General features: G+C 43.2%; 1 protein-coding gene across 5 annotated transcripts; it reads left to right on the forward strand.

The window, feature by feature from the left end:
• Positions 1–8923: 8923 nt before the first annotated feature.
• On the forward strand, positions 8924–99896 carry ZNF706 (zinc finger protein 706). Of its 5 annotated transcripts, XR_010730225.1 has the most exons (6): positions 41514–41780; positions 44888–45024; positions 46698–46805; positions 47522–47566; positions 93528–93772; positions 98312–99896. XR_010730225.1 is itself a non-coding variant. In XM_066265936.1 (5 exons), the coding sequence occupies exons 3-4, from the start codon at positions 44890–44892 to the stop codon at positions 46791–46793; spliced, it is 231 nt and encodes a 76-aa protein (XP_066122033.1). In that variant the 5' UTR covers positions 8924–9065; positions 14873–14956; positions 44888–44889; the 3' UTR covers positions 46794–46805; positions 47522–48823. The 5 variants fall into 5 exon arrangements, 3 of the variants coding, with proteins under 3 accessions (XP_066122033.1, XP_066122032.1, XP_066122034.1); XM_066265936.1 differs by lacking the exons at positions 41514–41780; positions 93528–93772; positions 98312–99896 and adding exons at positions 8924–9065; positions 14873–14956 and having other exon boundaries at positions 47522–48823; XR_010730226.1 differs by lacking the exon at positions 47522–47566 and having other exon boundaries at positions 41513–41780.
• Positions 99897–144179: the final 44283 nt, after the last annotated feature.

Raw genomic sequence — 144179 nt, forward strand, 5'->3', positions numbered from 1 at the left:
AAAACAACTTACTGTAGTTAAATCTATCTTTTTATTTATTCTTTGGTTGCTCCACTACCGCCCACCATGAAAGCTGGAACGCCCACTAGTGGGCGGTAGGGACCAGGTTGACTACCACTGATAAACAATTTAAAGTGTCAAATGGCTTTTATTCACAATGTTGTGCAATTATGATTGTTATCTAGTTTCAGGATATCTTCATCATTCTGAAAGGAAACGCTGAATTCTTTGACAATCACTCTCGATTTCCTTCTCCCCCAGGCCCTGGCAACCACTAATCTGTTTTCTGTCTCTGCAGATTTGCCTACTCTGGAAATTTCATATAAATAGAATCATACAATATATACATATATTATTTTTGGTTGGCTTCTTTTACTTAGCATGTTTTCAAGGTTCATTCATTTTGTAGCATGTGTCAGTGCTTCATTTCTTTTATGTTTGAATAATATCCTATTGTATGGCTATACCACATTCTGTTTATTCATCCATTGATGGACATATGAATTGTTTCTACTTTTTAAAAATTATGAATAGCGAGCGCTTTTATGAACATTTGTGTACAAGTTTTTGTTGGAATGCCTGTTTCCATTTGTTTAGAGTATATACCTAGGAGTAACATTTCTGGGTCATATGGGAATTCTAAGGAACCTCCAAACTGTTTTCCATAGCAACTGTATCATTTTACATCCCCACAAGGAATGTGTGAGGGTTCCAGTTTCTCTGCAACCTCATTAACACTTGCTATAGTTTATGTTGTTATTGTTGCCTCAGCCATCCTAATGCATGTGAAGTAGTTTGGATTTGCATTTTCCCAATGACTAATGATACTGGTTATTTTTCTGTGTGCTTGTTGGCCATTTACATATTTGTCTATTAAAATCTTTTGCTCATTTTTTCATTGTATTGTTTGTCTTTTTGTTGTTGGGTTGTAAGTGTCCTTTAGTTATTCTGGATACTAAGCCCTTATCAGATATATATAGATATATATATATATATGATATGCATATATTTCTCCCATACTGTGGATTGTCTTTTCACTTAATGGTGTCTTTTGATATATAAAAGTTTTTAATTTTAATGAAATTCAACTTATTTATTTTTTCTTTGTTGCTTGTGGTTTTGGTGTCATGTCTAAGAAACCATCGCTAAATTCAAGGTCATGAAAATTTTTCTCTAAGAGTTTTATAGTTTTAGTTCTTAAAATTAGATTTTTTAAATTTATTTTGAGTTAATTTTTGTTTATGGTTTGAGGTTGGGGTTCAACTTAATTCATTTGCAAGAGTGTATATCAGTTGTTCATACCTATTGGTTTAATTCCAAAGCAGCTAACTATATTAACTGTACTATGATTTCCATACATTGTATAGTATAGTGGACACTATTGGTTGCCAACAGGTATCCATTAATCTTTCTTTCTTCCTAATATAAACCTAGGGGGTTTTTGGGGTTTTTTTTTTCTGTATTTTTCTGAAGCTGGAAACGGGGAGGCAGTCATACAGACTCCTGCATGCGCCTGACTGGGATCCACCTGGCATGCCCACCAGGGGGCAATGCTCTGCCCATCTGGGGCATTGCTCTGTTGTAACCAGAGCCATTCTAGTGCCTGAGGCAGAGGCCACAGAGCCATTCTCAGCGCCCGGGCCATCTTTGCTCCAATAGAGCCTTGGCTGCGGGAGGGAAAGAGAGAGACAGAGAGGAAGGAGAGGGGGAGGGGTGGAGAAGCAGATGGGCGCTTCTCCTGTGTGCCCTGGCCAGGAATCGAACCCAGGACTTCCGCATGCCAGGCCGACGCTCTACCACTGAGCCAACCAGCCAGGGCCTAAACCTAGTTTTGTTTAGGTATTTACTTCTTTCCCACATGATTCAAGATCATGTGATCCCACTCTGGGCTCTGGGTCCTACTATGTCTAAGCCTGCTGGTCTCATAGTGTAGGGCCTGAGGCCCTTTCATAGTTCCATAAGATCATAACTACCTTCATCATAAAGGCATTTCTGCAGCTGACATTGGCACTGATGAGGCAAAAGCATTAGTAGGTAAAACTGCTAGTGTTTTAGCATGAATCATGTCAGTGGTATATCCTGTTCATTCATTGTATTTTTGCATTCCACTAAGCACTTGCAGGAAAAAAGAAACCCAATTAGTTTTACTTAATGTCCATAATGAAGAAGGAAAAAAATTCCATTTAACTTTGATTCTTAAATACACATCATTTTGATATCTATATGAAAAAAAGAGGGAAATGTTATCTTGAGGAAAAGCACTTGTGTGATTATTTGGGTTGTGAGCTAATTTAGCTCCCTTTTTACTTGAAAGGATGATTGACAAACTATGATTATTTGGACCTGAGTATTTGGAAGACATTTTCTTAAACTTGAATAAAGTGAACCACTTCAGGGAAAACAATGGGCAGTGTTACCAGTGATAAAGCTATTTTTTATTGATTTTTTTTTAAGAGAGAGAGCTCGATTTGTTGTTCCGTTTATTTATGCATTCATTGGTTGATTCTTGTATGTATCCTGATTGGGGGTCGGACCTACAACCTTGGCGTTTCAGGACAATGCTCTAACCAGCTGAGCCAGGACAAGGTCAAGCTTTTGAGCAAAACTAGAATTTTGGAAAATTTGTATATGCCACTGTGAGCTTGAAAGCACCCCAATATTTACTGACAGATTCCTAATATATATTTTTTTTCAGAGACAGAGAGAGAGTCAAAGAGAGGGATAGACAGGGACAGAGAGATGAGAAGCATCAATCATTAGTTTTTCATTGCATGTTGCAACACCTTAGTTGTTCATTGATTGCTTTCTCATATGTGCCTTGACCGCGGGCCTTCAGCAGACCGAGTAACCCCTTGCTTGAGCCAGCGACCTTGAGTCCATGCTGGTGAGCTTTTGCTCAAACCAGATGAGCCAGCACTCAAGCTGGTGATCTCGGGGTCTCGAACCCGGGTCCTCTGCATCCCAGTCTGACGCTCTATCCCAGGGGTCCCCAAACTTTTTACACAGGGGGCCAGTTCACTGTCCCTCAGACCATTGGAGGGCCGGACTATAAAAAAAACTATGAACAAATCCCTATGCACACTGCACATATCTTATTTTAAAGTAAAAAAACAAAATGGGAACAAATACAATATTTAAAATAAAAAACAAGTAAATTTAAATCAAGAAACTGACCAGTATTTCAATGGGAACTATGGGCCTGCTTTTGGCTAATGAGATGGTCAATGTGCTCCTTTCATTGACCACCAATGAAAGAGGTGCCCCTTCCGGAAGTGCAGCGGGGGCCGGATAAATGGCCTCAGGGGGCCGCATGTGGCCCGCGGGCTGTAGTTTGGGGACCCCTGCTCTATCCACTGCACCACCGCTTGGTCAGGCAGATTCCTAATATTTAATGACTTCACTGGTAAGATCAGGGGTGACAGTAATTAACCTGATTATCTTGATAGAATATAATAAAATATGTCAATATTTGAAAGATCTGCATAGCTCAGTAAACTAATATTTTCCAAATGATTGGTGCTTGACCTTTACAAATTATGCATGAGTTAAAGATTCATTCAAAATGAAAGCTAAACCAATGACTATCAACATAACAGAATATAAGATGTTTATTAATATGGTTTAAAATCCATATTATAACTAATTTTCAAGAAACTAGTGTGTTGAGTTTGAGTGTAATATCAAAGAAGAATATCTACAATTATATGAAAAAACTATTAATATACTTCTCCCTTTTTCTAACTACATGTTAGTTAAATATCATTGTTCCTATATACTGTAAATTTGGGGGGGCTTCAAGCAAAATTGAAATATTAAAAAATATTAAAAATTTTGAATATTTCTCAATTTTAATTTTTATTGTAAGCTAATGTGTCAGTAATTTTACTGTTACTAGAACCTGCCCTAGCTCTGCATATCTTGTTCTGAGTGATATTAACTTTCTTCCTTGTTTAATTAAGCTGGTATAAATACTGCTTACAATTGAAAACATTCTAAATGATACACAATGGTACAAGTTTCAAATCAATGGACTATTTTTCTCTGATGCTAAAATATTTTTTAGCTGTTTTTGCTCTTTGTATTTTCAAATGCATTTTTAGCTTGTTTTTCTGTATCATAAGCAACATAATTGTTTAAGTCCAAGTAATTTAATTCTTGCTGACTACTTTCTATAAAATATAGTCAGCTTAATATTACAGTTTCCTTCTGGCCAGCGCTTGCTTTTTCAGCTGCTTCAAGATGTTATGCCTAATCTTATTATCATTCTTTTTGCAGTCTCAAATTCTTCCAATTCCTGAGCCTGTTCTCAGTAAGGCAATAAAGTTCTCATGAGCCTTAGCCTACGACCCAGTGAGGTCTAGAGAGATATTTGCTATTTACCTGGAGTTGGTACATGGTGGTGAGTTCTAAGCAGCAAAGAGCTCTTCCTTTTTTTTTTAAATTGAATTTATTGGGGTGATATTGGTTAATAAAATAATATAGGTTTCGGGTATACAATTCTATAGTACATCATCTCTAGGTCCCCTATATTGTACCGTGTGTTCACCACCCTGCTCTTACTCTTTCTTGCTGTTACTTCTCTGACCCTATCTCCTTGTTGAGTTCCCTGCTTAAGCTTTCAGTTTCCTTTGAATCCTAGAGTGGACATCTAAGGTTTTTGCCTGCTCATTATCATGTTGCTTCTTCTGGAAACAGCATTCTGATTTTCTTTTGAGCAATCAAGTCTTCTCCCAGTGCATGGAGTTTTCTGGAGACTGATATTCAGAATGCTCTCTCCATCACCTGCCAGAGCGAAGGCGGGCAGCCCAAGCTAAGCCAATCAGGCTCTCTGTCCCTGAGGAAACTGAATCATGGTTGAGAAAAGGAAAGGATAGAACATGTCAACATGGACACCAGGAAAAGGTTTTCGCTATGTCCTTGCTACCTAAATCCTCAGAATCACCCTAGTTCCTATCCCTTTTGAGGACTAGATATGCATATTTTCCATAGATTTGTGATCCACTTATATTCTTAATAAATTATTTTTTGCTGCAGTCTGATTCTGTTGCTCTCAACCACCTCCGACAGAAGTGTGGAAAGCTTCTCTGAGCCACCTCTGAGTTGGCTGGGACTCTGATGTTCTTCCTGCCTTGTTGGGCTTCTTGTGTCTCTCGTCCATGGGTCAGGTTCTTCTGAATGACACTGTGGATGGACAATGTATAGAAGCAATTAACCTGACTACCAGCTACTTAAATTGTCACCATATGTCCATCAGACCCATCCATCAGATCACATCACAGTGGATATGGAGCATTGTCTGGGCCAAGCCTGTCCCCTCCGTGTCTGTCCAGACAGCGGTGCCTCCTTGAGGACTAGGGACAACCTGGTCCCGATTACTTTCCCTTCCCACAAACTATGCTAATGAGTTCCAAAATTCTTCAGGCCCAAAACTTCAATGAATTTACAGCAGAGAAAGAACATGTACCTTTTTGTTGTTATGTTTTGTTTTGTTTTGTTTGTATTTTTCCAAAGTGAGAAGCAAGTGAGAGGCAGACAGACTCCCACATGCGCCCGACCAGGATCCACCCGGCATCTCTACCAGGAGGCAATGCTTGGCTCCTCTGGGGCATTGCTCTGCTGCAATTGGAGCCATTCTAGCACCTGAGGCAGAGGCCACAGAGCCATCCTCAGTACCCAGACCAACTTTGCTCCAATGGAGCCTCTGCTGTGGAAGGGGAAGAGAGAGATAGAGAAAAAGGAGAGGGGGAAGGGTGGAGAAGCAGATGGGTGCTTCTCCTCTGTTCCCTGGCAGGGAATCGAACCTGGGACTTCCACATGCCAGGCCGATGTTCTACCACTGAGCCAACTGGCCAGGGCCACAAGTACCTGTTTTATATGCATCTCCATAATGCATTGGAAAGAATAAGGGACATAGCATAATAACACCTGAATTGAAATCTCAACTTTACTACTTACTATATGGCCTTGGGCAAATTATTTCATTTCTCTTGAGTCTTAATTTTCTTATTTGTGAAAAGGAGTGTGGCGTTATAATTCTGTATGCTTTACTTACCTTTCAGAGACATTGTAAGGTTCAAAATCAGATGATGGATGCAACAGCAGCTAATTCCACTACACTGAGTTTCTAAGGGGTTGGGATCTTTTACCTGAGTTTCAAGTACATGGCACAGCACCTGGCTCATGGTAAACACAACATCTTGGTTGGATCAATCTACTTTAGGTGGGAGTTTTTCCAAAGCTCAACTAGAATTAGGACTAAATTGGTGATGGAGAAAGAAGAAGAGCAGATCTGGGAGCCTATGGCCTCATTTTTCTGTCCTCTTGTTCTTTGACTCCATTATTAAGCCCTTTCTACTGGATTGAATTTTTACAACACTGAAAACCTGGGATTTTTTTTTTTCTCCCAGTTGCCATTGAAACTGGAATGGCCTGAAAGAACAGCTGAGCAATTCATCAGCTCTTGTGGCTTAGAAGGAGCTGTGAGTTCACTCTGAATGAGATTTCTAATGACACGCAGGCTCCAGTGGGGCTGTTACAATTTCATGGTCATATGTTATGGGCATTGTTCTAAGCCTGCACGAAAGCTTTGGCTAAGCCCAGCTGCTCTGAGCTTTGATCAATCGCGTGGGCAAGCTGCCAGCCCTACTGCCGCATTCCTTCCAGACCAGAAAGATTGTTAAGTATCACTCACAGATTTTTCTTGGGTGAAGCTTCTTAACAATATAGGTACATGTGCCCTTGAAATGAGGCAAAGGCCAATGGGAGTTTTTGTTGTTAAGAATTTATTTTTATTAAGATAAAATTTATAAACAAAAATCACTTCTAAATCTTAAAAATACAATTGAATGAATTCTTTAAAATGTATGCACTTAAATAAGCAACCCTCATATCAAGATGTAGAATATTTTTGTCACCCCCAGAAACGGTCTCCTGTCTCCTTTCTTTCTGTACCTGCCCAACACAGTAACAGTAGGCAAAAACTTTCCTGATTTCCATTGCCACAATTAGTTTATGTCTTTTCTAGAATTTCCTTTTCTTTTCTTCTTTTTTTTTTTTTTTTTGACAGAGATAGAGAGAGAGTCAGAGAGAGGGACAGATAGGAACAGACAGACAGGAAGGGAGAGAGATGAGAAGCATCAATTCTTCGTTTCAGCACTTTAGTTGTTCATTGATTGCTTTCTCATATGTGCCTTGACCATGGGGCTACAGCAGACCGAGTAACCCCTTGCTCTAACCAGAGATCTTGGGTTCAAGCTGGTGAGCTTTGCTTAAACCAGATGAACCCGCGCTCAAGCTGGCGACCTCGGGGTTTTGAACCTGGGTCCTCCATGTCCACTGACACTCTATCCACTGCGCCACTACCTGGTCAGGTTAGAATTTCCTATAAATGGAATCATATAGTATGTCCTTTTAAAATCTACTTTTTCTTGTGTCTGGGGTCTTGATTTTGAGATTAGTCCTTATTGCCACTGTTATTTACCATCCATTATTTAAAAAAAAAATTTTTTTTTGTCTGACCAGGCAGTGGTGCAGTGGATAGAGCGTCAAACTGGGAAAGAAGACCCAGGTTCGAGGCCCCGAGGTTGCCAGCTTGAGCGCAAGCTCATCCAGCTTGAGCATGGGCACACCAATTTGAGGGTGGAGTCGCTGGCTTGAGCATGGGATGATAAACATGACCCCACGGTCGCTGGCTTGAGCCTAAAGGTCACTGGCTTGAAATCCAAGGTTACTGGTTTGAGCCCAAGGTCACTGGCTTGAGTAAGGGGTCACTCAGTTTGCTGTAGCCCCCCGGTCAAGGCACATATGAAAAAGCAATCAATGAACAACTAAGGAGACTAAGGAGCCGCAACAAAGCATCGGTGCTTCTCATCTCTCTCCCTTCCTGTCTGTCTGTCCCTATCTGTCTCTCTCTCTGTCTCTCTCTGTATTTGTCACAATAAAAATTATTTCTTGATGTTAGAGAAAGAGGAAGGAGAGAGAGAGAGAAAGAGAGAGGGAACATTGATTTGTTGTTCTACTTATTTATGCATTTATTGGTTCATTCTTGTATGTACCCTGACTGGGGATTGAACCTGCAACCTTGACATATCAGGATGACACTCTAACCAACTACACTATGTGTCCAGAGCTCAATCATTCATTGTATTTAATTGTTAGTGGCTATTTCATGATATAAAAATGCCAACATTTGTTTATTCAATTTTTTGTTATTCATCATTATAGTTGTATGTGTCAACTTCTTTTTTTTTTTTTGCTGAATAATATTCCATTTTACAAATATACCATAATTTGTTTATTTCTCCTCTAGCTGAAGGACATTTGGATTGTTTCTTCTTTTTGACCATTATAAATAGAGCTGCCATAAAGATTCCTGTAAAAGTCTGTTTGGGGAATTATGTTTTACCTAAAGTTTGATTTCTGGTTTATTCAATAAATGTATGATTAACTTTCCAAGACATTATCAGACCTTTCCCCATAATGGTGTGAAATGTATTCCCCAATATGTGTGAAATTGGAGTTGTTCTACATCCTCATTTCAATCATTTTAGTAGGAGTGGCATGTTATCTGATAGAGTCAGTGGGATTCTAATGAGATTCTCTGTTTGCATCTGGGTAAGACAGATGAGAGCAATAGGAGAGTCCCTGCAGCAGTCAGGGCTCTGGTGCTCCACACACCCCTTCTCCCTATCCTTCACCACGCTCTACTAATTTTCCTTCATAGCCTCCCCCACATCTGACCCTTTTCCATTTTCAGAGTTATTGTTAGTGCTCTGACAGTTTCTATTTTAGGGTTGAATTCTCGAACCTAAGCCAAACTCCAACTCCTGGAGAGTGGGGGTCCTTAAAGGCAGAGTATCAAGAAAGGTTATCTCTCTCTCTTACCTCCCTCTCATTTCAACCTTCTGGCCTTCTTCAGGTTTATAATTCCATTGGATTATGCAAGTCAGATCAGATACCATGGCCATTCTATCACGTGAAACAGAAAGCTCTTTGAGTATTGAAGATGATTCCAAGGAATTATAGAACTTAATTCGGTGATCATCGGAGCTTCGCCAAGAGTACAGGTAATATAAAGAGAAAAGGTGCCAAACAACCAGGGGGTGACAAGCTGTTATTGGAATTATCTTAAAAAACAGTTTTATTGCTTTTTGTCAGGTATTATTTAATTTAATATTTTTTCATTAATATTTAAAAACTTTTTATAACATAATCTAGTTTTGTGTACCTCTTTTATTATTCTTATTTAAGTATTAAATGCATGAAATAATAAACTACCTTTCAGTATATCTTTTTTCATACTTAAAACGCTCATTAGGGCAGAGAACAGGTGGTTAAATTATTTGGATTCCACCACTAGCAACATGCAACAAGCAAACACAGAACAAGGACTATTACCCAAGGACTCACCACCTCGGAGGTAGGCTACAGTGAGGGAAATAAATCCTTCTCTGGCTCAGAGAGGAAAGGGAGCCCCACATTTGTCAAACCCTAATACAATGGCTACTCATAATGGTTATAAAACCCTACTAAATCTTGCCAGTTTAGAAAAATGAAATAACTCAGATATTGATCCCCTGCCTGTGAGCTTTGGGTTCTAAAGCTGTTCACCGGCAAAATCTGCTTTGCAAGGCCCTGAGCCCCGACGTCAGGAGGAAGGGGGGCTAAGAACAGCAGGTGGCTCCCACATCCTAATCGGAGTGTGTGCTTGCCCTCACCCCCACTGTCAGTGTTTGGAGCATTCTATTAAACACCACTTAAATGCGCCAGGGACCGTAGTCATCTTCCCAGAGCCCCCGTGCTCTGTTCCTCTCCCAGTTCCTTCTTTGAGAGGACCTGGCCCTGAACCTCCTCCCAGTTGGCTGGAAGCTTTGTGCCCTCAGCCTGGTTCCAGCCAGCTTGTTTCCTGCACAGATTTCAGCCCCCACCCCCGCATGTCCCCGATGCTGTCGGACGCCCACAGGACCCTGAGAATACAGTACTGTCGCGGAGCTTCCCTCCTTCCCTCCCTCCCTTCCTCTTCTTCCTTGGATCGAATACTGAAACCACACTTTCCCCCCTAAGTATTGCTGGCTCTGTCCCCAGAGAGGCAAAGAGAACTGGCAGGAGACGGACAATGCCCTCTCAGCAGGCGTCAGCCTGGCACAGCGTAGTGAGAGTCAGTGGTAAGAACCGTCAGCCCCCCTTGTCCTCTGCGCCTCTCTCTCTCAGCAGTTCTCAGCACCCGCCCCTTTAATGTTTCCTCTTTCATCTTTCTCTTGCTCGCTCCTTTTCTTTGTTCTGTCTCACTGTCTGCCTCCCTCCCTCTTACTTTCTGTGTTTCTGAGTGTTTTTTTTCTCTGCTCTATTTTCCCCCTTTCATTTCTTTTGGTTTCTTCCTCTCCCCCCTTACAACTGTAATCTGGTTGCCTGCATTTGCACAACAGCCTCCTAAAATTCCCTGTGCAGACACAACTGCCACCCCCAATTCTTCCTCAGCAGAGTGGCTGCTTTATGCCGCCTGCGGATCCAACACCCTGCACTGACTTCCCAGGAGGCGCGGAACCCAGTCCAGACTCCAGCATGGCTCAGCCCACCTTCCTTTCCGTCAACCCCACTGCTCGTTGGTTCAGCAAACAGGTCAATTTAGTTAATGAGTGTCTACCATCAGCAGATACTCTACCAGGATCTGCAGATAAAATTAATACCGGATAAATATAAGAATATTTACAAATAGACCCTGGCTGGTGGCTCAGTGGTAGAGCATCACCTGGTATGTGGATGGCCCCAGTTCAAATCTTGATCAGGGCACACAGGAGAAGCAACCATCCGCTTCTCTACTCCTCCCCCTCCCCTTTCTCTCTCTGTATCTCTTCCCCTCCAACAACCATGGCTCCATTGATTTGAGCTCATCACGCCTGGGCCACTGAGGATGGGTCTCAGGAGCCTCCAGCTCAGGTGATAAAAATACCTACAGCAGGGGTCGGGGAACTTTTTGGGTGAGAGAGCCATGAACACCACATACTTTAAAATGTAATTCTGTGAGAGCCATACAACCACCTGTGTACGTTATGCATTATCCAATAAAAATTTGTTGTTGTCCCGGAGGACAGCTGTGATTGGCTCCAGCCATCCGCAACCATGAACATGAGCGGTAGGAAATGAATGGATTGTAATACATGAGAATGTTTTATATTTTTAACGTTATTATTTTTTTATTAAAGATTTGTCTGCGAGCCAAATGCAGCCATCAAAAGAGCCACATCTGGTTCGGGAGCCATAGGTTCCCTACCCCTGGTTTACAGTATTCCATTAAAAATAAGATACCATATTTCCCCATGTGTAAGACGCACCTTTTTTCCAAAAATTTGGGATCTAAACACTGGGTGTGTCTTATACAGTGGTTGTGGCATTTCAAATGCCATAGATGAAACTAAGGACAAGGCAATATATGAAGACAGTGATTTGTCATGAGACACAGATGAGGACAAGCTAATGGATGGCAGTTTTGACAGTGATGAGGAGTTGTATAAATTTTATGATGAATAAAACTTGAGTTCAATAACTTTACATAATACATTTTTTTTTTTTACAAATTTCAGGCCCCAAAATTAAGGTACTTCTTATACATGGGAGCGTCTTATACATGGGGAAATACAGTAGATGAAGAGACCTGATGAGTCCCTGGCTTCCCTTTTCTCACATTTCCTCATGCGCCCAATGCTCGGGCTCAGTGTCTTCTCGGCAACCTCTCAGAACCTGCTACAGTTTGTTGTGATTGCTTATTTTACTTTACTTTACTTTACTTTACTTTACTTTACTTTACTTTACTTTATTTTATTTTATTTTAAAGAGGCAGGGAGAGAGAGAGACAGGAATATAGAGTTGCCCCCTGTATGTACCCTGACCAGAAAATCTAACCTACAACCTCTGCGCTCCCAGATGACACTCCAACCAACTAACCTAGTGGCCAAGGTTTAATTTTTTTGATTTTTAGAAAAACAGAGAGAGGAAAGGAGAGAGAAGGGAGAGGAAAGGGAAGCATTCATTTGTTGTTCCAGTCAGTCATAAATTCTTTGGTTGCTTCTCATGTGTGCCCTGACCAGGGATCGAACCTGCAACCTGTTGTTTGGGGAGGATGCTCTTAACCCACTGAGGCAAGGGTCCCCAAACTTTTTTACACAGGGGGACAGTGAAGGCCAGTCCACTGTCTCTCAGACCATTGGAGGGCCGGACTATAAAAAAAACTATGAGCAAATCCCTATGCACACTGCACATACCTTATTTTAAAGTAAAAAAACAAAATGGGAACAAATACAATATTTAAAATAAAGAACAAGTAAATTAAATCAACAAACTAACCAGTATTTCAATGGGAACTATGGGCCTGCTTTTGGCTAATGAGATGATCAATGTCCGGTTTCATATTTGTCACTGCTAGCCGTAACAAGTGATATGACGCGTGCATCCTGCGTCACCGGAAGTAGTACTGTAAGTGAGCGACACTGCGCTTTGCGGCACCGCCACATACTGTGCTCCTCTCACTGACCACCAATGAAAGAGCTGCCTCAGGGGGCCCGCATGCGGCCCGCAGGCCGTGGTTTGGGGACCCCTGCACTGAGGTAACCAGCCAGAGCTTGTAATTGCTTAATTGTCTGCCTTTCCCACCAGGCTACAAGCTCTGTGCACACGAGGGGCAGGTTTGGTCTTGCTCCCTATCATCCCCAGAGCCTCACACGCACTAGACATTTAGTAAATATTCACTGAATGGATGAATAAAATGAACTCTGCCGCAGGGTGGTTGGCATGAACAGCCTTGCTGTAGGGTCCAGTGGGGGGGGGTAGTAAGGGGAGGAGGCCAGCTCCCCCCACTGTCTGGTGTTTCCACCCTAGGCCAGTAGCTTTGGAACAGAGTTCACTTAGAGCGGTATCCTAAAAGTTTTCTGGGTGTTAGACATATGAAACTCATTTTGTTAAGTTCAAATTAATGACTTAGAATAATACTTTTTCTGACTTTTCAGTGAAAAACAAAATGAGTCAAGAATGACATTGAAAGCTTCTTCTCAATAATACACCACCTGCATCCAGCCATACTTCACTACACAGCATATGAGTATAAATAGGATGAAATGACATGATCTGTTACTTGATAGAGATGCCAAGTGCAAAATACTTTCCCTTGGTGTGCTGACTGGTGTGCAGATATATGGCTGGTCAGATATCTATTTTTCAGAATAAGGCCTTTTTTGAACACTGTACCCTGTCCAGTCTTGCTCTCTCCTGTTCAATATTTTTAATAGCGTTGATCACTACCTACAATCATGGTTAACTTATTGGTGTCTGCCTGCCCTCCCCTTCAGAATGTAAGCAACCTGTAACTATCAGGGTTTCTGTCTGATGTTCACCAATGCTGGGTACACGGTTGGCATTCAGTGAGTGAATGAGTGAAAGAAAGTGGTATTTACTACTAAATGAGGCGACCTGTCTGCAATAATAGAAACAAACTGTTTAATATCATGTTTTGACTATGCATTTATGCAACACTTTATAAAAATGTTCTCTCTGTAAAACATACAAAGGTAAGAAAATAACCTTTACATGTTAACAATATGAAATGTGTGAAAGAAAGGCCCCTCATCCCAAGAGCTTACTTTGCACCAAAAGGTCCGAGTAACAGATAGTGTCATAAAATGTTGGCAGTGTAATCTCATTTTCATTTTTCAGTGGCCTAATTTCATGTGTACTCTCTAACCAGGGAACAGTCTATAGTCTATAGAAAAATGGAAACATCTTTATTTGCCTTTGAGAATTCTTCCACAACTGCAATATTAATGGCTACATGTCCTTTTGCTGTATGGATTTCCTTATTGTTGGACATTTAAGCCAATCACAGTTTTTTTATTTTAAGCACTGTTATTATAAAAATGTAATAATAGTTACATTTTTGTGCTAAATAATTACTTCCGTGAAATAAAGTTCTTAAAAACATAATTTTTAATTGAAGAACATAAATATTATCAAGGTTTTTGATAACTTTTCCAGACACTCTATATTTTTGAGTTCTTGATCCATGAAACTGATTAGATCCTTAACTCCACCCTGAAGCTGGAGGGCTGCCCAGCGCCCCTCCCAGTGGGCGGGAACTTTTGCCCTCACACATACACCATCCAGTCAACTACCGTATTTCTCTATGTATAAGATGCACTTTATTCCCGAAAAATTTGGGTTCTAAAAACTGAGTGCATCTTATACAGTGGTCGTAGATTTTTTACTTGCATTTCCCGCTTTTTTGCGCTTGTGTTTGTGCTCATTGTTGAAGACAGTGATTCATCATCAGACACAGATGAGGACAAGCTAATAGATGGGAGTTTTGACAGTGATGAGGAGTTTTATGATGAATAAAACTTGATTTCAATAATTTTATGTAATATATATATATATTTTTTTCAAATTTCAGGCCCCAAAATTAAGGTGCGTCTTATACATGGGAGCATCTTTTACATGGGGAAATACGGTATTTCCTGTTTTCCTCTACCTGTCTTGATTAGAGGCGTGCCACAGGCAGACCTGTCTATCTGTCTGCTGTCATGTCTCCCTATCCAGAGTCCCTGCCCTGCTGTTTTGACTCCTAGGGCAGACCATGTTTCTGAACCATTTCAGAAATTTCAGGACCCGTTGCACAGGGTCAGCCCTGCTTGTCCGTACTTCCCTCTCTCTTTATGTATGTCTTCTTACAGTGTTTTGGCTCTTAAGGTATATTTCTGGTCATCTCTGCAATTTCCAAATACTGTTTCTTTGGTCATGTACTCTTAAACATAATTCTCAGTTAAAACAGTGTTCCTTTAATAAAACATGATGTTCTTTACAATGATTGACTATGTGGTATGGGTTCTAGGATGCCATGCGGGAACACCGGATCACACAACTTACAACCCATTAAAAGACCAGCAGCTCTAATTACCCTAAACACAAAAGAATGGTATGTAACTTATTTTAAATTTTTTATTGTGTTAAAATATGTATAACATGAAGCTTACCATTTTAACCACTTTTAAGTGTTCAATTCAGTGGCATTAAGTACATTCACAATGTTGTGTAACCATTATCACTATTATTTTCAAAACTTTTTCATCACCCCAAACAGAAACTCTATAACCACTAAGCAGTAACTTCCCATTCCTCACTCTCCCAGCCCTGGTAACTTTTACTCCATCTCTGCTTTTATAAATTTGTCTATTCTAGATACCTCATTTAGTGGAATCAGATAATATTTGTCTTTTTCTGTCTGACTTATTTACTTAGCATAATGTTTCCAAGATTCATCCATGTTAGAGGGTATGTTAGAACTGCATTCCTTGCCTGACCAGGTGGGTGGCGCAATGGATAGAGCGTCAGACTGGGATGCGGAGGACCCAAGTTCGAGACCCGGAGGTCAGCAGCTTGAGTGCGGGCTCATCTGGTTTGAGCAAGGCTCACCAGCTTGGACCCAAGGTCACTGGCTCGAGCAAGGGGTTACTCAGTCTGCTGTAGCTCCACGGTCAAGGCGCATTGAGAAAGCAATCAATGAACAACTAAGGTATCGCAACTAAAAACTAATGATTGATGCCTCTCATCTCTCTTCGTTCCTGTCTGTCTGTCCCTGTCTATCCTCTCTCTGAGATAGACTCTCTCTGTCTCTGTTAAAAAAAAAAAAAGAATTGCATTCCTTTTTATGGTTGAATAATATTCCATCACGTGTATATACCACAGTTTGTTTAATCATTCATCTGTTGATGGACGTTTAGGTTATAACCACCTTGTGGTTATTGTGAGTAATACTGCTATTATTAAATGACTAGCAATTCTAATTACCTTAATTATCAAAGCATGTTATTTTACCTGTTTTTGTGTTTCACTTCTGTTCCAAACATACAGGGGTAGGTTTAAGTTGTAAACCTCAAAGTAGATTTTACAGTTGTTCATATGGAAAATAATACAATAGTGAATAAATAATACAGGAATGAACTCTGAGTTTTGTGTACTCAAAACTGTAAATTACTTTTGCCCACCCCATATATATATCACTAGTGACATTCTCTTTTAATAATCAGTGTTTTAAACAGTGTACCAAATAAGCCTAGTATTTTAACTTCAGTCTAGGAATTATTTGAGGCAGTTAACAAAATATGAAAGGATCAAAATAGGTAAAGAAGGAAGATGAAGAGAAAAACATGATGGTATTGTAAAATGAAGCTGGGAGTTACATACACAAAAATATATAATATACCAGAAATTCTGGCAAAGTAGGTAGGTCACAATCTCTAAACTTCCTAGTTACCAAACAAAGAGAGAAAAAATCAGTCATAAGTGTTGTAGCATCTACAAGATAAGCAAGCAAACAGACAAAAAACTGCCCGCAGCTCAGGAAAAAGAAGCCTAGATGTTCCAGAAGTGAATTACAGAAGAATTGGAAAGAACCATTTGCTAGAAGAGGTTGTCTTCACTGATTTCCTTAGTAAATACAAGCCGAGTTCCATGTGACTATTTTTTATAGTGCTGCTCAAAGGACACTCAACGTATAACATAAAGCGAGTCTCAGAACAAAACCATTACATGAGGAAGAAATGGATAAAAAGCTGTCCAAATATTCAGTTCTCTGCCCCCGGGATGAAATTTGGGCTTTAACAGAAATGAATGAGTATATGTTCTCAAAGAATGATTTATTTATGATTTCTTATAACTAAATTTTTGATGAGTTGAGTAGCAGAGAATGTTAGGTTATAGCTTCTGAAACGAACCTAGATACCTTTTGCCCATATTACTGATGAAGGCAAAATCGATGAATTGAACAATCTCTAACCAGAATGTAGGCTTAGCATCCCTTTATTAAAATTGGCAAAATGGATCAAAGACCTAAATATAAGACTGAAACAATAAAGTACATAGAAGAAGACATAGGTACTAAACTCATGGACCTGGGTTTTGAAGAACATTTTATGAATTTGACTCCAAAGGCGAGAGAAGAGAAGGCAAAGATAAACGAATGGGACTATATCAGACTAAAAAGTTTTTGCTCAGCAAGAGAAACTGACAACAAAATAAACAGACAGCCAACTAAATGGGAAATGATATTTTCAAACAACAGCTCAGATAAGGGCCTAATATCCAAAATTTACAAAGAACTCATAAAACTCAACAAACAAACAAACAAACAAACAATTCAATAAATAAATGGGAAGAGGACATGAACAGACACTTCTCCCAGGAAGAAATACAAATGGCCAACAGATATATGAAAAGATGCTCATCTTCATTAGTTATTAGAGAAATGCAAATCAAAACTGCAATGAGATACCACCTCACATCTGTTAGATTAGCTATTATCAACAAGACAGATAATAGCAAATGCTGGAGAGGCTGTGGAGAAAAAGGAACCCTCATTCACTGTTGGTGGGACTGTAAAGTAGTACAACCATTATGGAAGAAAGTATGGTCGTTCCTCAAAAAACTGAAAATAGAACTACCTTATGACCCAGCAATCCCTCTACTGGGTATATACCCCAAAAACTCATAAATATTGATATGTAAAGACACATGTAGCCCCATGTTCATTGCAGCATTGTTCACAGTGGCCAAGACATGGAAACAACCAAAAAACCCTTCAATAGAAGACTGGATAAAGAAGATGTGGCACATATACACTATGGAATACTACTCAGCCATAAGAAATGATGACATCGGATCATTTACAACAAAATTGTGGGATCTTGATAACATTATAAGGAGTGAAGTTAGTAAATCAGAAAAAACCAAGAACTGCATGATTCCATACATTGGTGGGACATAAAAACGAGACTAAGAGACATGGACAAGAGTGTGGTGGTTACCAGGGGTGGGGGGGGGCACGGGAGAGAAGGAGGAGAGGGGAAGGGGGAGGGGGAGGGGCACAAAGAAAACTAGATAGAGGGTGACAGAGGACAATCTGACTTTGGGTGATGGGTATGCAACATAATTGAATGACAAGATAACCTGGACATGTTTTCTTTGAATATATGTACCCTGATTTATTGATGTCACCCCATTAACATTAATAAAATTTATCTATAAAAAATAATAAAATAAAATTGGAAGACATAGACAATATCAAGTGCTGGTGGGGATGTGGAGCAACCAGAATTCTTAAACATTGTTCTTGAGAAGGTAAAATGGTACAACCATTTTGGGAAAATGTCTGGCACTTTTGTAAAAACTAAACACACTCTTATCATATGGCCCAGCAATTTCACTCTTATGTATTTACCCAAGGTAACTGAAACATGTTTACAAGAAGACTTGCACAAGAATGTTCATAGTAGCACCACATAGTTTTGTCCATCAGTAGGAGACTAGATGATCAAACTGTTGTTGACGTCTATAATGGAATTCTGTTCAACAATAAAAAGAACAGAACTTAAACAAGCAGCAACATGGATAAATTTCAAAAACATTATGTTAATAAAAATTTGGTAGAAGAGGGAAATAATGTAAAAACTTAAAAGTGTGTGGAAATTGAGTCAGAATAAGGATTCTTATCTAATTCCATGGCCCAGAACAAATTGCCTCAGTTTTATCCTGGGGGAAATGGGATAGTAATGCTTGATTGTGAGAATTAAGTAGCATGCATGTGATTTTATTTTATATTTTAAAATTTTAACTATCTATTATCTGCGTGTATCTTTCTATAATTTGCTACCTTTCATTTAAGCCTGATTTGTAAGTACTTGGTAAAGATTTTGTGGAACAAATATAAGATTATTATTAGTCAAAAGTAAAGAAATACTGGTTGATAAAAGGGAAGAAAAGAGACATATTGCATAGCTTGAGCAGCACATCATGTAATAAACTTATTGTTTGTTGCTAAAAACATGCTGAACGAAAGAACATACATTGTATAACTTCATTTATGTGAAGTTCTAGAACAGACATTTTATCCATCCACCTATGGAGGAAAATCAGAACAGCAGTTTCCTCTGAGGGAGTGGGGGTGGGGATTGGTTGGGACAGGGAAGTGAAAATGGGGTGATTATAATGTTCTGTATTTTATAAACATTTAAAGGAGACCCAAACTCATCCTATGGTGCTCTTTAAGATTTGTGCATCCATATGTATGAAATCTTTACCTATAAAGAAAGAAAAATAATTACTAACAAATATTGAACTCTCATTAGTAAAATGCATTTAGGGAGAAGGAAACTGATATCTACAATTTAATTTAAAATTCATTAAAAATATAAGAGTAGACAGAGGGATAAGTATATGAATGATTTGTGACAAATCAAGTGAAGTAAAATGTTAATGGTAGAATCTCTCAGTGGGGGCTATATTCTTAGGTGCTATAAAATTCTTTCATAATCCTGTATGCTTGAAATCTTTTGTAACTTAAAAAATGCAAAAGAACAAACTCATAGATACAGAGAACAAACTGATGGTTTCCAGATGGCATGGGGTCAAAAAATGGGCAAAAAAGGGGACAGGAACTAAGAGGTATTAATTACCAGTTATAGAATAAGTTACAGGGATGTAAAGTGCACCATTGGGAATATATCAATAATATTATGATAACTACTTGTGCTATCAGATGATTACTAGACTTATGGTGATCACTTTAAAATATATGATAGCTAATCACTTCGTTGTATACCTGACACTAATATAATATTATATGATAACTCTAGTAAAAATAAATTAAATTTCAAAAGTCTTAAAATAGAGAACTTCACCAAGATTCTTGCCCATAGTTATGACCACTCTATTTCTCCATAGAAATGGGCCTAAGTAAAAAATAATTTAATAATAAAAATTCATTTCAAAGGAATCTTAAAAGGGACCTAGATACCCTTGAGATTTTTGTTATTAACCTATGATGAGCTTTAAAATGTTTATTAACAGTGTTTGTCAATCACTTGGAAAAATTCAAATGAGATAAAGCATAAAACATAAACATTGGTTGACATGTTCAACCCAGGACATTACCACTGCAGTTATAAGTATACTCCACCAGGTGGCAGAGAAAAGGAATCACAGAATGAATAATGAAAAAATATCATTTCTGTTAATGGAACAGATTTGCTGACTTTTAATATAAAATTCATTATACAGGACACAGAGCTAAATGTACAATCTCATTCTTTTTTTTTTTTTTTTTTTCTGAAGCTGGAAACAGGGAGGCAGTCAGACAGACTCCGCATGCGCCCGACCGGGATCCACCCGGCACGCCCACCAGGGGGCGATGCTCTGCCCACCTGGGGCGTCCTCTGTTGCCACCAAAGCCACTCTAGCGCCTGAGGCAGAGGCCACGGAGCCATCCCCAGCGCCCGGGCCATCTTTGCTCCAATGGAGCCTTGGCTGCGGGAGGGGAAGAGAGAGACAGAGAAGAAGGAGAAGGGGAGGGGTGGAGAAGCAGATGGGCGCTTCTCCTGTGTGCCCTGGCCGGAATCGAACCCGGGACTTCTGCACGCCAGGCCGATGCTCTACACTGAGCCAACCGGCCAGGGCCAACAATCTCATTCTTAACTCCAACCTTTGCCTGAGGATATTTGCTTATATAAAAAATGGTGATGATCTGATTTGCCATGCCCATTTGCAATTTCACTCTCTTTTGGAGGTTATCTTTTATTTATTTGTGAGAGACTGACTATGCATCATTCTTTCTCACTGCTCACGTGATGAACCTCGTACATCCATCATACCCTTCTTCTCAGAAGTCCCAGCCTCACATTCCCACCAGAACTCAGAAACCATGAAGCTTCTCAAGTCTTCCTCACTGTTAATAGATCTTCCAGCACTCATCTTCTTACTTTAAGCAAATGCTTTACCTGCTGTGATGACGATTTCCAAGTAGCCATAGAAGTAAAGGATGCAAAGAGAAAAATAAGAAAACATTCTACAATGTCATTTCAAAGAGGCTAAAATGTAAGTAGAACAGATATAATTGACTTATTCATGGAAATCAACATGTTTATACATAAGATCGACCTCATAATGATTCTGTTTGAGCAGGACTTGATTTGTCTCCTATAATTTCCCAGAGGCAGTCCTGGTGAGTCCACACACTGCAGTAAGACAATCTCTCTACATTTCCCACCTCCAGCACATGCTTCGGAATGTCATGAAGCAGTCATGATTTGAGAAAATGTCAACAGTTGCCTAACTTTTTTTGTTTGTTTGTTTGGAAGGAGGAAGAAAATGAAAGAAAAGAAAATTTGTAGAGCCAGAATTCCTTGTAACAAATAGACTGATGATATTTTTAGATGACAGAAAATGACTGTCCATTAGGACTTCTGCAGGTATAGATCATTCTACTGGGACACGGGCGAGATTTTCAGTGTAAAGGAGTCAGGGACGTGCTGTGTCGGGTATTCAGCTATAACAGGCAAAAACAGCAGCCAGCTGCTCTCAGAAACTAACTGCACTGAGAAATACCAAAACCCTGCTTTAACGTTAAAATCCTACAGCTTGTTTTGTTGAAAAGCACAATTTTTGGCAATTTTCTTTTCACCTGACAAATGTCATCCTATGGGAAGAGAACGTGAGAACTCTCACAATTTCCGAGCTTCATGTTAGTCTCTGTTGGACTCGTCTAGCAAGTTGGCTCATCACTTTCCTAAGTAGGCAGTAACCAGATATATTGGTGTTATTTAGAATCACACCCTGCTTTAAATGCTTATTCAGCCTCATTTCCAATGTTCTGGACCTGCTACCTTCATTCACATTTCAATACAGGTTTGTGACCTGAAGTGTTCATTCTGCCACTGTTGATCACAATATAGACTAAGCATTTCTATTATGAAACATAAAATGTGTTGTCAGCTAAAAATATATGCTAATAATTACAATACTATGTTAAAGCAAAAGATAGTTTCCCAGAAAAATAAGGAACACAGAATCATCATGTGATAGCAAATTATATTGACTAGTACATTTTATTGCATAGCAAGAAAAATCAGGGATTAGAACATGCATTTTCCTCAAAAACTTTTGACTTAAAAATAGGAAAGATTATCTTCTTATTCTCTCAGTTTCTTTTCCCCATATCAAATTTTCTCCAAACTGAAAATGTTTCTAGAAAAGAAAAAACATTTAAGCTTATTTTCAATTTAGTTATAATTAGGTTTTATTCAATGCAATGGTTTTTAATTTTGTATACTGTCTTTCGCTCCAGTTAATTGGATTATTTTATAAGCCAGTCAACTACTTGCAGTCAACACATATTATCAGGCAAAATACTGGCTTCCATTAAGTATCACAGTAGTGTTATTATCCCTGTGGAAAAAATGTAGAAAATGAAGCACAATGAAGTAGCATGACTTGCCTGACTAATTTAAAAATTTCACATCTCCTGAACCAAGTGATTGGTGAGGACAGTTGACTAGCCTCTAGAGCTAATAGGAAAAGGCCTTCAGTCCAATCCCCTGGTGGGACAAATAATAACGACTATTATCATTACAGATTCTAGTGAACCAAACATCTGGCACATGTAAGCCATAAGTTAAAAGATGGATCAGGCAAGAGAAAGGTCTGTGCATATCCATCTATCCCCACTGACAGAAAGACGGCTGAAGGCAGGAGCCCTGCTGAGGCCCATCCGTGGTGGAATTAAATACTAAGGTTGGCAACTAGACATACATACACCTTGGAAATTTTAACTATGCCAAGTATGCTGAAGTATCCTGATGACTATGTTGGGTGAACCCACATATCATATTGCATTTGTTCTAAATGACACATCATTTGTTTATTAAAGACATCCTTTTCTTATTTGTACTTTAAATTCTGAGCCACTAAAGATAGCTCTCTTTAACCTATTTATATTCTTTGTTGACTTTCTGAAATTATGTGAAAGAAGAAAAGTAAAAATGTCAGCTAAAGAAAACTAACATTGGATATTTGGGTACTCCAGATCTACTTTGGAAAGAAGGATATAAAATATAAATTTCTCATACATCATACTTAGCAAAGTTATCATCATCTTTTAAGAATCCAAACTGTTATCATAAACAACATCTACTCTAAAACCTCATTTTTCGGACTGAGAAAAAAGAGCCAGAGATGTAAAGAGATTTACCTGTGTAACCCAGAAGAGTATCAGGTCATGGTCGTACGTGGAAAGAACCTTGGTGGCCATGTGGTTCACAGCCAGACAGAAGAGTTCTCCACACTGGAATTCATTCCAGGGGAACTGTGTGGTGGGGGAGAGAGCAAAGAGCTTGGAATTGGACAGATTTGGACTCTCAATCCTGGCTCTTTTTTACTAGCTCTCCACCTTCTATCTATGTGACAATGAGAAAATTAATCTCTTGGAATCTCAGTTTCTTCATCAATAAATTGAGGATAATCAGACCTACTGTGAAAGTCTGATGTGAGGATTAGAGACAAACAGCAGGGGCCCAATTGTTGTGGCTGTTATCACTATTGTTAGGAGGCTTAAGCAATAATGAACTCAATTTCATATGGGAATACCAGGGACCTAGCTTCAGCAGGGCATGTTCAATGACTAATTGTCCCAGAAGAAACAAATAATAGCTGCAGTGATCATTTATCATTCTCCAATCCTCTCCCCAGGTGCCTTTGTCACCTTCAAGAAAAATCAATTATTTTGAAAAATTAGCTCAGTCTAGGGGTCTGACGTGTAATCCTAAAATATTGCAAAGCTACCTGGCTGGCATGCAGACTGAGTTAGCAGTCTGGTTATCATTTGTAAGGTGTCCTAAGCAAGTGAACCAACCAGCCACAGCTGTACAGAGCATGGAGAGCAGGGAATTTCCCCAGCTTGACACAGGCAACAACAACTGAATGTAGGTCATTATCTCATCTGTACCCACACAGTTTTATTTTACTAGAGTTATCATGGAGGTGACTGAATGATGATATGGAGATGTCACTGACATTTAAAGAAGAATATATTGCTTATATTTCCAGAGAGGGGGCACGCCATGCCACACAGGGCCACGTGGGGAATGCTAGGTTTTGGTCAGGAGATAGAAGCAAGAGTGAAAAGTCTAGACCAGAACCTTTAATGGGGTTTGTGTGGGGAAGGCAAGGCAGAATGGGAAAACTTTTTAGGATTAGCCAGCTTGAATCATTCTGGCAGGCTTTAGGCTACAGGGGTCATCTCTAATTGCCTGGTACTTACTTGGCCTAGAGATGACTTAGGTCAGGGAAAATACTGGTGTGAGAGTTAGATAAGGGGAGTGATATGAGGTATGGTCTCAAAATTGGATGGTTTTAATACAAAAAGTATATTCCTGGATGAGTTGTTATTATATTGGGAATTTGCTAGTCCTGGTTGGTGTAGCCTCTCCCTGGCTCTGGAAGGCACCCAGAATATTAAAGCATCATAAGTTATAGAAAATAGCCTGACCAGGTGGTGGCACAGTAGATAAAGCATCCACTTGGGATGCTGAGGACCCAGGTTCAAAACCCTGAGGTTCCGACTTGAGCACAGGCTCACCAGCTTGAACATGGGGTTGCTGGCTTGAGCTTGGGGTCATAGATATGATTCCATGGTCAGTGACTTGAACCAAAAGGTCACTGGCTTGAAGCCCAAGGTCACTGGCCTGAGCAAGGGATCACTGGCTCTGCTGGAGCCCCCCTGGTCGAGGCACATATGAGAAAGCAATCAATGGATAAAATGCTTCAATTACAAATTGATGCTTCTCATCTCTCTCCCTTCTTGTCTCTTTGTCCCTGTCTGTCCCTCTCTCAGTCTCTCTCACCAAAAAAAAAAAAAAAGCAATAATAATAAGATATGTAAAACAAAACAAGATTAATATAATAACAGAAGTTTCAAACTAGTATTTCCCCTTTCATGCTATTTTCCACTCATCACTTAGTGCTCTCCTATGGTACATAGAAATTACATTTTCATTTTTTATTTAAATAGTAAGCAGCCTTTGTTTCAACTTTTCACTTGGATAGAGTTTGGAGTGATTTTTATTTTTATTTTTTTTTGTGTGTGTGTGTGTTATGTGTGCATCTGTGCATGTGTGATAGAGAGAGAGAAAAAGAGAGAGAGGAAGGGAGAGAGATGAGAAGTATCACCTTGTAGTTGCGTCACTTCGGTTTTTCATTGATTGCTTTTCATACATGCCTTGATCACGGGGCTCAAGCTGAGTCAATGATTCATTCCTTGTTCAAGCCAGTGACCTTGGGCTCAAGCCAGTGACCTTGGGCTCAAGTCAGTGACCTTAGGCTCAAGCCAGCGACCTTAGGCTTCAAGCCAGTGACCTTTGGGTTTAAGCCAGTGACCATGGGATCATACATATGATCCCATGCTCAAGCTGGTGAGCCTGCAGTCAAGCCAGATAAGCCTGTGCTTAAGCCAGAGACCTTGGGATTTCAAACCTGGAACCTCAAAGTCCCAAGTAAACACTCTATCCACTGTGCCACCATTGATCAGGCTATTCTGTTTTTCATAAAAATAATTCTTGTAGACCCTAAAGTTCATGTTGAGTGATCAAGTCATGTAGTTCAAGAACTACGGGGGATCTTGGAAGTCACTCAGACCAACTCTTCCATTTTATGTCTGGGAAAGTAATTATTAAAAATTCTGCTGAGTCTTGGCCCTGGCTGGTTGGCTCAGTGGTAGAGTGTTAGCCTGGCATGCAGGAGTCCCGGGTTCGATTCCCGGCCAGGGCACACAGGAGAAGCGCCCATCTGCTTCTCCACCCCTCCCCCTCTCCTTCCTCTCTGTCTCTCTCTTCCCCTCCTGCAGCTGAGGCTCCATTGGAGCAAAGATGGCCCAGGCACTGAGGATGGCTCTGTGGCCTCTGCCTCAGGCGCTAGGATGGCTCTGGATGCAACAGAGCGACACTCCAGAGGGGCAGAGCATTGCCCCCTGGTGGGCATGCCGGGTGGATCCCGGTCGGGCGCATGCGGGAGTCTGTCTGACTGCCTCCCCGTTTCCAGCTTCGGAAAAATGAAAAAAAAAATTCTGCTGAGTCTTAATAGCTTAACTACTATTAAATCAAAAAGGATATAATTAAGCATGGAATTTAAAGCATTAATAAGCCTGGCTGGTTGACTCAGTGGATATAGCGTCAGTCCAACATGAAGAAGTCCAGATTTGATCCCTGGTCAGGGCATACATGAGAAGCAACCATCTGCTTCTCTTCCCTTCCCTCAGCCAGTGGCTTGATTGGTTTGAGTGTCAGCCTGGGCACTGAGAATAGCTTGGTTGGTTCAAGTGTCATCTCAGGCACTGAGGATAGCTCAATTGATTCGAGCATCAGCCCTGACAGGGGTTGCCAGCTAGATCTTGGTCAGGGCACATGCAGGAGTCTAAGGAGTCTATCTCCCCTGTCTCAAAAATAAATAAACAAACAAATAAATAAATAAATAAAATAAAAAAGAAAGTTTTGTTTTAAATTTTTATTAACTTAATTTGTTAACATGGATTCAAGTGTCCCACTCAATATCCCATATTTCCTCATGTATAAGATGCACCAGTTTTGAAAAATTTGAGGTCTAAAAACTGGATGCATTTTATACAGTAGTTGTAGATTTTTTACTTGCATTTCACACTTGTTTTTGTGCTTATTGTTGAAGACAGTGATTCATCATCAGACACAGATGAGGACAGCTAATGGATGGGAGTTTTGACAGTGATAAGGAGTTGTATGAATTTTATGATGAATTAAACTTGAGTTCAATAACTATGTAATACATTTTTTTTCAAATTCTGGGCCCAAAATTAAAGTGTGTCTTATACATGAGAGCATCTTATACATGGGGAAATATGGCAACACCCTCACCCATACCCCCATGGCCCCCATTATCCCTCCTTGCCCCTCTCTCCCTAACTTCCTACCTCCCTTTCCTCTGGGATTTCCTGTCCTGTTATCTGTATCTCTGTGTTATGTATATATAATTTCACTTATCCCTTCACCTTCTCTGATCCCATCACCTCATCCCCCTTCCCTCTGACAGCTTTCCCTCTGCTCCCTGTGACCCCGCCTCTGCCTCTATTCTGTTCCTCAGTTCATTTTGTTCATTAGATTCCACATATATGTGAGATCATATGATACTTTTCTTTCTCTGCCTGGCTTATTTCACTTAGCATAATAATCTCCAGGTCCATCCATGCCATCGCAAAAGCTAAGCTTTCCTTCTTTTTTACAGCCACGTAGTATTCCGTCGTGTATGTGTACCACAGCTTCCCCCCCCCCCCCCACTCATCCACTGACAGACACCTGGGCTGTTTCCAGATCTTGGCTATTGTGAACAATGCTGCAATAAACATGGGGATGCATATCTTCTTTTGAATCAGTAATTTGGTATTCTTAGAATATATTACTAAAAGTGGGATAGCTGGGTCAAAGGCAGTTCCATTTTTTGTTTTTTTTGAGGAAACGCCATACTGTTTTCTACAGTGGTTGCACAAGTCTGCATTCTCACCAGCCGTGCAGGAGGGTTCCCTTTTCTCTACACCCTCATCAGCACTTCCTCTGTGTTGATTTGTTAATGAGCACCATCCTGACAGGTGTGAGATGGTATCTCATTGTGGTTTTAATTTGCATTTCTCTGATGATTAGTGACATTGAACATTTTTTCATATGCCTATTGGCCATTTGTATGTCCTCTTTGGAGAAGTGTCTATTCAGTTTCTTTGCCCATTTTTTAAATTGGATTGTTTACCTTCCTGGTGTTGAGTTTCAGAAGTTCTTTATAAATTTTGGTTATTAACCCCTTATTAGATGTATTGGCGAATATGTTCTTCCATTGTGTGGGTGGTCTTTTTATTTTGTTAATGGTGTCTTTTGCTGTGCAAAAGCTCTTTAATTTGCTATAGTCCTATTGTTAATTTTGTCCTTTATTTCACTTACCCGTGGAGATAAATTGGCAAAAATATTGCTATGAGAGATATCAGAATTTACTGCCTATGTTTTCTTCCAAGATTTTTATGGTTTTGTGACTATATTTAAGTCTTTTATCCATTTTGAGTTTATTTTTGTGAATGGTGTAAGTTGGTGGTCTAGTTTCATTTTTTTTTTTGCATGTACCTGTCCAATTTTCCCAACATCATTTATTAGAGAAACTGTCTTTACTCTATTGTGTCCTCTTATCTTCTTTGTCAGATATCAATTGACCATAAAGATGTAGGTTTATTTCTGGGTTCTCTGTTCTGTTCCATTGATCTGTATGCCTGTTCTTATGCCAGTTTCAAGCTGTTTTGATTACAATGGCCTGGTAATATAATTTGATATCAGGAAGTGTGATACCTTCTACTTTATTCTTCATTTCCAAGATTGCTGATGCTATTCATGTTCTTTTTTGGTTCCATATAAATTTTTGGAATATTTGTTCTATATCTTTGAAGTATGCCATTGGTATTTTAATAGGAATTACATTGAATTTATAGATTGCTTTGGGTAGTTTAGACATTTTAATGATGTTTATTCTTCCTATCCATGAACACTTGCTTCCACTTGTATCTTCCTTGATTTTTTTTTTAATATCTTATAATTTTCTGAGTACAAGTCTTTTACCTACTTGGTTAAATTTACTCCTAGGTACTTTATTCTTTTTGTTGCAATAGTGAAGGGGATTGTTTCCTTAATTTCTCTTTCAGACAGTTTATTGTTGGTGTATAAAAATACCACTGATATCTGAATATTAATTTTATATCCTGCCACCTTGCTGAATTCATTTATCAGATCTAGTAGTTCTTTGAGTGAGACTTTAGTGTTTTCTATATACAATATCATGTCATCAGCAAATAATGACAGTTTTACTTCTTCTTTTCCAATTTGGATGCCTTTTATTTCTTCTTGTCTGATTGCTGTGGTTAGGACTTCCAGACTATGTTGAATAAGAGTGGTGAAAGGGAGCACCCCTTTCTTGTTCCTGATCTTAAGGGGATTGCTTTTAATTTTTGCCCATTGAGTATGATGTTAGCTGTGGGTTTGTCATAGATGGTCTTTATTATGTTGAGGTATGTTCCTTGTGTTACCACTTTGCTGAGAGTTTTGATCATAAATGGGTGCTGGATTTTACCAATGCTTTTCCTGCATCTGTTGATATAATCATGTGATTTTTATCCTTCAAAAAGAAAAAAGTTTTAAAAAAAGCATTAATAACCACACTCAGCCAAAAAGTGGTTAAATTTCAGAGTGTAACTAAATTCTTTTTTCTTATCTCCTATCCACCAAAATAATAGTTCAAAGTAGAGACATCAGAAAGCAGATCATCAGAAGTGAGTTGATTCCTATCAAAAACTATCGGAATAATTTTCAGGACAGATTTCTCTGTATGGGATCTTTCTGCCATCACCAGCACAGTCAGCAGACTTCAGCCAAAATCACAGCCATCAACCAGGCCCAGATTGCTTTACAGGTAAAATTAAGGCAAGGGCCCTCATCCAATAGACACCTGTAAGAATTTGGTCTGGAGGAGAATGAATCACTTCATTCTAGTTTACCGTTTTGTTTTGTTTTTTTGCCAATGTTTAAAAATAATAATGATTGAGATTAAACACATACACACACACACACACACACACACACACCCTAGGATTACACTCAAGCCACAAAAAAGAATGTAATCTTTCCATTTATGAAAGCATGAATGGACCTTGTGGGCATTATGCTAAGTGAAATAAGTCAGACAGAGAAAGACAAATACCATGTGATCTCACCTATATGCAAATAAAAAAAAACCAACTCATAAATACAAACAACAGATTGGTGATTGCCTGGGGTGGAAGGTGAGCAAGAGCCATAAAGAGGGTGAAAAGGTGCTAACTTCCAATTACAAATAAGTCATTCAGATGTAATGTACAGCATGGTGATTAAAGTCAATAATACTGTATTGCATCTTTGAAAGCTGCTAAGAGAGTAGATCTTAAAAGTCCTCATCACAAGGATAAAAGAATTATTGTAACCATATATGATGACAGATATTAACTACATTTGTTGTGGTGATCATTTCATAAAATATATAAATATAGAATCATAGTGCATGCCTAAAGCTAGTATGTTATATGTAAATTATACCTTAATTTAAGTAAATAAATAGCTAGCAAAAAATACTTTTAAAGAGTAATAATAGAAAAACAGTAAGGAGAGGCACATTAAATTTGGAAATTCTTTTCTCCAAAGCTTGTTCAGCTGCTTGAGAATCTAATGATAAGGATGGTATGCAAAGAACTTGAAAAATGGAATGGTGGACACTAAGGCATGCCCTTACCTGAAGTGAAACATAGACTCCAATTGCAGGAAGATGCCAAGGGTGCTAAGAATTCCTGGATTATTATACTACCTGGACTTATTCATCCATCTTTCTAAAGCACTGAGCATTGTGAAGACATACTACTGCCTAGAAACAAATACGGTTAGACAATTATTAGAAATAAAAATCATTTTGTTAATTTAGTTTTTGTTTTATCACAGTAATACATGCACACAGTTTAAAAATTCAACTGGTCCCATAAGACTAGCTACATTTTAGAAAATTTTTAGGCAATTTATTTGGTATTATTTACATATCTCTAAAAAAACTCTTATACTACTATTCTTGGAAAGTTTTATTCCAGTTTTAAGCATTATGTATGGACTTCCCACTATGGTAAATGAGAATTTAGCTCTGTTTCAACTATTTCCCCAACATGGCCCCACCACACATACAGACTTCTCACTCCCCCATCTTCCCAATAAAGTTGTATTTGTAAGTAGGTCCATATTTGCACTATTATCACTATGTAAATCTATTCACAGTATGCTCAGTGATGCTTAGGAGGGCTTTAACTCTATTGGAGGGACCGCTCAGGCATATATTCATTCCACAAGTATTTACTGGATGCCAACATCGTGCCAGGAACAATGCCCCAGCCTGTTCTGCAGTCTGTTCTGTAACCAGACTGCCAGAAGTCAAATCTCAGCCCTTCCACATTACAGCCATATAATCTTGGGCAGCTTAATCATTTTGTGCTTTAGTGATCTAAGAGCTGTTAAGAGGACTAAATGACTCAAAATATGTAAAGCCCATGTAACAGTGCTTGGTAGATAGTAGGCACTATATCAGTGTTACATAGTGTTATTATTTTAGAAGTCAAATGGAAAGAAAAAATTTATATATGTATATATAATATATTCAAATATTCTACAAATATATATGCATACTTATATATCTGTATACAAATATTTATATACATATACACTTTTGTATATGTGTGCATTATATGATGTACTTGTTGACAATTGATTACATAGCACAATAGGTGCTAAAGGTATAAAGTATAGGACGCAATGAGAGCACTCATCCAGAGGACTCTTCCTTTAGGTGGGGGCTCAAGGAAGGAAGGCCTCTTTGAGAATGTGATATTTCAGCTGGAAGTTGAAGAGTGACTAGAAAATTGCCTAACAACAATAAATAGATAGATAGATAGATAGATAGATAGATAGATAGATAGATAAATTAAATAAATAAAATAGAAAGTAGCCAGAGTAGGAAGAAATGTGTTACAAAAGAGAGAACAGTGTATATTAATGCCCAAGGTAGGGAAGAGCTTGGTCAGCCTGAAGAACTGAAAGACCACTGAGATTGGACACAGCAAGAGAGAAGAACATCTGGAGTCCAGATAAGGATTTGTCAGCCAGGATAAAAGCAATATTGGATTTTATTCTGTGTGCCTTGGATGGACAGTGAAGGGCTTTAAGCATGGAAGTGCCCTCAGCAAATCCTCATTTTAAAAAGATCATTCTGATTGCTTAGAAGTGATTGTATTAAAGGGGAGCTGGAGAATTTCCCCACTTTCTGGTAGGTTAAAACCCCACACAAACCAGAGTGGTGATTTGGCTTAGAAAGTGGCACTAGAGATGGTGAAAAGTGGACAGAATCAATATATATTTTGGAGTAGAATCAACATGACTTGGCAATAGTTTGGAAGTGGGAGCTAATGGATTGAGAAGTTTCAGGGTTAACAATGAGGCTTTTGAAATGGTTATCCCAGTGGGTGGTTGTGTATTTACTAAGGTAGGATAAACAGATGACAAGATTTGTGCATGACAATGGAGAGAACATTAGACATTCTATTTTTTATTATTCTCAATCAATTTTATATAACAACTTTGTTGAGATATATCACATAAGTTACAAATCATTCATTTAAAGGGTACAATTAAATGGTTTTCAGTCATTCACAGAATTGTACAATCATCACAATCAATTTTAAAACATTTTCATCATCCTGAAAAGAAAGTTAATCCCCATTACCAGTCACTTCTCATTTCTCCCCAATTCTCCCAGCCCTAGGCAACCACTAATCAACACTGTCTCTAGAGCAGGGGTCCCCAAACTTTTTTACACAGGGGGCCAGTTCACTGTCCCTCAGACCATTGGAGGGCCAGACTATAAAAAAAACAACAACTATGAACAAATCCCTATGCACACTGCACATATCTTATTTTAAAGTGAAAAAACAAAACGGGAACAAATACAATATTTAAAATAAAGAACAAGTAAATTTAAATCAACAAACTGACTAGTATTTCACTGGGACCTATGGGCCTGCTTTTGGCTAATGAGATGGTCAATGTGCTCCTCTCACTGACCACCAATGAAAGAGGTGCCCCTTCTGGAAGTGCAGCAGGGCGGATTAATGGCCTCAGGGGGCCACATGCGGCCCGCGGGCTGTAGTTTGGGGACCCCTGCTCTAGAGACTGGCCTATTCTGGACATTTCATATAAATTTGAGTCATACACTGTGTGGTCTTTTGTGATTGGTTTCTTTCACTTTTTCAAGTTCACCCACATCGTGGCATGAATCAATATTGGTTCTTTTTATGGCTGAAAATTTCATTTTAAGGATATATCAGATTTTATTTATCAGTATAGTGGTTGATGAACATTTTCATTGTTTCTACTTTTGGGCTATTATGAAGAACGAAAATGCTTCATTGAACATTCAGGTACAAGTATCTGTATGGGTTACATTTTCATTTCTCCAGGATATCGACCTAGAATTGCAATGGATCATGTGGTACTATGTTTAACCTTTTGAAGAACTGCCAGAATGTTTTCCAAAGAGGCTGTGTCGTTTTACATTGCAAATGGCAGTGTATGAAGGTTCCAATTGCCCACATCTTCTCCAATATTTGTTATATTTGTCTTTTTTACTATAGACATCTTATATAAAATATGATCTCACTGTTTGAATTTGCATTTCCCTGATGGTTATAATGGTGAGCATCTTTTCTTGTAATATTGGCTATTTGTATATCTTTTTTGAAAAAATATATCTAATCAGATCTGTTGCCCATTTTTATTTGGGTTATTTCTTTTGTCACTAATGCTTTTGGTGTCATATGTAAGAACATTTTGCTTTTCACCCAAGGTCATGCAGATTTGCATTTTCTTCTCAGAATTTTATAGATTTTTTTATTAGAGAAAGAGAGGAAGAGTGAAAGAGAGAGAGAGAGGAAAGAAACATCGATTTGTTTTTCCATTATTCATGCATTCATTGGTTGATTCATATATGGGCCGACTGGGGATCAAACCCACAACCATGAGTAGGGGCATGACATTCTAACTAACTGAGCTACATGGCCATGGCAAAGAATGTTATATTTAGCTTAACACTTACATTTAGGTCTGTGATCAGTTTTGATTAATTTTTGTACATGGTTTGAGGCAATGGTCCAATTGCATTCTTTTACATGTGGCTATTCAGTTGTTTCTGTAGTTATTTGGTGAAAGGACTATTTCTTCCCTCATTGAATTTTCTGAGCACCTGTGCTGAAATCAATGAAAATATTTATTTCCAGGTTCTCAGTTCTATCCCACTGATATCTGTGTGTATCTATTCTTATGCCAGTACCACAGTTTTGAATATTGTAGCATTGTAACAAGTTTTAAAATTGCAAAGTGTAAGCCCTCTCTACCTTTGCTTCTCCTTTCAAAGTTGTTCTGGCTACTCTGGTGTAAGGAAATACACTCCTCTGTGTGTCTCCTCCACTCTCAGTACTTCACTACAGCACTACTTTACTTCTAACATCAGACAAGTAAGTTTTCCAAACATTAAGTAATTTTGCAACACCAGTTGGGTGTCCCACAATTTAACTCAATTCTGACACTATCTACCTGAGGACAGCATCAGATCCCACAGGACTGCCCTTCTCCCACTTTAGATGTCCGCTGCATGTCAGATCGTTATCTATGCTTCTGACTGACCAGCTATAAATCAGAGGTTCTCATGATCACCCCCTTAGGTTCAATGAATGTTAGAGCAGCTCACATAACACAGAGAAACATTTACTTATGTTAAAACTGTTATTATGAAAGATATTATAAAAGATACAGATGAACAGCCTAATGAACAGATACATAGGATAAGGTCCGGGAGGGTTCTAGGTACAGGAGCTCTGTCTCCATAGAACTAGGGTGTGCCACCCTCCCAGCATGCGAATGCCCCATTTGCCTACCCAGAAACTCATCAAATCTTGTCTAACTAAGAAGTTTTTGCTCAGCAAGGGAAACTGATAACAAAATAAACAGAAAGCCAACTAAATGGGAAATGATATTTTCAAACAACAGCTCAGATAAGGGCCTAATATCCAAAATATACAAAGAACTCATAAAACTCAACAACAAACAAACAAACAATCCAATAAAAAAATGGGAAGAGGATATGAATAGACACTTCTCCCAGGAAGAAATACAAATGGCCAACAGATATATGAAAAGATGCTCATCTTCTTTAGCTATTAGAGAAATGCAAATCAAAACGGCAATGAGATACCACCTCACACCTGTTCGATTAGCTGTTATTAGCAAGTCAGGTAATAGCAAATGTTGGAGAGGCTGTGGAGAAAAAGGAACCCTCATACACTGTTGGTGGGAATGTAAAGTAGTACAACCATTATGGAAGAAAGTATGGTGGTTCCTCAAAAAACTGAAAATAGAACTACCTTATGACCCAGCAATCCCTCTACTGGGTATATATCCCCAAAACTCAGAAACATTGATACGTAAAGACACATGCAGCCCCATGTTTATTGCAGCATTGTTCACAGTGGCCAGGACATGGAAACAACCAAAATGCCCATCAATAGATGACTGGATAAAGAAGATGTGGCACATATACACTATGGAATACTACTCAGCCATAAGAAATGATGACATCGGAACATTTACAGCAAAATGGTGGGATCTTGATAACATGATACGAAGCGAAATAAGTAAATCAGAAAAAAACAGGAACTGTATTATTCCATACGTAGGTGGGACATAATAGTGAAACTAAGAGACATTGATAAGAGTGTGGTGGTTACGGGGGGGAGGGGGGAATGGGAGAGGGATAGGGGGTGGGGAGGGGCACAAAGAAAACAAGATAGAAGGTGACAGAGGACAATCTGACTTTGGGTGGTGGGTATGCAACATAATTGAACGAGAAGATAACCTGGACTTGTTATCTTTGAATATATGTATCCTGATTTATTGATGTCACCCCATTAAAAAAATAAAATTATAAAAAAAAAAAAAAAAAATCTTGTCTAAGAGTTTTTATAGGGCTTAATATCCAGCCCTCTCCTCTTTGCCTTCCCAGAGGGCAATAGGTAGGGCTGAAAGTTCCAATCCTCTAATCACTTGGACTTTCTCACGACAAGTCTCATTCTGAGGCTATCTGGAGGCCTCATCATAAGTCACCTCATTGGCATAAATTCAGGCGTGCTCAAAAGCAGATCCTTATGAATGACAAAGAAAACGATCACTCAGAAAATTCCAAGGTTTTAGAAACTTTTAAAAAAATTTTATTGAATTTATTGGGGTGACATTGGTTACTAAAATTATATAGGTTTCAAGTGCATGATTCTATAATACATCATCTGAATAATGTATTGTGTTCACCACCCAAAGTCAAGTCTCCATCCATTATCATTTATCCCCTTTACCCCACTCAGCTTTCCCCCTCTTTATCACCACCTTGTTGTCTGTGTCTATGAGTTTTTCTTTTTCTTTATTTTATTTTTTTGAGAGAGAAAGAGATCAGAGAGAGAGAGAGAGAAGCATCAAATTGTAGTTGCTTCACTTTAGTTGTGCATTATTGCTTCTGGTACATGCCTTGACCAGGGATCTCTGACCCAAGCCAAGCCAGCGATCTCTTGCTCAAGCCAGCGACTGTTGGGCTTAAGCTGGTGACCTTTGGGCTCAAGTCAGTGACCTTGGATCATGTGGATGATCCTACACTCAAGGCAACAACCTAACACTCAAGCTGGCGACCTTGGGGTTTCATTGACGCTGTATCCACCATACCACCACCTGTCAGGCTATGAGTAGTTGTTTTGTTTAATTCCATCACTTTTTTCACCCAATCCTCAAACCTCCTCCTTCTGAGAGCTATCAATTTGTTCTCTGAACGTTTCTATTTGTGTGTTTATTTTGTTCATTAGCTTTCACATATAAGTAAAATTATATGGTATTTGTCTTTCTCTGACTGGCTTATTTTACTTAGCTTAATATTCTCTGGATCCATCCTTGCTGTCACAAAAGGTAATATTTCTTCTTTTTTGTGGCCAAGTAATATTCCATTGTGTGAGTGCACCACAGTTTTTTTATCGACTCATTCACTGATGGGCACTTGGGCTGCTTCCAAATCTTGATAAGGTTTTAGAAGTTTTGTGACAGGAATGGGGACAAAGACCAAATATATTTCTTATTATATCACATTTGGGTTCCTTGAAATTTCCAAATGAATTTCAAAATAAGCTTGATTTATGTAAAGATGACAGATGAGATTTTGATGAAGGGTGCATTGAATTTGCAGATCAGTTTGGGGAATATTGCCATCTTTGTAATGTTAAATTTTTCAATCCATGAACATGTACTGCCTTTCCATGGTCTTCTACAATTTCTTTCAAAAAAATTTTTGTATTCAGAATGTAACTTTTGCAATTTTTAAAGTAAGTTTATTCCCAAGTATTTGATTTTTTTATGTTATTCTAATAAATCACATTATTTTTAAAATTATTTTAACATCTCTAAAATTGAGATGTAGCTTTTAGGATAGGATACAAGGGTATCTTAGCATTATGCCATTCAATTGGCAGCAATTTTTTAATCTTAGTGGACATAAATGTGATCTGCAAGTAATAGCTTCTTAGATTCAATTGTTGTAGGAAGTTGTAATCAGAGAACTTGATTAATAGAGGAAGGAGAATTTATTAGTAGCTGTGGGGCTGGTAGCAGAGCATGTGGGGCTAGTAGTACCAAAGCACGAGCTCTCTGAATTAGATTTTCTTACAGGTTATATACCTTTACAGTATCCAAGTAATGAGCATGTAATTCCTTTGTTTAAGGTTTCCCAGGACTCAAGGAGAAGGGAGAGGGAGTTTTGGTACGGAGAGCAAGGGGGCAGGGGTTTCCCAGTCACTGGTCGTAACTTCATACAGATCCTGATTTTCTTGCTTTATGTTGCAAGCAGCTCCAAGCAACCATTTAGAGAACTATGGATGTAGTTCATTTATAACTAGCTGACTCAGTTATCCCTGCTGGCTCCTTTCCCTTGTATTCTTCTGGTTTCTCATCCTTCAAGGGAGAAGGGAAGCTTGCTCCCTCCTCACAATATCACATGGTATTAAATATGAAATATCTATAAAACACTGAAGTGGAAATGAAAAATAAGCATTTGGGTATATCAATATAGACATCAGCAAGGCTTGAACTAGAGATAGAAATGTAGGGTCATCTGAAGTTCATTATTTAAAGCCACAACACTGAAGGAGATTCCTTTGGGGAGAGTGTAGAGAAGACTAGAGGATCCAGGTTGTAGTTCTGAGAAATTTCAACAAGTAAAAGTTGAGTGGAGAAAGAAGAGCCAGCAAAGGAATCATATTTGTTTTGTGTTTATTGTGTCAATGTAAGAAATGCCCAAACCTGTAGAGAATTTTTGTGAGTTTGAGCCCAAGCTGATGATAAGTGTGCTAGGAAGCAACATCTCAAATGCTCTGGAGAAAGACAGTTTGCAGCTTTTATGCATTTGAAATTAAGGAAGGAGGTAAGGAAGGTTACACGATACATGATGGTGGGAGAAAGCAAGGTGGGGACTCGATTACAGGATAGTTAACAAGATTATGTGTGCCCCTTGAGGGCGATTAAGCCTCTTTGGGATCTGAAAAAGAGGATTACTCTGGCATTTCAAAGGTATGTTAACCTGGATACACCAGAATAATGAACAAGGCTTACTTTAGGCAAAGACAAACATTGTACCAAGACACTGATATGCCTGGAGCATGATTACCCACCGTGACCTGACAGTTATAAATTTATGATCAGAAAACCCTGTAAAGTCTCTGTCACTGGACTTGCCATTTTTATTACATAACCTCTTTTCTTGTCCACCATTCTTATTATTGCTGTTACTATTTGTCACTAGATGGAAGGATCTAAGAGGGCCAGGACCTCGCCTCTTTTGTACTGTAACAAATCCGTTAGCTGAGAACTTTACTACATTTGGATATTAACTTATATGCCACAGAAAAATTGAGAAAAGTGATTCAGAATAATTTATGTTTATCTGAGAAATAATATATTGATTAACCACCAGGTCTTTCACCCGTGAAAATTCAACAAGAATACACATAAATAAAGAAGGCTTTCAGGTCTTCAGAGAAGCACTTTAATCTGATCATGATTATGGATAGAAAAATAGGTACATGCTCACTGCATATTAACCTAGAGTAACTGTCAAAAAGCAGAAGAGAAAACATGATCAGTAGAAGTACTGTAGCATTCCCAATTAAAACCAGAAATGTGTATAAAAATCCTTTAAGGAGTTCATATCCCACTTGCTGTCATATTTCTATAACATAAGTAGGACACCAGCTGTCAGTAATGCTAATTCACCCACCTTTCATTTACTGTTTGTCATTTCACAGATGTTGAATCTTATCCTTTTTCTTTTTCCACTTTTTTTACACATAAAGTTAGCATAATGCCATATCCTCTAGCCTATGCAGTGGTTCTCAACCAGGGGAGATTTTTGACTCCCAGAGGACATTTGGAATGTCTGGAGACGTGTTGCCAAATTTCCTACAATCCCCAGGACAGTCCCACATAACAAAGAAGTATCTAGATTCTAGCCCAAAGTGTTAATAGTGCCAATGTTTAGAAGCTTTACCAATGATCGTATGTTTATGTGTATATGACCTTTCTGGGGCAAAGTCCATAGCTTTTACCAGATTCTTAAAGGTGGTAGAACTCAAAATTTTAATGAAATGGTTACTTCATTTAGGCCTTGATAATAAGTGACACACTAACCCTATTTCACTACAGAAATCACCTAATTAAAAAGACATCCTGCCCGGCCTTGGCCATTTGGCTCAGTGGTAGAGCGTCAGCCAGGAGTGTGGAAGTCCCTGGTTCGATTCCTAGCCAATGCACACAGAAGAAGCACCCATCTGCTTTTCCACCCTTCCCCTTCTGCTTCCTCCTCTCTATCTCTCCCTTTTCCTCTGCAGCCAAGGCTCCCTTGGAGCAAAGTTGGCCCCGGCGCTGAGAACGGCTCCATGGCCTCTGCCTCAGGTACTAGAATGGCTCCAACCTTCAACGGAGCAAGGCCTGAGATGGGCAGAGCATCGACCCCTGGTGGACATGCCAGGTGGATCCTGGTCGGGCCCATGAGGGAGTCTGTTTGCTTCCCGGCTTCTAACTTCGGAAAAATACAACAACAAAAAAAAGACATCCTGCCAGCCAGATTTCTCTGTCCCTTTCCACTGTCCACTCTCATTCATGGCTATACACACAAGAGCTCTTTGGATTTTCCCCTCTATAGGTTCTCCAAGTATTTCATCCACCTCCTGCTAGCCAAGTGAATACAATTATTATGGTTATGGTGACCATTAATGATTAAGCTATAAGCTTCATGATATATCAAGAAAAGTCCTGCTTTCTTTAGACACATCCAATTCCCTCAATATCTATTTAATGCCCACGATGTTTAACACATGTCTAGACACTGGGTAAACAGTAATGAAAATGAGCTTACATTTGAGTCCTGGAGAGATATTAATAAAATTTAAACATGTAATTTAAAACTACAGTATGGGAAGAAGGGTGTAAAAAGTGCACATGGGAAGAGCTGGAAGGAGATGAAAAGGTAGGAACCAACAACCAGACCACTGCATGCCACCCAAAAGCAATATGCAGCTGATGCCTTCCTAGCTATTTTAAACAATTCTGTGGTATCTAGTATATACCCCAGTCCAGGTAATTTGGGTTGTATTTATATTTAACTAATGTTTCCTCGGCACTGACAGGCAAATCTGGGAGAGTGGAGGCTATGGGCAAGCTGAGAATATCAAATGCGAAAGCTGCCCCTTTTTTTCGCTGTTTTTAGAGCTAGTTACAAACCAATGTGTATATATGTGCAGAAAAAGCCACTGTCTCAAATGTCATTTCCAGATAAGTCAGCAAATAGAATATTTTTTACAATCACCATAGCTCTTGGTAGGTACTGGAAGTCAAATGTCAGGGCCTGTAAATCAAGACAAAAAAAATCAGTCATTCTCCCAATTATTAGTAACTCAGCATGTTGTTAGTAGGCAGCCTAAACCAGTCAGGAAGGCCTCGCCAACGGTTTTCACTGAAGCTGTCAGGCTTCATGTTGAACTCACTAACAGTGGTAGTCAACCTGGTCCCTACTGCCCACTAGTGGGCGTTCCAGCTTTCATGGTGGGTGATACCAGAGCAACCAAAGTATAAATAAAAAGGTACTTTTAACTATAGTAAGTTGTTTTATAAAGATTTATTCTGCCAAACAGCAAAAATCCGACATAAAGTACTTGGTAAGTAATTATTATTATATGCTTTAACTTGCTGTAACTCTGCTTTATAAATTTTATAAAGTTACTTCCCTGCTTTATAAATCACCACCGGTGGGCGGTTAGAAAACGTTACTACTAACAGAGATACAAAAGTGGGCAGTAGGTATAAAAAAGTTGACTACCTCTGCACTAAAACCTCAGATTGGTGGAATAACCAGTTCCCGAGGGAATGAGGTAAAGGGCTCCTGATGCGAGAACAATGGCTGCTCGACCCTATTCAAGGCCTCCCCGCCTCACTGGGCATGGTGACTACAGCGAGCGCGGGTGGCGGACTCCCCAGTGGATGACCCATGTAGCCCCGGCGCTGGCGCTCCTCTCCGGGTTCCACCGGCGGCGGTGCATGAGAAGGGACGCGGGGTCTGACGCCTGGCCACCACCGAGTAAGTGAGCGAGCAACCGACTTATGAAAGAAGCTGCAGGCGGTCAACTGCCAGGACGCAGACCTCCCGGATCCCAGGGCCCCGCCGAGGGGGCCCAGATAGATCGCGCAGCAGGGGAGGGGAGGGCACAGAAGGGGAGGGGCGCCGGCCGGAGGGCGAGGGCCCCCGCTGGGTCTCTCGTAGGGCTGGCCCTCGCCGCCCAGCCCCGCCCCCTCGCGCTTATGTAATAGGGAAGCGCTGCCATTGGCCGGCGCGACCGGAAAAGGCGCAGGCGTGCGAGCGGGCGGGACGGAGGAGCCCGCAGCAGGAAGACGAGGGGGCGGGGGCTACGAGGAGCGGGCGGGCACTGGGCGAGTGGGGGAGCCGTGCGGCGTGCGCGGGCACGAGGCTTAGTGGCCTTTTCCAAGACTGAGGCGGCGGCGGCGCGCGGCGCGGGCTGTTGTGCTTCCCAGCTCTCCTCTTTACCCTCCTTGGCGGGTGGAGGAGACCGAAGTGGTGCCGGCCGCGCTCCCCTTTCCTCTCCCTCCGGCCACCTCCCCCGGCCCCTTCGCGCTGCGCGGTCTCACTGACGCAAGACTGTCCCGGCCCCGGTGAGCGGCTGTGGGGGCGGCGTTGACATCTCAGGGCGCTGGGGAGCCGGGGTGGGCGCTCGCCGGCGGGGGCCGTGGGGTCGCCGCGGGGTCGCCGCGGGTCTCTCGGGGTCACCTGCCCTCCCCGCCTCCCCAGGGGCGGCCGGACTGGTCCTGCCTGGGCGCGGGCCGCGGGAGGGAGGGGAAGCTCGGGCGCCTGCCAGGCCCTGCAGGTGGCCGGGTCGCAGGCCGGCCGCGGGAGCTGAGCGGTAACCTTACCCCTTGGCGACAGCAGCTGGTCGGTTTCTCGACGCCGGGCTCCCCGTTGCGGAAGGGCCCGGTTTCGGGCAGCCAAGGCCTCCAGGAGGCGCGTCTCGGGCCGGGGTCGGTGAGGAGTAGAGGGTAGGTGGGGACTGTGTGGCCCTCCGTGGCAGGAGAGGAGAGGGGGCTCCCCGAGGCGGTTGAGGCCGGTTTGGGAAAGAAGGTGGGCTAGCCTGCGGCTGAGGTCAGTGAAGTGCTGCGTATAATAGACCGTGGTCCTTGTATTTCCATATTCTCCTCTCCCCAAAAGGATGTAGTTAAAAACTGGGGTCAGCATGTTGATCACTGCACGGACCTCTTCGTTTCAGATGGTTATGGAGAACGATCCGACTCCCTGGACCCAAAATCTCTTATTCTGGTTTTGGTTTTAAGAGAGTCTTGGGGCAGTGCTTACTTGTTGCCTCCTGCAAGAGCTCCTCATTTTAAAAGAACTGTTTACTACTTCCCTCTTTGCAGCCCCTTCGAAAACCCACACTGAATGAGTTATATTAAAACCCAGCTTTTAGGTGTTTGTAAATGAGTTCTTGCCCCTCAAGTTTCTCGCGTTTAATCAAGGAGCAGCTATGCTTAAGATTTTGTAGAAAGTTCGACTGGCCTGAGAGCAAGCCCTGAACTGAACTGTCCAAAAGCAGGTGGTTTGTTCGTTTTCATTTCTGCTTTTAGAAAGGAAATCCATGCAGTATATTGTTAGAAGTTAGGGGCCTATCCCCCGCGAATTTAGACTGTTTGGTTCCATTTTCTTTACCTGGTGATATTAAGCTTTCTTTTAAAAATAAGAAAAGGCCACTATTTATTAAAGCTTTTATGGCTTGTTTTGTTTAGTTTTTAGTTACAATGGAAAATGGGTTAAATCGATTGTGTAATATATTTTAAGAGAGATCTTAAATACAAAAGTTAAAAAATAATTTGTATCTTATGACACTGCTTTGTACAGATTACTGCCTGAAAGTGTCATCAAAATAGCTAATAACTTCTAGATATCAAAGAAACTTATGTAATTAGTTGCCTGCCATTTTATGTATTTTTTTAATAATGTCAAGCAATTCAAAGGTTAACCCACACAGTCAGTGTATTGACATCGCATACATTGCATGGAAGAGTTCAGAGGCATGAGAGGACTGAGTATTCTAACATAAGGTACTGACACTGAGACGTTACATTTAGATACGTAAAGATTGACTACCTGACTAGAGTAAGATAGTCCAAATAATATATAAGTATCCAAATCCGTTTCTATGGAAATGGTCTGTAAGTTTGCCATAACCTTTGGACTTAAATGTACTTTAAAAATTCCATTGGCTTGGAATTTTATTTTAAAAAAGTCGGAATGGAAGTTTAATCTTCAAGGACTAACACATCTGGTAACATTTACCATTATTTGGTGGGAGTTTTCTTATATTAGTCTAACATACTGAACATTTTTGTAATTTGTTAAAATATCTAACTGGCTTCCTAGAAAAGCAGTGATTCTCCTCTATATTTTATTTGACTTCCAGTTCAGTGTTTAATGCTAGAGGGAACTTATATATTTTCAGTTTTCCCTTTTCTTTGTGGGAGAAGTTTAGGTGTTTCTATGAAATGTTTTGACCCTTGTGTCCATTAACTAGTTAGGGTTCCAGTCAGAAAAAAAGCCAGCACTCCTTTCTGGTGAAGTTGAGGTAGACCCATTGTATGTTCATGTCCTGCAATGGTTTAAAAGTTTAAAATTTATCATTCACCAGTAGTAGAAAGTGGTATTTTTCATTTTTATATAGTGCCCTTGCCCTTTTTACAAGGTTTATTTTCTCAACTGGGAACTAACATACTCATATTTAATAATTTGCCCAGCAATCCTGCAAAGACCAGTTTTTAAGATTTAGAATAGTACAGTAGTTTTATGAAACTTAAGTATTTAAGAGAACAGTTCCCATTGTTCTTGTGATCTCCTTTAGAGGCATTAGATGACAGCTCTTATTTCTCCTCAAGTTAGATCACAACAGTGAATACTGGAAGGGTAAAGTACCTTTGCAGAGTGACCAAACAAATAATTGGGGAAGGAGGCTAGCCTTTTTTTTTTTTTTTTTTTTTTTTTTTTTTGGTAAACTCTTAAAAATTACATATATGAACTGCAAAAATCTTAGGTTTATAGCTCATTAATTTTTACAAGTGTATGCACCTGTACACCTGTACAACCATTACCCAGATTCTGTATGACCATTACTCAGTAAAGATAGAGAACATTATTAGCACTCCCCTTATTCCCTTTCTTCCCAGTCACTACCTTCCACATTAGCTTTGCCTGTTTTGAACTTTATACAACATCTTCTTTGTATTGGGCTGCTTTCTTTTAATACTGAGATGTTGTCTGTTGTTACTTATAACATAGTTTCTTCTTTTTGAAGGCTGCATAGTATTTCATTGTATAAATATACAAGTTATATATCCATTTTACTAATAGGCATTTGGGTATTTTCCAGGTTGGGATTTTACTATTAATAGACATTGGGATTATTTCCAGTTTTGAAAACGGATGCTCTGGACATTCTTGGACTGTGTCTTTTGGTGTACATACATTTGCATTTCTGTTGGATATGTACCAATGTGGAATTACTAGGTTATAGTGTAAAACAACTACGGTCAGTTTTCCACAGTGGTTGTACCAGTTTATTCTCTAGTGGCATTGTATGTGAGGATTTGAAAACCCGTACATTTTGATCCACAACTGTTTCTATAGAATTTAAGCCGTCAACTCTAAGATCGTTATCATGTTTAGATTGCTCTGCATTAGAGTAAATAAATCACTTTAATGCCTCAACTTCTGTTTTTAGATATGGCTCGTGGACAGCAGAAGATTCAGTCTCAGCAGAAAAATGCCAAAAAGCAAGCTGGACAAAAGAAGAAACAAGGACATGACCAAAAGGCTGCTGCCAAAGCTGCCTTAATATATACCTGCACTGTCTGTAGGGTAAGGGAAATGGAAAGAAATAGCTTTCTCGTGAACAATTTTTTTTTTTAATTAGAGTAGATATCGGTTTTTATAGGTTAAAATTTTGCAGTCGTGGCAAATAAATGCTTTACTTAAAGTAGTAGATTTGAGAGCTGGTTATTTTAGGACTCCATCTTTCTTCCTTCAACAAATAATTTACTCAGTGACTCCTGTGACCAGGCAGTTTTCCAGGTGTTGTAGAAAGAATTGAACAAAGTGAAGTCCCTTTTCTCAGGGAGAATAAAGATGCCTCCTTAAGGGAAAACAACACAGTTTGAATTTTGTAAAGAAGCGTGATCTACACTCTTAGTTTAGAACTACGTAAGATACCTGTGAATAAAACTCTTGTTATACAGTTGGATTTTTTTCTTTCACTAAGTCCATAAAGTGTCTATAAAATTGTATAGAGTTTGTTCATATTGAGGACTTTTACTAGAATTAATGTGTGTTTATAAGATTTGAAGAATAATTATAGCAGCTGCTGTTGAGTGCTTACCATGTGCCCTAGGCACTGATTCAGGTATTTTACATGTATGAGCACATGAATCCACACAACGCAATGAAATGAGTGCTTTTATTATGTTCATTTTACAGAAGAATAAATTGAGATATGGAGATTAGATAACTTGCACAGAGTTACTCAACTGGTACATAGAAGAGCTGGGATCTAAACCCAGGTGGTTTTAGCTCCAGAGTCCACCCTCTGGACAAAACTTACTCAGTTTTTTAGGCCAGTCTTTTTCTTGCCTGTTGTTTAAGCTCAGCAACCTTGAAGTTAATGCACAGAAGTTTCAAAGGGAAAATACATAGTGAGGTTGGTCTCATATAGATATATATAATATGTATTAATTTTTTTTCAAGACCCTATACCTGAGAAGGATTGGTGGTTTGGATGGGAAGAGATCTTGATAAGACATGATTCCTGGATTAATTATCTATTGAAGTTATTACTGTGAAATAGAAGTTCCTAACTACATAAAAGAGAAAGAAAAAAGATCTGTTAGGTTAAATATCTTGTTCAAATTGAGCTTTGATACACTCAAAATAATGAAATTGAGCCATTTCATTAGCTGAGTAAAAGTAAAATAGATTGAATTACTGATGAAGAAATACTTTGATTTAAAAGTACTAGAGTAGTTCACATATTCAAAGACTCAAAAACTGAAAAATTTTATGTTTTGTTTAATTGAATGTTCTAAATAATTGAAGATTCTTGCCTAGGTAAGTCAATATAATGTATTTGAGAGCTGCAGTATCTAGTACTTGGTTAAAGTGTAGGTCTTGGGCAAATTAAGCTCTTGGGTTTAGTTTCCTTACGTAAAATGAGGAGGATGGGAACTAATTTAAGACTACTATGAAGGTTTAGTGAAAATTCTGATAATATGCTTAACATAATAATATATAAGCTGCCTATTTGCGGTTAGTCAGATAAGCAGAATACTTTCTCTGGGATTTACCCCTATGTGAAATGTTGGAATATGTTAGAAATTTCATTATTACATGGTCATTTTTTATATTCCAGCCAGCTACTAAGTTGTAGAAATTTAAAAGTGTTTTGCAGTGGTCTATCATAAGCAGGCTCAGGATTTTTAAAGTTTACACATTTTTATGAATAAGGTCTAACTCCTTTTTTGTACATTTTTTTCCATTAGACACAAATGCCAGACCCTAAGACCTTCAAGCAGCACTTTGAGAGCAAGCACCCTAAGACTCCACTCCCTCCAGAATTGGCTGATGTTCAGGCATAAAGTTGTTTACAGGTAGGTGATGGACCTTTTTTCTTTTGATTTGTTAAGGTTGTATTTAAGAACAAAATTGTCTTCTCTGATTGTGAAATTAATTTTTACCTTCTAGCTGAGACTTTATTGCTTCCCTTTTCTAAGTTAATGTTTAATTTTACAATTTTTAAAAGTCCAGTTTCCAAGACCATATCCTAAAATAGAAATTTCTAACTGCATAAGAGTTTTATTTATTACTGTAGCCAACTGGGGGGGGGGGGGGGATGAAGGGATGTTGGCCAACTCATGTCTAAGAATGGAAGAGACTTGTCAGCTTAAAGAAAATGACTATTACAAAGGTATTGAGGGTCTTGCTCAGAGAAGAGATGCAGAACAATGTTCCTGAGTGCCCTTTGTAGGTATTGACTTCACAGTGCTTAGCAGAGTGGCTGAGTGCATTAAAATATATGGCAAAATGTAGGGCATTGTATAAACTTGGTAGTTGCTTGAAAATAATCAGTTTATACTTTCTGTGTGGATGGGTTTTTTTTCTCCTGAATGGTTGTGATGGTGGTAGTCGTGTGAGAATTTTTTTTTAAGTAAATTAGAGTTCTGTTTATAAAATCCTGTTGACAGAGCTATCAGACAAATTTGATAGCTTAGGCACATTGTGTTTTTTTTCTTAGACGTATGAAATATATATAAGTTGCATTTGTGCAGTGCTTACCTTCACAGAAAATTTTGCTTATGTTTTATAGGTGAATTCATGACACCTTTGACTCTTCTACTGTCTCAGACCTTAGGTAACAAACCTGCAGCTGCTTTTCTAACAAACTGTTGATCAGCAAAAATAAAGGGGCTACAGAAACACTCATTTTTATGCTGTTCCCTTTTGGGCTTCATGCAAAGACAATTCTGTGTAAATGTACAGTTGACTCTAATTTGGAAATCTGAAAATCAGTCCATCCTTGTTATAAAAAATTTTTTACAATTGTAATTATATTGATGTTCATATTGTGTAAAATAACTCATTTAATAAAGTAGTACTTTGATTTTACAACATCACAGGATAAGTGGTTCTAGAAATTCTGTTCTAACTTTCCACATTATTTGCCTTATGAAAATCTAATGAATTCATCAGCTAGAATTGCAAGCGCAATTCTTATCTCCCTTTCAGCTCAGTGGCAGGTTCATTAGTTAAACTAGAGCAGACTCATTCATTAAATTTATGTACACGATATTATTGGCAGCGCTGATCTAGGTGAAGAATGACTTACCTGCTGCCTTAGTGTATTGCGATCATGTGTCATTGCCCCCTGATTGTTTTCTGTGTTTGAGGTTGGAATATTTCAACTTGCTATATGACTTGGCTATAGCTTCAGCCAGGTATACCCTGTAGATAAGTGATAAATTTCTAAAGCGGTTGGATCATTAGTGAGCCCTTCTGAAAACTAGGTTCTGAAGTATACGCCATAATGTAATAATCAGTAAGCCTATTCATTTATTACAAAATATGATGGAACATTCGTGAACTGGTAAAGATTTATCTTTTATAAATTATGCTGGAATCTTTGAAAATTCTTCAAGTTCTTTAATTTTCAATTGAAATTCATAATTATGAAGGAGATTTTGGAAGTTAGTAATGATTTAACCAATTCTAGAAGAGATTTTGTGTTAACAGGAAGATTGGGATGACTCTTGTGGCTGGGTTAATTCCCAGAGCCTTCTCCCTTCTTTCCTTTTTGAGTCATTGATTTTAGGAGTTTACTTTGTGCTGGTTCCTAAAATCAAAGACTGTGTACAGTATGACTTCTGTCTGAACTAGAAAAGTATTAAAGAAGGCCATTTGGTTCCAAGGATGGGGAAGTGGGTTGGTTCTGATGGATGAGGTAAATCCTGCCCAGTTAAGGGAGACTCACATTAGGGTTCTTCTAATTTGCTTTTCTTAGCTATTAACTTTACTAGTGAAACTGCTGTAACTCAGTTTAAATTCTAAAGTTAATATAATAGGAAGAACACTCAAGTATTTCCTGGTAATTGTTTAGAACCACGAATCTGATCCTGTGGATTAAAAATGCATTCCCTCTTTCTGCTGTAACTCATCACTGCATTTGTTTTGTAGCTCTGCATATTCTGTGCATATTCACCTTGTTTGTCTTCACTATAAGTTTAAAGTAAGATATATTTCCAAGAAAAACCTTGAGTGGTGATAGTTTCTTAGCAATTCCTATTCTTGTGCTATTATTTTAAAATAATGATTTTTTTCATGTATTTAATTTCTTAAGTTTCAGATTTAATATGTTGTTTCCTTATATGTTGATTACCAGAACATTAGAATTTGCCTAATTGCTTGTGGTGGGTATTATAGAAGTTCTGGTTAAATTACAATTTAAAGGTTTTTCAAAGTGCTTTGAGCATATGTATGTTTTTATTTAGTAACAAATCATTTAAAAACCATTCAGAAGTTTCAGTTTAATTTTTTTTCATTTGTTTTATTGACTATTTCAGAATAAAAGCTTTTTGTTCTTATAGTTCACCCTTTTTATAAGCAGCTGAAGACATACAATACTTACATCTCAGTGATGGGAATAGCTGCACTGATATTGCATAAGACATTAATTCTCATCCTCTGTGTGAGGATTATTAGAACAATCCCCTTTTTATTGTGTTTGAGCTAAATCTGCTATAAGGGGAAAATTCAAATTCTTAAACATGCTCATTATTTAATTTGAAGATTCTCTAACAGATCACAGCAAACTGTTACAGTGTCTTCAAAGACTTGATGAAATACAGTGAGAGAGAATTGGTCCGTTTGTATTCTGTATTTCCATTAGTTGCCAAAAGGAATGGGGTTAAAATTAAACTTGTTTCCATTTGCCTTCGTATGGATCTACTCCCCCCGTTTAACTGACACACCGGGGGCTCAGTTGTGTGTTGTAATGTCTTATTAAAGAAGATATCAAACAAAACTAAACTAGTCTAATTTCTTCTACATTTTAGGTGTTTTTATATTGCCTCTTCCCACTTTTTTTTCAATTTTCAAAACTTGGTATTGTGACTTGAGTGTAGAGTTCAGTAGTTCTAAAGGTAACAAGAGATTTTTTTCATTGTTTTTCCTGTAGTCTATTTTGGATCTATAGAATATTCTTAAAAATGAAAGGTAGAAGGATTTTTTTGAAACCTCGCTCTGTAGAATAAGTAAGTGTACTAAGTTGTTAGAAGGGGGAATTAATTGGCTATTAATATAAAAATAGTACTAAAAAATGCTTAGTCCGTTAATTGAGTTAGATGGATAAGTCCTTTATGACATTGGCTCAGATTTGAAATAACACTTTTGGTTTTATATTTAAAATATTGTATAGTTAATTAGTTACATTGTAATTCAATCCTGAGATGTATGTTGCATGAGTAAGATAGAATTTACCAATGTTATTTAAACTACTGAATCTTAATTCATTTGTGCTAGATTTTCATTTTTGTAGGGGTTTTGGATTTGATTTGCTTTTGGTCAGAGAGACATCATTTTTGGAGTGTATAGCAATGAAGGTCAACACTAGGGGGTTGTATTTACTGTGACTTTATATTCTGAAATCTTCCAGGCTAGCCTAATTTTATCTATTGTAAAAGTTTCAGAAAAACCTTAGACACTTCCAGTGTGTCAATTTAGTAAAGCATCTATTAACTTGACTGAGAAAATAGATGTTTTATTAATAAAAATTTATCTTGTCATTAACTATGGATTATCATATTAAACTGAAAATTAAATGTCTTCTATTTTAAATGTTTTTTGGATAAGCTGTTTACTGATTTAACCATCTTTTGGGGAGGGTTTCTTTAAAAAAATTTTTTTTTATTAATTGCTTTTAGAGTGAGAGGAAGGAAAGGAGGGAGGGAAAGAGGGAGAAAGAAAGAAAGAGAGAGAGAGAGAGAGAGAGAGAGAGAAAGAAACATTGATGAGTTGATTCTTGTATGTGCTCTGGCTGGGGATTGAACCTGCCACCCTAGTGTATCAGGACGATGCTCTAACCAACTGAGAGATTTTGTTTTTGAGCAGCCATTCTTTAGCTCCAATTTTTGCACATAGTATGACTCCAAATTTAAAATCTGCACATGTAGAGACATTTAAATCATTTATGTCCATATGTGCATATCTACAGTGTGAAGTAACTTAAAATTATAGAACTTTTAAATCATTTTTTATGTTTATGGCATATTTCTCTATACATATTAATAATAATAGCTTAGGTTTTTGTAAACCAAATAGGTACCTCATTTTACCACTTTTTACTGTCTTGTAAAATTCAGAATGTGACTTATATTTTGGATTTTTTTATTAAAATTTTAATTAGTAGGAAGTAGGCCACATAATATTTCCTCTATGACAATGTAACAGTGTGTCTCAAAATGAAGTCTTATAACTAGGATGACCATACATCCTGGTTTGCCAAAGACAATCTTGGTTTAAACATTTAATGTTAAATATCAAATTAATATTAGATATTAAGGTATCTCATTATAAATCTTAACATTAACTCCTTTTACTCACATGTGCCAGTTTATGTCAAACAACTGCTTTTTTTAATGTAGATTTTTTTTTTAAAAGCAAACTCTATCATACTCAGAAATTCTTACTCATTTAATGAGAACATGTGATACTGGCAAGGTTTGTCTTTTAAAGTCCTTGAATCTATTTCTGTTTATTTTAAAACTCCTTTGGGGACTTAAATATCTGGTAAAATGAACTAGATTCCAAATCTTTGAAATGCCTTTATTCACAGGTAGTCATAAAAACTTCACATTATTTATGTCAGCTTGTTCAGACTTTTGTTTCCTGATCATCGTTTCACCTAAAGGACTTAAGAAAAGTGGCCAGTTGGGATTAGAGGTACTGCTTCTGAGTATAGAACACTTACTTATGAAGGAGGGAACGTCAGCATTGGCTGCAAGTTAGATGCTGCTGGCTAATAGTACTGAAAACTTGCAGCAGGTCTTTTATTTGGAAACTGGATGCTTCTACATATTTGATGTGGATCTTTGAAATTTTCTTTTTTAATTCTTATTTTTGGAATTGTAATGGTAGTCCAAGAGAGTTTTCATTTCCCCTCACCCAATTTCAGTTTACCCCTGATGTTCTTTTAAATAATTTTTATTTTTCATTTACAGTTTATATACAATGTTATATTCGTTTCCAGTGTGCAGCCCTCCCCCATTTAGTTTTACTTTTATATAACTGGTATGCTGTCAAAACTAAGAAACCAGCACTGGTATGTTAACATTAACTCACTTGTCTGTTAATGGCCTTTTCTGTTCAAGGTCCAGTCCAGAATGCTGCACTGCATTTAGTTGTCATTTCTTCTTGGTCTCTTGTGGTCTGTGATGGTTTCTCAGTGTTCCTTTTGTTTTTCATGACCCTGACAGTTCTGAGATGTATGGAGGTATGTTGTAGAACATCAGTTTGGATTTGTTTCACGTTCTCGTGGTTACATTAGGGTAACAGGTTTTTGCAAAGAAGACCACAGAGGTGAAGTGCCCTTCTCACTCACCTTGTAGGTAAATGATCCCCACATTACATCACTTGCTCAAAGGTATTGTCTGCCAGGTTTCTCCACTGTGAAGTTACTGTTAATTCCTTTCCGCATTGCTGTTTTTTCAAAGTAAGTGCAACCCTTACTCAGGGGAGTGGGGATTTAGCTCTACCTCCTGGAGGGCAGTGTGTGTGTATGTTTATTATTTGGAATTCTATAAGAAAAATATTTCTTCTCATTTATTTAATTATTTATATTCACATGGACTCAATCCAATACTATGTTATTCCTTTTTTTTTTTTTTTAATTTAGTGGGAGGAGGGGAGGCGGAGACAGACTTCTGCATGCATCTAGACTCAGATCCACCAGGCAAGCCCATTAAGGGGCAGTGCTCTGCCCATCTGGGGCCCTTGCTCAGTTGTAACTGAAGCCATTTTTAGCGCTTGAGGCAGAGGCTATGGAGCCATCCTCAGTGCCAGGGGCCAACTCACTCCAATTGAGCCAGGGCTACAGGAGGGAAAGAGAGAGAGAGAGAAAAGCAAGAGGGGGAGGGCTGGAGAAGCAGATGGGCGATTCTCCTATGTGCCTGACTGGGAATCGAACCTGGGATATCCATTCACACGCTAGGCTGACGCTCTACCGCTGAGCCAACTGGCCAGGGCCCTGTGTTATTCATTTTGTTAATTCAAATTATGGCTTTAGCCATTGGACACTATTTGAGATTGGCTCTTCTATGCCTTTGGCATGCCCCGTCCTTTTTTGAGCATTTCCTTTTAGTACAACAAGAAGCTCCATGCTCACCTTGTGTTTTCCTTGCCCAGTCCTGAATTGAGCCATTTCTCCAAAGAGCCCTGAATTTTTTAATAGAGAATCGTATTTAGAAACAAGATCTGGGCACTGGGTATGAGGTTTGTGGTTTTTGGTTTTGTTTTTAATTATGAAATGCTGAACTTTTCCCCAGCCTTAACTAATATTATTTCAAGGTTGTAGGAAGAAGAGTGTCTTTATTCCAGATCTTTAGGGTATGAGCTCTCAGTTTTTTATACATCATTGCTGAAGCATTATCTTTTAAGTCACCAACATATTCACTGAGAATTATATGAAGTTGCTTTATAAACTGTAAAACATATAAAAGCAATTTAGTATTATAAAAAAATATAACGGGCCTGACCTGTGGTGGCGCAGTGGATAAAGCGTCGACCTGGAAATGCTGAGGTTGCCAGTTCAAAACCCTGGGCTTGTCTGGTCAAGGCACATATGGGAGTTGATGCTTTCAGCTCCTCCCCACCTTCTCTTTCTGTCTCTCCCTCTCTCTCTCCCCCCCCCCCTTTCTGTCTCTCTCCCTTTCTCTCTCCTCTCTAAAATAAATAAAATAAAAAAATTAAAAAAAATATATAACTAAGGTTTCTTATCTTTAGAAATTAAAATGCATTGTAGGAGATGATTATATTTACATAATTTTAAGCTATTTGGTTAAGTGCTTGGTGTGTTTTTAGAGACTTAACTATAGAGCAGGGGTCTCAAACTCGCGGCCCGCGGGCCGCATGTGGCCCGCCGAACAATTTTGTGCGGCCCGCAGACTAATCCACGAAGTTCAAAATATTTTGGATAAAATTAAGTAAGCCTAGGGGCCTACTTGTATTTTTCATTTCTCTAGCATCCTAGCTAGATATTAGCTTAGTTAACAGCAGTTGTGATGTGAACTACAGTTTCTGGTCATTTTGTGACACTGAGTAAACTGCATGTACGATTGTGCTTGTTGTACTGATTTTTTTTTGTTTTCAACTGCAGTGAGAAAAGTGTTGCGTAACAGTTGCCTTTTGTAGACCTAGTGCGGCCCGTCGAACGGCTGTGATCGTGCTCTGCGGCCCACATGCTGAGTTGAGTTTGAGACCCCTGCTATAGAGGAATACATAAGAGCGAGATAACTTGTGGGTTGGAGTGGTTGATCTGTGCCTGAAAGGAGGGGGAGTCGGCTGGGGAAGAGTAGGAGAGAATAGAGAATTAAAATGAGGGTGGCTGAGTGAGCAAAAAGCTCAGTCAAGTACATAAGTTTCTTTGAGAGAAAATGAGTAGGCCAGCAAGAGCATAAGGCTTGTGAATGAGGCCTTTGAGCCTATGGATGAAAGTGGGGAGCAGTCATTAGAAGGGGACCAGATTGTGTAATCTCTGCACACTGCAATACATAGTTCACATTACTCCTGACACTATGGGGACCTGAGGGCAGGGTAGTGACTTGATGTTAGGAAGATAAATATTTACCAGTGAAATACTCTGTTAGTACTGTTTTCATAGAGGTTTTTGTTTGTTTGTTTTTATAACAAACTCCAGTACTTCCCTTGTTTTTTAACAGAGTATTCTTTCCATAATTGAACTTTTGATTACTCAAGGTCACTATGAATGCAGATTTACAGGCAATAATTTGCTGTGCTTATAATGCAGTGATACTGCTAGTGCTGAAAGGACTGTATTTAAGAATGTTTACCTCTGCACTAAATAGTCCCAGACTACAATGTGTCTTCATAATTGTTGTCATCTGTTTCATTATAAAAGTCATAAATTTTCACTATACATAGAAATTTGGAGAAGATAGTAAAGTTGAATTTTAAAAATTTACCAGAACAGATAAATGATTATTCTCTTTCACTTATGTATGTACACATGTGTTTGTGCATACATGCAAATACACATTTTAAGTTAATGCATGCTTTTGTTTTTATATAGTCACTTTTTTTTTTTTTTTTTTGGACAGAGACAGAGAGAGGGAAGACAGACAGGAAGGGAGAGAGATAAGAAGCATCAGTTCTTTGTTGCAGCACCTTAGTTGTTCAGTAATTGCTTTCCCATATGTGCCCTGACGGCGGGGGGGGGGGGGGGGGGGGGGGGGCACGACACTACAGCAGACTGAGTGACCCCTAGCTCTACCAGCAACCTTGGGTCCAAGCTGGTGAGCCTTGCTCAAACCAGATGAGCCCGTGCTCAAGCCGGCGAGCTCGGGGTTTCGAACCTGAATCCTCAGTGTCCCAGTCCGACGCTCTATCCACTGTGCCACCTCCCGGTCAGGCGTAAGTAGTCACTTTTGCGTGTTATGTTTTTGTCCTTTGCCATTTTGGTTAACATATATAACAAGTGGGGTTTTTCTCATGACGAACTTTGTATAAGTAAAATTTTTATGGCTATATGATGATCCATTGGATAGGTTTGCTGTAGTTTTTTTGTTTTGTTTAGTTTTTGTTTTTAACAGTTCTCCTGTTTCTAATTTGTGTAGAAGTCTATTTCCAACATTTAAAATTAAGCATCATAAACTTTAATGCTCTTGTTAGGAGTTAGGTGACAATATTTTGAAGGATGTGTATTGTTTTACTAAAATAGAACCAAAGTCACAGGCTGAATAGCAATGGAGAACAGATTACACTTGACCAATGTGTTGTTTGAGTGTTGCCTTACTTTTGTTTGAATGCCAATACTTTTTAAATGAATTTGGTAGCTTGAACATTTTAATTATATTTGTTAACCATTTACAGTTCTTATTTTTGTGAATTGTCCATTGCCAATGTATTTGTTTAAGGCCTTCTAATTACATTCAGTCTGCTCTCCACAGTGAACTAGGAAGAACTGAAACTTGCCAGGGGATATCAGATAACTAGAGTTGTGAAACACATACTAATTTTACACAGTATGAAATTGTAGGCTTTTCTCTGAACAATTTGCTCAAGTCTTAGCTTAGATAAACAAAGTATTAAATCACAGTTTTCATTTAAGGCATACTTTTTATTAAAGACTAATGAAATCTGCGTCTAATTTATTGACACCTGCCTGTTACAAAAATATAGGAAAAGTAATTTACTATAGGTCAGTTCAGCAAGTTACAGCAACAGAGTAGCCTTTTATGCTTCTTAGATCTTTTGATCTGCATTTTGTTGGGTTCTGTTATTTTTTATTTTCATGCAGTATATGGATTTTATAGTAATAGAATAGACTGTACTTAAACCTTGCTTTGAATAGCCAGGACTATTTCTGATAGGAAGAGTTTCTGAAATAGGATAGGAGATTGTAAAACATGAGAATTTAAAGCTGTAGTTGAATGGCCCATTCAGAAAAATGGCAATGTCTGAGTTTAAATTTGGCTCTGCTTTTTTCTAGCTGAGTGAACTTGGACAGGTTGCTTCACCTTTCTGAGCTACAGTATCTTCTGTCACCTTATAAAATGCAGAAACTAATACCTACTTCAAAGGATTGTTAAGCCTTAAAGAGTAAATGACATGAGCTTAGGTAACTGCCCCATCATTGGTGCTCATCTTTCTACTGAAATTTAATAGATAATGTGTTTCACACATGCCCTCTTTATTTTTGCTCATTTCTACTTGTTTTTCTCACTGAAATGCTTTATATTTTTCCATTCAACCCCAGTCTCTTTCTGTGGAAATACTACCCTTTCTTCAAGGCTCAACTCAAATGCCGATTTTTTTTTTTTTATGAAGCTCAGCACTTAAAAAATTGTATTAAATGTGGGAAAGAGGAATACATAGTAATAAATATGAAACAAGGCTGAAAACTATTCAAAGAATAGTGTCAGAAAACTTAAGTTTTAGGCGGGAGTTTAGGTTTGTTTCTGTGCCTACTAGACGACTTGTGGTCAGAGTTCCTGAAAAGTGGTAAAGAGCTTAGTTTTCAGTTAAGCATCAGTAACAAGGAATGGGTGTTTGATAGCACTGCTTTAGTAAGTGTGTATTTGCTATATATTGTGTAAGTCTCGTAAAAATGAAACAAGACTAATATGATGAAAGACTAAGGAGACGTGATTTCATTGGGTTTTCACTTGGTATTGATGAATTACAACTCAGAAGGCTATAGGAATTTGCAAGATTTCACCTTAAGTCTGAACCACTGTCATTCTAGGAAAGTAATACAGATGAGAAGCTACCCACAAGACTAGAGATTATGTAATTTGTGTCTTGATTTTTGAAAAGCACAAAAGAGAATATTGAAAAAATTGTAGAAGTGTATATTTGCTGTTAGTCTCTAGGATTTAAATACATACATTACCTTTTCACTGTGAGCCTCCCTTTTCCTCAGTTGGACTAATTTCATGCGTAGTTTTAGATCTAGTTTCTTCCTCCAACTACTTTTGCTTTCCCTGCAACAAGAGGAATTCTCCCGAAACACAGTCCCACTCACATCCCCTCCGAAGCTGTCTGTTCGCCAGTGTCCACCAGCTGAACCACACTGAGCTGTGACTGACAAGGCCTTCCACAGTCTGGCCCCACCATGTGCTTCCAGCCAACCCCTTCTGATGTCATATCTGATCCCAAGCTCCTGCTAAGGTGAATTACTTGCTGTTCTAGAGTGACTAACTACCCTTTCTTGTCTTCACATAGTTTTTCTGCCCCTAAACTAGAGTGCCCTCTTTCTCCTCTTCCATTCCTTTGAGGTTTATCTCCAACTTTTCCAGATGTTTTACAATCTAATAGGATCACTTTTACTACTCTCATAGCCACTTCAAGTAGCCTTTTATCTTTGCATCATGTATTTTTTTTAGGATCCTTGGGGACAGGAATTACTTGTTTTTGTGCCTAGACCAGTGGTCGGCAAACTGGATCGTGAGCCACATGCGGCTCTTTGGTCCCTTGATTGTGGCTCTTCCACAAAATGCCACGTGCAGGCGCTGCCTTGATAAGGAATGTACCTACCTATATAGTTTGTTTAAAAAATTTGGCTCTCAATAGAAATTTCAATCATTATACTGTTGATATTTGGCTCTGTTGACTAATGAGTTTGCCGACCACTGTACTAGACTATTTATGATTAAGCATGCAACTATTTATTATCTTGAAATAATTGCATTCCCTGAATGTCAAGAAACGTTGCTCTTGTGGATTACTGTTTTAAAAACTTTTTGATTTACTTTTTTTAGATTACTAAAGCCATAAAGAGTGTTACGGGCAGTGCCATGAATATACAAGTACTTCATGCTTGACAAAGTACTTTTCCTCTTTTGAAATGCATAAAAAATATGCTCAAAGAAATCAAGGGACCGCTTGATAATAATTTAATTTCAGCAAGACAGAGTAGTTTATTATAATCTTTTTTTTTTTTTTTTTTTTTTGCAGAGACAGAGAGAGAGGGACAGATAGGGACAGACAGACAGGAAGGGAAAGAGATGAGAAACATCAATTTTTTTGTTGCAGCTCCTTAGTTCATTGATTTCTCATATGTGCCTTGACCAGGGGGCTACTGCAGACCAAGTAACCCCTTGCTCAAGCCAGCGACCTTGGGCTCAAGCTGGTGAGCCTTGCTCAAACCAGTGGACCTGCGCTCAAGCTGGCGACCTCGGGGTCTCGAACCTGGGTCCTCCGCATCCCTGTCCAACACTCTATCCACTGCGCCACCACTTGGTCAGGCTATTATAATCTTAATAGCAAGATTTCATACAGACATTTGAGTTAAACTAACTTTGAACTTCAGTACTAATATGTTTAGTAGGTGTGTGACAACCCATCAAGTTGCATAAAGCTTTGTCCTGTCCAGTTTAAATAATGTGTGTATGTGTCTGAGTAATTTACAAAGAGCACCAAGTATGGATGAAAGCTAATAGATAATTACAATTCAGGAAGATTTCAGGTTGAAATACTGAAGTGAAGCCAACAAGAAACAGTTTAAATGGAATAAATGTAAATCCATTTAGGGTTTATAAAAATTGCATTGTACAAGCCCAAAATAAGGACTGGCATTTGTCTTCACATTTTTTCACGTGAGAATCAATATGTTTATTGAAAGCTTAGGAGTCAAACATAATTTCTCTGCTTTAAACGGTGGGACCGTAACCTTAGTTTAAGAGTACACACATTAATTACATCATTCATTGATAGCCAGTTACCATATTTGATTATGGTTGTTTTTAAGTGAAACATTGCTTGGCTACATTCTGTTCAGTGGGGGAAGAGGTCTAGGATGGTGAATAAACTATAAACTGTTTGCAAGGGAGACAGTTGTTGTGGGGAGCAGATCTAGAAGCCATGGGTAGAGATGATCTCACTGTAAGAAAAATTATTCTAATACCTGGATCTAACCAGTTGCAGAGTGGCTTGCCTTATGAAATGAGCATCCCTTTCTCAAGTTCTTAGCAAAGAGATTACCCTGTATGTCTGGGACAGTGCAGCAGGGTTTTGTGGCACTTGATGGGAGGTAGAGTAGATGGGCTCTGAGATTCCTTCTCACTCACCAGTCGTGTGATATCCAATAATTCACAGTCCTGGGGTAGTTCTGTGCTTGGAGCAAGTTTTCTCAAGAGGGCAACAGAGAAAGCAGTGGGAAGAACTGCTCTTATATTGTCTTATTTTAATATACAAATTGCTTGGTCTTTTTTCAGATGCTTGTAAGTTTTAAACAAGGAATATATTGAGTTGGGATGGGAGTCAGGATATTCACATTTGGACTTCACATACACATCCAACTAATGGGTATATTTGTGTTTGGTTTCTTAATAACCTCCTACTTTAAAAAGGATTCTTTTTACTACCTGGCAAGCGGTATGTAATAATGTAAATATGGTTTAAAGCAAGACCATTTGTTGACAATGGACTCCAAAGTTCTGTCAGCAAAAAAAAAATTTGTATACTAATAGAAGTTATATGCATGTATTTCCATTGTAACTATAAAACTCACAAAAATAGGCATTAAAATAGGATGAGATGAAAAGTAATTCTAATATGTTTTTTCCACATCCCAATGGATCATCTTGCATCAGCACTGGGAACGCATGCACCTTACTTTGAAAATCATTGCTCTTTGGCATAAAACTTGGTTTCCCATTTATTTATAAGCTAACGAGTTTCTAATAGCTTACAAATGCATAGGTCTATGTATATCAGTAAAAGCAAATGAAATGTATAAAGAAGTGCCCAAGCTGTTTATAAAATATCTCTAAAGCCTATAAAAAGTGTAATAACATACATTATGCCCTTAAAAAAGTAAACTTGTAAAGGGTGTGGCAACATTTTTTTTTTACTATTTAGCATACAAAGTCTGAAACATGACGCTTGGACTTAAGAGAAGTCAGGACCAAAGAGGGAGATTTACATTAATATGCATAAAGTTGATCTTTGAAACCTTAGAGATGAGTGATACCTCTAAGGCAAAATATACTCAAAAGAACAGGCTGCTGAATATAAAACTGTGGAAAACCCTCACTGTTAGAGAAGGGTAGAGAAGGAATAAGAGGAGTATCAGGATAATATAGGTTCACAGAAGACCCAGGAGAAGAGACTGAGAAAAGCTGGGAGTCAGGGCGAGAGCTACCACTCATTCATTGAGTGTCTGCTTGTGCCACTGTGTGGATTAAATACATTCTCAACAGCAGTGGTCATTATGTCAGTGCTTTCCAAAGGTCAAGGGAGTGTGGTTTCAGGAAAAAAGAAGGGGTGCGACCTAGGTGGCATGGAAGGAGCAGATGTGAAGTATGGTGGTGTCACATGACAAGTGTTCATAGCTGTAAGCAAGGCTTCCTTCAGAGACTCCGAGAGCACTCGTGGCCAAGGAAACCTGTTTGTAGTTTGGCGGGAAAAGTGCGCATAGTTTAAAATGTACGGTGAGGGTGTTCATTTTTTAGGCACAGTTAGCTTAATTTATACTTAAAATGTTGGCATTTTAAGTAGATATTAAAGACATGATCAAATATGCCATATTTAAATATAGCATCTTAACCTAGGCTTGGTATTTTAGTCCTCTGTGATATGTAAAATTTACTAGCCTTTATTGGTACCATGCAAACAGCGTGCCTTGAGTTGGCTGAACCAAGGAATAGAGATTCATTTTATTCTTTTAAGTCAAAAAATATAGTTGTGGTTCTTTTCTTGAAAGAATTTCTAGATGTGAAATTTCGGCTGGAAGTTAGCACAAAAGCTTTCACACTGCTGTCCTTGGACATAGGTTACAAGGCCATGTGGCCAACCTGTTTTGCATGGGGCAGTGGTGGAGGAGACATTCTGAAGCTCTTGGCAGCACTGTAAGGAGGAACTTTTTTTACATACTGTATATTTAAGTGTTTTTGTAAAGTGTAAAGCCCTCTGAATGGCCGACGCAGTGGTTCTTCAGCATGGCACCCAGCATACTATGCTGTGGTTTCCAGGTATTAAAAGCAGGTTAACTACTGGTCATTTTAAAGTACCAAAATCTATAGACTTTTATGAATTTGAATGGATTTAAGACTATCTCCCACAAGAACACAAGCCATTTATTTAGTAGCATTTCAGTGTGCTATCTCTGTAGGTAGAGAAAGAGCTCAAGTTACAGCCAGCAGATGGAGATTCACATGAATGACCCTAGATACATCTATCTGTATGTCATACCTGCAAATGTCAAATGGCATGTGTATAAAAGTAGAAAGAAAATATTTTAGTCACTAATGTAGAGGAAACAGCACAGGCTTCTCAGCCAGGTAAACCTGGATTCAAATCTATCCCTGCCATTTAGAATCTGAGTGATGTTACGTATCAAATACTTCACATCTGTCTTGATCTCTAAACTGAGGATATAAGCACCAGCTTTATGAGTACTTATGAGCATTTAGTACATGGTACCTGCACATGGTAGAAATTAAAACCCAAAACTATGGCTCATAGCCATCTGAAAAATAGCATTCCCCAGAGAAGGTGGTTGTACAAGCACAGTGCTGGACCAGGTTTCCCGTCTGGACAGGTGCAGGCATTCAAAATATTTCATAGTTTTTATATTTTGAATAACAGGAAAATGCCTTTCTTAAATGCTATGGAACTTTTCTTCAGTTATCTTATTCTTTAAGAGGTTGGTTTGGGGGTAATTAGTTTTATTTATAATTAATTATAAAACTAATTCATGCCTGTGGTAAACGATTCAGAGGATACAGACATATAAAGTTAAGTAATAGTCCCTTTTCCATTCATGCTCTGAAACTGGTTCTCTTTTTGTTTTGGTTTTGATTGGTTTGTTGATTGATAGATTGAATAATTTGGATATAGGTTTTTAAATTCAAAATGCTACTATTTTTAGATGATTCTTTGCATTGTCAGAAGGGGAAAAGTCCTATGACCAGTAGTCAACCTACTAACAGAGACTGCTCCTGAACTCAGCTGGGCTTCTGTTCTTTAAAACAGCTCAGTACAAAACCGGGTTTTCACTGTCTTGTGTTCTGAAAGGCCCTAGAGAGCCCACCTCAGTGCATGGTGTCTGCAGAAGCTCTCAGAGCAGGGAGCTGGCCACCTGGTCACAGCTCAGCTTGCCTACTCCACTTCCACAGAGAACGTGACTGCATCATCAGAGAGGGGAATGTTTACTAGCATTTTCTTGTTTGGGTCTGGAAAGCCTAATTAGAGGCCTAAGAATAAATTGGCTGTTGTAGGATTGTGTGGCTATCATTAGATTCCTAGGAAAAGAGAATAAACAGAAAAATTTGAGTTTCAAAGAAAATATTTTTATATTTTTTCTGAGAAAATACTTTTAATGCACTGTAGGTGGTGCAAAACTAATTTTTCCTCCTACCTTTCTAAATTCTCTGATCTGGCTAATAATCCAGTTAACAGAAGCAAGTTAACAGAAGAATATGTCCAAAATTTATCACCGTATTTATCACCGTATACATGCAGGGGGTGCCGTAGGAATAGAGCCCTGGGGGTGCGCTGGCCGTTCTAGACTAAGGGTTCTGGGATTTCAGAGGGGAAGTAGGCAATTCCCAGGTAGATTAGAAGGAGCCTGCATGGTAAACAAATTTCTTGCGGGGCCCCCCAGAAACAGTAGGAAGTTCCGCAGACAAGCTTTGCTGGATTTCTCCCTGTGCCATATTTAGTTTGTACAATATTATGATGCTAAGGTGATAACTCTTCTTCGTTTAAGCAGGTTTTAGGTCCACTGCCTCAGCCACCCTGTCCCACTGCCCCCACCAACCTCCGAGCAACTAATGAGTGACACCTGGCAGAGCAGGGGCTTGTTTTCCTGCATCAGTACTATGACCCAGAATCCAGTCTGATTAGTGCATGTCCTGCTAGCTGTTAAATAATATATTCTGAATGTTCATCCCTGTCTGTGTCAACACTATTTGAATGGCACAGCAGTGATTAATCCAAAAGCCTGTGTTTGGCAGATTTTTTTTCTAATGTTGAACACAGGAGTATGGTGTGGGATTTAAATGGTCTGATGTTGAAACTCCTGGGAACACCAGACCTCAGGGAAAACATCACTTGCTTGCTTCACTTTCTTTTCTCTTTGGACCTTGAAGTGGGTGCCTTAAGTCATTTAGTGTCCGTGTTAAAGAATGCTGTCACTGGCAGGGTCATTGTCAGTGTTTTCACACTGAGATCTATTTACAGTTGACTCTTGAGCAAAGCCTGTCTTCCAAAGAAAACTATAGTTTGTCAGCCTTCTTCGAATGCAGATTCCCAACCACCAATGGGATGGATATACAGTATTGTTCTTTAAAGGACTGGTAAAAGAAAATTTTGCCCTGTGATTTACTGCCTCTACCAGATGTTTTATCAACCTTTTATTAGTCTCCCAAAGATATAACTATATTTAAATTCTGATTGTTTGGGGAGGAATGACTGTTTCTTGTAATTTTCTATTAAGCAGTATAGTATGAGAATTTAGAATATGGGCTCTGAGCAGAGGTTCAGTCCTGCCTCTTACCCTGTGTGACATTAGGTGTGTCATTCAACCTAACCAACCCTCAGTTTCATTGTGGGTAAACTAGGGATGATAATAAGTTAATTACTGGGGAATGGGGTGGGGCACATAAAGAAAACCAAATAAAAGGTGACGGAGGATGATTTGACTTTGGGTGATGGGTATACAACATAATCGAAGTCAAAATCATCTGAGAGATGTTTTCTTTAAATCTATGTACTCTAGTTGACCAGTGTCACCCCGTTAAAATTGTCTAAATAAAATGAAAAACAACAAAAAAAGTTGATTACCTCCTAAATGTGATAAAAGGATTAAGTGCTTAGAGCAAAGTATTCAATAAATGTTAACCAAACTCAATAGGCAACCTAATTTTCTGATCCTGGCAGACAGGCTGCTTGAATATTTGGTGTCTGAATTGTTGGAGAGTGCCAGGTGACTTGGAGAAAGCCATCTGATCGTTCTGAATTTCAGTAAAATGAAGATAGTGCCTGCCTCCCAGGCTTCAGTGGGATTATGTAAAAGCATCTATACGACCATTTGCTCAACAGATAATTACTGAGTGCTTTATAGAATACAACAGTGGACAAAATAAACAATTTTGATGTTCATGGGACTTACACAGAGTAGAACTAAATTAATGATTTTCAACTAGAAAAGGCAAAGAGATGCCATATACTCAAGTTACAAAATCTTAGGAAGAAAGTGGGTTTTATTCACAACTAATGAAACGTTCTAGTCATCGGCAGCTGCAGAGATTGTCACCAGTACAAAACAAGTGGTAGTAGTTGGTGACTATCTATCTACTGAGGGATATACACTACAGATGCCTGAGGATGAATTTAAGCCACCTTTCTGGAGCCCCAGGCCTGGGTTGTGCCTGAATTGACCATGTCTGCCAGTGGTCACCCATTCTGCTCACTGCTATGGGAACAAATGTTAAGTGAAATCTGGATTGTATCTCTAGTGATCTAGAGCCCTGGGTGGTAAGAGGAGTACAGGTGGTCATTTTTGATCTTTACCTTTGAAAGTCATGCCTGGAGGAGGTAAGGAAATGAACAGATGTTGTTATACATAGCCTCAAATAAGAGAGTTTGTTTTTCTGCACCATGGTTTATGTATCAAAATTCTAAAGGGGCCCCTAGGAAACTGATGCCAAAATGAGATTTTAAGTATAACAGATGAGGGAAAACCACCTTTGAAAGATAAGGGGGCTTGGGGGAGTCCGGATATGGACAGAAAGCCTTCAGACCACAGTGTAGTTCTCATACTAAAGAAAGGAAGGTTTGAGTCGGAAAAGCCTCAGATTGCAGTGCATTTCTGAGAAAGCTCCTGCCAGGCCTGTGGAGTGTGCCTGAACTAAAGTTGCCCAGGAGAGGAACCTGTGCAGGGCAGGGATGGTCCAGGGCTACCCCTGCTGGGCTCTCAGTGGCTACGGGCAGTGTTCCAGGCAGGTGAAGAGTTTGGCCAGAACACTAAGGCTTGTAGAACCAAAAGTATAACAGCTGGGACTGACAGTCAACTAGGTTTCTCACAGCTGGTTGCCTTAAGCAATTTGAACAGCACACTTGCATGGGTGCTGCAGACCCTAAATCAGCTGCCCTAAATGAATCATTTTTGGTGGGGGCTGGGGGATGTGGCATATGAAGGTAGGCCCTTAGTCCTATAAGCAAAAGGACCCACATCTAGATCATTGTTCTGTATTAAGCAACCTATGTGCTAGGCACTGAGGGTGGTGTGACCCTGAGCATGATAGCAGGGCCCTGCTTCTATGAACTTTGTAGTCTCCTGGGCAGACAGGAGGATGCCATGTGCCCTCCTATAGATGATTTGGTCAACAAATTCCTCTCTGGAGGCCAAGTAGCCTGTGCCTTGCAGGCTGAGGAAATAGCAAGTGCGGAGGTCCTGAGTATGAAAGAGGTTAGCCTATTGTAGGGTGGGAAGAGGGACCATGTGCTGGTTTCTTACTTTGCAAAACTGGCTTCTCTCTCCTTCCCTTCCATCTTGGCTTCTTCTCCAGCATTCTGCATCCTCTCTGCTCTCACTCTGCCAGCATGGCTTCTTCTCGGCACACTTCCTCTTTCTTCCTCCTTCTAAAAACCTACCTGGGCCCACAAAGACCCCTCCTCCAGCAACATTAGCATTAACAATGGCCCTTCCCTAGTAGGAAGGTAATCTGCAATCAAGGGCTCTGCTCTGAGGGCAAGCACACATGTGGTTGCCCAGCGCCATTTTTAATAATAAAAGAGCAAACTCAAATAACACAAATTTTACAAACTTATTCGCCCAACATTCCACCCATTTTGCTCACTTTGCAATCCACAATCCATACCACAGGCATTCCTGTGCAAGGAATTAGGCACATAACACAAATTGCAGCAACAGCACAAGTGATACAATTTCAACAATTACAAAGGTGCCCTTCACCAGAATTGCTCCCCCCCCCATCAGGGTCTCTCACATTGTCCAAAAGCTGCATGCCCCTCTAACAAGGGAGCCAGTGACCCCCCTGGTCACAGTCCAGGACTCAGTCCACGCACATGGGGCCTCAGACCTTCCCCCTCATCCCTGCCATCCTGGCAGCTCTTAAGACGCTGTCCCAAGGAGGAGCATGTGGCGGTGGTGGCCAACATCTCCATCTTTGCTCCAGAGAGCATGCTGCCATCCACCCCTCTAAGTCCCAATATCGTAAACCTAACAGGGCCTTAGTAGGTACTCCTCACTGCTGCGCTTTTACCTTCTGAAGTCTGTGGATGGCAGCTTCAGCCTGACTCTCCTCGTTCGCAGAAGAAGAGCTGAAAGCACCAGCTCCCACCAACTCAGATCCACTCTGTCAGCACAGCTCCATCTTAGGCTCCTGCGGCTGTTGGCTCTTGAGAAGCTGAACCCACAGTTGTTTCTCCAACAACTGCTTCTGCCAACATTCAACATCCAGGGCAAACTGTAATGAACCCGTGCGCCTCCTTCTCCAGTACTCGCTCCAGTTCCAGGATCTGCATCTCTTCCTCCTGTGGCCATTCCAACTCCTGCTGCTCAGTTTGCAGGCCCCGGGCAGCCTCTTCCATAGTACTCTCGGTTTCCTCTCGCAGGGTTGTAAAAGTCAGCCAGCCCACGGTCCCCAAAAGGACAGCCATGGGCAACCATAACAACAACCAGTCCTCTACCTCACCCCTCATGGGTGGTGGCGGCTTCATACCCATCTGATCTGAATCCTGCTGCAAACTATGCCAAATGTATGGCCCGTAGCTGTGGCCGTCATGGCCATGCAGGTGCAGGTTTCTCATTGAATTTGAGTGGATGATAAAGAAGCAGTGAAGGCCCTGGCCGGTTGGCTCAGCGGTAGAGCGTCGGCCTGGCGTGTGGGGGACCCGAGTTCGATTCCCGGCCAGGGCACATAGGAGAAGCGCCCATTTGCTTCTCCACACCCCCTTCCTCTCTGTCTCTCTCTTCCCCTCCCGCAGCCGAGGCTCCATTGGAGCAAAGATGACCCGGGCGCTGGGGATGGCTCCTTGGCCTCTGCCCCAGGTGCTGGAGTGGCTCTGGTCGCGGCAGAGCAACCCCCTGGAGGGGCAGAGCATCGCCCCCTGGTGGGCAGAGCGTCACCCCTGGTGGGCGTGCTGGGTGGATCCCGGTCAGGCGCATGCGGGAGTCTGTCTGTCTCTCCCCGTTTCCAGCTTTGGAAAAATACAAAAAAGAAAAAAAAAGAAGAAGCAGTGAAGCCAAAAAGTGGTAGGCCATTTTTTTATTCTAGCCTTGCACCCAGCCAGCGAGTAAAACACACACAGGGAAAACACTTCCCTTTCACTTAGAGTTCACAAAGCTACTGACACATCTGGGTTTTCCTAGAATCAAAGATCCCGCCAGTCTCAGTCACCTCTGTTCCCCATCTGCACACCTTCCCCTTCTCCTCTCTGCACAAACTGGCTTCTCCTTCAGCACCCTGCCATCTTGGCTTCTTTCTCTGCAGAAATGGCTTTGGAGTGAAGGGAGCATTCCAGGGGCTGGGTGGCCTGGGATGAAGTTGAGAGTTGAGCAGGAGCCAGATAAAACAAGGTTTTGTGAGGCTTTCAGACTTGATTCTACACGCAGTGGGAAGAACTGAGCATGTTTTGAGCAGGGGAGTGATGGAATCTAATTTACATTTTGTCAGGAGCACTCTTCCTGCAGTGTTTATGATCATTTGGAAGTGTGGTTATGGGAGACAGATTAGGAGAGACCATAACAGTAATCCAGGTGAAAGATACTAGAGACTTGGGTTTGGATGATGTCAGTAGGGAAGTGAACTCATTAAAAGATATTTGAGCCCTAACTGGATGACTGGGTTGTAGAGTGTCCGCCAGGCGTGTGGATGTCCCAGGTTCAATTCCCGGTCAGGAAAAGCGTCCATCTGCTTCTCCACCCCCCCTCCCATTTCTCTTCTCCCACCACCATGACTCAATTGGTTTGAGTGTATCAGCCCCAGGCGCTGAGGATGGCTCCATGGAGCCTCCAACTCAGATGCTAAAAATAGCTCTGTTGCCAGCATGGCCCCCTGTGAACAGAACATCAGCCCAAGACGGGGTTGCCAGGTGGATCCCAGTCGGGGCGCATGCAGGAGTCTATCTATCTCCCCTCCTCTCACTTGGAAAAGAAGAAAGTAATAATAATAATAAAAGATTTGGAAGGTAGAATCAACTGGACCTGCACATGGCCTCTCAGATTTGTGGCTCACTCAGCTGGTTAGATAGTGATGCCATATACTGAGGTGGGAGAAGGAACCGATCAGAGAGTAGGAACTCAGTGCTGGGCATGTTTGGAATGCCCTCTAGCCAAGTGACAACGTCACATACATTGTACTTGAAGCAGTTATGTCCAAGTGCATATAAGATTCTGGGGGGGAGGCTGGGCTGGAGACATATATTCCAGAGTTGTCAACATGCGGAAGGTATTTAAAACTATGGGAGTGGATGTGATCACTTAAAGAGAAAAGCGGGTCAAGGCCAAGTCCCGAGTGACCCCAACACTCAGAAGCTAAGTGGAGAAGAAAGAGGAAAGAGCCAGGGAGGAGGGGCCAAGCAGCCCAGAGAAGAGAGTACTGCAGGGAGGGGCACTCATTGCTAACGGACAAGGGCCAGTGAGACAAAGCGGGGGACGTCAACGTGAGGGCGGCCTGGACACAACCGTGTTCGAGTGGCGGGAAAAAAGATAAATTAGTGGTTAAAGAAGGAATGGGAGATGGGAAAGTAGAAACAGCAAGTGTAGGCCTCCTGTTTCAAGAGCTTTATTGTGAAAGGGGTTAATCATTGGAGGGTGGAGGGGGATGCGGAGTCCAGGACATCTTAAATTTTTATTTATTTGATTCTTTTAAGATAGAAGTTGTGAAAAGAACATTGGTATTAATAGTGTTCATCACAAAGGCTGCCAAAGCCACTTGGAGAAGAGGGCTCGGGCCAGCAAGGGTGCTCGCTGGATCAGGCTGGTCAGAGTGACGGCTCTGAGGGACACGGAACAGGTTTGTCAGCAGTGGCAGCCCTTGGAAGTTGGTCCTGGCAGAGTCACCTAGATGTCTCTGACTTAGCTGTGAGGGAATGAATCCGAGGTCCTCTAGAATGCTGAGTGACAGCCCAGCAGCCCCTTAGGAGCACGGTAGAAGGAACTGTCAGAGGAGGCCTGCTCCCACCTGAGCCAAGTGGACAGCAGCTCTGGGGCCTCGGGAGCTGGGCTTTCAGGGGTGTAGCAGCACCCCTATTCTGCCACTTGGCTTCCAGGCTGTGAACAGAAAGCACCTCTGCAGACCAGCAGCACAGAAGGTCAGGAGCCCAAAATCATCTACTGTCATTTTTCTGTAAGGATTTCCCAGCCCCCTGATTGCCTCTAGCAAACCAGTAACCTGGGGAACAACTGTCTTGCCAGAATGGTGGGCTCTGAGCAAGGCCCAGCGCTCGCCCTGTGAAGATCTGGGGAAATGTGCTTGTCAGATTCAGTAACTTCACCGAGAGGGCTTTAAGCTGAAATTTGAGGGGGTGGGAACATTGCCTGGGTGAAACTGTAACCCTTGGTATTCATAAGAAAACATGTATGACATAGATTAGAGCAATTGGAGAATCCCTTAATTTGCATGGGAAAAGGTAAGGAATAATATACAGGAAGTCCTCTCTTATCCACCTTGTCCATAGGCTCTGCATCTTCAGGGGACCAATGACTTATAATGAAATAAACAACTGTTAAGTTCCTATAGAGTCTCATCAGCATTATAGTGAAATGATGTCATTCGAAGACCTACTGTATCTGATTGCAAATTAGGACATGTCAGCATTAACCAAAGTGCATTTGAGATGTTAACACCTGGAAGATATCAGTATTTCCCAACATGAGATTCAGGACTAGACTATGGGTGCTCTAATATAAGGGATGGCAGAAAAGCAGTATGTGAACAAAAGTTACAAAAGTACACAGAAAGTTTGAAACCTGTTTGGAAAAGTGTGATGGAGAATGGGTGTAGAAAAGAGAAAGAATTAAGTGATTTCACCCTGGGCGGAGTATAAAGACTTAAAGTCCACGGGCCAGTATCGATAGGCCATGATTTCCTAAGCCCCGTTCCAAAAAGAGGCAAGATGTAGTAACAGTGAAAATGTGTTTCAGTTCTCTGAGCCTTTACTAGAATGTTCACTCTGCTAAAAGAGTACATTTGGTAAGTTTTCTGTGGGTTGACAAATTCACCTCTCAGAAAGATGAATGTGAAATGAGGGTCAACTACCTGGATATACTTATCACCAAGAATGAAAATTGTCACTGTAGAGTTCACAATTTTGTGCAGAAAATGTACTGAAACTAACAGCGAAGAAGTGGTGTAAAAGTGCAAAAAAGAGCAGAAGTTGAGTCCAGATTCTGTGGGAGAGCCTGGGTAAGCAGGGAGCTCGCTCCAGGGCAGATGGCATCCAGCTCAAGGAATCTGCACTTGAATGAGATGTAATGCAAAGTGAGTAGAAAAATATAGGTAGGATTTCATAACCCAGACTGAAAGAAACTGAGACAAGAGGTGAAGCCCTGAAAAAGGCAGTTCTGTCACATAATCACATATGAATGACATGAGAGGGACAGTACCTCAGAGGCCCTGTGACATGCTGGAGCCCTAATGGTTGGGAAGTATCAGGAGGGCACCTGCAATGGCATGAACTGTAGGAGCCAGCAGGAGGCCAGTGCTGACCCCCTGGGGCTTTTCAGCTAGGGCTAGTTGGTACTTACAGAGGTTGTGTTCGGAGAGCAAAGGTTGAGGAGAGGGATTCAAGACAACAGCTCATAAATAATAGCAGAACACTGTGTTGGGAGAGATTGGTAAAGAAAGCCCCAGAAATGATGGAGGCTGCCCAGAAAACATGGCTTTGTCAGACTCTGTCTCTCTGGCCCAGGACCAGGTATTACCTTTTGGGTCCGCTGGTCAAGTGCAGACCTGACCTCTAAGGCAGCCCTGGAGTGTTAGGGTCTCACCTGTTTGCACCCAACACTGAAAAGCTGTATTCTGAACATACTAAACTGTGCTCAAGGTGCAGTTCTGCTTTGTTACAAAGGTGTATGTACCACTAAGGTTAAGGCTGTGGGACATCAGGATGCGCATGGGGGCTCACAGTCTGAAAAGTCCTTATTATCAACCAAAGCTGCAGCCTAATATATAGGACAACAGTCAAGGATTCCTTTGGAATGAGGCCTTTACAAATGTTATACTTCAATGATTAGATCTGCAGTGATTCTCAATTCTGTTCATTAGAAAAGTACAGGTGTTCAGTCTCCACCCCAGCCAGACGAATTAAATCAGGATCTCTGGGGTGGAGCCCAGGTTTTTTTTCTGTTTTGTTTTAAGCTAAGTTGCTCTTATGTGCAGCCAGGGTTCAGAACTTCTACTGTTTAAACAGGGAAGTTTCACACTTTTTAAAAGGCTCCATTCTACATGACACCTATTTTCAAGTAAAAATATTACTCCTCATCAAAGATAGTGCTCTCACAATTAGAAAGGAGGAAACAAAAATGGGTAAAAGGGAACACACTATATAGGTAGCTGTACAAAGTACATTGATGTCTCAAGGCTCTACAACTTACTTTCAGGGCACTGAAAAGGTTTGCAGGTATAACCAAATAACCCTAAGTTCTTACAGTTTATGGGACATGAGAGTGCCCAGAGGACAGGGATCAAGGAAACACCAACTGGTTGTCCAAAGGTGACTCGTGGACAGTTCAAGCCAGTGAGTTTGAACCTGTCTCTGGGAAAAATTAGAGAATGGCTAATGAAAGAGTCAATTTGTGAGACTTCAAAAAGGAATCAGTAAAGAATCAGTAAAGAACGGTAGACCATTCTTCTTTCTGTAGATCAGGGGTACTGGGGATGGGGGTTATGCTTGCATCAAGATCACACAGAATATCCTTACATTCTATGATGGTGAAATGGAAATCAGTTACTACTCAGTTTTTGTGTTTATATCCACAGGGATGTCTATAGTCTTCTTTCTAGTTCTAAGAGTCTTTGAAAGTTATAGTTGCACACTTCTTTATTATGTAACTGAATTTTTTTAAATTAAATTTAATGCAGTGACATTGATAAATCAGGGTACATATGTTGAGAGAAAACATCTCCAGATTATTTTGACATTTGATTGTGCTGTATACCCCTCCCCCCAAATCAAATTGTCTTCTGTCACCTTCTATCTGGTTTTCTTTGTGCCCCTCCCCTCCCCCACCCCGTCTCTCCTTCCTCACCCTATCCCCCCTCCCCCCACCTCCCCACCCACATTGCCATCACATTCTTGTTCATGTCTCTGAGTCTCATTTCTATGTCCCATCTATGTATGGATTCATATAGTTCTTAGTTTTTTCTGATTTACTTATTTCACTCCATATAATGTTATTAAGTAAATTTTAATGTAAAGAATATTGTCTGAAGTGATGTTATACTCCAGCCTAGAAATACATACATACATATATATACATGTATATATGTTCATGGGAGCAGGGGATTGTTATAGCCCCATACAGATCCTTCCACATTACTCCTTTTGAAAGCCTCTCCCTCTCCCAAACACCGTAAAACCATATATAACATACTCATCTTCATCTATTAGGTCTCTTAGTCCATCTTCAGCTATTGTTTTTCAACTTTAACTTTGGTGACTCAACTTGTACTCAGTTCTTATCCAGATAACAAAATCATTTTCGCAACAGCTGAACTGGGTTTTGTTCCCCTGTAGACATCCAAGGCCCAGGCTGCTGCCATGCAGTGTGCATCCACATTCTCCTTCACTGCACAAGTTCACCAGCTCCTAATTCACCAGACTCTAAGTGCATTCTGGAGACATACCTGAAGAGTACATTTGAAGAAGTTATCTTCCCAAAGAATCCCATAGAAAAATCCCATTTTCATCCCAGTTTTCCAGTCATGTGAATTTTCTGGAATATTTTTGGAGAAAACCAGGTTTACTGAAGAACTGCTGGGTTCTTAACAAATGCCGTTAGCCCAGATATAGACAAAGTTAAATTTATTCTCTGGATATAAATCATCAGAGTAAGAAGGTAACATTGGGTCAAGAAGGCACATTTGTTGGACTATTGGTTCAGCTGCATCTAACAGAGACGTACAGCTTAAAAACTATTGAACTTTATTTCTCTCTTATCTAATAGTATAAAGGTCTGCCTCCTAGGACTAGTGCAGTATCTACATGGTGTCAGGGACCCAGGCTCCTCTTGTCTTACTGCTTTGTTGTCTCTAGGGGATGGCCCTCGCCAGATAGTCCAGATGGCTCACTGCAGCCACATGCAAGCAGGAAAGAGGCAGGGCATGGCCTCTCCCCAGAAGCTGCACCGAGTGCTTAAACACACACACACACACACACCACACACACACCACACACACACACACACGCATGCACCACAGGAAGGCTGGGAAATGTCTGTATTTGGGGCAACCAGTAAAAATAGATTCACTTGAGAGAGGAAGAGAACAGACAAAGGGAAAAACAGGTGGTCTCTTCAGGATACTCTGGGAAAATAAAACATTTCAGCAGGGGGCGTGGGCAGGTCAAGAAGAAAGGAATCATTGTCTTATTCAGTGACATCTGGCTGAAGGTATCTAAGTCATCGTCAAAGGCTCGTGCCCTTCCTTTTGAGGGTATCTGTTGAGGAGGGAATACTCCACTACCACATGGACTGGCCACTCCTCCAGGGGATTCTGGGCCCTGGTATGTGAGGTGACCTTGAGGTTGGCCGTTCCTGACCAGCCCCCAATCAGAGCTGGCTCACAGCCTCATTAGGACATCACAAGAACCACAAGCAAGATTCTTGGCTAGATCCATCATTCAGAATCACCTGGAATCTGGTTGAACATCCTACAACTAAGAAATTGAAGAAAAAGCCACATGGAGACTGGTAGGAGGAGTAGAGGCACCGTGCAGGCTGTTCCCACACCCCCGTGTGGCCAGTAAAGATCGGCAGGGATATCTCAGCTGTAGAGTCCCCCACAAAAGAGTGAGGGGGCCCAGCCCCACACTAAGTTCCCTAGCCTAGGGTTCTAGAGCCAGGAAGAGAAGTCCCCATAACTTCTGGCTGTAAAAAGCAGTGGGGATTGAGGCTGACAGAAATGGAGGGCTCTTTTTAAGTTCCTTTTAAGTTTTTCTTAAAGGACCTCGACATGGACTTACACTGGGGCAGCAGCTTAAAAAGCACCAGAGACACACAGGAAGGAACTGAATTGTCTGGTATCAGGCCGGAGTTAGGGGGACAGCGTTTCCCAGACAGAAGTGTTGCCAGAAGCCATTGTTCCTTTTCTCAGCCCTCACCCCACAGAGCCTGCAGGCGGGTGCCATATCTGGATCTCCATCAACCTGGCTATCACTGTTCATGCTGCCCTGGTGATTCCCTGAGACATGACCCCACTCCACTGTTACCCCCCAAATTGTTTCCAGTAGCTTTCCATATGAATAGACTGTCTTGACTCATGCCCCAGGTTGTCCTACAATCTCTTAAACAAGCAGCATCTGGCCTCAGCATGCCCCTGTGCTTCTTGCTGTGGCCCCAGCCCCAGCACTGCTAGCAGCCTGTGTTGGTTCGCAGCCTGGCCTCACCTGGGCACCTCCAAGCTCAGCACAACTAGCCACTATCGGTAGATCGTATTGTAGTTCGTGCTGATGGCCCCAGGCAGAAAACAGGTGGTGGCTAACTTTCTGCGCCTCCCAGGAGGCCTGAGAGCCAGCACACACAGTGGACAGCTTTATACCACGTTGAAGTATCACCAGCCAACCACCTCCACAAGTGACACACTCAAGAGACAAACTCAACAGGAACCAGAGCCCCACTGAAGGGAGTCCTGCTCTGTGGGGTGGGCCCCAGGGCAGCTGATCCTCCATAGTGGTTGTAGGTTAATGGTCTGTGGTCTCAGTCAGTCCTTGTAGCTGACCGGCCTGGGGATAAATCCCTCCCATTGACATGCCAACAGCAATCAAGACTCGACTACAATAGGAGGGTATACACAGCCCACACGGCGGGGGGCACCTCTAATGCCCAGCTGAGGTCATTGCGGAGGCTGTGCCACCGCCCTGCAAAATGCCTACAACATTAGGGCACTCTACAAAGCCTGGGAGATGTAGCAGCTCCACCTAATGCATAGGAACAAACGCAGGTAGGATGCCAAAGTGAGGAAACAAACAAACATGTTCCAAATGAAAGAACTGAACAAAACTCTAGAAAAAAAAAACTAAACAAAATGGAGACAAGCGATATACTAGATGCCGAGTTCAAAGCACTGGTTATAAGGATCTCAATGAACTTAGAACCTCAACAGGACCAGTCAGAAATGAAGAATACATGAACTGAAATGAAGAATTTACAGGAAAACAGCAGTAGAGTAGATGAAGCCAAGAATCAAAACAACAATTTGGACTACTGTATAAGGGAGAAACAAAAATCAGAATAGCAAAAAGAGGAAAAAATCCAGAAAAAAGGAGGTAGTGTAAGGAGCCTATGGGACAGCTTCAAGCATACCAACATTTGCATCATGGGGGTGCCAAAAGGAGAAGAGAAAGCAAGAAATTAAAAACTTATTTGAAAAGATAATAGCTAAGAAGTTTCCTAACCAGGTGAAGGAAATAGACATACAAGTCCAGGAAGTGCAGAGAGTCCCAAAATGAACCCAAAGGCACTCTCACCAAGACACCTCATAATTAAAATGCCAAAGTATAAAGACAAAGAATCTTAAAAGCAGCAAGAGAAAAGCAGTTAGTTACCTACAAGAGAGCTCCCATAAGACTTTCAGCTGATTTCTCTACAGACTTTGCAGGCCAGAAGGGATGGGCAAGAAATGGGCAAAGTGATGAAAAGCAAGGACCACAACCAAGATTGCCCAGCAAAGCTATCATTTAGAATTGAAAGACAGATAAAGAGCTTCCCAGACAATAAAAAGCTAAGAATTGATCACCAAACCAGTATTATATGAACTGTTAAAGGGTCTTCTTTAAGAAAAAGAAAAAGATAAAAATATGAACAATAAAATGTCAATAAATACATACCTATCAACAATTGAATCTAAAAAACAAAAGAAATGAACCAGCAGAACAGAAACAGACTCACAGATATGTAGGACATTTTGACAGTTGCCAGATGGGAGGGTGGTTGGAAAATGTGAAGGGATTAAGAAGTACAAGTTGGCAGTTACAGAATAGTCATGGGGACGTAAAGTTCAGCATATGGAATATAATCAGTAATATTCTAATAACTTTAAGGTGTCAAATGGGTGCAAGATTTATCAGGATGATCACTTAGTAAGTTATGTAATGTCTAAGCACTGGGTTATACACCTGAAACTAATGTACGTCAACTGCAATTAAAAAAGAAAAATTATTTTTTTTAAAAAAGGAATCTGGGCTGAAAGCAGTGGTCAGAAAGGGAGGGAAAGACCCTCCCTGCAGCTACGCTGTTAAAAGGAGAACCTGCTTGCCACACGCGCCTCTTCAACACGCACGCATTCTCCTTTCCTGTCATTACATGCCTCGCTTGTCACCAAAGCATTTTCAATCCATTCCTGGGTGTTTTGCTTACACCTTTGGATTTAGCACATTCTTTTGTTAGTGCTCCTCCCTTTTATTCCTCCAGCTGCTTAAAACAATTTTTTTAGTATTTGAAAAAACCCACATACACTTTCCTCCCCCCTTTTCTTTTTTTAAAAACAAAGAGAACGCTGCCTTCTGTTACACACACACACACACACACACACACACACACACACACACACAATGAGAGACAATTCTGTCCCTTAAGTCCACATGGCAGATCTAAAATCGCATATTCTTTTGCTACCTGTGTGGAGCTTAATTGGTTTAAGTGGGAGGTCTGTGCCGGAGAATAGCACCTTATCGCAGTCGCTCTGCAGAGCAGTTTTCCCCTAATAATGAAATTTCAAACTGAATGTTGATTGCAGCTTTGATACTGACAGTATCCTTCCCAGGTCGTTAGCTGCACCCAGGACAGACTCCACCAATAATAACAGGAGAAACCTCTTTGGTGTGCTTTTGTATGATCTGCAGATCATTTCACATGCGTTGTCCCATGTTAGCCCCTAGAAGTAAATAAAAACTATTACCTCAATTTTGGTGATGAAAAACCTCAAGGCTAGGAAGGGTTAAGTGACCAAGAAGGAACTAAAATGGTGTCTGATTTCTCTGCATTGCTAATGTAAGGCATTAAAGAACTATCTATGGTTAAAAGAGAATGAACATCTATTTTTAACAATGTGCTAAATGTTCTTTTTTTCTTGCCACAGTCCAAGATTATCCTAAACTTTGATTTGATAGAATTATTTTTCACAATCTTCTAAGTCGAGCTTTGAAATTCTTTTTTTTTTTTTTTGTATTTTTCTGAAGCTGGAAACAGGGAGAGACAGTCAGACAGACTCCCACATGCGCCCGACAGGGATCCACCCAGCACGCCCCTGTGGGCGAAGCTCTGCCCACCAGGGTGCAATGCTCTGCCCCTCCGGGGCATCGCTCTGCCTCGACCAGAGCGACCAGAGCCACTCTAGCGCCTGGGGCAGAGGCCAAGGAGCCATCCCCAGCGCCCTGGCCATCTTTGCTCCAATGGAGCCTTGGCTGTGGGAGGGGAAGAGAGAGACAGAGAGGAAAGAGGGGGGGGGTGTGGAGAAGCAAATGGGTGCTTCTCCTGTGTGCCCTGGCCGGGAATCGAACCCAGGTCCCCCACACGCCAGGCCGACGCTCTACCGCTGAGCCAACCGACCAGGGCCCGAGCTTTGAAATTCTTTTCAGCCCCTGGGTCTGTTGCTTTGAGGTAAAGATGGCAAGTGCAGGTCTCTCCTATATAATCTCTAGATTTTATGTTTTAGTTTTCTATCTGAAAATTTGTAATGCCACTCTGACCCTACCACCATAAAGGAAAACAGGCTCTCATTCCTGCTACTTAACCCTTTGAGTAGTGAGTTTTTTTCATGCTTGCTGACCCCGGGAGTTTTTTTTTCAAAAAATGAAATTAGTTCCAGTTACAGTTTTATTAACTTAAAATCATGTTTGTTTGATAACCAATTTATGGAAACAAGAAGAACATACATTTGCCTTTTTTTTTTTTTTTTTTTTTTTCATTTTTCTGAAGCTGGAAACAGGGAGAGACAGTCAGACAGACTCCCGCATGCGCCCGACCGGGATCCACCCGGCACGCCCACCAGGGGCGACGCTCTGCCCACCAGAGGGCGATGCTCTGCCCATCCTGGGCGTCGCCATGTTGCAACCAGAGCCACTCTAGCGCCTGGGGCAGAGGCCAAGGAGCCATCCCCAGCGCCCGGGCCATCTTTGCTCCAATGGAGCCTTGGCTGCGGGAGGGGACGAGAGAGACAGAGAGGAAAGCGCGGCGGAGGGGTGGAGAAGCAAATGGGCGCTTCTCCTCTGTGCCCTGGCCGGGAATTGAACCCGGGTCCTCCGCACGCTAGGCCGACGCTCTACCGCTGAGCCAACCGGCCAGGGCAAATTTGCCTTTTTTAATGTTGCCTTACACATTTTTTTTAATGTTTATTTTATTGATTTTAGGGAGAGAGGAAAGGAGAGAGAGAGATAGACAGACAGAGATGACAGGAACATTGATTTGTTCCTGTATGTGCCCTGACCGGGAATCGAACTGACGACCTCTGTGCTTCAGCACAATGCCGTAGCACTAGCCAACCGAGCTATCCGGTCAGGGCCTTACACATTTTTAAAACAAACATTTTTGTTATCTGGATGGTCAGGAGGCACAACATTCAAAGGGTTAAATATTAGGAATTTAAGATTAAAGGGGCTATATATAAATATTGCTTACCTTCTGAATATTTCATTTCTAACAGAAATGTTAAATGTTTTAAAGTGATATCCCTTACAAAACAATTTGAAAGGGAAAAAAAAATCTTACAGGGGTAACAAGGGCTGTTTTTCTGTAGGAGGAAGCTAGTTTGTACAAAAAGTACTGTTAAATCAATTTATAAGGCTGCTAGAAAACGGATTCTATATCAAAAAGAGCTAAAAGACCAATCACTATTTTAAAGATGCTTTAAGATGGGAGTAAATGGTCAGTATTTGTATTAGTATGTATCTGAATGAGCTTTTTTTTCTTTTTCTTTTTTCATTTTTTTTTTTTTTTTTGTATTTTTCTGAAGTGAGAAGTAGGGAGGCAGAGAAACAGACTCCTGCATGCACCCAACCAGAATCCACCCAGAAAGCCCACTAGGGGGCGATGCTCTGCCCATCTGGGGCATTGCTCTGTTGTAACTGGAGCCATTCTAGCACCTGAGGCCGAGGCCATAGAGCCATCCTCAGCGCCCAGGCCAACTTTGCTCCAATGAAGCCTTGGCTGTGGGAGGAGAAGAGAGAGATACATAGAGAGAAAGGAGAGGGGGAAGGGTGGAGAAACAGATGGGTACTTCACCTGTGTGCTCTGGCTGGGAATCGAACCTGGGACTTCCACACACTGGGCTGATGCTCTACCACTGAACCAACCGGTCAGGGCCTGGATGAGCTTTTTTAAAGAAAGATCACAAGTTATATAAAATCTAAGAAGCTCTGAAACTGTCTTTATTATATAAAATTAATGCCACTGAAGTTCAGTGGTTTACTCAGCTCCCACATTCGTATTCAGTTCTCTTTAGCTCATATGGATTTTATTTTTTAAATTAGTAACATCAGCTAAATGAGACTATTGCCCACTCCTTCACATGGTGAAAAGTGCTTTTGTGAACATGTCAGCTCTGTTCCATCATTACATGCCACCATGAAGTGTGACAGGAACAGCCTGGCTGTCATACCCCATCACCAGTATTAGTACAGGTTCAGGGCCACAATCCAAATAAGATGATCCTAAAACTTCCATCTACTTATTTTATGAACATAAACCATATTTTAGTACCAAGGAATTTATATCTAGACTAATTTTTGAAGTCTTCCAATCTAGCCTCTTTATTTTGGACATGAGGAAATTGGGGCACAGAAAGGTTCAGCAACTTGCCCAAGGTCACACAGCTTGCAGCTGAGCCTAGAACCCAGGTCTGTGTGATTCCCAAGCCTTTGTTCCTTCTGCTACATTGCTTCACAGAGACATAATTTGCCCTAATTTTTTTGGCCTATGCCCTTTCCGCAGCCTGCATTGCTGCTGCTCTACAGGACCTTCCATCGGTGTTGTGCTGATTGGGAGGCAATGTCACAGCATTCTGTAAAGCCCTCCAGATGTAAAGCCAGAGACCATATCTCTCCCTAAATCTGCTCAACTACACTTTTTGCAATCAATTTAAGTTTCTCCAGACTAAGCAGTTCCATCACTCCTTGGCGCAATGTGCTTCCTAGCTACCCCCTTCTGGGCACATTTCTCTGACACTCCAGTTCTCAGTACCCCTTTTATTAAATGGGACCCACTCCAAACGGAATGACTTCAACGTGTTCCTCATTCTTATACTCCCGAGGTCCATTAATCCCACTGCTGTCCTTCCTGTCTCCTGGCCCTAAAAACTCAGTCCCTCTGCCTGCCCTCCCAGCCTCCAGCCCCCAGCCCAGTCAGTTTCTCTCACAGCTCATCCTCTTCCCTCTTCACCACGCAATAGTTTTCACCTGGACCATGGAGATAGTCCCTTAGCTGGTTTCCTTGTCTCGTGTGTCTCCAGAAATGCTCTCCTAAATGCCAGTAGCCGTAGAAAGTCTAAGTGCCGTTGGTTTGTCACTGCCGCAGAGTGTGTCTCTGCCAGCTCAGAGGCTTCCGGGACATGATGAACACCTTTGGCCTCAGTTTTTCCACTTATAAAATGAAGGTGTTGAATAAGATAGTTTCTAAAGAGAACTTCTAATTCTAAGGTGCTGTGTGTCTCTTCACTCCAATCTGCCCAACAGACGGCTTCCAAAGAAATCTTCCTAAAACACAGATTTTTTTTTTTCCTTCTGAAAAACCCTTCAGTCATGCCTCCCTTTCACATAAATCCCTATCTGCTTAGCCTGGCGCTCAGGACCCACTACAGATTGATACTGAACACTCCTACCTGATCGTTCTATTTTCTCCACGGGCCCACACTCAAGCTAAATCCATCTACTCCCTCTTCGTCACACATGTGCCAATCTGCCCACCTCTGTTTTTGTGGCACCAAGAGCTCTCCCTTTGTGCTATAGGTGGAGTTCAGGCCCTGTTTCCTGAGCTCCTGGAAAGCAGAAGCTCTGCCTTCCTCATCCTTGTCTCCCACACCACCTCTAGCACTTAGGAGGCACTCAGTAAGTAGCTACTGAATAAATGTATTAGCCAGAATTGCATGAATACTTTTTTCTCATCACATCATATTCTTGACTCTTACTGGGCTTCTAGTCAAAGAAAACCCTTAAGCCTTTTAAAAATACAATCTTTAAGCTATTTCTCTTCAGTCTTAACTTTTGCCCACTTTGAACTGATATTTAGAACTTTGTCTACATCCACTGTCCTTGACTATACAGACCTTTTTGATTCTTCTTTTATCTAGTCTGTTGGCTTTCCCCTGTATCCACAGGTGTGATGTGTAGACTGACTGTTTCATTAAAGTTATTGATACAAATATTGAGCAGGAAAAAGACCAGTGGCTTGCCAGATTGGCACCTGATTCTCTAGTTTGCCAGTGACCTCTTATATTGTAGTCTTTGGATATGCTATTTAACCACATATTACTAGCTGCTCATTTTGTTTTAACTAATTGTGTATGTAGACAGAATTGGAGAATATCATTCAACTTGTTATTGAAAACTGATCATGAACGAGGCAGTGTGCTAAGCTTTATGTAATAAAGAAATGATCACAATTTGGCTATAAAGAGCAAATAAGACTCAGACACAGATCTGTGTAGTACAAGGCAGAACAGAGGCCAAACACAAGAGTTAAGTCAAGGGCTTTGCAGATTCAAAGGATGGAGAAGCACATTTCTGACTGAGTAAAACCTTACAGGGTGAGTAGGATTGTCGTAAGTGGAGATCAGAGGTTTAAGGTACAGGCTAAGCTGCTGTAACAAAGAATCCAAAATACAAAGACTTTATCACCGTGGCAGTTCTTTTCATCAGTTAAGAAAGGCAGGTTGTCCAAGCTTAGTTACTCTGTCCTCAATACAAGGCTTCCGATTGCATATCCAGGGTGACTGCTCCCGTCCTCACCATGCTCAGCCAGAAGGAAGGGACATAGAGACCAAGATGAACCACTCAGTCATTTTAAGGATATAACTAAGAAGTTGCTTACATTGCTTTCATTTACATCACATTGGCCTGCACTAAGTCACATGGCCACACCCAAGTGAAAGGGAGCCTGGGAAGTGTAGTCTTTTGCTGGTAGCCCCATGCCCAGCTAAAACTACTATTTTTGAAGAAGGAGAAAACTTGTATTGGGAAGACAATGGTGTACCACAAAGAGAGAAAGAAGAATTTCATGTGAGAATAAAATGTAAAAGAGGAAGCCCTGGATGGATGGCTCAGTTGGTTAGAGTATATCACCCCAAAGTGCAGAGGTTGACGGTTCAATTCCCAGTCAGGGCACATACAGCAATAGATCCACGTTCCTGTCTCTATCCCTTTCTCTTTCCCTAAAATAAAAAAAATAAATTCAAAAAAATGTTCTTAAATACAGGCGAAGGGGAAAATGAAACTGTAAAAGAGGAAGATGACTGATTAAGTATATCTCAACAGAGTAAAAGTTAATAGGAACATAGATTTGGATTTAGCATAAAAAAATTAGAATTCCTAAAGAAGGATTGGGCTGTCTTGAGAGTCAGAGGTCTCTACCTCTGAAAATGGCTTTTAACATGGTAAGAAGAATTTACCTTCAGAGAAAGGATAGAATAAAGATAATTTTTTGTTTGTTCGGGTTTGTTTTTAGCAAGAGAGAGACAGAGACAGACAGGATGAGAGAGAAATGGGAAGCACCAACTTGTAGTTGAAGCAGTTTAGTTGTTTATTGATTGCTTCTCATACCTGCATTGACCCGGGGGCTCCAGCCAAGCCAGTGACCCCTTGCTCAAGCCAGTGACCTTGGGCTTAAGCCAGCAATCTTGGGCGTCAAGTCAGAGACGTTTGGGCTCAAGCCAGTGACCATATGATCATGTCGATGATCCCACACTCAAATCGGTGACCCTGCCCTCAAGCCAGCAACCTCAGGGCTTTGAACCTGGGACCTCAGGGTCCCAGGTGGACACTCTGCCCACTGTACAATCACCAGTCAGGCAAGGTCAGCTTTCAAGACTCAATAGCTATGTGATTGTAGATGAAGTTTAGAGGAGAGGTCCTGGAGACAGGCAGAGTATAAACTGTCAGGAAACTATAACACAAGCTCTGGTGTTAAGGAGAAAGGACGGGAGCAGTAAGAATGGAAACAAGAATGAACAGAGCGTGGCCATCCACATGTGCACGCCCCAGGTTGCTGTGTGCCCTGTGCCCTTGGGGGTGAAATACTGAGTATTGATCTCTCTCAGAAGGTACCTGGGCAGGGAAAGGCAGATGCAGGGAGCACATTAGGTTGGCTGAGTTAGAGATTCAGAAAGGTGGGCTCCAGAAGGCCCTTTCTTTGCCATGGTCAGGTGTGGGTGTTACTGCATCTTCCCAAGCCCAGGAACTAGAGGCCAGACTTTCTGCATAAAACAGTGAAAGTCATGATAGGCTGTGCTCTTGAGAAGGCATGTTGCTCATGAACAAGTGCTTTTCTCACTGTCCTGATTTCTGCTTCTATTTAAATTCAGTAAAAGCATTACCAAATTTCAAAATAATGTGGCCTGTTTTTCCCTGCCCCTCTTCAGTTCACCAAAGGTATTTAATCTGTTTGTTCTAAAAATGCGACTGTTCTCTGGATTTATATGTGCTCTGATAGCAAATGTTTTGTGTCACAATAAAAATTATTCCTTTTGATGGATACCACTGTTGCTCTGTGTTCTGTCCAAGAACGTTATTTCACATCTGTTAAATTGTAGCCTTTCCTCAACTAAGATTCAGTGGGCGGCCAGTTTCTATTCCAACCAACAGAGTCAAAGTTTGTAGCTCTTGATGTCTGTCGGGGCCTTGTCTCAAGGCTCAGGGCCATAGAGGGACGTTTTTTGTCAAGTGCCCTCTGCAGATCCCTGAGAGAAGGGAGGGAGGCATAAATGGGAAGAGCTTCCAGTCTGGGTCCCTCTCTTTCCTGTGTATGTATCTAAGGCACTTTTGTTTGGAAGGTGGAAGCACCTATAATGTTGGCACAATCACAGGAGCTTCCTTGCGTAGAGCCTGAGATCTTATATGCATTATCTCATTTGCCTTTGGTAAAGGTCCTATGAAGCAGGTTTCCTCAGAGTTCTCATTTTATAGACAAGGGAACAGAGCTCAGAGAGGCTAAGTGATCTGTGTGAGGTCACTTAGGGTTCAGACCTCACTCTGTTGGACTCCAGAGCCCAAGCTCTTAATCACTACATTGTACTCCTTAGATGGAGTTCTTACTGTGATGCTGCACAGACTATGCCTCTGCCTCTCGGGCATATAAGCGAGATAGTGATGCCACAGGGGCTTCCAGGAGCTCAGTGAGAACCAGCAGCACTTGAAGGAAGGTGGAGGGGACAGGTGAGAATCTAGCTGGGGCAACACACAAGCAATTCCAGCCTTCAGGTGCACGTAACTCACTCCCATGAAAAATGAGTGGCAGGGGAGTGAAGAACACAGGCTCTGGAGTCAGGTTGTCTGAGACCACCTTCTGTGACCTTGGTCAAGGTAGTAATCCTTTCCATGTTGCTGTCTCCCCATCTGTACAATTCGGATAAGGATAGTATCTTTTTCATAGGCTTGTCCTGAGGATTGAGTGAATATATCTGCAACAAAGGCTATTCGTTACCCTACATTACCTTTTTCCTCTGTTTCCATAGTAATGACTACCAATTTTTAGCTGGTCACATAGCCTCCCAAAATAAAGACTACAATTCCCAGCCTCCCTTGCAGCTATGTATGACCATAACTATCGTAAGTCTGGCCAATGAAATATTAGCAGATGCTCTGAGGTCACTACCTAAAAAGGTCAGCTGGCATATACTGTTTGCTCCTTTTTCCTTCTTTAGTCCATCTTTCAGTCTTCTGCCTGGATATGATGTCTGGTATCTAGCTGCCATTTTAGACATGAGGATGAAGGTAACACCCTAAGGATAGTGGAACTGTGAGCTAGAAGGTGCCCATGTCCCTGAAGATACAGGGGATTTTTAGCTTGAATACAGAAGAGCAAATTGAGTTTTTCCTCTCTTTCTTCACTTAGTTGTTGTTGTTTTGGTTTTTGATCTGTCTAGAGTGAAGTCAGTCAGGAAACAGGCCGAAGAATTCCACCAACCAATGTTGTATCAAATGCTCCTCAGCCCCTTCCACGCTTATGCCCCAGAGTGATGCATCTGACAACAGGCAAAACCAATGACCTGAACAGACTGCTCTGCTGGGGTTCTCTTCACCAGTCAAATCCCCTTTCTCTCAGGCCGCAGGGAGCAAGTTTTGAGTGCAAGAAGCATGAGCTTTGAGTCAGACTGATCCTAACCCCTCTAGACCATTAGCCAGTCTCTCATAGCTAATCTTCCATTTCATCTCCCCCAGAGCTACTACCTCCTCTCCCTCACCTCCCATGCACAGCCTGGCTCCTGTCTAACTTACACTTAGCTTGAGTGACACTAACCCACAGATCTTCCACAATCTACTTGTCAAATCCAAAGTTCAGCCCCTGGTTTACTTTCCATGGGTTGTACGTGAAATCTTCCATTACTCATTCTTCAAACTCTTCCTCTGTTGGTTTCTAGGAAATTATGCTCTCCTGGGCTCTCTCTAAACATCTCAATTCCTGTCCTTCCTCTCTCAGCCTTTACTTGTTCTCCTGCTTGCTGCCCTCTGCTCACTGGTATTCTCACCCCCACACTCTCTCAGTGGTCTGATTCATTCTTTGTTTCAACCACGATTCATACGCCAATAACTCCAGCCCAGACCTTTCCTCTCTGATTCATGTTTCCTGGAGGGGCTGGTCATCACATGGATGTCTCATGGGCCTGAAACCCAGCATGTGGAGAGCTGACTTTATCTCTCCATTAGGGCTCTTGGACTACAGGCAACGGGCACTCACTGATCCTGACATCCCATGCACAGATTAATAGACAATTGATTCTTCCTTAATTGGAAATAGACAATTGATTCTTCCTTAATTGGATTGCAAGATGGTTCCTAGAATCAAGAAAAAAAAGCACTGAACAACCTGGTGTCTGGTAGGCAAGCACAGGTTACTACTGCACAGATTCAAGTTTCAGCGAACTCAGCCCAGCCCCACGTCCTGGCAGCAGTTAAGACCTTATGCCGAGGAATCAGACTGGCTGGAACTTGAATCCTGACTTTATGCCTGGCTGGATGAATTTGGGCCTCATCTGTAAAATGGAAATTGTCATACCCGTGAGTGCTGTGTTAGGATTAAATGCAATATGCAATTTGCTTTGCACTCATTAAATGTTAGCTAAAAACCTTATTATGGTAATGTCTATAGCTTTACTCTACCATAACTTCTTGGCCTAATTACTCTAACTTCCAGAATCCTTTTAGAATGGATACTTCTACAACTCAGAAGAAGGATAATAAAACCATGTAGGGATTTATAGTTTTTAATTAGTTTCCCTTCGATTATCAAATATGATGATTACAAAAAGCCCAGTGAGAAAGGTTACAGAAACATCACTCTGCTTTTTTTGAAGATGGAGAAACTGACACCACAGAGACTAAGTGATTTGTTCAAGGCCACACAGGCAGTGGACAGCTGAGTCAGTGATGGCATCCCCCTAAAAAGGCAGCCCTACCAGCTGGTCTCTGACCCTGCAGCTCAGAGGGCTAGAGACGGTGCACATGGCTCTGCAGCAGTCTTGTGGCTGCTGTGGCTGCATCACTTAGCAATGTTTGTTGTCTCAAATTATAAGTATGTCCTTCATTTGCAACAAAGAATATCTAAGCCACTTCCTCCAGCTACACCTGTGAGCCAGGGAGTGGCCATGCCCACAGTCACGCTGGCAGGTGCCCGCTCACTGCTGTTTAGTCTTCCGGAACATAGAGCGCCCCTCGGGCTGCTCCTGGCAGCCCACAGCCTCACCATCAGCCTCTCCATCAGCTTCACCATCGGTGTGTTCCCTGTGATCACGGAAAGTGAGTGAGTGGACCACTCGCAAGGCTTCAGTTACCGGGTGTGGACATTGTGCAGTGAGAAGCCCATCTTTAAAAGCATACTACATTAGCATCCTCTCATTTGGAGAGAGCTATTTTTATCTTTTGCCTTCAAAGACTGTGTTCCAAAATATGGGAGGCAGAGATCAGGAGGCAGACCAAAAAAAAATCCAATGTTTCTAGCTCAGAAGAGAGCAAATCACTGCCATTCCTTCTGTAACAACAATAACAGCAAGAACAACGACTGATGCAGCACCGATAAAGAACAGACTGAGTAGACCGAGTTTGTAAGCTGCACTGTGCTCTCTTTCTGTGGGATTTCTCTGTACCCTTCAGGAACATGGTTTGTTGCCATGGTTACTAGCAAACCACATGATAGCCTCCCTACCTAGAAGTGCAGAACAGCCCATCAGCCTGTGATGGGGAGAAGACGCCTCCCTCCCAAACTCAGTCGCTGTTCCTCAGCGGGCCTGCACAGCCCCGGTGTCTGCCTCATTTTTCATCTCCCAGCCCTGGGGGGAAGGGCCAGCCATTCTCTGAGCACCAGTGCGTTGCTTTTCTAATGAGAACAACACAAGTTTTCCTCAAGGGCTTCCCCTTCTAGTTTCAGGTGCCCCCTCCCCCCTCCCCAGTCCCTTCCTTCCCTGCCCTCCCCCCCCCCCACATATGCTGTAATTAAATAGCTGAGTTGAGTGGGAAACTGGATGGAACATGCAGCCTACACCACTTGAATAAGCTCTTTTTAAAATCCAAAAATGGCATGAGTCAGGGAATTTTGAGGCTGTGATACAATCAGGACACTGATACCTCAAGAGGGAGGGAGGGTGACAGGCAACACCAACTCGCCCAGTTCCTAAAGAGAGCAGGTGGGGCCTGGTTTCCCAGGCACAACCTTGATGGGGGTGGGGCGTGTCTGTAGACCCTCCGACACCCTCAGAATCAAGGAATTGTATCCCCCTAACGACCTCTGTTGTGGTATGGTGGGCACAGCCCCATGGGCGTTGCTTTCTGAGAAGAGAAAGTCCAGGCCTGAAGAAAGGTCTCAAACAGTGAAGCTCCGCCTCTCCACCGCCCTGACTCCGTTTCTGTGGGAGCTGATGGCGTGAGCGGTTAGCCCAGGCCTGGGGCTCCTAGAAGTTGGTTTGTGAGCGGGTGTACCTCAGCAGCAGCAGCACAAGCTAGAAGTGCACATCTCTTTTCCTGACAGTGATGGGTGGCCTACTTCTTTGGGTTCAGATCACATCTCTTCTTGTCAATCACATCAGACTTCTGGTCTTCTTTTGCACTGCAAAAGCAAAGTCAGTGATAGAAATACCTGGAAGCATCAGTGGGCAGCAAAGGCTAAGGCTGGGGAGGATCCATCCTAGTGTACTAGTGGTTCAGAGACTCACTGCAGGGCCCCTGGCTCAGCAACAAAGTGGAGTGAGGGGGTTGGAGGGAGAGTCTGGGGAAGAAACAGACTCACAAATGTAACTAACCCTGAGGGCACCACAGGGCAAGGGCCAAGGAGACCAGAGGTCCCTAAAATGAAGAGGGCAGAGATACAGCCCAAGGACGCATGAGACTACTCAGTGAAGTACAAAAATAATAGAAATTCCATTTGTAGTTACTTTATCTCTTCTTTTTTTAATATCTATTTTGGTACATGTATTATAACGTATAGTATATGATTATATCAAGTAAAATCAGATTTGGCTGAGATTTAAGAAAGAAGAGATTAACCAAGAAAGAACTTTATTTCTCTCTGTAAATAAATAGTCTGGAGGCTAGCTGCCCAGCACTGGGAACATGTCTTTTCTGAGTCCTCCATCTTCAACCTGTGGCTTCCGCTTCCTTATCCAAGCTAAGATCATGGACAAGCCATCTTGTCTGCAGTCTAGACAGCAGGATGGAGAAAGAAGGAAAGAACTCCATGCCCTTCCCATTAAGGACAATTCCTGGAAATTGTACCCTACACTTCTGACAATTCATTGGCTAGAATTTAGTCATATGGCCACACCTAGCTGCAAAGGAGCCTGGGAAATAGACTATTCTGGACACCATGTGCCCATTAGGAAAGGAGGGACACTGGAGTGCACTAGCATACTTTATCACATTATTGTATGAGTAGAATAGTACATGTGCATATGGTACTTACAAAGAAATAAATGTTCTTGAGGGCATAATCAAAATTGACTTGTATATGGTGGAGTTTAGTGACTACTGCTATGGATTACAGCAGTAGTCCCCAACCTTTTTTGGGCCACGGACCGGTTTAATGTCAGAAAATATTTTCACTGACCGGCCTTTAGGGTGGGCTGGATAAATGTATCATGTGACCGAGACCAGCATCAAGAGTGAGCCTTAGATGAATGTAACAGGGAATCTGGTCATTTTTAAAAAATAAAACATCATTCAGACTTAAATATAAATAAAATGGAAATAATGTAAGTTATTTATTCTTTCTCTGCGGACTGGTACCAAATGGCCCACAGACCAGTCCGTGGCCCGGGGGTTGGGGACCACTGGATTACAGTACCCTAAAAATACATGTATTTGATTGAAAGCAGGAGTAAGGGATTTTTTTTTAACCACCTTGCATCTATTTATTCTTCTCTAGTATATTAGTATGGAAAATGTTGTGTGAGGACTCATTCCTCTTCCATCTCGGCTATGTAGTTGTGAGGGAGCCCTAATTAGCTAACCAACTTCTCCTGTCCCCTTGGCCACTGGGATTGGTGTAGGTTACTGAGAGTCAGGACCAGGACTTTAATTTGACTCTTAGAAGAGAGACACTGGACACAAAAGACATGAAGTGTGGAGCTGCCCCAAATGCTCTTCCTACCAGGAGAGGAGAGCATGTCTGAGAATGTGGCCAACATCCAGAGGAAAGGGGAGGCACGCTGAGAGAGAGCCGGGTCCTGGTGACACTACTTCTCTTCCTGTTGCTACATCTGAACACAACATGAGTTGTGATCAGGAGCTATCTTGGACGAGATGGATGGACCTCTTAGAAGAAGCAAGGCAATTAGACGGAAAAGCCAGGGACTGGAGACTTCCTGAATTACAAAGAACCACACAGTAACTGGTTGGGTGTCCATGTGAAAGAGAAATCAGCTTCAATCTTGTTAAACTCACTACCTACTTAAGAATCTTTGTTTTAGTAACGAACCTATGCTATCTCATTTAATTTGCTTTTACTTATCTCATTTAATTATGCAGGCAAACTTAGAGCAGAGTAAGCATTTGCAGTGGAGATTGCCTGACTCAGGAGCCTATGATGCTAGCCACACCTTCAACACTCACTTCATGCGTCCCCTGAGCTAAATCTCTCCCCCACATGCGAGTGGAGTCTCAGCACTTTATACTGTGCTCTCATCGCCTCTTTGCATGTAATTGCTTTGTCAGAGGCTGGGCCGATCCCCCTTGCATCACCCAGGTCTGGCACAGCTTGGAGCTCTCTATATAACTGTTAACCATATACATGGTCTTACTTAGCTTCAGAATATTACCAAGCTATTGGAGGGTCAAATGAGAGAATTCTGAGATGTTCTGGAAACTACAAGCCAATGCATACACTTCGGTTATAGTTAATCCTCTTGTTAGGACATTTTCTACTTTAGCTTGGGAATATGGCTGTTTTCATCCCATATTCTAGTATTTTCTTTTGATGACCTCCTCCACGAGACAGCTCTCCCAGTCATGTCACTCTTAGAATTAGAGGACACCTCCTCTGTCCTCCTACCCCCACTTCCATGATGTTCTACTTCTTTGGGTTCAGATCACATCTCTTCTTGTCAATCACATCAGACTTCTGGTCTTCTTTTGCACTGCAAAAGCAAAGTCAGTGATAGAAATACCTGGAAGCATTAGTGGGCAGCAAAGGCTAAGGCTGAGCACTGAGATCAAAATATGACTCAACAGTGTCGGGTAGGGGCTGAGTTCCCTGCAGTTCCCCAGGTATGCGTACGCATGTGCGGTGCTCCAGGTACGCCTAAGGGTGTGCCGCCCCCCAGGCACGCCTATGCGTGTGCCGCCCCCCATGTACGCCTACAGCATGTGAGGTCCCCCAGATACGCCTACGCTTGTGCCGACCCCCAGGTACGCCTACCATGTGCCGCCCCCCAGGTACGCCTACACGTGTGCCGCCCCCCAGGTACACCTACACGTGTGCCGCCCCCCAGGTACGCCTAAGGGTGTGCCGCCCCCCAGGTATGCCTACTGCATGTGCGGTCCCCGGGTACGCCTACGTGTGTGCCGCCCCCCAGGTACGCTACTGCATGTGAGGTCCCCCAGGTACGCCTATGCGTGTGCCGCCCCCCAGGTACGCCTACTGCATGTGCGGCCCCCCAGGTACACTTAGCGTGTGCCGCCCCCCAGGTATGCCTACTGTATGTGCGGCCCCCCAGGTACACTTAGCGTGTGCCGCCCCCCAGGTATGCCTACTGCACGTGCGGTCCCCAGGTACGCCTACTGCACGTGCGGTCCCCAGGTACGCCTACGCGTTCTCCTTTCCTGCCTCTGCACATGTTCCTCTCTCTGCTGCAGTCCAGAGTCCTCTTCAAGGTCGTGTTCAAAGCCACTTGCTCTGCAGAAGTCTTCCAAGTCCAGCAAGAGGATCTACGTGGTCCTTTCTTTTTCTCGTGTGTCACTTTATACTTTATGCTATTATTTAGATGTACATATCACATTATACTTTTATTTTGTTTTTAAAACTTTTAAAAATTTATTGATTGATTTTAGAGAGACAGGAAGGAAGATACACACACACACACACACACACACACACGCAGAAACATTGATTTATTGTTCCATTTATTTATGCATTCATTGGTTGATTCCCATATGTGCCCTGACCAGCGATTAAACCTGCAACCTTGACATCTTGGGACCATGCTCCAACCACCTGAGATACCTGGTCAGGGCTATTTGTGTTTTTCTGGGTTTGTTTGTTTTTTTTTAAATAAACCCCACACCATCCCAACTACCACTTCTGCCCCTCATAGGTGAGATTTTCAAGGGCAGAGACTGTATCTCATTTGATTCTTCAATACCTAGCTCAGTGCCTGGGACTTGTTGATAATTAAATAAATGCTTGTTGAATAGATGAGTGAGTAAACGTGGGCAGAGGGGCTACAAACTTGGTCTCTGGCATTAGACAAATTCATGTCAAAATCTCATTGATTAACTTACTTATGTATGTATTCACTTATTCATTCATTCAAATTTTTAGTGAGTACCTATTATATTCCAGACACCACTAGCAGAGGACAAGTGGGATGGACAGAGTCCCTGCTCTCATAAGCTTATATCTGAATAGTAAAAACTAAAAGTAAACAAGCAAATCAATAAGCAAACAAGCTATCTACAGATTCCGATATGTCCCATGAAGGAAATGAACTGAGGGAGTGTGACAGAGGATCTGAAGTTGCCAATGGGCTACTTTCGATGACTGGGCTGGGACATTTGAGCTGAGTCCTGAAAAATGAGAAGGAGAGAGTCTTTTAAAGAACAGAGGGAAAAACAGAGGATAGCCCCAAATGTGGGGGGGGGGGTCTTCTCTAGGGCTTAATTTTCTCATCTATAAATTGAAATATTAATAGCACTCCATGTTTGTTGCGAAGCTTAAATGCATTGAAACACTTAGCATGTGCCTAGCACATAGAAAGCTCTTACTCTCAACTATGGGATAATGCTATAGAAAGGAAATGAGGGTGAAGCCACGTAGCGCTCTGTAATCTCTACTTCCGTTTCTACATTCTCCCAAGCCATCTGTTAAATAACCCATTTAAGAATGTTTCTGGGCATCGGCCTCAATCTCTGGCCTACATTCTCTACAATCTCTTTAAAATAAGTGTAAATACCTTATAAGATTGATAGGTGGAGCAAATCAAATGTGATGGTATATGTGAAAACCTTATACAATGGTAGTTATTACTATTGTTCTTTCTTCATAGTATATCCATCATTTCTAGCTGCAAGCTCACCATCTTGTTTGCCAAGGACCTTCTTAAAACAAAGCCCCTGAAACTGAACCTGGAACTCCAAGCAAGCTCTGGCAGAGCTGAGACCATGCCTGAGGCCCACAGACCCAACGAGGCCTTGCAACTAAGTAATAAGTTGGCAGAGGCAAGAACAGAACTCAAGTCTTCCACCCCCGAGGGCCAACCAGATGCACCTACTGTACCCTGCGGTCCAACAGGTGAGAAAAGGTTTTCTGTGTTACCCCAGAATCAAGACTGCCTTTCAAGGAATGGTAAGGCACTTACTCACAAGGCTAATCTTATCTCCTGGGCAGATGGGAGGATTTTTCACTGGTAACAGAAGCAAGTAGAAAGATTTCTAACTATGGCAAGACGAAAGCTTCTCTGCAGTTGGAAGTCCTCTGAACCTGTAGTTTCTCATAGAGGTGTTAATGGGGAGCGTGTGTGTGTGTGTGTGTGTGTGTGTGCACGCACTTACAAGACAGGAGAAACAGCATAAGCTCTATACTCTAAGTCACTGACTCTTGAAGACATGATAATAATTTATGTATTCATGATTTCAAGTCTGGCCTTAAATGGCAATATAAGCAGAAACATGCCAAGGAGAGTGGTGAAACAAGGGCTTAATTATAGGGACCTTTGTCCAACCAACACGCCAATAATTTGCCCAGTTGAGTGATTCAGCAGCAATCCTGCCAGATTCCCAAAGAAGGCCCCTATCTGAGATGATGTAATGTCTCTCCACACCCATTGGCTCACGTTTACCATCTCCTCCCCAGAGCCACAGCTCATCTGCGACATCCTCAGTTGCCATCTGCATTATGACAAATACATATTTTATTATTTAAATGGTATTACAATGCACACTGTTGCTAATCTAGCCCCTCATGTTTCAAAAAATTCAATTGAAAAGTTAAGACAGAAAATATCCTTTCCTCTGCTGAGTTCTATGTCAGTAAATTAGGCCTGCAGTATGCCTCCAGTATCTCAGGTTGGATATTTGATCTGTGTATCCCATGAATATTTATACTTTGAGGCAAAGTGATTGATTTCTCACTGGAAATTGAGGTGACTGTCTAGACTTGCTTTGTGGTGAGCGCTGCAGAGAATCTGAGGAGAAAGGGGCCGTGGGTCTACCGCCCGACGCCCCTTGTGTCTGGCTAGCCGATGCTTCTTCTTGCCTACGTCAAATCCATCAATTTCCCCCTTCCTTCATGACTAGACAGGTGCTTAGGGAAGGTGCTCTTATCCTCGCCTAAACTAATTTTGGTTCTTCTTGCCCCTCTTAGCTAGGTATATCATTCATTTTATTTCAGTTTATGACAGAAAGAAATAGAATGAGGTCTGGCAGTTGTGGGGGAGTTCTGGGAATGATCCTTTTTGAAAAAAAGAGATTCAAAAAATCAGTAGTTGCCTTTTTTCTGCCATTGAATGTTGTTGTGATGCAAGGCACCCCTGCAGCCATCTAGCCAACATGAGGGGACAGAGATGGCAAAAGTCTGAGTCCTTGATGTTGTTGGTAAGGTCCTGATAAGCCAACTAGAGCTCCCTTACCTCCAGACTCCTCTTTAGATAAGATAATACATCCTTTGTTATTTAAGCTGGTGGATCAAGGCGTCTGTCACAAGGAAGCTGAAATCATTACTACATGAAGCAGTGACTTTCAAGCTTTTTGACCATAAACCAAAATAAGAAACATCTTTATATATAATGTATTCTAAAGTGTTCTCTTTTATTCTATTTTATTTTTTTAAATTCAGGTCATGACTCACTAGAGTGATTTCAAAATTCACTAGTGGGTCATGACCCACATTTTTGAGAACATTAAAGTCATAGGGGACGTAAGCTACTGTGATAAAATAGAAAACATAAGGTGGTAAATGTTATAAAACATACACTAATAAAGTGCTGTCATAAGAGAGAATGATCACTTCAAGTTTGGAGAAAATGGGAGATTTCATGGAATGGCTAGACCTTGATAATTGGCTACATTTTTTATAAGAGAAGGAAGAGAATTTAAGGATTTAAAGAATGGCAAGATCTAATGCAAGATGGTGGGAAGTGCAGATATGTTCCAGCACCAGTGGGTAAACCTGGGCAGAAGTGGTTTTGTGTGGGCTGGAGAGTAGTGAGAACTAAGGTTTGATTTGGCTACATAATGTGCGGCCTTGAATGGCAGGTGAATGGGAGGCTATAGAAGGACCGTTGGGAAGGGCAGGGTCTAGGGATTAAAAATGGTGGGTTGAGTTTGTGTCATATCAGAAACTCAAACTGATAGAGTTTAAAGCTTGAGGCAAATGAGAAGGGCCTCCACTCTGGGAGGGCAGCTTCTGCTGTGTCTCTTCATTCTGCCTAAGGTCACGGCAAACCCATTTTAGTCAGGGTGGAGTGGGCAGTGGGGGTCACCAATCTGTGAGCTGCTTTTTAGTGGTGTACAAAGAGCGAGCTGGCCCCCAAATTAACCCGACAGTGCTGATGTTGTGATTCTTCTAAACAAAACCAACAGAGCGAGCAGGAGTGGCCAATTTTCAGTTTCAAAAGAGCCAACAACCCCCAACTTCTCATTGTTCTTCTTACACCCACCTGCCTGCCTTCTGATGAGTTCACATTTTTTTAGATCCAGCTCCTAAAGGTAGGCTGAGCCTTGCTACTTGGCACCTCTAATGAAAAAAAAAAAAAAAAAAATTAAGTGGAGGAGAATTTGAAATTACTGGTTAAATTGGGTGTTTGTGCTACCCATGTCATTCCTTTCTTACTCTATTCCTGAGAACCAAGAGTTGACTCTTATGATGGAAATTAATCAGAACTAATCTATGACTTCTCTTTTATTAAACCCACAGACCTAAGAAATTGGCACATTCGAGTAGAATTTTACTGAGAACCCAAATCCTGAAGAATAGAAGCAGTTTTTGATGAATCTAAAATGAAGTCAAGTTTATTCTTACCCTCTCCCCTCAAATTTGTGACCGTTTTCTGATATGTAAGACAGAATGACCAGAATTCTGGAATGCTGTTCCTGCCCGACATTGGACCCTCTGTGGTTTGGGCAAAGGTCCCTACATTACTGCCCCCACTGGCTCCACATGGAAAATTGCAACGGATGTCTTCCCTTTGGGAGTGCAAAGAAAGTTAGTGGCTCAGATTGGGATGGGGCGGTATTTTGATCATAAAAAGCAGCAGCTAGCTAAATTTGACCCTAAAGCATATTAAATCAAGTGATGAGTTAACATCATTACATCGATTCTACTTTGATATCTTCTACAAGTGGTTTATTTGGACTTTTCTTTGTAGAACCTTTCAACAGCTCATGTATTGGAACCTAAGAATGGGTATGGTAAATAAAAGTAAGTGTGGGGAGGGAAGAGCAGAGAGGTGTGTGCTCTTCCTCTCCAGTCCAAAGCCACACTCTCTGTCTCCTCCCAGCGCTGCTTCTGCTCCTGGCTTTCCTATTTGGGTGCATGACGCCCACTTATTCCCAGGTACCTAGAACTTTGGCTTCAGCAATCTCCCTGCTTTTTACTACCACGTGCAATCACCATATCCTTTAATATGTCCTGTTCTTCAGTTTCCACTGTTCTTGCACTTAATTCAGTTCTCAGTACATCTGGACTGAATGACTGGGCTTGCTCTTTAAATGGCTTCCTGCTGCGCTCTCTTCCCATTTTAATCCACCCCTTCCTTAGCTGCTGAAGTAACTTTCTAAAGACCCTTCGGTATCAAGCCAAACCTCTTATTCCAGGGTTTTTTCCTATTATGTCTGGTTTATGGATCAGAGTGTAGGGTGGAGAAGGCGCTCCTTGTATTTAAACTTGAATCATTTATCATATTGTGTTGTATTTTCTATAGAGGGGTCTGAAATACCTGTGGACAGGGGCTGCATTTTTATTGCCAGCTTCTGCCATAGTCCCAAGCCAGTGATTTGTTGGATGAATCAATGAATGAACAAAGCTATAAAAAGTCAGGGTTTCTGGTTTTAAATGGAATTTGTTTCCTAGTATCTTTGTCAACTTTCTACTAAAATACCTATTGAGGATGCACAAAACAGGAAGAACTCGGCATCTCACCAGAAGCTAAGACAGTGGAAAATCCACTGCCTGAGTTTGGAAGAAATTTAGAATAATTCTAAATCTTATATGGCCTCCTTGAGAATCAAAGTTATAGACAGTGCATGCTTCATCACCTCAGATGGAGTAGGCCTATCATGCCAAAGAAGGAAGCTAGACATTTTATTTCTATATTTTTATACTCTGGCCTAGAAGCCTAGGGTCTGGATTGACCAAAATATTAGGAATTTATTTTTTTAGTTATTTGGGTTGTGTGTTTCAAGACAGAACCTCATCCTTCTCTTTCTGATTTAATAAACAGTGTTTGCTTTCTGTGTTTATTTAGAAACTTCAAGTTCCAGTTTAATAAATAAATTCCCAGAAAACAATAGTGCAAGATGTTGTGTGCATGTGCACAATGACAAAGAACGCTTAGGCACAGTCTTATGGTAGATGGACTATACTGAAGAAGTATAATTTCAACAAATATACTTTTGCTAATGACAGATAAAAGAAGAGTTCTGGTAATAGCATAGTCTGGGAACTATTTGTGTATGTGTGTGTGTATACATTTCATTTATTCAAAATGTCAAGTAGCCAGATATTAGATGTAGCAGAGTCTGACTTAATCCTATAAAACTACACTTTTGGAATAAATCATTTCTAGAAAGTGGAAATTACCCTAAACTGTGCACATTATATACTGTTTTCCAGTTAAATATCTGAGAAAAGGATCCCACCAACATCCAAATGGGAAGTGAAAGGCGCCACGAGAAACCCACACTGACAACCAGTGGATCTGAACAGATCTCCCTCTACTGCAGGCTGAGCTAAAGTAAATGGACTGACAACCAGTGGATCTGAACAGATCTCCCTCTACTGCAGGCTGAGCTAAAGTAAATGGACTGTCATCCTGAAGTCTAGAGGAAGAATGTATTTCTGAAAACAATATACTTTGGGAACCAGAAGAGAATTCTAGACATTCTGTTTTGTATCTTTGTTAGGACACAAGAAGAGATGGCCTATTAAAAGCAGGGACAGAAAATGATGAGGAAATGAACAGATTTAAATAAAATGAAGGCAGAGTTTTAAAAAGAACCACTGTGGGGAAAATAAAAATGCTCAGACATATGGTGTATGTGATAAAAGCAAAGTTGGTGGTGGGTCAGAGAGCACTTAGGAATTGTTGGTGTTATAAGGGCAACTGGAATAGAAGCAATAAGCAAAAATGTTGTCTTCCAAGGCTCAGCTGACCAGGTTTCCATATCCATGAAGCTTTGCCTAAAAATTATTTGCTCAGTAATCTATTGAGTACCTACTAAGTAACATGCTCTGTGCTATAGGCCAAGATAAAATGTTGGTTAAATGGACACAGTGCTGGCCTTCCTCTGTGGTCCCTTCTGCACCCTTCCCTTGCAGCTGTGAACTTACCAGGAGTGTGGGCTCCTGTACAATAGAATGGCGACTCGCTTAACTCTGTATTGCCAGAATCTAGTACAAAAATTGTTTCTGGAATGACTAATTAAGTAAATGAATGACACATCATCAGACTAACAACAAAGGAGCTTCCCATAAATTCCTTTGGAAATAACAGCTCCTCTAGAACTATCTAGTGTTGACTTTCTGACCTCACCTCCGAAGGCCTCCTTGGAGTCCAGAGTCCACTGTTGTTGCAGATGTGTAATTACCTGGTAGTCAAACAATTTTAAACAACTGACTTTAATACTTTTTCCTCTAATTTTAAAAGTAAAACAAGCCCATTTGTAATAGAGAAGAGAATAAAAAAAAAATATCACACCCGAAAGAGGCACTTGCTGAGACCCAACCCACTCCATTTTGAGCATAGCTGCGTGTATCTGAGTGCTTGAGACAGCAGTTGACATAGAGTAGACCCTCACTGATAAATATTTGTCAAATGGATGGTCATGAGCAAGTATTATGGTCTCCCCCGGGGCCCAGCTGCTCCTCAGGCTAAGGGAAGGCAAGGCTTTCGTTCCCTTGGGAACACAGTCACGGCTGCCATGGTGCTGGGAGCTAATCCTGCTTTCCGCACTGAGTGCCTCCAGGCCCTGCAGCTACCAGGCATCTTCTGCATTTGGGGTCTCTGGCCCTTGGGTCTGTAGAGGCTGCAAACAGGCTCTGAGATGAAGGAAGGGTCCTGGTTTCTGGAGCTCTCCCTGCAGTGATGCTGAACCCGCACCCTTCAGGACTGGAGAGAAGACTGCCCCTTCCCCTCTGTCATGAAGGATACTGATGACTTTGGTTTTGTAATAAAATTGCATGATCTTAATATTTCAGTTGGTTTTAATATTTTGGTGTCTGTTTTAAATGCACCCAGAGAGGCCCATTTAATTGAGGATTCACATGAGGTGGTTACTTCTCTCCACTTTAAAGACTCAAAGAAAGATGCTGCATGCTCTGCCCACAGCAGGATACAAACCCCTCAGCCTTCCTATCTCTGCAGTGAATACAACTGGCCCACTTTCGTGCACCCCCAGGGGTAAGGTAGAGGGGGCCCTGTGCCTACAGTGGAGCTTCTGCAGCAGGGGTCGGGAACCTTTTTGGCTGAGAGGGCCATGAACGCCACATATTTTAAAATGTAATTCTATGAGAGCCATACAATGACGCGTGTACGTTACATATTATCCAATAAAAATTTGGAAATTTGGTGTTGTCCCAGAGGACAGCTGTGATTGGCTCCAGCCACCCGCAACCATGAACATGAGCAGTAGGAAATGAATGGATTGGAATACATGAGAATGTTTTATATTTTTAACGTTATTATTTTTTTTATTAAAGATTTGTCTGCGAGCCAGATGCGGCCATCAAAAGAGCCACATCTGGCTCGCAAGCCATAGGTTCCTGACCCCTGTTCTATAGGCTTGTTCTCTCACACCCCCAGGGAGGAACTGGGGGGAGGGGAGAAGGCAGCCATGAATGCATTCCCAGCTGAGGATCAGGAAGAGCTGCAGGAGTCAAGGCCTCAAAGAATCAGACGTGGTGCCTCTAGACAAGCAGTTCATATCCTTGGCTGCCCATAAGAATCATCCAGAGGGCTTTTGTAAGTCCTGAGGCCCAGGCTGCACCCAGACCTATCAGATAAAAATTCTGGGGCTAGACCCAGACTTCTGTCTTGAAAGGTTAATCCAATCTGCAGCCAAGGCTGAGAACCGCCGCAATAGAATCTATCTTCATGTATTTCTCATCTCTGCTTGGTTTTGAAACAGCATAGGGACTTGGGCCTGGGAATGGAAAATGCCAGGAATATAAGTTAAGACCAGGTGGCTAGAAGGGACACAAAAATGTCACCAGTCCTCCATTCCCTACTCAAAAATACAGAGGTAGCTGATGTTATCTCCTTTCTAACTGCCTGCATAAATAACTGACCTGCTTGTGTAATTGATCAAGGTTTGACTGCTATGTAAGATCTTCCTAGAGTGGTGCTAATGAGCAGTCCACCATCTTGCCCCCATAGTGCAGACAGAGAAACATAGTTAGCATGCAACACCAATGAAAAGGGAAGTAACTTGACCCTGCGACTGAAAATTCTACAAGCCAGGCTTTTTCAAAAAGCCCACCTGTAATGCTGGTGGCCAAGGCCAGGCAGGTTCGCATTGGATTCAGTCAGAAGATAGAGGACTTGCAGAGCCAGAAAGTGTAGGGCATCACCCATTTACTGGAGGCTCACAAAAAAAAAGGCAAGCAAATAAGCAAAGGAAAACTGCTTTTCGCAGTGGAGGGCAAGGGATCAGGAAAACCGGCCCTCAAGGTGGCAGCTGAGGGAATCAAGGAACTGTACCTCTCAGTGGTGGGAGAATCGCCACCAAGGGAAAGCACCCATAGCTTTTCATAGACACACACCACGTGCTCACACACTAATCATGCAAAGTGCTTGCAGCTGGGAAACCAGTAAGCAAACCTAACACAGCTGTTTTCCCCACATGCCTTTTCATGCAAAGCACTTTGTCCCCAGCTTATAAAAGCAGCCGAGCAGAGCCAGCCCCAGAGCCAATTCAAAGGACTGTCCTTTCCCTGGTGCTGCCTCCCGTGTGCTGGAGCTTAATAAAAATCTGTCTGGAAACTTCTCTGGGGTTTCCTCTTGATTTCTATCTTGGAGAAATCAAGACCCCAACACCAATAACAGTTTCATCCCACAGAATTCCACAGAAAGCTCTTCCTGCCCCAGCCTCAGATGTCTATCCTCCCATAATCATCTCAGTAGAAAAAAAATGAAAAAATAACAAGCTTCCTTCTCCCAGTATCTGCATATCAATGGATTCTCCCTGCTTGGGTTTTATGCCACCCTTTTTATTCCTATCACTGTTGCTGAGGGCTGGCTACAAGTCCACCCCCATGGACAGAAATCTTGGTTGACACCTGAAAGAGCGCCAACTCCCTCAAAAGCTAAGAGAGTTGAACAGGAAACATCTCTATATATCATCTAATTAAGTAAAACTAGTTACATCTCATCTTGGTTGATAGACTTTGTCAGCTGTGTTTCCGTAACCAGCAAGATTTGGGCTTGATGGGATCTTGTCTTCAGGTCTCTTAATCAGCCAGTGATGAGATTATTGCTTTGCTGGGACAGCACCTGGTCTGTCTCTTAGCTGCCTGGCCTGAATTGCAGATTTGTGGTTCCCTGGAGTCCCTTAATCACTGACTCCTCGTCATGCCGACAGAAGACTGACAGTGTATGTTACCCTCTTGATTTCTCTGGATTTCACTCCGGGATAATCTAACAATGCTGTCTGTCACCCTTAGGGATGGATCTGCACTTAGCATTGCAATTCAAACTGAAATCCATGGTTTCATTTCCTCGAACATTTTTTTTAATTGCTTGATTTTAGAGAGACAGAGAAAGGGAGAGAGAGAGAGGGAAGCATTCGATTGTTGTTCCACTTAATTGTGCATTCACCAGCTGCTTCCCATCTTGGTGTCTCTGGAAGACATTCTAACAGGCCTAGCTAACCGGCCAGGGCCTTCCTCAAGCTTTTGACCTCTCGTGTTGTTTACCTGCTTGTCTTCAGGTTGGAGGTGCTCTCCTGGAAATACATTTTTTTTTAACTGAAAGATGACTGAAATTACACACAGAATCTTGAACTGTATTTACAATCTTGTTCTGAATGGCATTTACGCAATTCCCCCTTTTAAAACTGGACATTATTGAGAACAATAAAACACATTTCCAACCTTCCAGAAAGTGAAGAATTTTTTTTTTTTTTGTATTTTTCTGAAGCTGGAAATGGGGAGAGACAGACTCCTGCATGCGCCCGACCGGGATCCACCTGGCATGCCCACCAGGAGCAGACGCTCTGCCCACCAGGGGGCCATGCTCTGCCCCTCCTAGGGCGTTGCTATGCCGCGACCAGAACCACTCTAGCGCCTGGGGCAGAGGCCAAGGAGCCATCCCCAGCGCCCAGGCCATCTTTGCTCTAATGGAGCCTTGGCTGCGGGAGGGGAAGAGAGAGACAGAGAGGAAGGGGGGGTGTGTGGAGAAGCAAATGGGCGCTTCTCCTATGTGCTCTGGCCGGGAATCGAACCCGGGTCCCCCACACGCCAGGCTGACGCTCTACCGCTGAGCCAACCGGCCAGGGCCATGAAGAATTTTTAAACCAAGTTGAGGGGAGGGTATTGGAGGAGACAAACCACAGTAAATACCTGTGTGTAATTAACATAATTAACAGACTTGATCAACTCCTACATGCATCTCAGCATCCCCAAGGACCGCATTCTCTGCAGTCTATTTCTGTGACCCTTGTCATTGCACATTTTCTGAACTCAGCCAGCTTTCTGTAGGTTTCACGAGGTTCTGGTTACACGCGGAGCAGTTAATTTGGATCGTTGTGTTTCCCAACTAACTAGCTAAAGTCATTGCTGCAACCTGCCAGATGAATGGGGGCGAAGGCGGGCAAGGGCTGAAGGTTTATCTGTGCTGCTTCTGGGGCTTCCGCTGTAAAGGTAATCTTGATCCTTTCGTTACTGAGCAGACACCTCGCAGGCCTCTTCCTGTTTTGCTCACACTTTGCATAGTTTCAGGTGAAGTGCAAAGCGGCCCCCCCCCCCCAGCGGCTTTGCTCCACCACTAGATGGAGGAATACTTTCACCTGTGCAACCCTGGAGGCAAGGGCCCAGCCACCCTCCCCCCACATCCTCCTCCGAGATCCTCCCCCAGTCTGGGCAAGAAGCCGCCTCCCACAGCAACGGTCACTGAGGGGGGTCATACTCACTGGGTGCTTTACATCTTGAGATCTGATTGCTGCGTGAAGCCACAGCATCCTCTTTGGTGTTCTTTGAAAGTTCTGTTTTCTCAGCTGTTCCTCAAACCTTTGTTGGCCAGGGCAGCCTTGCAGATAGCTTTCCAAAATTATCAAGGCTCTCCGCATTCTTTCCACCGCAGGATCTGCACCGGCCCTCCACCATTTGTTAATGCAAATCCTCCCGCCTTCTGACAAGTTTGTCTCACTTCTGCAAATCAAAAAAGCTGTGTGCTTCACTTCCAGCCCATGAGTGACACTGGAAAGGGGTCACAGGGCATGGCCAGGATTAGTTTCCTCTATTCTTGAAATTTATATAAATAAAATCACAGTATGCCTTTTTTTTCTTTTTTTTGTATTTTTCTGAAGTTGGAAATGGGGAGGCATTCAGACAGACTCCCGCATGCGCCCGACCAGGATCCACCCGGCACGCCCACCAGGGGGCGATGCTCTGCCCATCTGGGGCGTCACTCTGTTGTGACCAGAGCCATTCTAGGACCTGAGGCAGAGGCCACAGAGCCATCCTCAGCGCCTGGGCCAACTTTGCTCCAATGGAGCCTTGGCTGCAGGAGGGGAAGAGAGAGACAGAGAGGAAGGAGAGGAGGAGGGGTGGAGAAACAGATGGGTGCTTCTCCTGTGTGCCCTGGCCAGGAATCGAACCCGGGACTCCTGCACACCAGGCCGACGCTCTACCACTGAGCCAACTGGCCAGGGCCACAGTATGCCTTTTTGATGTGTGGTTTCTTTTTATCAATACATCATCTCTGAGATTCATCTGTGTTGTACTGAGGTTCACCAGTAGTTAAGCCCTTCTTATTTCATAGTTTCTTGGTCCATTCTCTTATTGATGGACATTTGGGTTATTTCCAGTGTTTTACTATTGTGAACAACACTCCTATGAACATTCTTGTACAAGGATTTTCTGGATGCAGATACTCATTTTTCTCGTGTGCATACCTGAGTAGAATTGGTAGTCCTTATAGATGTATGTTTAGCTTTGTTAGAAACCACAAGCTTTCCAAAGCAGTTGTTTAATATAAGTTTAATCCTCATCACAACCTTAAGTGTTCATCAGTCAGCTTATAATTGTTCAGCTCACAACTGAGCACCTACTATGTGCCAAACACTGATCTAGGTGCTGGAATATAGCAATGAGTAAAGAGACAAGGTCCCAATCTTAAGACACATTCTCATGGAGATAACATGCAATAAAACCTAAATCACCAAGAAGGTATTTTCAAGTGCAGATACGTGTTCTGAAAACATAGTGGTGTAATAGAGCTACCTGCAGGAGGGGCTGCTTCTGCTGCAGTGGTTTGGGGAGGTCTCTCTGAGAAGCTGAATCAAATCTTGAAAGATGGGGAGGGTGTGGCCATGCAGAGGTTGGGGAAGAGTGCTAGAAGTGGAAAGAACAGCAAGGGTATCTGCCCTGTGACAGGAAAAGGTGTGGTAGGTCTGGGAGAGAGCACGGTCCCTTGAGGCTAGCATACAGCCCCTCATTCGCTCAGCAAGGAAATAAATACTGAGCTTCTGCTATATGCCAGGCACTGTTTTAGGCTCTGCAGATCCAGCAGTGAACAAAATAGACAAACAGCCTGCTGTCATAGAACAAGAAGGAAGGAGCAGGCAGGAGAGTTTGGAGGAGGAAGCAGAGGCCAGTTTAATTAGGGCTGTGTAGACCATGGAAAGGAGATTGGATTTTATTCTAGAAAGTGGAAAGCCCCGGAGGGTTTTAAGCAAATATATAAAAATAATCTAATTTACAGAGATGCAACAAGGATGGAGTAGGAGTAAGGGAGACTGTAGGGAAAACAGCTGTGTTCGGTTTGCTCGCTTGCACTTTGCATGATTAGTGTGTGAGCACCTAGCAGAGCCACGTGTGTATAGTCTATGTAAGGCTATGGGTGCTTTTCTTGGCACAGATTGCTTACCTGCCACTGTTAAGGAGCTGTTATCCCGTTGGCTTGCCTGCTGCACACAAGAAGAGGTTTTCCCCTGCCTGTCTGCTTGCCTGCCATTGAGAGAATCTAATCTAATAAACAGGAATGGCCCAATACTTTCCAGCTCCACAGTTCCTCTACCACCTTCCCAAACCCAATGTGAAACAGCCTGGCTTCGGCCACCATCGTTACATCTGGCATAGTGGGCAGGATTCAGATCAGATTAATATGGAGCCACCTACACACTTGAAGAATGGGACAGAAGAGTGGCTGTTCTTGAGCATATGGTTCCCTGTGGCTATCCTGTTAGGGACTATGGGCTGGCTGTTTTTTACAGCCTGGCAAGCAGAAACTGAAAGCTCTGTGAGAAACGCTACTCGATTTTGAAAACTAGCGTAAGCTGGAGAGTGAGTGCCCATCAACACTGTTACCAGATGGTGACAGATTTGGGAGAGATGGAAGCAGCATGGAACCATAAGGCTGTGTGGACTGCTGTCCATGCTGACCCCCCCCCCCCCCACACACACACACACACCCTGACTAACAAGAGAAATTGACCTGTACAGGTTACCTGAACACAGATGGGGTAGATTTGATTACAGCCTGGGCAGATAAAGAGAAGTTGGATATCAGGTCTAATAGAGTCCTGTTAGAGCTTTGGCAGCAGCTTAAGCCAAAACAGAGGTTCTAGCCACTGAAAAAGTAGGGGAAGCCGGCAGTCCCAATAGCAGCCAATAAAATGGCTGGTGTTTGCACAGCATGGTGGCAAGATTACACGTTGAAGGCAACTGCCAACAAAATGGTTGGTGCTCATGTTGCAAAGCAGCTAAGAGAACTGTCAAGGCAGCACAGGCCTTGAATGTGTTTGGCCCCGCCAGGCCCTGACCTCTGAAGGGTTCGGATGGGGCTGTGACAATGGGCAGAGCACTCATGGAAAGGCGCTGAGGTTCGTTATCAAATAGCTGTATGGCTGGTTGCCTGTATGAACCTTCACATTTGGCGATTTGCACAGACAGCTGGGCTGTCCATGGACTGGTCATTGAGCAGTATGATGCACTCTTGAAGCAGGGACTGAGACAAGAGGGGGACACCAGCTCCCTTGCTGGATGGACATGCTGCTTGTGGACAGACTACAAGAGACCTCGATGGGGGCTCCATGGCACCTGTGGAGGCCCTCCTGCACTGGGAAGCTGTCCCATCCAGTTGCAGAGATGCACCAAAGACACTTTCTTCAATGGACACGGTCCTGGACTATACAGGCCCCCCACCTATGATGGGTGGCCTTGTTGGCACTGTGTGGTAGGGGGCTAGAGGTAGGCCTCCAGTTAACACCCTGGGCAACTGGCACCTGGCCACCCTTGAGTGCTCAGGGATACATCATTGTGAAGGACATTTTGTAATTACTGTTATTTTTGGTATAGCTTGTGCTGTTGCTGTGGTCTCTGTTTATATAATGTATCTCCCTCCTCGCACAGCGACCATCTTGGAAGGTATCTGTTGCATAGATTGTGATGTGAGCAACCCTAAAGGGGTGGAATATAGGGAAAGCAGCTGTGTTAGGCTTGCTCACTTGCACTTTGCATAATTAGTGCATAAGCACGTGGCAGAGCCACATGTGTATAGCCTATGTAGGCTACGGGTGCTTCCCCTTGACACAGATTGCTTGCCCACCACTGCAAGGGGCCATTTTCCTGTTTGCTCACCTGCTGCTGTGAAAAGAGGTTTCCCCTGCCTGTTTGTTTGCCTGCTGTTGCGAGAATCTAATAAATGGGAATGGCCTATTGCTTTCCGGCTCCACAGTTCTGTCTGCCCGAATCCATTGTGAACCTGCCTGGCCTTGGCCACCAGCATTACAGAGACTCATTAGAAGGACTTGTAGTGATCCAGGTCAGAGACTCTAGGCTGGGATACAGCTGTGGCCATGGAAACAGTGACAATGATGAGCATTCAGAATATATTTTGGAAGTTGAACCAACAGGATATAATGAAAGATTGGTTATGGGGTGAGAAAAATGAGGAGTACAATTTAGATGCTAGGTTCTTTAGCCTGAGCGACTGGGTAGAAGGTGGTACCATGCATGAGATCAGGAAGACTCAGAGAAAGGAATTTGGTGAGGAAAAACAAGAGTTCCCTTCTGCCTAATTTGAGATGCAAATGAATTTTCAAGTGAAACTGTTCAAGGGACAAAGAAGCAGGAATTCAGGAGAAAGAGGTAGCCTAAAGATCTAACTTTAAGCCTGACCTGTGGTGGCGCAGTGGATAAAGCATCGACCTGGAAATGCTGAGATTGCCGGTTCGAAACCCTGGGCTTGCCTGGTCAGGGCACATATGGGAGTTGATGCTTCCAGCTCCTCCCCCCTTCTCTCTCTCCTCTCTAAAAATGAATAAATTAAAAAAAAAAAAAAAAGATCTAACTTTAAGAATCATCAGTGTGTAGATGACTTTCAAAGCTTTTAAAGCACAGGATCACCTAGGAGCAGAGTGTAGGCCCTGATGGGGACTGAGGAAGTCTTGGACTTTCAAGTTCCATTTTACAGATGAGGAGACTGAGGCTCAGAGAAGCTGAGCAAATTCCTTAGGTACACATGGTGTATGACCAAGTTGGTCTTATTTCAGGGTCTGCATACTTACCCACTTTACTTTTATACCCAAAGTTTCTCAGCTCTGCAACTTCAATGTCATGTGACCTCAAAATGAATTACTTAACTTTTTGATGCCTCAGTTTCTTCATCTGTAAAGGAGAAATAACAATAATTATACTTACCACAAACAGGACAGTGTGAGTATAAGATAAATTAATATAATCGAAGTGCTTAGAACAATGCTTGGGACACACTGGAGTTAGCTAATACTGTTATGTAAGCCACGCAGTAAGACCATGCAAGCCTCAGAGGTGAGAGGAGATAAAAGTTCCAATTCTGCATGGCCAGGTGAGCTGACTTGAGATGCTACAGCCAGGGAGAGGTCAATCTGGATATGAGGAGGGTAGGTCAGCCTCAGGCAGGACTGCTTTTATATTTGCTCCAACTATTGGTCGCATGGTGTGGACTAGCAGTGGCTCATGCTATGAGCACAACCAAGCGAGGCATGGCCTTAGCCCCAGAAATGTCCGGAGAAGCCGTGCTCGAGGCCCTCCGTGCTGTTTCACTTGCATGTGTTGTTTAAACATGTACGGCATAATAAGAAATATATTTGGTCTTTGTCCCTAGTTCCTGGCACAAATATCTTAAAACCCTTGGAATTTCCAGAGTGACAGAAATATCTTTTGTCATTCATGATGAGCCTTTAGAGCAGGGGTCCCCAAACTATGGCCCGCCCGCGGGCCGCATGCGGCCCCCTGAGGCCATCTATCCGGCCCCCGCCGCACTTCCAGAAGGGGCACCTCTTTCATTGGTGGTCAGTGAGAGGAGCATAGTTCCCATTGAAATACTGGTCAGTTTGTTGATTTAAATTTACTTATTCTTTATTTTAAATATTGTATTTGTTCCCGTTTTGTTTTTTTACTTTAAAATAAAATATGTGCAGTGTGCATAGGGATTTGTTCGTAGTTTTTTTATAGTCCGGCCCTCCAGTGGTCTGAGGGACAGTGAACTGGCCCCCTGTGTAAAAAGTTTGGGGACCTCTGCTTTAGAGTATACCTGAGTTTATGCTCATGGGGTGACAGTGTGAGGCCTCTAGGTGGTATCAGGATGGGTCTAGTCACCAAAGAGTCCAAGTGCAAGGAGATTGGAGGGGGGGGGGGGCAGCTGCAGATTAAGCTCTATAAAAACATTTTTTAAAGATTTTATTTATTATTTATTAATTTTACAGAGAGAGGAGAGGTGGGAGGAGTGAAAAGTATCAATTCATAATTGCTTCACTTTAGTTTTTGCTTGTTGTATGTGCCTTGACCTGGCAAGCCCAAGGTTTTGAACCGGTGACCTCAGCATTCCATTCCAATGCTCTATCCACTCACCATCATAGACCGGGTTAAAAACTCTTTCTTTTTTAAATTTTTATTTATACGTGTAGGTGATAGGAAGAGAGACAGGAACATTAATCTGATCCTACATGTGCCCTGACTGGAGATTGAACTGGCAACCTTTGTGCTTCAGGACAAAGCTCTAACCAACCAAGCTATCCAGCCAGGGCTCTATAAAAACTCTTAAACAAGATTCAATGAGTGTATGGCCAGTAGTCACGGCCATCACAGCCACCGCCTGGCTCGGGCAGGTCCCCATTGAATTAGGATAGATCGTAATGAACCAACGGAGCCAAAAACTGGTGGGCGATTTTCTTTATTCTAGCCTCGCACTTGGCCGGCGAGGATAAACAAACACACGGGGCTCCAAAACCCACTCACTCAGTGCTCACAAAGCTACTGACACATCCAAGTTTTCCTAGAATCAAAGGCCCCACTGGCTCAGCCACCTCTTCTTCCCCATCTGCACGCCTCCATCTTGGCTGCCTGCTCTCTCTGCAACCACACAGCCTCTCTGCACTACAACGACGTGGTCTCTCGTCCCTGCAACAATGCGGTCTCCTCAAAATGGCCTCCTAACTCCTCCTTTTAAAACTTTTCTGTGGACAATCCCTCCTCCAGCACACATTAGCATAACCAAGCCCATTCCCAAGAAGGAAAATAATTAGCTGTATCACCTGGGCGACGGCCATTCACGTGAGCAGTACCATTTTTAACAATAAAAGTGAGCAAAACCAAATAACACAAATTTTACAAACTTATTTGCCCAACAATGAGCTTCTCAGTCAGGGAACACAGCCCTGTGCTAATAGGGTGGCACACCCCAGTTCCGTGGGTGCTCCATGCACTCTGGATCCTACCAGACCTCCCGCAATGTTCCTCTTATCTGTCTGTTCATCCGTATCCTTTATATTATCTTCTATTATGAACTGGTAAATATAAGCAAATGTTTTCTGAGTTCTGTGAGTTGCTCTAAGAAATGAAATCAAAACTGAGGAGGACATTGTGAAGTCCCCAGGTGACAACCTGGATTTGTGATTGTCATCTGAGGTGGGGGAAATCTTGTGACCCTTCCCCTGTGGGATCTGACGCTATTGCCAGGTAGATAGGTCAGAACTGGGTGGAATTGTAGGGACGTGCAGTCAGCGTCTGCCGAGAACGGGAGAACTGCTTGGCAGTGTTGGAACACACAGACCATCACTCAGGACTCCTTCAGTACTACCTGCTGCAAAAGCCGAATCTGAAGGCAAGAGAAGAGAAAGACCTGGTGAATGTTGACTGTATCTTAGGCACATGGGGCAAACACTTGTTTTGTGTGTGCGAGCACAGTGTCCATTGTCTTCTACTTTTGGTAATGGCATCCCCTCTCTTTCTTGGAGTTACTGTCCCATCCCTACCACATGTCATTCACAGACCCCTTCCCCGTTTTCAGGAGTTGCCCAAAGGGTGGGTGCATGATCTAAGCTGCACCAACCAGAAAGTTTCCCTTTAATTTTATAGATATTAGGAAAACAACCTTTCTCTCCTCAGGGGTGGCTAAGCTGCAATGACACAAGAATGGAACTGTCTACGTCCACACCTTCCTTTGTCTATCAGCCATAGGAGAGAGCAAAGCCAACAGAGAGAGAGAGAGAGAGAGAGAGAGAGAGCGTGCTCTGGTAGCTTCATCAGAACCCATGGATCAGTGCTGCCTGAGCCCGTGCCCTCTCAGTGATGGGAGGGGAGCCAATACATTCCCTCTGCTTGTTTAAGCTAGTTGGGGTCCCTCACAACCATAAAGGACTAACTGATTCATGTTAGGTTCACCTAGAGCTAATATTCACAGTCTTAGCTGAGCTTCTGACTGTAATTCAGTGTTGTCATTTAGTTTCATGAATGATGAAGCTAGTTATAAGATCTAGCCCAGGTTCTTGAGGCATTAGATGAATTGATCACCACAGCTTATGGGTTCTATTTTTTACTTTATTACCCTCCCTGTAGACTGACCACTGTCCATAAGGCCTCTGAAATTCTTGGGGACCCCCAAAGAAAGCCCCCAGTTCTATGGTCAGAGTGTTTTAGAGGCCAGGGGACACCAACTGGGTAATAGCTTGCTTGGGGACCTAGGACATCTCTAGACAAAGAGACTGGGGCAAAGAAATTGAATAACTCTGGATTGAATTCACACTGTTTCAGATCAGAGCAACTCTTTGGACCTGGGTTTCTATGATTCTGGCCCCAGTAAAATGGTTCAGTTGAATCATGAGTTCCTGAAAGGGTCAGCAGGTTTCCAGAATCTCATAAATTCCGATCTTCTTAGAGAGAAAATCATTGTGTGGTATTTGCTTCGTTCACATGTGCATGCATGTATGTATGGGTATGTGTGCATGTGTGTATATTTATTTATACATATGTATGTATACATACATACAGGTTCCAGCCTTACAAACATCTCAAGAAAAGAAAAAGAATTAGGCCCTGGCCAGTTTGCTCAGTGGTACAGCATCAGCCTGGCATCTGGAAGTCCCAGTTCAATTCCCAGTCAAGGTACAGAGGAAAAGCGCCCATCTGCTTCTCCACCCTTCCCCTTCTCCTTCCTATTTCTCTCTTCCCCTCCCACAGCCAAGGCTCCATTGGAGCAAAGTTGGCCCAGGCACTGAGGATGATTCCATGGCCTCCACCTCAGGTGCTAGAATGGCTCCAGCCACAATGGAGCAACGTCTCAGATGGGCAGAGCATCACCCCCTGGTGGGCATGCCAGGTGGTTCCTGGTTGGGCGCATGTGAGAGTCTGACTGCCTCCCCACTTCCAACTTTGGAAAAATAAAAAAAATAAAAAAAATTAGAAAGAGGTGAAAAAAACCCCAGAATTTCTTAAAACTTCCTTGGGGGTCATCTCCTGGACTGGCCTCCATTCCTCCTATGGCATTTTCATCTCAGAGCTCTAAGTTCTGGTCACAGCCCCTGAGTGGGTGAAAGCCATTTGAGAACAACCTTGTATTATTTATTGTCTTGCTTTCCTCTAGGGAGCAAGGTGCGAAGGTGATTTGAGGAGTTGAAGGGGGACCTTATCCCTGCACCTAAAATCTAGCAGGCCCAGGTTTCAAAAGCTCCAGAAAATAAAGCACTTAAAAATACAGCCATGACAGAGTAGACCCAGGAGGCCCAGAACTGGAAGCAAATGTGGGTTTTCAGTGTTATTCTTGTCTTCACTGGGCCAGTCACTCCTCCTCACTGTTCTCACTGCCCTGAGCAGATTTTTTTTTTAAGGGTAACTCTCTCCTTGCTGAAATGGAGCTTCTGTCTGCCTATGGGATTCCTGTGTGCAAAGGAGGAATCGGGAGGGAGAGCCAAGTACCTGTCTAGCTGCCTCGCTGCCAGAGCAGGCTCAGGTGGCGAGTGTGTGGCTGCATGAGTGTGCGTGCGCCTCTCCCCAGCACTGTTCTGCTGGTGGCACGATCAGCCTCTTAGAAGATGCTAATGAGATTCTTGCAGAGAGCTGCAAAATCATCCGTGGCAGATGGTAGAAGGTTAGGTTTTGATTTCTTTTGCTCCACTGTTGTTTTTCTCTAAAAATGTGCTAAACTGATGTGCTGCTTTCTTGATTTTAACAAAGCCACAAATTAATTTTTAAAATCCTTTTTCATCTGCTCTTACCCTAGTCATAAACTCAATGAGCAACATCTTTTTAGAAACAGAAGCAAATCATTACCCACCTTCTTCCCTCGGCCCCTCCCCTGCAGTCAGTATTTTTTAACACAGAAGACATCTATTAGATTTCTCCAAACCTACAGAGATAATATACATCAATGTTATGAGTAACGTGTAATTTCATTTTCTTATTGGCTAGGGCAAGGTTGGGCTATTGTGTTTTGATTAATCTATGTTCCTTCTACAGACAGATGTAAAAGCAAAAAAATATTATAGGAGCCAACAAGAGAATAGCTACCACTTATTGAATACTTTCAACATTCCAGGCACCATGCTAAGAAATGTATGGACATGAATGAGGTTGCCGGTTTGAAACCCTGGGCTTGCCTGGTCAAAGCACATATGGGAGTTGATTTTTCCTGTTCCTCCCCCCTTCTCTCTATTTCTCTCTCTCTCCTGCCTAAAATGAATAAATAAAATCTTAAAAAAAACAAAAAACAAAAATGTATGGACATTCTTTTATTTAATCTTCACATTAATCCTGGGAGTAGGTACTATAATTATCCATATTTCACAGATGAAGAGATTGAGACTTGAAGAAAGAAACTTGTCCAAGATGAGAGGCCAGGAAGTGGCAGAACTGGAATCCGGTCAGGGACGCCACTCCAAAGCCCGTGCTTTGTGATGGTGTATTCTTCTGTCTTCCTTGATGAATTGCAGTTGCATTAGTGCTGTAGTCTCTAGGATTCAGAGGCATGTTTTCTGATTTTAAACACTTATTTGAGGAGTAGATGTCAAAAGGCTCATTTATGGTGGGAGAGCCAGATACAGTTATCAAGGCATTGACTTGGTCTCAAAGATTGAAGGAAGACACTCATTTTACAAATGAAGAAATTAGGGTCCAGAAAGTTTGGTGTTTCAGTTACCGATTGCTGTGTAACAAACCATCCTAACACTGTGGCTTAAACCACAAAACTATCAATATTTCACTGCTCCTGATTCTGTGGGCCAGAACTTTGGGCAGAGCTCAGCAATGCTGTCTCAGGATAGTTCTATTTTGTGACGCCTAGGCTAGCTGGACTAGGGCCTCTGGCACGCTTGGGACCTCGAGGTTGGCTGCTGGCTCTCTGCTAAGCCTGGACTTGATGTGGCTCACGGTGGGTGAGAGCACAGGCCTAGGCCCAGGACTGAACAGAGCTCCTCTGTCTCCTCCTATTAGTCAAAGCGAGACAAAGCCTGCCTAGATTCAAGTGGAGGGGAACAGACTCCACCTTTTCATGAAAGAGAGTAGCCAGTGCAAATGGGTACGGCCTGTGCACGGCCATCTTTCAGACGGCACATGGTGTCTGGTGAGTGGCCAATATCCAAGCATTAGGCCAATATTACAAAACATCCCACTGTAGCAGCTCTCCTGGAAGGGAAAAGACTCCCTTTGGAAACTACATTCTATTTGACTCTCAGCCCGAACAGGTAAACGTGGAGGGTATTTTAGAGGATATAGGGGGGCTGGCATCACTCATCTACTCCTGTGGCCGATAAATGACATTCTTGTGTGACCAGCTGAGGCCAGTGTCCACATCACACACTACAGGGAAGGGGTGGCACTCCTTTGATCTGGACAGTCTGCACGTTCTCTTTGTCTAAGAGAAAACCACAGGCACAGGAAAGGGGGTCAGTGTACTGGCTCCATTGAGTCCACAGAGGAGATGAGCCCACGGCTGTTGAAGAAGCGGCCAAAGTAAGAGAGGAGAGAAAACTGGTTCCATCAGCCCAGTGGCCTCGAACAAAACATATGGATGGCCTAGCCAAGAAGAATGTAGTGAAAAAATAAGGAATTTCAGGCCTTAGCTAGCAGGGCATTTACCATCACTTGATATAGCTCATCCACCCACCTGAGTAAGGAGCAAACATAAAATCAAGGTGGTCAAATGTAGGATGTACCTGGGAAGGCAAAATAAAGTGGATTATGATCAGACGAAGAATAATTCAAACTCAGTGACTGTTGTAGCCAGAGGGAGCTTAAGAAATTAGATTTAGTCTAAACCCCATTTTAGGTAAGAAAAAACTGAGGCCACGAAAGAACAGAGAGGTGAGGTGCCTGCCCAGGTCCCAGAGCTCAGGTATTCTTGCATTCATAACGAGCACTGGTTAGGTGTCAGCATTCTGCTGGGTGATGGGAACTCAGGTGGGATAGGACACCGCCCTGCCTTCACAAGACTGACTGTCCAGGGGAGAAGGATGTGAAAACAATGATTACAAAACATTACTGGGAAAAGGGAGCTAGCAGTGCTCAGAGCAGACTGCAAGAACCTGGAGTGTGAGTGGCCCCAGGAACGGAGAGTTTCACATCCCAGCTCCAGGTCCCTGGCTGTCAGAGCCCATGGGCTCTGTGTTGAAGAAGGCTTGCTATAAAAATCCTGCCTACTGAGCTGCCCACTGGAGCTACATTAGAACCCTATGATTTAAAAGGAAGTGCAGTCTTACAATCTCACACGCATCAAGAAGAGCAAATCCTAATCGAACCTTGCATTTGGGCAGATCCGAACGGAGCATTCACACATCTCATGAAACATGCAATCTCCTTGCATGTGTTCCCCACCACTGGTCCCAAGAGAGGCAGTGCGCTTTTAAGCTTTCATCTAGAGTCTCTGACTTCCAATTCCTTCACTAGGTCACCAAATGAGATGTAAAGAATAATATAAACAAGGCCACTTTAAAATGGAGCCAGAGCTACCATGGTGGAGGAACTGCCTTACACATCTTTGTTTCAAACCATCAGAATGTCAGAAGAGGGCAAAATAGCCTTTAGGTTGGGCCTCAGCAAACTTGTTTCCCAAGACTGTTTGCAAAGATAACAGGAAAGCACTTAGACTGATGGCTACTAGATTGAAAATTAAAAACATTGTTTAGAATTAGTATCACTATTTCTATTACCTTCTATTGGTGTAATTGTTCCTCCTCCCTTCTCATAGCTACCCACTGTCTTTGTTTCTTAAGCAGAACATTATTTGGGCTTTTGCCTGAATTAATGACTCCCAAATAGCCATTATTATTGATCTCAATAAATGCTTGTTTAGTTCTCATTTTGAAAGACCTTTTTATTTTTAGGTTAGCAGGGACAAATTCTGGTTGGAGGCTCAGGAGAGCCATACCAAGGGGGGAGTCCACCACCAGCATGAATGGTTCTACTATTCTTCTGCTGACCCTCCTTACCTACCCCCAGTTCTCCACCTCCCACAATCTGGCATCCCCTTCTCTGCACCCTCTTCTCCCAATACAGTGCAGTGTTTTGGCTTCCAACCCAATCTGTTGTAAAATAGTGTAATCCGTGGGTTACATAGAGACACCAAGATAAGTTATAGGAGAAATATTAGGAGGAGCTTTATTAATAAGCCGGCGACATACATGGGGTATAGCTAACCCAAACCGTGCAGCCCAGATCATAGTCCTGATGCTGCTTTTATAGAGACAAAATCACATACTGGTTAGGGGGAAAAGGAGGGGGAGCATGGTACAAATGTCATTTACTAATAAGCTTACAACATTTACCTCTAGGAGCTATTAAAAGGAGAAAACGTTCTTACAAATCAAGACCACAAGATAACACAGTAGTATAAATATTTTACATGCCTGACAAAGACATTCCCAAATCTTTTAGGATTTACAACCTATCCCTGTCGCCACAATAGTGGGAAATGAAATGTTTAGCTTAGGATAAGGAGAGAAGCTAAATGAAATTACCCTTGCTAAGAGTATTGGGGCTAGCTCATTAGGAAACCTAATAAGCTAGTCCCCGCTTGCTTAGTTTACAAGTTTTTTACATATAAAGATTTTCAGAAGGATGATTATTAGAAAGCATATAAAATGTTACAGAATACAGGTTTTTCAAGCAAGGGGAGTGGGCTCATGATTCCTTCGCCTAGAGGTATATGTCACTCTCATGACTTCAGAATGGGAGGAAGAGTTAGGATTAGTGTAGGAATTTTTAATTAAAGTACGTAAACATTGTCTCCTAAAGGCTTTTAAGATAGTTTTTATCTTCTTTGCCCTTTCTAGCAAGTGGCGTCAGCCCTTCCAGAGAACTATAGGAAATAGCTAAACTATGACTATGATTAACTGACTTTTGCCCCTGTAACCTCTTCTTCTTGGGTTTTTTCTTCCTCAGAAAGGAGGGGTAAGGGGGGCTGACTGTTCTTTTTGAAATACTAATATTAACAGTTTTGCAGTTTCTTGGTACCTTATCACAAATCCTCTAAGGGAAAACAGGGAAGAGGGACCCTGGAAGGCTCCTTCCTTCACTTCTGTCATTCCCTAGCAGACTCCATCATGAGGGGCCAGCGGAGAGCTTAGCCACCTATTACAGCTGATCTTCACCATTTTACACACAAAGAACTGGGGTACAATTTCACCAAGCGAGGAAGGAGAAAAGGTGGGATTCAAACCCTTGTCCATCTTTTCCAAAGCCCACTGCTTCTCTAATGCGATGCAAGAAAAAGGCTAAAGGGACCAGGAGCGTTTGATGTCTTGCAGCTCCAGGTGTGGCCCTCGGACTGGCAGCCTCAGTTTCACCTGGAGCCTGTTAGAAATGCAGGTTCCGGGCTCCCCCCAGACCCACCGGCAGGGAACCAGCATTTTAAAGAGTTTCCAGGTGATCTCAATGACTGCTACACTTTGAGAAGTCGGGTCTGGGTCCAAGCTCCGCAGCCCTGAATGAACACTGGAATCACCTGGGGAGCTTGGAAAATGCTGGTGCCCAGGTTCAGCACTGCCATTCTTATTTAACTGGTCTGGACTAAGGGTTTTTTAAAGTTCCCCAGATAGTCCTAACGAGTAGCAACCTTGGATAACCACTGACAGGAGAAAGGGGAAAGCTGAAGGCTGCGGAAGGTGGATGCCACTAGCGACTTGCCTTTCCCTGCCAAGGCGAACCACGCAGGTGGGTGTGACCAGCATCAGGGAGGCTGGGAAAGACCTAGTGATAGGGCAGTGACAGTCCGGTTTTCCTTCCGTCCCGTGCACGCGGTAGGACAGAAACTTGCCGCTGGGGATGATGCCACCGCGGGTGACTTCCCCGGTCCCGGCCTGTGCCCAGAGCCCAGCGCAGGACAAACGGGGTGCAGCGCGCAGGCGCAGTGGCACGGGGCTGGGCGGTGGCTCAGGCTCGGCTTGGGCTGGGAGGGGATGACTCAGAGGGCGGAGGCGGCCGGGACAGCCAACGACAGCCGCTGAGGGCCCAGCCTGCCCGGCAACAGGCGCCCGCCGCCGCCACTGCCGCCTCCGGGAGGGGAGGGAGAGGGGGCAGGTGCGGCGCGGCCCCGGCAGGGCGCGTTCGCACTGTCCTTTGTTTCCTGTTCCGCACAGCCCAGGCCTGGGCGCCAGCCTTCCAACGCTGAGTCACCGCTCAGCTGCCAGGTGTATGGCCACATGCCGCCCCCCCCCCCACCCGGAAGACTGCGTCCCCTTCCTGAAGCTTCCCTGTCTAATGAGGTAGAAGGGATCAAAGTCAGGAAGTAGTGCCTTCTATTCTGCAAAGCCCTTTACTCACCTTGCGCGAGGCTGTCACCAAGGTCACTCCTAGCACTCGCAGCCCTGAACAGAAGCTGATGTCCCTGAGGATGCCACCTCCAAGGGGCTCGTGATTTTGAGGCTTGAGGCAAAGCCCCATAACAGCTCTCTAGTGGCATGGCCCAGAAAGGTTCATTTACAGCTGCCCTGTGGCCCACACAGGCCCGAGGTATGGGGGCTGGCCTGGGGTCATAGGCGGACTTGTCAGAAATGGCCATGCCCTAACCTTCTTTGCAGAGAATGAGGGGAAAGCCATGGAATCTGCATTTTAACAAGTGCCCCAGGTGTTTTTTAAGCAGGTGGTCACTGATTTTGTAGAAGTTCCCTTGAACGTAGATGTGTTAACTACAGTGGGTGCTGCTGAGTGATCATAAGTTGACATTGCCCTGGGAGACACAACTAGCAGTTCTTAGAGGTGGAAGTCAATCTGGGGTGTCCAGGCCCCCAAACCTGTGTGATTCATAAGCACAAGCCAGCCCTTCCGAACTGCAGGGATTCCCAGGCAGCTCTAAACCTTCGCTCCTACTTCTGTGGCATTGAATGCCATCTGAAATAAGCAGCATCAGTTGGCACTGTTACCTCTTGATTTTAGGGATGTCATTCCTGTTTGATATAAGGATTTGGGTGTATTGTAGTTTTAGTCTGATCAACCACCAATGGGCATGAACACCCAGTAGAGTGTTATATCTAGATAGATGGCAATTTGAATGGATTTTTATATAATCTCTCATTTAAGGGTTGCTAGTTTATCAAAGGAGAATAGAGAAAAAATTCACTGAAGATTAGGTTTAGTAACAATGTATCCCCTTGCTTGGCAAATATCATCTTATCCTGTTAATAACCCCTAATGAAAAAATGATTAATTAGTACATTCTATTTTCAAAATTTGTTTGAAGTGTGGACACATGACTCTGAAGGCAAACAGGCTTGACTCCAATCTCAGCTTTCCCACTTACTGCCTGGTAACCTGAGGCAAGTTTCTAAGCTCCTTGTGCCTCAGTTGCCCGATCTTAAAATGTAGTTGTGAGGATTTATTTCACACTTCCTACTGCCAGGTGTTGTAAGAAAGGATTTGCTAAGTGTTACGTTATCCTCACTTTACAAATGAGGAAACTGAGGCTCAGAGAGGTTACGTAGCAAGGTCACTCCATCTCAGTCTACACCTGTTCTCTCCCAGCCCTGGCTCCTGACCACACCTCTTCATTGCCTCCTCACTCCTGACTGGCTGCCAGATATTAGCATGCGTGTTCTCATCAGTGCACCATAATGGCTAACATTTTTTTGAGGAGTTAATGTGTGCCATGAACTAGTATAAACACTCTAGTTGAATTAAACTCATTTAATGTTACCATCACCCCATGAGATGGGAATTATTTTTTTTTTATATCTCTCTGGGGAGAAAACTGAAACAGAGATACTGAGAAACTTAACCCAGGATCACACGGCTAGGAACTTAAACATGGCAATTTTCCAGGCCTCGGTACCAAACTGCTACACTGTGCTGCCAGTCACATGTACCACATAGGAGAGGAGAGAGGCTCTCTATTCTCCTGACCATGCAGTGAAAGCGGGATTTTTTCCCTTCCCATCAGCCTTCCCTCTGGGTGCAAAGGCTCCCTTCTATTGGAGAGCTTGTGACTCTGCTGGGACTTCGAAAATTGGTGTTTATGTGGGACAATTAGAGGCTTTGGAAAATTGAGTATAAGCAAGCATCTGATCCTCTGGTGACCTGCAGGCCACCTTCGAGAGAGGCCTATCCTGGGCAAGGGATGCATATTGACATGACTCCCCACCCAGGGGCTGGCAGTGCCACCCGGACACAGGGGAATAACCATGCAGGCTCAGCCGCCACATGATGACTGGTCCCCTGCATGGTGCCCTGGCCTGGTCCCTGCATGTGTAGTTACTCCTCTTACACTGAGTTTTGACACGCAGAAATATGGGTTTACGCGTCATTCTGGGGAGGTCTCAGATGTAAATGAGGAACAGGGTATTGGAAACTAGAGGAAAGGTGATCCTTGTTATAAAGTGGCAAAGAATTTGGCTGAACTGTATTCTAGTATTCTGTGGAAGGTAGAATTTTTGAGCCATGAAAGTGGAGATTTAGCTGAGGAGATTTCTAAGTAACGTGTTGAAGAAAAACAGCTTGGTTTCTCCTGAATCCTTAGAGTAAAATGCAAAAGAAGAGAGTTGAATTAAAGACAGAACTGTTCATCAAAAAGCAACCAGAACTTGGAGACTTGGAAAATTCTCAGCCTGCCATATTGCAAAAAAAAAGAAAAAAAAAAAGAGAAAGCTTGTTCTGATAGAACACTCAGGGTGTGGGTGAACAACCATTTCATACAGAGATCTTGGGTATAACCAGAGATCTAATCAGCCCTCAGTGGAAGCCAGGAATAGAGATGGGATTATACCAACAAAGATGCTGCCAGTTAGAACTAAGGGGACAGAGAAAGCAGGACGGAATGAAGGAGCCTGCTGGACTTCTTGGATGCTACATGGCCAGATAACAAAGCTATTTGGTTGCAGAAGTGTACTGTTCTTCAAGAAAAGGGAAGAAGGCCCCTGAAGGCGATTCAGAGATGATCAGGCCACCGCCTTGGTAGCCTTGAGGAAGCCTCCCACCCCACCTGGCAGAGCGGGCAAGGTGGGACCACTGCCCCAGTAGGTCTGAAAGGCAGAGCATTGAACCAAAGATTATTTATTTTTTAACCTTAAGATGTAGTGAACTTTGCCTTGCTAACTTTTAGATTTTCTTGGGACCCATCACCCTTCCCTTCTTTCCTGTTTCTCCCTTTGGAACAGAACTGTCTACCCTGTGCCTGTCCCACCACTGTATTTTGGAAGCACGTCACTCGTCTGGTTTCACAGATTCACAGCAGGAAAGGAATTTGCCTCAGGATGAACTCAAGTCTCCCCATGCCTGAGTTTAGATGAGATGACTGGATAGATTTCAGAGTCTATACAGTGAGATGCTGGAATGAGTTCAGACTGTTGAGATGGAATGGATATATTTTGCTTGTGAGAAGATCATGACTTGGGGGGGGGCAGGATACTATATACTGAAGTGTGTCCCCTCAAAACTTACATGTTGAAGCCCAAACTCATGATGTAATTTTATTTGGAGGCGGGACCTTTGGAGGGCACTTAGGGTCAGATGGGATTAGAGTTCTTAAAAGAGACTACAGAGCTCTCTCTGCCCACCTCCAGCCCCCCACTTCATGAGGACAGAGCCAGAATGTGGCCGTGTGCAAACTGGGAGGAGGGTTCTCACCAGACACCAACCCTGCTGGCATCTTGATCTTGGCCTAGCTTCCCGAACTGTAAGAGAACTAATTCCTGTTCTTAAATCACCCAGTCTGTGGTATTTTGTTATGGCAGCCTGAACCCATTAAGACAATTCTCAAAGGCCCATCTTGAACATTAAAAACCCTGGACTTCCTGAAACAGCAAGGATGCCTCTGACAGGTTTGGGGAGAAGTCCTGCAGAAGGAGCTGGGATGGGGGCCAGGAGAAAGGGCGGAAGCCAAAGGGAAGCACCAGGAATACTGCTTCAACGCAAGGACGGACTGCACTTCCACCACACCCCGGGCGCTGTGCTGAGCCTGGAGTAACCACCTGAGTAACATGGCCTGTGGCCACAAATACCTGGGGAAGTTGTTATTTCTGGCTGCCTGTGGGCCAACTGGCCCTCTAGACAGCCCTTAGTCCTTGCTTCTCAAACTTCCTTCCAAAGTCAGAGAAGGATGACCACTGTCCCCATCCCATTAAGGAAGCCTTCGCGCCCAGCAAGCTGGGAAGATACATGTAGCTCAGAGCAGACTGTTGCCTTTTGTTTAACTCCCCATGCGCAGACTTGGGCCAGATGTGAAGAAGGACCTGCCAGTTCCAGATTTCACCTGCCCCTCAAAGCTTCTCTCTCCTGATTCTCATGACCCCGCCAGCCTCTAGGTCAGGGGTTGGGAACCTATAGCTCGTGAGCCAGATGTGGCTCTTTTGATGGCTACATCTGGCTCACAGACAAATCTTTAATTAAAAAAATAATAACATTAAAAATATAAAACATTCTCATGTATTACAATCCATTCATTTCCTACTGCTCATGTTCATGGTTGCAGGTGGCTGGAGCCAATCACAGCTGTCCTCCGGGACAACACCAAATTTTTATTGGATAATGTGTAATGTACATGGGTCATTGTATGGCTCTCATGGAATTACATTTTAAAGTATGTGGCATTCATGGTTCTCTCAGCCAAAAAGGTTCCCGACCCCTGCTCTAGGTTGTGCTGCCAACAAGAGGGAGCACTGATCTGAGTTTCACTTCCTCTGGAGGAGAAGTAAATAGGGAGAAAAATGGCCCAAGCTTGGGCAGCAGCTGGAGAAAGAGGAGGGGAGGTAACTGGGAAGCCCCTGATAGATGCCAATTACTTTATGCACAGGCCTCAGCAACTCCCACAATACCCTGGGCAAACAGGCAGGAAGAGGAGAAGCTACTTCCAAAGATCACCCAGCCGGAAGGGGCAGAGGTGGCCAGTGGGGGAGCCCCCATCTAGCCCAAATGCACTCTCTGCCCCACTCCGCACGGTCTGTAGGAAAGAGAGCCCAGGACCTGGACTGCTCCCCAGCCCTCAGCATCCACTGCGGGTGTGGCCCCTAAGACAGCGGCTCTCCTCTCGGCTGCACTTGCACTTGGCTGTCAGCTTTAGAATAAACACTGCTGTCCAGGCCCAGCCCTCAGTTCCTCATTTCATGGTCTGGGATTTGGCCTAGGCATTGGACTTTTAAAGATTCCAATTCTGCAGTAATTCTAACATGCAGCCAGGAGTGAGCTCCACTGCCCTTGGGGACCCTCGTTCCTGTCCTCTATAAAATGGGGTGATGGTATCTCCCAAACAGGGGGCTGTGAGGCTGAATTCTGAGAGGGCCAAGGAAACGCCTGGAGAGGAAAGGGAATGGCTCATCCAGGGCTGAAGGGCCCCTGCCCTGGGCCGGGTGTTCTGCTAAGTACTGGGTTCTTCTGCAAGATGGCTGGGCAGACTCCCCCATTGGGGTGAACCCTCTTGCCCCCCCCCCTTGCTTGCATCCACCCAGTTCCTTACAACTTATGGAAACTATCGCTCCAGACAATCAAGGCTGGTACACTGTGGCCCTCAACAAATGTCCGTTAAATAAACAGATGATCTCCTTTGACCTTTACAACAACTCTGAGAAGTAACTAGAAAGATATCCTTACCACCCCTGACCCCATCAAAAGAGTAGTGAATTCAGAGTCAGCTCAAGGTTCTATCTCTAGCTGTGTGTCTCAGTGACACTGTTCAGAGAACTTCTCAAAGCCTTTATTTCTTCATTTGTAATATTGGACTTTCTAATTCCTTTGCTGTAAGGCTATTCTGAAAACCTGCTGAGACAAAATATGGGGGAAACATTTATATAAACTATTATTTGATGAGGGAGTTGAAGTTCAGAGAGATTAAGTATCTTGCCCACAGTCACACAGCTAATACTTGGTGAAGTCAGATCTTGAACCCAGGACCGAAGAATTTCTGAGCTTTCCTGTGCCTCACATAGAAACACAGGCTCAGACTGAAGTGCTGAGAGATAGCAAGATGAAAAAGTGGCAATTGTGGAGAAGCCTTTGCCATCTCTAGAGGACCTCATAGCCAGAGAAGGGGCTCCACACAGCTCTGAACCCAAGCCTTTCAGCTCCCAGCCCAGGACCAGCTGAAGAGGGCCATTAGAACATCCTCGCAACCCAGCCCTGCACCTGGGGGCTGCTTGCCTGGGGGTAGCAAGCTCCTGGCCTGAAGTCACACTAGACAAGGAAGGAGCTGGGCATTACTGACCCCCTCTCACATCACCTGTGATCACAGAAGAATTATGTTAGTATCTTGTACCTCCCAGTGAGAGTCTCAGTGAGAGGCAGTAACAGGGTCCCTCCTTCTCAACATACCCTGGCTGTTCCTTCAGTGCAAGGCTGTGCACCTCCAACCACAGGATCTACATGTCTGCTCTTCCCAGGGCGCCCCAGTGAACTCTGGGGACAGGTTCCATGCGGGCTGCCCAGCAGGCAGGCTGCCATTACCTAATTCCTGGCCAGCTTCTTTTGTCACCTTATTTTTCCAAGCTGCCAGACTCTGAAGCCTCCATCTCAGACAGACAAATGAAACTCCAGCAAAGAGAGGAGATCAGACAGAAGCTGTCGCCTTGATGGAGCAGCAGCCAGGAGCCGAGGCACAAAGCACTGGGGGCAGCGGATGTATCTGGCAGGCAACAAAGCCCAGGCCAATGCCCTACTTACAGCAGTGGCTTCCTGATTGGGCTCTGCCTTCAGTGTGAGGTCCTAGGGTCAGAATTCTGAGCTTGGGACTCGATCTTCATCAGCTGGCCTCCCTGGGGAGATGAACCCTTATTAGAGCCAGCCCTGGCTTCCTAAAAGGCTCTCTTACCTCTACCAGGCAGACGCTTCTGAGTTCAGAGAAGAAAATCATCAGAGAAATGCACTCTGCTGCCACGGCCTCAAACAGGCTTTCACACCTGGGGGTTGGAGCGACGCCCAAAGGCAGGGCTGGTGTAGGTGCGGTCTCCAAAGCGGCATTCTGGCCCTCTGGGCTCCAGCCCCGGGGCGGCCGTGTCTGCCTCTGAAAGAAAGTCCTTGGAGAGGCCCGAGAGCACTCTGGGCTCATCCTGTGTGTGTCCTGGCCGGCAGGCGGAGACCAAGGGCAGGAACGGTGCCCCACTGAACTTGGTGTGGCTGCTGACACAGGTTAGCATTTACTGGGGTCAAGAGTTATTAACCCAGAACCCTCAGCTCAACCCCAGGAGGTATTATTTCTACTTCTCAGATGGGGAAACTGACACAGAAAGATTAGGTTGATAAAGCTCACAAACAGGACTCAGGCTTGAATCCAGGCAGTCCAGTGTTAGAGTCCACATTCTTAACCATTATACCACCGGGACTCCCAATAAATAAAGAGTAGATGGGTAGGTGGGTGGGTGGGTGGATGGATGGACGGACGGGTGGACGAACTGACAGATGAATGAATAAAACAATCAGTTCATGGCTTGCAGAGAGAATGGCATGAAAGCCCCTGCCCAAAGTGATTTCCTCTTTTCACAGTCTCAGAGCCTGTGAATCTGCGATTGAAATATACCCCTTTTAGTTTTAGTCTGTGACTGTTTTCAAAAAATGCCAAGAAATCAGAGTGATGGCAACTGTTGGCCATGCACTGTGCCCGCTGGGGTGTCTAGGTAAGGCCTAAGGCCGGGGAGGAGCCGACCCTGAGTATGAGGACAGAGGAGCAGGAATTGGGAACTTCCACAGAAAATGCTGCGGATACCATCCATGGTGTGGCACGGGGGGGGGGGGGTGGGGGGGTGGGACACAGGCTCTGTGGCCTCCAAGTTGGGATCTAGTCAGTGGCTGTGCCTCTTACTGGCGTGGCCCAGAGTGAGTCACGTGGGTTCCGGCAGCCCCATTTTCCTCGTCTGTCAGTGCGGACACTGACAGCTACCTCATGATATAGGATTAAATAAGCTACCGTAGGTAATGTAGCTGGCGCAGAGCAGATTCCTAACCTGGTCTTCCCTCTGAAACTGGTCCTGCTCCAGCGACTCTATTTCTGGTGCCCAGGCACACCTGCCCTGACCCTCCCTCTCGCCCAGCCCTGGCCTGGCCCCACTGCCTGCCGCCTGGGCTCCGTGGGATCTGCGTGATCAGGAGGACACACCGCAAGGCGAGGCGGGAAACCCCCTCGCACAGCCCCCCGCCCCGTCCCGTGTTTGCCGGCTCCAGTGTTTTGCCAACTTGGATCTCCAGCTGCTCTTCACCCCCCCACACACTTTTTAATCACTTTGTTCTCTCTTCCCATTCCATGGCTCTCTTTGGCTCTAGTTAAGTTCTAATTAAATTATGCAGCAGGTGGCAACGGAACCATCCTCTCCCTTCCAAGTGCTATCAGAGGGTTGTGCACAACAGACCTGAGACACAAGATAAAAAGAGGCCTGTGCCCTGGGGTAGGGGTAGGGGTGGGGGTGGGTGGGACACAAGCAAGATTTTTTATGCAACCAGTGACCTTGGAGCAGAGAGAGAGGGTCAAGCTGTGGCTTTGCTGTGTGTCCTGGGATCATTCATTTGTCTACCTGTCACGCCAGGACAGAAATCCCAGTTCTGGACACTCAGGACTGGAGGAGGGCAAAGGAGCTGGCAGGTGCTCCGTGAAGGTCGCCGGGAAGGTCCTGGCACCCAGTCCCTCCATCAAGGGTTAATAATAAAAACTAGGGTGTGGGGAAGGCGTCACAATTTACAAAGCCCCTCTCATACACCCCATCACTTGAAATTCTCAGCCACCCTCTGAGGTAATAGAGGGCGGTAAATGGCATCATTGGCTCCATTTTACAGATAAAAAAAATCTGAGGTCTTAAGCATTTAAATGACTCGCCCAAGGCCTAGGCCACAGGCTGATCACCTGAATCATTTCTCTATCCCTCTCCTGAGCAACTTGGCATTTTTCACACTTGGCCACTGACCACCTGTCAGTCCCACTGCGCACCCCCTCCTGGCCTGCCCTGGGTGCTGAGCAGTTTGGAGAAAGTCACAGAACCATGAGGACTGGGGCCACCCAGACTCTGGTCTCTGGCCTCAGCCCGGCTCCCAGCAGGCTCCACAGTTCTTTTCCCACACTTGGCCTGACCTCTTTTCATTCTCTGGACGTTTCCAAATTGACCCTTCCCGCCTTCCTTGTCCCCCCTCACCCTCAGCGGATGGCCTTGCCTCCTGCTGCTCCAGACAGCCATGGTCCTGGAGCAGGACTGCCCTCAGTTCCTGCCCTGCACCTGCCTCCCCCCTCCCCTGTGCATTTTCTCCTCTTCAGTCTTCGGGCTGCAGGCGCTCTTCCTGTTTGAGGCCTCTCCTCAACTCAACCTTTGATCAACCCCTCCTGGCTCTCCAGGGTCCTCCTCCATCAGTGATCAACCTTCTCTGCAGAATTTCTAGCCCTTTCCTCCGTTCTGCTTCCCCAGCCCAGGGACGGCTGCTGTCTCTCCCTCCTTCTTGGCCAGTGCACTGTTCACCCCATGTCCCCACTCCATGAGACTTCTTAAAAGCACAGTCCACGTCAGGGCTTGTCAGCCTCAGCACTGTTGGCGTTTTGGACCGATATTCTTTGTCATGGGGGTCGTCCTGTACGTTCATATTAGTGTGTTTGGGCTGCCTTATCAAAATACTATAGACTGGATGGCTCAACAACAGAAACTTATTTCTCACAGTTACGGAGTCTGGAAGATCAAGCTCAAGGTCTGGCAGGGTTTGGTTTCTAGTGAGGGCTGTCTTCCAGTGAGAGCACGTAGGTGGTTGCCTCCTCACTGCACCCTCACACGCCTTTCCGCCGGGCACTCGGGGAGAGATGCTGCAAACTCTCCTGGGCCTCTTCTTATAAGGACACTAATTCCATCAGACCAGGGCCCCACCCTTATACCTCATCTCATTTTAACCACCTCTCAAAGGCCCATGTCCAAATTCTACCACAGTAGGGCATAGGGCTTGAACACTTGGCGTTGGGTGGGGGCGGTGACCCAAGGTTCAGTCCATAACAGCACTGCCGGAAATTTAGCAGCACTCCTGGCATCTGCCCTAGAGATGCATTTCTTTCACTTTGCAAGGATGGCAAAGGGCCCTAGATGGAAGTAGCGACATCTGGGGATCCTCTGTGCCCCAGCTGTGATAGTTGTTGACAACTCCCAGTGTGACAGCCAAAATTGTCTTCAAGCCTTCAGATGTCCTGTCCTGTTTTTGAGAACCATTGATTTATACCAGGGGTCTCAACTCGCAGCCCGCCGAACAATTTTGTGCGGCCCGCAGACTAATCCACGAAGTTCAAAATATTTTGGATAAAATTAAGTAAGCCTAGGGGCCTACTTGTATTTTTCATTTCTCTAGCATCCTAGCTAGATATTAGCTTAGTTAACAGCAGTTGTGATGCGAACTACAGTTTCTGGTCGTTTTGTGACACTGAGTAAACTGCATGTATGATTGTGCTTGTTGTACTGATTTTTTTTTGTTTTCAACTGCAGTGAGAAAAGTGTTGCGTAACAGTTGCCTTTTGTAGACCTAGTGCGGCCCACCGAATGGCTGTGATCTTGCTCTGCGGCCCACATGCTGAGTTGAGTTTGAGACCCCTGATTTACACTATTTCATTTTCTCATCCCCATTCACTTCTCAGTTCATGTGTAATTAGATTTTCTATTTCTCCCCCAATCTGCTAGGACTGCTTTCGTGAACATCCTATACCCCACACTGTGTTCATGGCGCTGAACCACGCTGCTTTAACAAAAGTTATTTACCAGTTCCTCTGCTTCTGGAGCCTCAGCCCTGTGGTCTCTGGATGCTTGCCCGTTACGCGCCCTCCTGACTGGCAGCCTTTCTCCCACCTTCTTGCAGTGAGAGCCCAGTTTCTCCTATGAGACTGACACAGTCAGCCTCCTTCCTGCTAGAACTGGGTGATGGGATCTGAGGGAGAGTCTGGCTGGAAGAGAAAGATTTACTTTCTGATTAAGGGGAAGAGGAGATACAATAAAAAAAAAAAAAAAAAAAGCCACCTTTACTGGTGAAAAATTGATGTTTGGAACTGCTGTAGCCATCTCGCAAAATGAGAAAAAGCCCCAGAGATGCCCGACTTCCTGAGCCACTGAACCGGCAACGGCGTTGCGTGCCTCTGTCCTTGCGTGAGAGAATGACAGTTCCAGAGCCAGTCTGAGTCAGCTGTTCTATGACTTGAGCCGAAAGAATCCTGACGGACCCAGCTCCTGAAACTGTTTCGTCCTTGTTGTTTGGCTCTAGCTGGTCCTTCACCATCTCCTTCGAGGCCTTCTCTGCCTCCCTTTCTCCTGACAAGAGGACTTCTCCAAGGCTCACTCTCTGCACCCCCTCCTCCCCCACCACTTCAGTGACATTGAGGTGTTGACTGATGACTCACAAATCTGAATCAAATACTTTATCTTTTTTTTTTTTTTTGAATACTTTTTCTTGAGCTTCAGACTCTCAAATCCAAGGCCTCTGTGTTTTTCTTTTCCCGGCTCCCTGATTTCTCTGCCCTCCTAATGTTGGGTTTCTCAGGGTCCATCTCAGGGCCCTTTTCTAGCCATACTTGCCCCTTGGGTTACCTCATCCTTTTGTGTCATCCTTACAATGACATTTCTATGTTGAAAATCCAAATTGATATCTAGAGCCCAGAACTCTCCAGAGGTCTTGAAAAGGCTGCTACCAATTCACCGTCTGGACTGGAGACATTCCACAGAGTGTCACACCCACACGCCCAGCGCTCGGTAGCGCACCTTTCTCAGAGACTGCTCCTCCCCAGTGTGCTCCACCTCTGCCCAAGCCACCACCATCCTCCCAGACTGGAGCAAGAACCTCCTTGACCTGGCATACTCCACAAACCACTGAGTTACTTGACTTTACCTCCAAAATACTCTTCAACTCCGCCCTTCTCTCCACCACTACCTTTGTGCTGGCTGGCAGCCGGGTTGCAGTCACCTCCCCAGTGACTTAACACCTTCACTCTTGTTTCCCTCCAATCCATCCTGCACCTTGCCAGCACAGCCACATTCTTAAAACGCAAATAGTACCTTACTTTTCTGTTCACAATTCTTCATCAACTCACCATTCTCTTCTAGCAGTGGCTTTCAAACTGTCTTCAGCATAAGGCCTCCAATGCACATCTAGTAAATTAAAGCAGAACAGGAACAGTTGAAGTTAGGAAGGGACATCTGGAGACACTCCCAGATACTTAGCCTCGTCCATCCTCCCCCCCAATCCAACACACACACACACATACGCGCACGCGCGCGCGCGCACACACACACACACACACTCACTCACACACACACGTTCCTGCATTTGTTTTGTTCAGACTATAGGTGCTATCTAGTATGCCATACTTAGGTGACCAGGAAACACTTCTACCACATCTCTAGCAACATCCAGCATCTACTGGGTATTCTGGATCATATTTTGACAGTAAAAAATCATTTAAGTCATTTTGAGACTGCATGTAATTTAGGGCCCTGGATGACCTGTAACTTGGTCCTAGAAAGACTTACCTGGCCCTGGCCAGTGCCTCAGTGGATAGAGCATCTGCCCAGTATATGGATGTCCCAGATTTGATCCCTGGTCAGGGCACACAGGAGGAGCAACCGTCCCCTTCTATCCTCCTTCCTCTCCCTCTTCCCCTCCCACAGCCAGTGGCTCAATTGGTTTGAGTGTGGCCCCAGGTACTGAGCATAGCTCGGTTGGTCAAGCATGTCAGCCTCAGGCACTATAAATAGCTCAGTTGATTCAAGTATCATCCCCAGATGGGGTTGCCAGGTGGATCCCAGTTGGGGCGCATACAGGAGTCTGTCTCATTATCTCCCATCCTCTCATTTAAAAACAAAACTTAGCTACCTGCATAGGACTTGGAGGTTCTGGGTACAATTTGTACTCAAGTGTGAACAGAAAAGGGAAATCTTCTTGGTGGCCATTACATCACCGCGACAGTGCAGTCTCAGCAAACAGTTGCTGGAATATATTTAGCTGGTTGGGGCTGATCTGGGGACTGTAAGAGCAGACTAATTTGAACAATAGGAACAATGCCTCTATTCAGGTTCCTGCTCACCACAGAGGCTCAGGCCACTCTACACCCACAGGAGGGACGTACTGTCACTGAATGGTGTAGGCTCTGGAACATGGACAGGCTCAAACCCCAGCTGTGCCACTTAAAAGGCATGTGACTGGGACTAGTAGCCACTCTGTGCCTCATCTGTGAATTGGTTTGTCATTAGGATAAGGACAATGATTATCAAGTGCCAAGTGCTCAGTCGTTTCTCAACAAATGGGACCCCCTTTGCCAGCCTGGCCTCATTCCTACCTGGACTTAGAAGCAGGTGTCTCTGGACATCATCATTGAATGAATCACCCTCACTCATTGCTTTCCAAAGTAGGGATGGTGACTTGACTAATTGATGAGCTTACACATTCCTAACTCAGCCCCTCCTGGCCCCCCGTTTCAGACACCCTCACCCTGAGGTCAGCTGGCCAGGCAGCCTCGGCCCCCACATGGGGAGGGAGGTCTGCCATCTGGGGGTAGTTCTCTTATGGTGGGAAGGATTAGGAAAGCTCTGTGTCCTCTACATCTGAACACTCAGTCCACAGGGGTGTTATTTGCTGGCCTCCCGACACCCACGAGTGGCCTTTAGAGGAGTGAGCTCAAGCAGCAGGTGAGAGTGTAGGAAAGGTGAATGACAAGGGTCCTTATGGTTCTGAGAAGCTATGGTGCTGAGTATGCTAGATGTGGCATCAAAAGGGGGAAGTCTGGCTCACCCGCTCTAACACCTGGGGAGCTAAAAAACAGCCCTTACTCCATAGCAAAAGGGCAGTGGGGGGCCTGGAATGGGCAGGGACAAAGTAGGGCTCCGCACCCTCCTGGTCAAGCTGGGGGCAGTACTTAGCACACGGCCTGGCCCGTGATGCTGGCTGTGTTAGGTGGAGCTCTTCTTGGAAAGAATAAAGAGATTATAAATAGAACTGAGCCAGTACAAGACATAAACCCGAAGCCAGAACCCCCAAGGCCAGCACCCTCGGTAGCTTCCCACTGTCCTAGGAGTAAAGACAGGCGGGGCACCCAGCCTGAACGCCTACACGGTCACCCTGCTTACCCCCTGAACCGCCCCCTCGCCCTTGCTCACTCGTGCCAGCCACGTGGTCTCACATCAGTTCTTCAATTGGCCTCTTCCTTCCTCAGGAAGTGGCCTCTGACCCTTCCTGGTTCCTGCCTCCACCTCCACCTGCACCTCCATCTCTACCCCAGAGCCCAGGGAGAGCAGTCCCCAGCAGGAAGCCGTCCAGTTAGCAGCCTGTAGTTGCGATAGGTCTGCTCACCAGGTAGAGACACCTCAGGGAAGTGGTCCCGGGGAAGAGAAGCTGTAAGAAGGGACAAGGGCTGGGCCTCCCTGACTGCTCTGTGATGTTTCCTTGCTCCTGCGTGCCTACACCTGGATCCCAGCCCGTTGCCGCCTGCTGGGGGTGAGGAGGGCAGGCGGCAGAATGGTACAGCACCCTTCCCAGAGCGGAAATGAGGGTTGCTTTTTTAAGCCCAGCTGCTTGCTGCACGGGCGCAAGACGTCCACAGGAGTGTCAGAGCAGCACATGCGCACGGGCCTGAGGTTCATGCCTAGCAAGGCCAGAGCCGGCCCCGAGGTCAAGCTGCCTCCGTCTGCGGCTCATCCACGCCCACTGCACGCGGGCAGATTTTCCCGGGGAGGGCCGAGGGTGGCACTGTTCGCGTGGTCATTTGCAGAATCCACTGAGTGCCTTGACTAATCCCAAGGCTTTCTCCGCTTGCAAGATTAGGCTGAAAAGAATAGCATGAGCAATATCTAAAAGCATCTCAGGTGGCTCCAGGATGGCCAGTGTCGGTCAGGAAGGGCAGTGGAAGCTGCAGGGGGGAGAAGCTGTCCACTCAAGCCTGGTCCCCCCCCCCAGCCTCCTTTCCCCCAGGACGGCTGAGCCCAGCCTAGGAGGCTGACTTTCACCTTGACCTTGGCAGAGCACTGCCCCCAGGACTGCTCAGAGGGTCCCTCCTGCACACCTCTGATTGACACAATCCACCCCCACCCAGGCGAATTAGCACAACCCCTGGGCCCAGGAGGAAAAGGAGCAACAAGCTGCCTTTTTTTTTATTTTTAATTGGGTCAAGAGAAAAACAGAATTATAAAAAATGCAAGTCATGGTTAGAACTCCTGTCATTTTTCGGGACGCTGCTGTGCTGTGCGTCTCCCTCATGTGAGAGCTGGCACTGTGGGGAGGGGGTGGGACACAGTCACATCAGGATGACCACTCTTCACCACTGAGGGGGGCTGGTGTGCGGGGACTGCTGGCCAAGTGTGCATTGCCTCGCTGGCCTGGTGGGTCCCATGCAGGAGGTATTATTAAGGCCTCTGACAAACGAAGAGTGATATTAAAGAACTGTGACAGAGATAGCACCAGAGGGCACGGTGAGACTGGCACCTGCTTTGCCCGGGCCAACCAGCGGAAAGCCTGGGGGCATCTGCTGGGTGGTCTGGGAGCATCCAGGCTCCATGTGTCCCACTAGCCTCTTTTGTCCCTTCTTCCTGCCCTTTATGGGCTCACAGCATGGGCTCAGGTGGCCCCAGACTCAGATCTGGGGAGGTCACTAGATGCTGTCTACTCACAGAGCCGCTTCCCACCTTGGCCACCTGGCTGCTGCTTGCTCTATTGTTTTGAGCACTCTAGAGGGGACAAGCAACCCCTGGGCCTTCCGGGGAGGATATGAAGTCCCAGGGCATGGGAGAGAAGGCTGTGGATTCTCTGGGAGTCCTCCATATTCCAGCCACAACCAGAGCTCAGCCTCTCGACTCGGACAACCTTTAGGAAAAACTCCCTGTCCTCTCTGGCTTTCTGACTTGCTCCCCTACGAGTCTTCCCACGTCCTCATGTCCCCGTGTACAGGTGCAGACCTGCCGGGTGAGGGCAGGGGAGACCCACCTGGTCTGTCACACGCTGCCCCACCGTCCTCAAATTCTTCCTGGCAGTAAATGATGCTCACCCTTTCATTCAGCTCACATTCTTGAGCCCCTGGGCTGAGTTGGGGGCTGGGCTGCCAAATCCACAGCCCTGGAGCCCCAGGAGCCCGGGGTGTGGTGAGGTAAACAATCGTTACCTGTCGTGCCCTGTGATGATTGCTGAACCAGACATATCCAAAATGCAGCGCTAGCCCAGGGGAAGGCGGAGGAACTCTGGGGGGAGAGGGGCCCAGTCAGGAAAGTCCAGAAAGATCGTTCTAAGCAGAACATAACTTTGAGTACAGAGACCAAGTACCACTTCCACCTTGGAGCCTGATGTGGCCACTCCCACCAGCCTGGTCTGCCCGCTGAGGCTGCAAACAGCCGGTCTTTCTGCATCTACAGTTGCTCTCTTAATGCTGTTTTGTTCATGACACTTTTTTGTCCATGGCCCCTTCTCTCCACTTGATTTTCAGTTCCTCCAAGGCAAAGACCATTTCTGGTATTTTCTCTCCCCAGACGGCTAAGACCGTGTTGGGCACCCAGGAATGCTTAATAAACACTTACTGAGTTGATAACTGAAAGGCAATTGGAGGGGGCCCTCTGAGTCTGACAGCCAGGTGCAGGCAAGGTGTGGGGCCCCGATGAGGACCAAACCGCGCTGCTTTTCTTAGGGGGACAATGAAGCAGGATGACCTGGAGGAAGAGGCAGGGAGAGGAGAACGCCGTTTACATTTTTCAGGAGCTGGCTTTTCACAATGTAACTTATGACCGAAGTGTAGTCAAATAGAACTGTAAAATTATTTTCAAAGTCAAACATTGAGCTGAGGATTATGTGTTATTTGGGATGATTAAGACTGCTACACTGTTCTGTAATATTAGAGATAAAGGAATAAGACGGTATATTCTGCTCAAAGAGCGAAAAGGCCCAAAGTGGTGCTATTTTCCCGCTCTAGCTTCTGGTTTTTATGAGGAAAAAGCAAGGCAAGTCAATAAGCTAATATTGAAATTACCTTTTAATATGACTTTTGACTGGGGTAATAAATATGTCTTACCTAAACATCAGAAGGGACTGTAAGGCTTAGAATAAAAAGCAGAAATTTCCTTACCCTTCCTGTGGCTGCCCTCAAGTCCCACTTTTCTAAGGCAAGCACTTTAAACACTTTTAGACAATCTTCTGCTAGTTTGTGCCATAGTTTTTAAGTAATAGATTTCTTTTTTTTCTATTTTAGACATGTATTAATGTCCTACTATGGCAGAGGAAGGTTTCATTTTTACATTTTATACACATGCTAGCAGATCGTTTGTCCTTGTTATGCATGAATCCAGATGTCTGGTGTCCTCTGTCCCATGCTCCGCTCTGACCTGAGAGCTCTCGACCTACTGCCCCACGTTACCCTGAGACTTCCCTCCACCTCTCTCCTCCGTTGAACTAGATGTTTCCTGGCTTGCTCTTTGTAAGCTGAGTGCATTATTTATTGAAGCACATTGTTGGGAAAACAGCTGTGTTAGGCTTGCTCGCTTGCACTTTGCATGATTAGTGCGTGAGCACCTGGCAGACCCACGTGTACATAGTAAGGCTGCAGGTGCTTTGACTCAGGGCGGATGGCTTGCCTATCACTGTGAGAGGCTGTTTTGCGGTCTGTTCACCTGCTGCCATGAGAAGAGGTTTTATCCTGCCTGTTTGCTCCTCCGTCCTTGCGAGAATCTATTAAATGATAATGGTCCAACACTTTCCGACTCCACAGTTCCTCTACCATCTGCTGAAATCCAAAGTGAATCTGCTTGATGTTGGCCATCAGCATTACCAACGGTTTTTTGATAGCTTCTTGAGAATGGGGCCATCAAAAGTAAATTTGTTAAGATTTTGCCCATCTGAAAAATGTCTTTAGTTTATCCTCACATTCAATCGGCAGTTTGGAACTCATTTCCTTCTAAAAATTGAAAGCATTGCTCCATTCATCTAGTTAACAATGATTGTGAGCAATCTGAACACTATTCTGATTTCTGATCTTTTGTATCTTCCTCTAGAAGTCTTGACAATCATCTCTTTATCCCTGGTGTTCTCAAATTTCACAATACTTTATTTTTTATTCAATTCTTTGAACACTGGGTTCAAATTTCCTTGTATTACTTCTTTAATAATTTCCTGCTCTCCATTTTTGCTCTCCTTTCTTTCTGGAACTCCAATAAGTTTGATGTTGGACTTCTTGGATTGGTTTTCTGGTTTCATCTTTTCTCTCCTATTCTTCATCTATTTGTCTTATTCAGTTTTCTGAGAGACTTCTTTCACTTTACTATTCAACTTTTCTATTGAAATATTCGTTTCTATTCTTAATTTCTATGTTTTTTTTTAACTCTCTGAATGTTTCTTGTTTTATATTATCCTTGTTTTATATTGTAGATGCATAATGTTCTTATAAGTCTTCAGGGATATAAAGTTTAGTTTGAAGTTTTCTTCTGCTTTCTGCTTTAATGGAGCTTTAGGGTTTTCTGCATTTCTTTTTCTATTTACTTAGTTAGCTCTGGCGTTTGTGTTAGAGGATTTCTTCGACTGTCTGAAGATGCTTGGCTCACTCTTCATGGTGCCTTTCAAGGTACTTGAATATTCTGGGTACATACTAACTATAATTCTTAGGAGCTTGGGATCTGGAGTTAGCTAGACCTGTGTTCAAGCTCTGTTTATTCTATAGCACTGTTACCTTGGGCAAGTGACCTACCCTCTGTAAGCCTAGTTTCCTTATTTGTTAAAAGTAAAGATGGTGATAATAGTAATGACCAGGGTTAGGAGCGGTGTGAGGCACCACAGGTGCTGCTGACCCTGCCCTTGCAGGACCCTGAGAATGAGTGTGACCCTTTCAATCTTGTGCTCTACATATTGCACATGGCTCACCCTAGTCCCAGCCCTCCTAACCACCTTACATGGTAAACTTGAAGATTCAGCAAATGAATGTCTTGTAGGAGCTCGGCCCAGAACTGGCATATGGTAAATGCTCAGTAAATATGATTGATCTGTTACTGCAGATCAAATGATGTAACATTTATTAATTGAAACATTTATTTCATCTCTAATGTGCATTTAGTACTATGACTATGAAGTCAGAAGACAGAACAAAGGAAAAAGGAGAGGAAACCAAAAAAAAAAAAGATGCAAAGATTATGATGATAAAAGTAGAGGAAATAAAGAGAAAATGATCAAAATCTATCTAGAAAAGGCTAACCTGGGAGACAGAAAACTGTATGAAGCAAATTTTTATTGATGTTGAAGTCGCAGCTGAGAAGATTTCCTTGGGTGAAGAGGAACGTCTTCATCGTAATGAGGAATGAGTTAATAAGAAAAACCTGGAATCCCTTTCTTTTCAGAAAAGCTGAAGTGATTGATTCTTTGAGCCCTGCCTAAAGGAAGAGGAGCAACCTCAGGCCCAAGAGAAAACGAATCTTTTACAATTTGTGTCCTCTTGATTTTCATATATGCCAGTCATGACTGCTGCTCCTCCACATTTTAATTGGTCATTAGTCTCTGGGCCAGGGCCTCAAGGTGATTAAGTCAGGAGCAAGGAAAGTATTATAGGTTCGAGAACCACATAAACAAACACTGGAGACTCTTTTCCTCCTTAAAATTATGGGAAATAAAATCTTTACCAAATAAAATCCCTTTCCTCTCTCGCTTTCTCTCTCTCTCTCTCCAAACACCACAATAGAGTAGAAAATTAGGAGAAATTTAGAAAAATACAAAAAAAAGTTTTCTCCTAACTCATTGCCCTCCTCAATTTAAGAGTTCTGTTACTGGGCTCAGTTTGACTCAGGCATCTAAAACGGTTATCGATAAGCTTTCATGGTTTCCCCAAAGCTCTTGACCCCTTCGGGACCAAAGCTGGGGCAGAACCTTCCTAGACAGGGCTGTGGAACAGAACCCATGGGGTCTGGAAGCCAGGAAGGCCCAGACCTAGCAGAGAGGGAGAGAGGACTCCTGGCCGCCTCCCAGGCCTCCTCCGGAAGAGCCGGAGGGAAGCCAGGTGGCTGTAGTGCTTGCTCCTCAGAACACAAGGAGACAGCTCATCACAAACTACCTGCCTGCACAGAACCCATTGTTCTTTGTGTTTGCTGGCATTTAAGGAAGTAATGGAAAAATAAGATCTGTTTAAAAGTAAATGAAAGTGCTACTTTGGGGGTAAGAAAGGGTTTGCTCTGCCCCTCAGACTTTTACTAGAGGGGCTCAGTGACCAGGGAGGAGGTAAAGCTGCCAAGCCTGGGTGCTGGGGAAAGGGGCTGGGCTTTCTGCTCAGGAGTGGGCCTTAATCTGATACCACTGATGTTCTTATAAGAAGAGGAAGAGACAACAGGAATGGGCACACACAGAGGAAAGGCCATGTGAGGACACAGGAAGGAGGTGGCCACCTGCAAGCCAAGGAGAGAGGCCTCAGGAGACACCAACCAGCTAACACCTTGATCTTGCACTTTCTGTTTTTGGAACTCTGAGAACATAGATTTCTGCTGACAAGCCGCCCAGTCTGCGGTACTTCGTTATGGCAGGCCTAGCAAACTAGCACGCCTATAGTAACAGGAGTCTCTTAAAATTCTTTTTTAATCTCACTACTTCCCAAGTGAAGTCAGAAGCAATGTCACCAACTGAGGGTGAGGATGGAGATGCTGGAAACTGGAGAACAGAAAGTAAAAACAGTCATCCAGGAGAGTGAGTGCCCAGATAAACTAGGGAACAGCTAGGTTTGCAGGAAGCACAAACGGCTCCCTTAAATTTCAAACACCACCAACCTACCTGCTTATAATCGTTTTGTCCACCCATGTTCAGCTGTGGGGATGAGCATCTGAGGAGGGAGGAGGACAGGTATGGAGGTGACAGAAGGCTGAATTCTACCAGGGCTGCAGTTTTGTGGGTCTCACAAGCAAGAGGAGGGTAGGGGCCGTGTGTATGTGAGGGAGTTAGTATGAGGACTGAGCATGGAGCTGGAGGATGGTAGAAAATAGAGGAGGGGTGAGGGACACTGAAGCGTCGTAGGAATAGTCATTTCAGGTCCTGGTCCAGGGGAGGAGTGCTGGGAATTGGGGTCTGGAGGAAAGGAGCCGAGCTGAGACTTTAGGGGTGGTTGAGGAGAGGTCATGGGGTCAACGCAGTTCTTAATAATGGGCAGGTCTAGCATCTATGATGGGGAGGAGATCAAGGAGCAAAAGGTCTAGCTCCTAAAAGGACCAGCGCTGTGGATACAAAATGACCAACGACTGCAGTTAAGGAAATTGAGAGGGTGATAGAGGGGCAGGTGCTCAATCTTGAGATGAGGGGCGTGCCTGCAGGCTCAGTGGACGGCTGTCCCTACCTGTGGTCTGAGGGCTGAAATTCAGCTCTGATGGGTCTAGATAACCAAGTCCTGTAGGTAACCCTGATGGACACAGCCCAGGGGAGCGGAAAGCTGATTGGTGACAGGTCAGTCACACAGCTGCCCCCAAAACTTGCTGTGCCTCAGATACGCACACGCACCACTCATCCAGCCTATTTCCATTATTCCTTTGCCAGCACCTTCTGAGGGCCCAGGATGGGACCCACACAGCCCTGGACCAACCCTCTGGGAGGGTCAGAGGTGAAGATAAAGACTGGACCTCGAAGAGCATAGCTGACCCAGCGCCCATGCACCCCAGCTTCCGCCTGCTGCGACGCCGTCCCTGCCCTGTCCCCGAGAGCTGAGTGCCAGCCCCTCTCAGAGGGTGGGTGGTGGAGAAGAAAAAGTAGTTCTCTTCCTCTCTCTCTCCTACACACATAAAATGCATTCGAGCAGCCTGATAGGAGAGTCTGTTTAGATTTTGTGTTTGAAATGATACTTTCTGGCTTTCAGGACTATACAATTACTCATACAATCAAGACAGACCCCCGCCGCCCTCACCCAAAGGGTTTTGATTATGTGAACATTTCATACTTTTCACTCAAAAACCCAACAAAAGCTTCATTTGACAGCAAAACAAAAAACCTGTCAGTGGACAAATTCTACCCATGAGTCAAACAGACGAGGAGGCACACCTACCTTGTTCTCCCCACACCTTCCGACCACCTGCTGGGGTTCTGAGAAACAGTCCGGGCCACAGCACAGCTTCCAACTGTGGCCTGTACAGGGCAGGGCAGTCCATCTGAGGGAGAAAAGTGTGAGGCCCTCTCCCTGCCACGGGCTCCTTGACATCCTCTTTCCTGAACATTTTCTGCCATCCAGAGAGCTGGGCAGGGAGCGTTCCTGCCGGCCTTCCCTGCTGTGCTGCACACGCCGCACACACACACACTCACACACACACACACGCACACACACACACGCACGCACACACACGCGCACACACGCGCACACACTCACACGCACACACACACGCACACACACGCGCACACACGCGCACACACACACTCACACACACACTCACACACTCACACACTCACACACACTCGCGCACACACGCCGCACACCGCACACACACGCACACACACGCACACACACACAACACCCACTCACATCTTTTCTTTATAATCAGGGAGCTAAGTGAGCCCAAACAGGGTGGCCTGGAAGAGAAAGAATTGCCCCTCAACCCCCAGGTTGCCAAATGGAACCTCCACCCAGAGACAGTAGAAATACTCACCTTAATGCAGACACACGAAAAATATGGGGCAGACAATACACAGTAGTCTTAGTACAGCCTTGGTTCATTGAGACTAAGAAAGTTTATTTGTTTATGAGAAGGCCTCTGAAGCATCTAGTAAAACTCATTATTTAGCTGCTTATAAACTTGGCCCTCAGAGAAGTGAAATGATCTGCCCATAGTTATACAGCTAACTCATCAGAGGCCCGCCCAGGACTTGAACTGGTGCGACTGACTCCTGACTCCCAAACCTCTTGAACAATTCACCTGACCACACAGCGCATGCGTGTGTGCACGCACACAGCTTGCTTCTCCTACCTGGACTCCTGACACTAGGTACCTGGCAAACTCTGTGCATACTTGACACAGTAGCTAACTGCAGAATGGGAAGGTAAGGTACAGTTTGGCTTGGTGATGACCCACAGAGGGTGACACCCCTCCAGAGCCAAGGCCTCGTTGTGGCAAACAGTTTGTGTGCAGTAGTCTTGCTGGGTGGGCAGCTGTGTAAACAGTGGTGAGTCCCTTATCAAAGGACTTTCCCAGTTCCAAAGGTTTAGAGGAGTTTTGCTGAATTCTGACCTTGGATTTAGCCAGGATTAGCTCTGAGAGGAGATAGAGGGCTCGTCACCACGCTGTTACAAGGAGAGTTCCTAATATATAGATTTGACACACACTTTGCAGGAACATTTTCTGCACAACAGCCTCTTTTGCAGTTAAGATGGCCATTATGCCTGACCAGGCGGTGGCGCAGTAGATAGAGTGTCGGATTGGGATGCAGAGGACCCAGGTTCAAGACCCCGAGGTCGCCAGCTTGAGCATGGGCTCATCTGGTTTGAGCAAAAGCCCGCCAGCTTGAACCCAAGGTCGCTGGCTCCAGCAAGGGGTTACTCAGTCTGCTGAAGGCCCGTGGTCAAGGAACATATGAGAAAGCAATCAATGAACAACTAAGGAGTTGCAATGAGCAATGAAAAACTAATGATTGATGCTTCTCATCTCTCTCCGTTCCTGTCTGTCTGTCCCTGTCTATCCCTCTCTCTGACTCACTCTCTGTCTCTGTAAAATATAAATTTTTAAAAAAATGGCCATTGTAAACCAGCAATAGACCCCTCAGAGGTTCAGAGAGGCTCCGGTCAACTCTAGCTATTTTAGGCCCCAGTGCGAATAGTAAGGTGAAGACAGGTGTGACTAGTTTGATGGTAGGATTTTTAGGATTTGGTGACAGAGCTGATGTGGGGCCTAGCAGAGAAAGAATTAAAGCTGCTGGTGATAGCGTAAGAGCCTGCTGAAGTCCCGGCACAGGGCTGCAGTGCAGTATGCTCACCACACTGGACCTGTCTCGGGAACAAAGTCAAGCTTAAGTTAATTAAGGATTTGCCTCCTCCCTCCTCCTTCTACATTTGCTTCCAGGGAATGACCCCACTACCCCTGCCGTCACTCAGGCCAGAAGGTGGGCGTTATTCTCCGCTCATCCAGTCCTCCCCACCCCTCATCCCATCCGCAGCCGAGCTGTAGCCTCTCCTCAGTTCCCAGGACGCCAGGCTTGTTCAGCTCCTGTATTTCAGCAGTCACTTTCTAGCTGGCTCTATCTTACCCCGCTCTGATCTGTCTATCATGTCGGCACCAGAGAGATCTTCTCACGGGCAGACCACGTGGTGCCATCCTCAGGCTTAACCCGGCTGTGGCGTCCCCATCGATTGCTGCCTCAGCACTTGCGGCTCCCTCCCAGGCCTGCTCTCCCCTCTTCTTGTCACCTGGACACGGCCACTTGTCCCTAACTGATGTTGGCAGTATTTTGAGGGGAAAGGATCAGATAGAAAGCCTAAACTCCAGACTCACAGATATTGCTCCTATGCAACCCCTCAACTGAGCTGACTCATGGGCACTTCAGGCTTTTCGTGTCCAAAACCAAACCCTCAGGACACTCCCTCCCGTGTCCTACCCCAAGCCTAGCCCTCCTCTGTGTAAACAGCACTCGACCCAGGAATTCAAAAAGGAAACCTGGCTGGCTGTCCCTCATTTCTCGTTTTTCTCCCCACAGCCCTAAACCCTCTCGGGCTCTCCCAGCTCACTCGCCCACTTTTCTTCCTCTCCCCTCCCCCACCAGCCTCCACAGCCTGTGTTCCCAGCCCAGGCTCCTGAAATGTTTTACCGGCTTCTACCCACCCCCACGCCCACCTGTCACCTACACAGGCGCGAAAGGGCTTGTTGTCCCTTTGCAGCTTTAATGGTATTTTTCTTTTGAGGGATATATTTATATGAATTAAGAATCAAAATGGCGATTTGGATCTGTATCCAGACCATATAACAACAACAAAGAGACAAACAGCCCTATCAAAAAAATGCGCAAAGAACCTGAATCCACATGTCTTCAAAGAAGACATGTAAATGAACGATAAGCACATGAAAACAGGCTTGATGTCACTAAACACTGGGAAATGAAAGATCCCGATGAGATACCGCCTCCCCTCCATTTGGATGGGTATTATTTAAAAAATAGAAAATAACAAGTGTTGGTAAGGATGTGAAAAAATTGGAACTTCTGTGCCCTGTTGAGGGGGAGGTGAAATGGAGCAGCCACAGTGGAAAATTGTTTAGCATTTCCTTAAAAAATTAAACAGGACATTACCATATGACCCAGCAATTCTCCTCCTAATTATGTATCCAAAATAATGAAAAACTGGTACTGAAACACATGCTTGCTCATGCATGTGGACAGCAGTACTAATCACAATAGCCAGGTGGGGCAAACTCAAACGTCCGTCAAAGAATGAATGGATAAACAAAATGTGGCGTAGACATAAAATGGAATAGTTTTCAGCCATAAAAAGGAAATACTGACACGTGCTACACCTTGGATGAACCTTGAAAACATTATGCTCAGTAAAAGCAGCCATACACCAAAGCTCACATACTGGACGATTTCATTTATGTGAAATATTCAGAATGGGTCAATCTACTGAGATGAGAGGCAGAGTGGTGATGGCCGGAAGCTTAGGGGTGGGGGGAGAACTGGGGAGCAGCTTCTTAAGAGGTACAGGGTTTCTTTGGGG

This window comes from Saccopteryx bilineata, chromosome 3 (genome assembly GCF_036850765.1).
Source record: "Saccopteryx bilineata isolate mSacBil1 chromosome 3, mSacBil1_pri_phased_curated, whole genome shotgun sequence".
NCBI lineage: Eukaryota > Metazoa > Chordata > Mammalia > Chiroptera > Emballonuridae > Saccopteryx > Saccopteryx bilineata.

What these genes read in the sequence shown, in the direction of transcription:
- ZNF706 (XM_066265936.1), top strand. Translation starts at nt 44,890, where the DNA reads ATGGCTCGTGGACAGCAGAAGATTCAGTCTCAGCAGAAAAATGCCAAA. An exon ending in ATACCTGCACTGTCTGTAGG is followed by an intron (nt 45,025 to 46,697) that starts GTAAGGGAAATG and finishes TTTTTCCATTAG; the next exon opens with ACACAAATGCCAGACCCTAA.